We start from the raw sequence: 144,179 nt of genomic DNA, 5'->3' as shown, positions 1-144,179 counted from the left end.
TTAATAAATGCTTTTTATAATTTTAATAGTTATCTTTTGTTTTAAAATGCTAATTACAACTATAAAAAGTAAATAATAGTTTAAATTTGACATATCGGTTGGAGAACAAAATTTATAAAAAGATCAATGTGCCATATAAGCCTTCAAATTTAAATTTTGTATTTAAAATTTGACATCTCCTTTGGAGATGATCTAATTGGGCGATTAATTGCTTTGCTGTTGCCAACTTTTGCAAAGGATTATGCTTTAATTTGTTGAGTAATGGTTAAATGCCAAGACCATCTTCAACTCTCAGGTAAAAACCTAAAATTTTTAACCCAAAAAATTTAGGTTTTAACCTAGATAATTTTCTTTTAATTACTTTAGCCATTGAATTTTAATTTGGACTGTTAGATTTTATTTTTTTACTATTGGATTTAATCATATATGATCTTAGCCATTAGATTCAATGAATTTATAAATATAAAACTAAAAAAGGTACACATATATGGTAGGCCAGCTCCACTAACCCGGAGGATTCCTAGGCTAAATTTGCAACAAAAATGAATTTTGGGTTAAAACTCATATTTGGCCTAAAGGTTGGAGCAAGTTGGGATAAGTTTAGAACCTGAAATTTGAGGTTTACTCCAAGGGTTAGAGATGATCTAAGGGTTCAATTTATATTTGAAGATATTTTTTATAGTACACGATATTTGCACATCTCTATATAATGTTGTTATGCACGTAAATGACATATATAGTTACCATTTGACAGAACTAGAATATGTTAAGCGCGTGATTGATTGATTTGTATCACCACAATAGGAAACCCTAACATACACTGTCGGCACCGAACAAAAATCAAGCCCATGCATGTGCGTAAGAAATTTCCAAACCATTTCTCGATTTTCATCTAGTGTCTGGTAACTAGAAAAGGAAATGGCATGGAGATGGATATGGGGATTATTACTCTAAAGATGCATGTCACTGTTTCCTAAAGATATATAGATCAGTCAGAATCATGGGCTGGTGCACGAACATATATTACACAGTACGTCCGGATAAAAGTTGGTCCACTAAAACTGTGTCCATGCTACTAATTAATTAACTTGGATGTTTCAACCTGTGTGTTTGGAGTAGCCAATTTCTAATATTCAATTAGTTTTATTAACTTGCAGGCTAGGTGACACGCGCGTTATAAGTCCGGTACATCAAAATCTACGAATGAGTACTTTTTGTTTTTTTTTTTCGAACGGTAGGATAATTTACACTAAAGTCATCTAAACTATGGAGAGAGAAGACCTCGGGTTGAATGCTTTTATTCAACTGAGTAACAAGCCACTTACACTCACCAGTACCTTCTGATTATATAAAAGCTGGGAATCATGTGAACAGTGTATATAACTTAAAGTAGCCATTAATTTTTCTATTGTCAACCGGATTACCAAATTTAATTAGTCTAATAAAATGATGTTTGGGAAGAGTACTACATTTTCCCTCCTTGGTCAAGTTTGTAATTGGGTGTATGTCAGTTTTTGTGATGAAAATATAACGATTAAAGGAAAAACCACAACATGCAACTAGTGGATGGATCGATAAATGTTAAACATATATTTGCCATTTCTCCTCACCCTTGCATGTTACTACACACACACACACACACACAACATCTTAAATAAATGTTAAACATATATTTGCCATTTCTCCTCACCCTTGCATGTTACTACACACACACACACACACACACACAACATCTTACATGTTATTCCTCTGAGAATATTCTTACGTGTATAACATGCACATGTAATTAACATGGTGAATTATGAGGTAAACTACATAATAGGAGAGTTTAATTAAATTGATAGTAATTAAGATTAAGAAGGTCAATTATACTAATAGGAAGAATAAATACTATATTTTAGAGTTTCTCACGTGGGAACAAGTCATGTTATCTCGTAGTGGTTGACAATACCTTCCGGCGGATGATTGATTCAAAATCAGTTCCTACGATCTTAAAACTCCAAATAAACAAATGAACAATATCAACCGCATACGTGGAACAATCCAACAGCTTATGCGTTTCCCACTTGTAGTATTAATTATAAACTGTTTTTTTTAAGAGGACTAATTATTATATTGCAAGTGGTCATTTACTACAATGGTAGGAAGGTGTTGAGCTTTGCATGACGGGGTGGGTTCAGATCTCATTGGTGGCTAATCTAACATCTAATCTAACAAATTCTATCATTTGACCAAAAAAATGTTATAAACTTAAGTATGAGCCAAAATGACATTATTTGTATAAATAGAGCTAGCACTTAACAGCTCGTTTTGTTGACTGGAAAAGTAGATGTCAAACCGTTTAATATCTATATGGCTTTTTGGTCAAAATAGTCTCTAAGATTGGCATAACTCTTCACATTGGTCCCTGACAATGAAAATCGATAAAAGTGGTCCCTAAGTTTGTCCACTGTAAACCATTCTAGTCCTTCCATGAAAAAGTTGTCAATATATATGTTTGTTAAGTGGAAGGTTGATTTGACGAAAATACCATTAAAAAGATGGTCACTCGTTCGTGTGACAATTACCAAGTATACGGACATATTTTTCATGTAATGACCAAACTGATTTACGGTGGACAACCATTTCTATCATTTTTATTGCCAGTGACCAAAATAAAGAGTTATGTTAATCTCAGTCTCTTTTAGCTAGGTTCCAATAAGTTAGATAGTTGTCTAATTCAGTCTCTCAAAAGTACAGATAATAAACCATCTATAAAGTTTGGAAAAAAAAAACACTATCTATAAAGTGCTCATGAAACATGGTTGTTTTTATATATACATATATATATATATATGTTTAACCTACTTAATTATAAATAAAACCCACACGAAAAATCCAAACTTAAAATATAGTGGTTTACCAAACACAACCAAAAACAAAAAAGGGTGGTTGATCCTTTGACTTTTGATGCTTAACACAAGTATAGGTTGTAGTTACCTGCTAGTTTCAATGAGAAATTGGTTCGTGCTTCAAAAGAAACAATCTAGAGAGATGGAAAAAAAGAGACTCTGTATATTCTTGTTATTAATTGCTTGATTCGAGTAATACTCGATCATAACTTAGGGACATCTTATTACAATACAAAATCACTATCTAAAGGTCAAATATGATTTATATGAGTATATGTATTTTATACAATCATTATCTAAATATCATCATATGACTATCTAGATACTAATTGTATATATATAAGTGTTCTAGCCAAATCTTAATTTTAATTGCAGATAATTAGAATTTTATTTATCAATATGTAGCATCAAATTTCAATGTATTTTAGCAAACACCCCGGCTCGCCAAATTTTTGTTAGATCTGTGGTATATTATCTGTCCAATAAGATGAACAGAACATGCATGCATATAGCTTATCACTTAACGTTTCACATGAAGCTCGATTTAAATCCAAACATCTAAGATTCCTCAAATGAGTTATTCTTCTCATTAGTTGACACGGTCTTTGTGTTTATATGGTGTGACAGATCATAACAATATGTCGTCTATTAATCAACTGATTAAATAAACATAATCAAGTTTAATTAATTTGAAATGTGAATAATATTCAGAAGCCACATGGATCAGCAGACAGCATTATACATGTTTCAAGGTAAAATCCAAAGCATAATATTCAATCAATCTGTCAAATCGCGTATAAAGTCACGGTTGTTGTTGGTTGATAACCACTTGCAGCGATCAATCGGATCCACTCTGGGAAATGTGTTTTTGTCATTTTGTTAATTTAGCACTACCCAATAGTATTTATCATAAAACAGTTTGATTTGAACGTGTTAAAAAAGTTATGTTCTTACTCTATTTTATCATAAAATTTATTGGCAATATATGAAATAGTTTAATCTCTTATAAATTTTTGTAAAGTTTTTTCTTTCACCGATGTATTTCACCGATGTTTGTAGACAATATAAATTAGATGACGTGAAACACGTGTAGTCGTTGAGCTTCACACATAGATCAACTTGCTCTAATATTATGAAGATGTTGGTTTGAGTCTTAAATTGTAAATATTCTAGGAGTCCCTTTTTAGGTAGGATTAGGATTTGTAATCTCTTGTATTTAGTTTTCGTATCATTGTAATTATATTCCTTGTAGAATAATAAGGCTTATGTGCCTATATTGTAAACTCTAGACGGTGAATAAATTAACGAAGTATTCATCGTATTTCTTTTAAAGAAAGTTTAAATTTCCACCATAAAACCAATTGGTAATATGGGAAGTAATTCAACCTCTTATATGTCCTTGTACGATTTCTTCATTCATCAATGTGATGTTAGACTATTTTACTTTCACATCCTCACAATTAATATTTGATATTTATGAAGACACAGACAACAACCACTTGTCTGACCTAATGGAATAAAAGACGAAATGGAGGAACAAGGCCATGTTAGTACCTGCTAACTATTAACACATTTCATTTTATTTGGGAAGACATCCATGTTTCTAGCAGAACGACGTAGGTCTAGAAAAGCGGTTTAGATTGGTGAATTCTAGTGTAAATAGTGTAGTTTTTTAATTTGGTAGTTTTTAGGTCTATGACTAGACGATCAAACTCGTAGCTTTTCCATGATATATATGATGGATTAGTTTGAATCATTCTAATTTCTAACATTTTTTGTGTTTAATAACATGCATCATGAAATAAATAAAAAATGTATGGGTTTGATCATAAAATTTATAATCAAATACCTGAAGACAAAGTAAGATCAACTAAGAGGACTAGATGATTCGTCTCCAAAATTTTTCTCCCATCCCCGAATTCAAATAAGCTTGATAGAAATTAAAAACAAGTAAATCATATGCTCAGTTGAAAACTTTATTCTTTGGTTAACAAAATAAATAAGTCAATTTCAAGTAGGCCAACTCTTAAATCTTGATGTTAGGCTAAAAACAATCCAACCATGTTTGCCATGCACTTGATTAAAAACTAATTTTTTTGCAGTTTAAATTAACTAACCCTTTTGCCTCACACTTATTAAAATCATGATTAAAAATATAAACAATATATGCACAAATTCAGTTTAATTTGGCTGGATTTTTAATAATATATCCTTAAAAAAAATAGATTATATCAAACGAGTGTTGAACGGTTAGATATAAAACCAATTATTTTTCTTTTCTATTTTTCAACTTTTTTAGGTCAATTACAATAACAAAGTACAATAATTTACTAGGAATTATTATTGGCACTCCAAAAATCTCATTTTGCACTTTAAACTTTCTATAATTAAAAAGAAAAATACATTTGTGAGGACAGATTACCAGTCTTCCTTAAAACTAAAAACTAGAGGTTTCGGGTTTGAAACCTGCTGTAGTGTGGAAGGCAGACTTATGGCCAGAGGAATAATGAAATGTCTCTATGAGTCTTTTTGACCCCTGAATGAGTGGATAACTGTGATTTGTCACCAGTTGTTCCCTTTAGAAGAACAAAAACCTCAAAACAAATCAAATTAATTTGTTACTGTTCAGTTCAGTTTTTGAATCATCATCTAACGTTTTATGCGGTCAAAACCAAATCAAACCCATCACTGGTTCAGATCAGCCATTCGGTCAGATTGATTCCCAGCCCCTAACAAAAACAACAATATTCTAAAAATAAAATAAACAATATTGTCCATGGCCACAAAAAAGACAACAACATTGTTGCCCTTCCGGAACTGAAAGGGATAAATAGATCCCAAAAAGCACATAAAGATTCCAAAAATCCTTGCATATACGTGCACACGATTGCGCCGTATACTAAGATTTAAATAGGGGATATGACCTGTGATGAGTCCGTACCTATTACATGTGACAGATAAGTACACATAAAAAAATTAATGTACTTGAAATTTTTTTTTTAACCAAAATAATTATTGTGATTAATATAACTCTTTATTTTAATATCTGATATTTAAAATCAATAGAAATGATATCTGAATTTGTTCATTATCAATCATTTTGATCATTTGGTGAAAAGTTTCCATTAAAAAAGGATCAAATGACAAAAATACCCTTAATTTTTGTCAAATCATTTTGGCCGAGTGTTTATTAGACTAAGAATATTTTGTCATTTTGATCTTTATTTAACAGATTTTTTCCGTTATGACCACAAAACTTTAATAGTAGACAAATGAAGAAGAAGAAGATCCTTATTTAACAGAATTTAGAAGAAGTTAAGGTAATGTACAACATCAATAACACAAGGTATATTAAAAAAAAATTAACACATATGTTCACATGTGGGCACAAAACTTCACTTAAGCGTAAAATTCTAATATACAAAGATCAAATTTTCTGAATTTAAAACGCAAGTGACCTTTTGTGATCCAATCATTATAAAATTAAATTTATAAACAAGTGCAATAAATAATTGAGACAGCTAAGAAGCTTAACCCATTTTGACTGCACAATATTTAATCTCCATCATGCGAGGCGCTGTCCATGAATATATCATGCTGTTGTGAATGTGAGTGCCTGACTTTGACTGTGCGTAATTTGCATAAAAACGACAGGTGAAATGAGAGATAGCCTATCTAACTGTCAGACTCTTTTGTCATCTCCTTCACAATCACAAATGGGCGTTGGAGAGATTTTTCAATGTTCCTGTCACACGAAGTGGTATACCACGTTCCTATATAAGTGTTGGGTTATACGTGTTAAAAAGTTAATATCTTAAAAATTACAAATTTTCACAATTTGCATAAAAACACATGGTGTACCATCCGCATTCCCGTCATAACCAAAAATTTTCCATGGACGTTGATGCGTTTGATTTGATCGTCTTAATTATATGGTTCAAATATTTTGCCTATGTTAAGTCAGTCATGTTCTTCAGATCCAGATCTTCTCTGGATCTATCTATTCGGATGTTGCATATCTCATTATCATGACCGTTGATTCATATTGTACTGTCATGTTTATCTTTCAAAAAACGAGGTTACATCTTTCTACTTTCTTGTATTTTTCTTATTTCGATAATGGTTCTTCATTTGTCTAATCATATCAATTTCATTTAAATCATCTAAAAGTTATAGAAGATGGAAAATTAATGCGGGGCTTCAAGCTTGAAGCCTCTCGTTGGCTAGCGGCGGTACAGATTTGCAATGAGGATTCTAGTCTATGTTTCTCGTGGCTTGTCTTCATTTAGAGAAGTCACAACTTTTTTATTTTCTTACAATTTTTCTTCAATCATATGTAGCATTAAGTAGTACGGAAAGTGAATAGTTGATACTGAAAATATAAATTTAAATAAATGGTAAATTACATAGTAGCCCCTCAGGTTTGAGAGTAAATTACAACCTCATACAACAACTTTAAAACATTTCACTTTCATACCTCACGTACTATTTTATTTCAAAATAACACCTCCGTTAGATTTTCCATCAAATGGTTTGTTAAATGCTGACGTAGCTGCCATATTTGTGCTGATGTGGCTGCCACTTGGCAAAAATAATAATTTTTTATACATTAACAATATTATAATATTAACCCTATTATTTTAAAAAAAAAAAAAACCACAAAAACCCGAACCCAGATCCCCTTCCCCGTAACCCCACATCCCACCCCCACCCCTTCACCCATCTCTTCCTTCCCGTCTGTCCATCCCCTTCACCCCTCCATCCATCCCCTCCACACCCCCCCATCCCACCCCACCCCCACCTCCCGCACAACCCGCCCACCCCCACCTCCCCCGCAAGCCCCCCACCCCACCTCACTTTCCCCAAAGCCCTTTCTCCTCTTCACCTACACACAGAGCTGTCAATATTGCACTTTTACCACCTACAGACAATTTTCAAACCTCCAATTTACCAAAAAAACCATAAATTCGATCAATTTCACATACAATTCATAAACCCAATTCAAACAGATGCGCATTTGATAGAGAGAGAAAGTAGATAGAGGAAGAGAGAGAGAGAAAGGGAGAGAGAGAGAGAAAGAGAGAGAGAGAGAGAGGGAGGAGGGCTCCCGTGATGAAACTGACCCAGTCACCGAGCACCATCGTGCTCCTGGGTGGAGGAGGCAGGTGGGTCGTCGCGCGCTGGGGATGGGGAAAAACAGGTGGGTCGTTCTTTGTTTTGGCTTTCTGGAACTCTGATTTTTCTTAGAAAAATGGTGAAGACCAAGAAATTGAAGACATGGCAGTGCAGCAAAAGCCCCAGTTGGTGATGGGATTCGAAGATAGGGAAAATGATAAATGGGAGAGAGGCTCGGTAAGGGGAGGATGAAGGGAGACGTGGTTTTGGGCACACAACTGAATCTACCTCGTTGCAGCCTGCCATGGCGCTGTGCTTGTAAATGCACCTATTCTCATCTTTGCTTCGTTCTATTGGAGAGATTTCACCAACGAAGGCAAGTGGGTCGTTGAGGGAAGGCAGGCGGTCGCCGGGGGGGGGGGGGGGGGAGAGGGTAGTAGGTCATGTGGGTTTTCAGGTAGGTCGTGTGTAGGGGTGGGGGGAAGGGATTTTGTAAATGTGAGTTGAGTTGAGTTGCAGAGAGATGAGGGTGTGGGATGTAAGGAAGGGGAAGGGGATCTGGGTTCGGGTTTTTGTGGTTTATTTATTTATTTAAATAATAGGGTTAATATTATAATATTGTTAATGTATAAAAAATTATTATTTTTGCCAAGTGGCAGCCACATCAGCACAAATGTGGCAGCCACGTCAGCATTTAACAGACCATTGGATGGAAAATCTAACGGAGGTGTTATTTTGAAATAAAATAGTACGTAAGGTATGAAAGTGAAATGTTTTAAAGTTGTTGTATGGGATTGTAATTTACCCTCAAACCTGAGGGGCTACTATGTAATTTACCCTTAAATAAATGTAAAAGTAAAATTTAACAGCTAAAACACTCATTTGAAGTCCCACTTTTTTGTGTGATCATAAGACTATATATATACCTATGGAGTATAAGATTATATATACTTATAAGGTATCGTTTAGGGGTAGTTATACGTATTCATAACTCACTTAAATGCTATAAGAGTAAAATATTTAGAAGAAATGAAAAGTATGGTTGTATAGTTTGACATTCAATTCTGTTTCAATTGTTTTAATCAGATTTGTCATTTACTATCAACTTTATTAAGGATGGAACTATCTAAGATAAATAATTGATCAATCTTCACCATTTGTCTATAAAGTATTGCTCGTAATTACACGTATCCGTTATCTACTTCTTTTGGCCCGCAGATCTTAAGAGGATTTCATTTTGCTCATGACCACAATCAAGCAAACTTGCCAACTCGAAGCATCGAACCTGAGACCTCCAACATTTTTTTGCTTAGTGGGAAGCCGCAGTCTGTGCCCTTATCACTAGGCCACTTGTTGTGGTTACATGTATTTACAGCTTACTTAAATGCAATTGGCCAAATTCTTCAGGATAATGCAAGTTCTATAGTTTAACACGAAGTCTGATTTGATGTATGTCATTTCAGTTGTCTCAATCAAGTTGGGATAAAACTAATTCACTCACTCCATGACTACACAGGACCAGAGGTAGTGTGCAAGTACTTTTCCCTGCATTGAAGCCCGGGGGATATATATATATATATATATATATATATATGTATGTATATATATATATATATATATGTATGTATCATTTGATTCTGCAGATGACATTTAGATGCTTTTCGAAAAATAAACAACAAATTGTTACCAAACATGCATGTAGTGATGCAGGAGACAAGGAACGGAAAGCAAAGTTTGAATTGTCTTCCCTCCTCCACCAGCCTTTCAACTTTTTTTTCTTCTGTAAACTATATATTAATCTGTTGTAACTTGTATCATGAGTCATGACCTTGGATTCATTAAGCTATTAAATTGGTAATTAATTGTTAATTAATCAAGTTTAAGTGTTCAAACTGATGAACATGGCATGCATTGATATTGGCAATAAAGAAGATTGGATAAGCGAGAAGTGGTCAAATATAGAAAAGTAGCAGAACACTTGCAGCAGCAGCAAGGCATGCAGGTTATATGACAGATACTCAACCATCAGCTAGCAGCTACCTGTTAGTACTATTACAAGCCAACACAACAGTTTATTCAAAGTTAGCTATTATAACAATTTGGTATTTTATACCCTGAAACACCAGATTTTTGCACAAAAATTGGTGAGTTTGAGAAAACATACATTATAAATAGTTCATATTAGGATTGTAGACTATGTGATCTATCGCTTCTCCATGAGTTTCTTGGATGTATCATGTATGGCCGTGTTGAGAGATGTTAAATCTTTTTTTTTTCTCTCTCTCTTTTATGAAATTATATAATCGTTTCCTAAATTTTTTTTTTTTTTCCGGTTGCAAAATGTTTAGGGGGAGAGAAGTTCACCCATCTCAATGGTCAAGGCACTACTACAAACCTTTTTGAGAACCTACAGATCTGGTTTCAGCCCATTTTTTTATTTTTACAGATCGTCCACCAAGATAAATTGGCAGCAGTTGGACTAGGATCTATTTTTTAATCTAATGAAGAGAATGATCTTTACCAACTTAACCAACTCTCGTTGATCTAAATCAATATTTTAAAATAGTTGTACATTTGGATAAAAGTATTTAACTTTGCACTCAACTTAATTGTAACTTAAATGGTTACGATTATTTTTTCATCCTCCACTATCGATTGTGTGAAAATATAAAACAAATGTTCCAATGAGTGATGCACAAGTGATGATAATATTAGAGGATAACATACTTCATCGATCATCGCTCGTACACGTGGAGAATTTATATGTACTCTTTCTAGAGACAAAGAATAGTGGTAGTCCTACAGTCAAAATGTAATAGCCCATGATACAATATATACACCACAATCTTATGTGTAGGAATCTCTCTCTTCTACATCACAAGTCTCCCAAAAACCCAAATTTTTTTTCAATATAATCACTTAACACGAATACTTAGAGCTACTGATATCTAAAAAAATAATTGTTTTTCAAAGCATCTCATATAAGTTCGCTTTTGTTGCAAATGATATTTTACCGCAATGGTGGAAAATAATCATGCATATATACACTTTGTTATAGATTCTATTCTCAACGATTCTCTTTCCTCATAATAGTTAACGGTAGTATCCGACTATCCATAGCGTTAATCTGCAATATTTAGTTAGTGTGCTAGGCGGATTAGATTTCTGGACTAATTAATTGTTTGCGGCAACGTCAAGTGCAACCTCCACCAAAATTTTGAGCTGCACGAAATATGTTTCTCTAATCTCTAATTCGTTGAACAAGTGTTGTTTATGAAATTTGATTAAAGACCTCCTCAAATGTTGTTTATGAAATTTGATTAAAGACCTCCTCAAATAAAATAAAGCATATATATTTCCTATTAGATCAAAAATTTGTACGTCGTATCCACCAATTTTCATAGCCATTTCAAAATAGATAAACTTGTATTTTCTGCTTTTGAAGAGATGAGCTCATCCCCCATGCAAACAATATTCACAACAAAAGTTTAAATGAACGATTCATCATGAATCTGTTACTTGGTACACTATTAATTTGTTTTATACATTTGAATAACTAAATAATTTCTAATTGAAATGATTTTTTCTAGAGATGATCTGCTTTTGAAGAGATGAGCTCATCCCCCATGCAAACAATATTCACAACACAAATTTCAATGAATTTCTTAGTCTTCTTTTGAAGATCATCTCTAGAAAAAGTCATTTCGATTAGAAATTATTTAGTTATTCAAATGTATAAAACAACTTAATAGTGTACCAAGTAACATATTCATGATGAATCGTTCATTTAGTTGGTATGTTTGATAATTAAAGAATTTATGATTTGAATAAATTTTTTGTGTGAGTGATTTTGAAATGATTTTTTTTGTTGAGTTTATATGCTCAAGATACGTTATTCACGAACGAGAAAATATGTGTATCCCCTCATATGCGTATTATCCTTTCAAAATATCTATTTCAGTATTAAAAATCATGAATCAATATCATTTGGATAAGTTTCTTTTTGCTTATGGTGCCAAGTCTCTGCAATGTGTTGGAAATATATGTATGTACAAACATAAATAAAACGTTTGTTAAAAAAAAAACATATATAAAAGGAATCGAGTTTTGGGAATACCTAGCAGAATGACTCGAACAGAACAGTTCTTACAACCTTCCTTGAGCGAAGAACCACGAACACACAAGAACAAGAGCCTTCGTGCACAGGTTTGGAACGTAGGGCGGTGAGTTGGCTACGCAGAGTTGCTTTTAAGACGTTCTCTCGAAAGCGTTTTATCATTACCCTAAGCTAATTTTCTAAAATATCGAAGAAGACATTTTTAATTCCTCCTGAAAAGCAATGTCTTTTCTCTTAATCATTAAACGTACTCATTTCATGTTCTCATCTTTCATACGAACGCTGGACAACTAATGAGTTACACTAACTTGGTGTAATGACAAAGAGTCTTCCCTAAGCACTCATGTCAATCCGACTAGACTTGACTGCCTTCCCAGACACATCCCCCTAAGACACTAATGATTGTTGACCTTCCTCAGATAGAGTACACTAAAATAGCAATCGTCAAGTATCCTCTTTTTGACATAGTATTTAGTCCAAAGGGTACAAATTGTTGGATTGAAAAATCCACTGGCTCAAACAATAATGAAGAATGGACTTATTCATTGCTCCCTCTATTTTGGTTGACTTAAGAACGTACAATTGTCCGACTCTAGTCTCTAACACATATGTTATGACGTAATCTCATACTTCAAATATGAGCATGTCAATTTGTCTGATATAGACACTCGTACGTCATATGAATCTTAGTCCAATCACTATGTCAGTGCCTGAGCCAAATTTCTTAGTATAGATGCCCTCTAGCTAGGCTTGACAAACGGATTGTGTCTGTCGTGTTCTTATAACACTTGTTATCTTAACGAGTCGTGTCATGTCACACCCGTTAAGAAAAATATTTTTTTTTCTTAAATCTGCACATACCACATATTGTCACATAAATATTACTTCAAAACATTAAAACACATTTGTCATTTAAGTACTACATCTACACTCGAAAATAAAAGCCTAATAAACAAACATTCATACACTACTCGTCTATTACAAAATATTAAATGTGCAAGGATATGCAAAATGAAAGAGTTTTTGTTTTCAAGGTTGTGAAGCCTTTTTCAAAAGTTTAAACCTTGCCAATGGAACTCAAACTTGCATGTTATTCTTTTTACAAAATCCTCAATTTTCATCGATCATCATGACATAAGATTTTGTGGTATCCGCTAGTGTAAATAGTTTAAATTGAAGATCGAATTTATTGTATTCATATAGAGTCAAGGAGTGTAGCTGTAAAAAATCATCAAAATCAAAGTTAAAATAACTGTTAAATAGTGATTTTTTGTTGATAACCGTCGAAAAGTTTTGTCCTGTTACTTGATCTTTGAATGTTTGTTTTTTGCGGGTTATGCGATCTTGAAGCATAAACAAACAAGTTTGACGGTTAGATCGTTGAAATTAGTTTTGTAGAATGCGTATCTCATCAAAATGATACATTCACTAACACTTAGAGTTTATTTATACCTTCATTAAGTATAACATAAGATTTTGTGGTATCCACTAGCGTAAATATTTTAAATTGAAGATCGAATTCATTCATTGTATTCATATAGGGTCAAGGAATGTAGCTGTAAAAAATATCAAAAGCGGAGTTAAAATAACTGTTAAATCGTGATTTTTCATTGATAACTATCGAAAAGTTTTGTCCCGTTACTTGATCTTTGAATGTTTGTTTTTTGCAATTTTTGGTGTATGCGATCTTGAAATATATACAAACATGTTTAACGGTTGGATCGTTGAAACTAGTTTCGTAGAATGCGTATCCCATCAATACAATAGATTCACTAACACTTAAGAGTTTATTCATACTTTCATTAAGTATAACATAAGATTTTGTGGTATCCACTAGTGTAATATATTTTAAATCAAAGATCGAGTTCATTCATTGTATTCATATAGAGTCAAGGAGTGTAGCTGTAAAAAAATCATAAAAATCGGAGTTAAAATAACCGTTATATCGTGATTTTTCGTAGATAACCGTTGAAAAGTTTTGTCTCATTACTTGATCTTTGAATGTTTCTTTATTTTGCGTTTTTAGCGTATGTGATCTCGAAGTATATACAAACAAGTTTGATGGTTGGATCATTGAAATTGGTTTCATAGAATGTGTATCCCATCAAAACGATAAATTCACTAACACCTACGAGTTTATTCATACTTTCATTAAGTATAACATAAGATAATATTTTAAATTGAAGATCGAGTTCATTCATTGTATTCATATAGGGTCAAGGAGTGTAGCTGTAAAAAAATCATCAAAATTGGATTTAAAATAACCGTTAAATCATGATTGTTCGTTGATAGCCGTTGAAAAGTTTTGTCCCGTAACTTGATCTTTGAATGTTTGTTTTTTGCAATTTTTGGCATATGCGATCTCGAAGTATATACAAACATGTTTGACGGTTGGATCGTTGAAACTAGTTTCGTAGAATGCATATCCCATCAAAACAATAGATTCACTAACACTAAAAAGTTTATTCATACTTTCATTAAGTATAACATAAGACTATGTGGTATCCACTAGTGTAAATAATTTAAATTGAAAATCGAGTTCATTCATTGTATTCATATAAAGGTCAAGGAGTGTAGCTATAAAAAATATCAAAATCGGAGTTAAAATAACTGTTAAATCGTGATTTTTCGTTGATAATCGTTGAAAGGTTTTGTCCCGTTACTTGATCTTTGAATGTTTGTTTTTTGCAATTTTTAGTGTATGCGATCTTGAAGTATATATAAACATGTTTAACGGTTGGATCATTGAAACTAGTTTCCTAGAATGCGTGTCCCATCAATACAATAGATTCACTAACACTTAACAGTTTATTCATACTTTCATTAAGTATAACATAAGATTTTGTGGTATTCATTAGTGTAAATATTTTAAATTGAAGATCAAGTTAATTCATTGTATTCATATAGGGTCAAGGAGTGTAGCTGTAAACAATCATCAAAATTGGAGTTAAAATAACCGTTAAATCGTGATTGTTCGTTGATAGCCGTTGAAAAGTTTTGTCCCATTACTTGATCTCTAAATGTTTGTTTTTTGCAATTTTTGACATATGCAATCTTGAAGTATATACAAACATGTTTGACGGTTAGATTGTTGAAACCAGTTTCGTAGAATGCGTATCCCATCAAAACAATAGATTCACTAACACTTAAGAGTTTATTCATACTTTCATTAAGTATAACATAAGATTTTATGGTATCCACTAGTGTAAATATTTTAAATTAAAGATCAAGTTTATTCATTGTATTTGTATATGGTCAAGGAGTGTAGCTGTAAAAAATCATCAAAATCGGAGTTAAAATGACCATTAAATCGTGATTTTTCGTTGATAACCATCAAAAAGTTTTGTCCCGTGACTTGATCTCTGAATGTTTGTTTTTTGCGATTTTTGGCGTATATGATCTTGAAGCATATAAAAACAAGTTTGACGGTTGAATCGTTGAAATTAGTTTCGTAGAATGCGTATCCCATCAAAACGATATATTCACTAACACTTACGAGTTTATTCATACTTTCATTAAGTATAATATAAGATTTTATGGTATCCACTAGTGCAAATATTTTAAATTGAAGATCGAATTCATTCATTGTATTCATATATGGTCAAGGAGTGTAGTTGTTAAAAATCATCAAAATCGAAGTTAAAATAACCGTTAAATCATGATTTTTCGTTGATAGCCGTCGAAAAATTTTGTCCCGTTACTTGATCTCTAAATGTTTGTTTTTTGCAATTTTTGGCGTATGCGATCCCGAAGTATATACAAACATGTTTGACGGTTAGATTGTTGAAACTAGTTTCGTAGAATGCGTATGCCATCAAAATAATAGATTCACTAACACTTGAGAGTTTATTCGTACTTTCATTAAGTATAACATAAATTTTGTGGTATCCACTAGTGTAAATATTTTAAATTGAAGATCTAGTTCATTCATTGTATTCATATATGGTCAAGGAGTGTAGCTGTAAAAAATCATCAAAATCGAAGTTAAAATAGTCGTTAAATCATGATTTTTCATTGATAACCGTCGAAAAGTTTTGTCCCGTTACTTGATCTCTGATAGGATTAAAAGCACACCACAAAGTAGCACACAAATATCCTATTGATTTTCCTTATTAAAGCTAAGATTTGTCAATTGTAGCATATGAAAATAAGGGTCTTTCCCGCAGAAGATTGTTTTATCTAACTACTTAAAATGTCACAAAAACTGGTTGCTGTCCCTACTGACCAGCCACCGAAAAATAATTATTAGACTGACTTACACTAATCTAAAGTCTACGAAATTTTATAAGCAAACACTAGACACACAGAGCTACACTTATACAAATATTTGGGATTTTTGGAGTTGATTTGCTATTTAAATTAAATCGAACAAAAACAGGACAGAAACAAATTTTAAATAGTTCATAAATTAAGAAAAACAAGTTAGGGGTATTGCTATCCACCACCAAATAATCATGCAAACATATTATGTTTCATTCAAATTTCTTTTATTTCTGGACGAAGATGCTCAAGTTGGCTCAATGTTAGAACTCAACCTATTACTCTTTCTTACGTAGTATGTTAAGAGAATGGCGTTTTCAACTTAACTTAGTCCCTAGCATGCAATCTAGAATGGCGTGTTCATAGATTTAACAAGTAGGAATCATTAAGAACGAAAAGAGTTTGAGTCATCACAAGGCATCGTAAGTACTGGCGTTGTCTTACTTATCCTAGAAATTGGTTCACATGTTAATCGCAATTAACAAGTACTACTCTAGAACATATGTAGGTCCTCATTCAACAAGGGCAGGCACACACATATTCATAGTGTTAGAATCCTAGATATGCTTACTACGTATGCATCCATAGAAAACAAATAAAGAATTCATCAATGAGACAAGTAGTGAACCAATTTTCATCCATTCATAAAAGTAATTCAAACGAAATGTCATAACAAACTTGTAATCATATTCGGGGCTTCAAAACAGCCCCTAACTTCTAAAAAATTAGTTACACACAATCCTTAAGTTAAAACAAAAGATAGACATGAGTTTGAGAAGATAGAACCGAAAGAAATCAACTGAGGCCTCCTCCTCCCTTCCTTCCTTCCCCAATGCTGCTTTTAAACCCATTCTTGCTGCATCATTTTCTTCTTCTTAACTCACCCACTAATAGCCATTTAGTGATGACAATAAGTGAGAGGAAATGTGGTAAAACAATTGTAACACTTTAGGTAGCCTTTATGCCAATTACTCCCTCTTAATCCTCATTTTTAATTCCATTTCCTCTGATATTTGAATATGTGTCAGCTGACTTGTTCTTGGCTGCATCAGTTTTGGCTGCTAGATTTATTAGGTTTATTGCTTTCATTGCAGTTACAAACTGCTCAGCGTCTTGGAAACCTTTCAGTGTTAAAACAGCCATAACTTCTTCTAGAAAAATGATATTAACAATCCGCGAAATGCTCCAGAAAATAGACATCTGTAGCTTTCTAAGCATATAAGGGTCATTCTCTAATTCATTATGAGCTATTCGCAACTTGCTTCCAAATTCAGCTGATCTGCACATGCAGTTTTGACAATTTGTTACTAAAAATCCTACTTGTGCTATTTTTCTTTTATTTGCTTGACAAATCCCACAAAACACAAAAACAAAGTAAATAGCTCAAAAATATAAGGAACTAACTAAGAAAAGACAAGTGAATTTGATGTAAAATATATATAAATATGAGCTTATCAATCTCTGAATGTTTGTTTTTTACGAGTTTTTGCTTATGCGATCTCGAAGCATTTAAAACAAGTTTGACGTTTGGATCATTGAAATTAGTTTTGTAGTCGTATCCCATCAAGTTCAACAGTATATATATATATATTTATTTATTTATTAAGTAGATTTAAATTTATTTATTTTGTATGTATAACACTTAAGAAATTGAATTGTATGTATATTTAAGCCGATCCAATGGTTACCAATTTTTAATATTTAATTTAATATATATATATATATAATTATAGTATTTTTTTAGGGTTATAAAATTATAAAATTAATATTTTGTTTATCGTGTATCGTGTTACCCACGTGTATAACCGAACCAACCCATTATCTTAACAGATGCTTATCGAGTTACCTGATAATGACCAGATTCGTTATCGTGTCGACCCGAACACATGTTAATTTCATGTCGTGTCGTATCAGATTATTGGGTCGTGTCAGGAATTGCCAGGCCTAGCTTTAGGCACCTGTCTTACACAATTCACGTAAGGCTGTAATCAAGCCACTTGGAGTTATGGAAATGAAATATTAATAATTTACTCCATGATTGACCTTGTTTTTATAAGGTCTCATCTTAGGTTCTCTACCAAGGCCGCATATATATTAGGATGTATGTGTGTACTTTGCTATATCAAGTAATGCAAATGTCTGAATGTATTCTTTGCGCCCTGGACATGCCTTTAAAACTACAAAACTTATGCAAAAAGTTCCAGAAAAAAAAGAGACTCCAACAACCTTTAAAACTGCTTGCATAGTGGTTGTTCAAAACAGTTTTTCATGAAGAACGAAACTAGGGTTTGTGTTTTGATGCGTAAAATAACTAAACACACAAATTAAACCCTCTTTTTATCAATTGTAGTAAAGTATGTAAGTAGGGATCGTTCTAGGCCGGAGATTAGGAGGGATTGCTAAATCACTTGGAAACTGACTTGAAAACGTGAAAACAAAGTTTAAAACACTAACTAGACTCAAAGAATGCAAAACTATACTTTAAAACACTAAAACAAACCAAAAGACTCAAAACAGCCCCTAAACACTCAAAACTACCTTAAAAACACAATCTGGGCAATTTTGGGACTCTCACACAAACTTGGACAAATTTTGGTTTTCTAATGAACTAAAACACTTAAAAACATAATCTAAGACAAGTTCTAATTAATATGACTCAAAGAAATAAGATGGGGTTGATTTTTGACGAAAATAATTAAATTAAGACAAGAACAAAGTAAACAAATTCTTAGACAAATTTGGGTGAATCAAAACACTCTAACACACAACCAAAACAGAAATTAAACACTTTGAAACAATAAAGTAAAAGGGGGATTTTGGTTTTAATGAATTTGAAAACAAAACAAACTTTGTAAAACAAAACAGATTGTAAGTGAATTTGAATGAAACTTATGGATGGAAGATTTGCTAGGAGGTTCTTCTCCACATACGTCACACTTGCATACAAAACGATTTCCAGTTGCTTTTCGATAAGCTATGAATACTCAACGCCCCAAATTAACCGTGAATTGCACTAATTAACCCTCAGTTTTTTTTTCCACAAGTTATTAGGTTGGATGATTGCATACGACAACCCAAAACATTCCCTACAAGTTCCCTACATGAATTGCATAATAGAGATACAAGCAAGAATCATTAAGTTCTATGAAAAACATAAGCATTGACGAGGCACTCGTTACTATGATTTGCATGAAACTTATGCCAAGAGTTTACTTAACGTGATTGTGACTAGCAACCTTCACTACTTGTGAATATAAGTTTATAACGATTAGGTGAAACTCCCTTATATTCTAGCGTCAAATTCATGCATGAAAATTAAGCGTGCACTCTTAACCAACATACACAAATTAGTTTTTATATGAACGGATAAGTAAATTGAATTCACAACTTATGAATCACAACTGGATGTAATCAAATCATATTGCAAGTATGAACATAGTTTCGAATCACCCCCTAACTAAGAGGGGTTTAGTTCCTCATACTCACAAAGCAAAGATACATAAAATTAGACATTAAAATCAAAGGAAAGAAAACACCTAAAATGCTCCAACTTGGTAACAAGTGCATCCAAGATTCCTCCTTTCCCTTGCTTGCGGCAGATTGGGTTATGGACAGATTTTGGGTAGTTTTATGATGTAGAATGGATGGGGAATGGTATGGAAGGGTTTAGGGTGAGTGTGGAGGAGTGTTTGATGGTTGGAGGGTGGTGGAGAACTAGGCAAAGAGGGTGGAAGAAGGTGGAGTGGCTGTTATGTTTTCTAGGCACTAGAATGGTGTTTTTGGGGTGTTTTGCTTCCTAGGGTGTGTATGGACGAATTTTTGTGATAAAATGATGAATATGGGGGATTGTCCTTTGGCCAAGGGGTGTAAACATGTATTTATAGGCCCCAAAAACCTTAGAAAATCAGGTTAGGTTAAGGATGAAATGCATGGCAATTTGTGTGTGTGGTGTGCAATGGTCCAAGGGTGAAAATGAAGTAATGATGCAAAGTGTGAAAGGTAAAATGGAGTGGTGTTGTAGCTAGGGAGCATGAATGATTGTGTACATTGCATAGAGATGGAAAGGGAGGTGAAATGTGTCAACAAATGGGTCAAAGGTGCAACAACATGTGTTGCACATGGCATTGGATTCCAAATGTGAATGATGGAGCATCAATTGGTGCATGTAATGGATGTAAATGTTGTCTAAAATCTAATGAGTGAAAGGAACAAGAGGTATCAAGCAATTGAGTGTAATAATTAAATGAATTGAAGCATGAAATTAGAAATTATGTAGGGGACAAGAGTGATCAAGCATGGCATGGAATCCAAAGGGAATTCTATGTGGTTTGCATGGCAAGGAATGCAAGTTGGGGTGACAGATTTTTGGGCTGTTTTCTTCATCTTTTGGACCATAATTCTTCATATTCTTGGCCTCTTTAGTTCTCAAATTCGTCCATCCACTTGGCCCATGCATTTGACATGCATTCCAAGCTCCATTTTGCTCCAAAATGCTCCAAAATGCATCTTCTTGCCTACTTTGTCCATAAAATCTGAAAACACACGAAAATGACTTTAAACATTAAAATAACTAAGGAAACACGACATAAATGCACAAGAACAAGCCAACTAAGTCGCATAAATATGCTCCTATCATGTTTTCTTTCAAACCGTGGCATAATTTCTCATGAAATTTGCAGAAGGCTACATACAATATAGATGAACATACACCAATAAATAAATAAAAATAACGTTCCAAAGAAAAGTGATTTTTGGGTTTTGTTCATTTACGGTGGTTTTCAAGGTTTTTCGCTCATACATCAGTTGAATAGCAAAAAACAAGAGCTATAGGCTCTGATACCACTTTGGAAATATATGTACGCACAAACATGTATAAAAGGAATCGAGTTTAGGGAATTCCTAGTGAAATAACTCAAATAGAACAACCGTCTTGTTTTCACAACCTTCCTTGAGCGAGGAACCACGAACACACACGAACAAGAGTGTTTGGGACATGGGACGGTGAGTTGGTTACTTAGAATGCTCCTAAGAGTTTCCTCTTAAGTCTCTGCTCCCTCCTTGGTGAACAGAATGTTTGGGAGTCCTTTGTGAGTGAGAAAGAAACTCCCTTAAGGAATTTCGGCAGTGGCTAGTGTGAGGCTGCTCAAGGTTCTAAAAGATGGTAGCGGCTAGTCGGGCGGCGAGCTGGGCCTAGCACCTAGGTGGCTAGACGGGGACCTAGGTGGACTAGACAGATTTAAGTAAATTTCTTGTATATTGTATAAATAAATGCATATTTATGCTTAAAAACACAAATAATTGTATTGGGATACATAAATGCAAAATAAAATGACTATAGACTATAAAGTATTAGAACATATTGAAAACATGGGGAACAAGCATATAATGAGTGTTCATCCAAATATTCAACAAGTCTCCTACATTTATTGACGAAATAAAGTAAAAAATGAAAGTTATCAATTTTCTGTTTAAGTGAGAGTCGCAACCTAGGCACTAATCAAAGCAATGGTTAGCTGCCTAACTCCTTGGTGGGGCCTAGACAATGTTAGGAGGAAATTTTTAGAACAGTGGGCTAAACTAGAGTTCACAATGGAACCTTTGGAGGTTAGACTAGTCCACAATCCCAAGCAAAATCTTTGTATTTTAATTATTAATAAATAATTAAAGATGTCATAATCCATCTGCTTTTTTTTTTTTTTTTTTGAGTGGATTATTGTTTTACTTAGTCAATAAAACTAACACAATGTATTGCAACCAAAAACAAGATGCTCATGAAACGGTGGGTTGAATCGTGAAATAAAGTGTTAAAACAGGAGTGGTTGAATCATGAGGCTGGTTCATATATCTATTGTGAAGGAATTTGATTTGTCTTGTGGTATTCATTAGGGAATTGTTGTTGATACTTCAAAATTCTCATATGCACTTCAAACTTTTTTTTTTAATTTAGAAAGAAAAATAAATTTGCGTGGACTGAAAAATGAAATTTTTTGAGTGACAATAACAATTCTTATTTTTAATGTGACGTTTTATGTTAATCATACAAGTTTATTTGTAAATATTTTTATATAATGAAATTTTCTTTCCGGCAATAGAGCGGTGGTTGTGAAATTAAGGGACACTTTATTAGTAAGACTTAAGGGCTTGTTTACTAATCCGTGTTTAAAATAATGATGAATCTTGGTTGTAGGTTAGGTATCTTTTTTTTTCTTTTTAAAAAGGGGGACAACTGGTGGCAAGCCACGGTTATCCATCCATTCTGAGGGCCGGGAAGACTCATAGAGGTATTTCAGCCTCTTCCTAGCCACAAGTCTGACTTTCACACCAGCAGCGGGTTTCGAACCCGAGACCTCCAATTTATAGTTTTAAGGAAGCCTCGTAATTTGTCCTTTACTATTGGGCCACCAACTCTTGATTGTAGGTTAGGTATATTAGATTATTTCAAAAACTAAAGATATATTAAGCTTCATCTTAATATGTGGGTTACTTGCTTAACCAAAATAAAAAAAGCAAAAAATAGCCTATTACCAAATTGGTTCAATACCATGACTATACAATGTCAATTGAATTTTATGGCATCCCGAATTTCAATATACTGAAACTTTAATTTAGTATGATAGTTATACTTAATTTTTTTCATACTAACAACTTAATATGATAATTTGTACGAGAATTTAGATTCGATAACTGTACCAAATTCAACCCTAGTGATAGTATAAAAATACAACATACCTCATTGATCATCGCTCATAGGAAGAATAATATATATGTAATCCTTCTAGTGGCAAAGCCCCAAATGGTAGTACTTCAACAGTCTTACTGTGAAAGCCCATGAGACAACACATAGCCCACAATCTAATGTATAGGAGCTTCTCTTCCATATCACGTCTCTCAAAAATCCAGATTTTTTATTCAAGATGACTTAGAGACACTTTACTTTTTATTTTTTTGGAAGACAGAGACACTTTATTATCTTTACTGATGTCTCAAGAAATCATTGTTTTCCTAAGCATTTCCTTTCCCCTTTTAGACTTTTACAGATAGCGATGTACTGCAATGACAAAAAATAATAGGGTAAAGTATCGATTTAGTTTTTGAATTATTATCTCAGCAAAAATTAGATCCTTAAATTATTTTTTCAGTAAAATTATTTTTTCATCAACTTAAAGCACTTGACACACTTTATAGTGTAATATCGTTATTTTCTCGTCTATAAGTCCTTAATATTTCATATAGGTTGCGAATCTAACGTCTAATTATCCTTCAAAGTTAACTTACACTATTTCTTATAAAAACCTATCAATTTATCCTCCAAAGTTAACTTCATACACTTTTTCTTTATGAAAAACTACCAAGGCGACTCCCAAATGAATCTTTGACATAGATTGAAGGGACCGAAGAAAATGCACCATAAATTGATGACCAGGATAATCATGCAATCTCATTCCATTTCTCCAAGTCGTGGACCACCATCCCGAGCCCCACCAAGATGAAGGCATTCCATTGGATCCAAGAATTTGCTTGAAACCCCCATTTTCTTTCCTTGTATCAGGAGGTGAAGAGCTTGATGAAAATCTGTAAAATCCCAATTTCAAGAACCACAATATTCAAGACCAAAAAATTCCCACTTCATGAAGGGTCAAGATTCATGCTTACAGATAGAGAAAAATTTGCTACAATTCCAAAGACTGAGATATCACATCACCGACAATATCTGATCACAACCCAGAATGAAGATTAACCCAGAAATTACTGAACGAACTGAACGATCGCGGAAGCACCAAAGAAATTAACAGAATCTCTAATGAAAAATTAGAAGAGAAGTAAAACTAGAAATAGATGAAACTAATGAGAAGTGGAAACACCAGAATCCACGGCGTGAGCCTAGTGGCTCTGATACCATATTAACTACATTGTGACAGAATCAAAGGACAATGAAGAATTGAGAAATATGAAGAATTAGAGAGAACCTTCAGAGGGAAAAAAAGATATATATTTTTGTATTTTTAACAATGATTAACCAACTACATTTGTAAATTGAAGCACCTTATATATTGATCAATACAAGCTTACTAAAGCACAAACTAACTAATTAACTAAATAATTAACAAATCACATAACCACCTAACAAACATCTATCTTCAGTAATCCTTTGGAAAAATTGGAATTGATTGATGTCATTTAGCGCTTAGGCATCTCGCACCATTTCGAAAATGAGATTGATGAAGTTTTGTTGCAAATTCACAACAACTCATATAACTGTTATCGCCAAAGAAGTGATGATGATGATGATCTTCACGCTACTGCTATCTATTTTTTATTGCTTAGACAACAAGGTTATAATATTTCATGTGGTAAGTTCTATGGCCCGGGCCCTCGGTGCTCATGGCTTGTTCTATAGCTATGTATCGTAATGCATGCATTAATTAGTTGTTTTCGAAGCAGACATGTTCAACAAGTTCAAGGACGTCGACGATGCGAAATTTAAGGAATCACTCACCAATGATGTCGTCGGATTGCTAAGCTTGTACCAAGCTACGCATCTGAGGGTACATGGAGAAGACATACTAGAAGAGGCACTAAGCTCCACCACCACTCATCTCGAGTCAGCAGCACATCGTTTAAGCCCCGAGCAACTTCTGAAACAAGTAATGCATGCATTGTACCAGCCATTATAGAAGGGCAACCCAAGGCTAGAAGCAAGGCATTACTTTTCCATCTACCACGAACATAGATCATATATTGAAATTCAGTTTAACAAAAATGTTTGTATATTTTCATCATGTATTGGTATTACAAGTGAGAGCTCTTATAGAGAGATTGAGCCAGGCAAAGAACACATTGAACAATTACAAAACAGCTACAAGGAAGAGACCAAAAGATAAAAAGGCTAGCCCTAGTTGCAAGTTACAAGAAATCTAGAGCTGAAATACTAGAAGACATAAACCCTAGAATTAAGGGATAGTTGGTAACAAAAAATGACAGTATAGTAGCAGCTGCAACTCTACCCAAGAATAAGGGCTAAAGTTGCAGTTGCAACTTGAACTTTGATGAGTTGTGATGTGCCTTGAGCAATCTTCCAACATAAACCCAAGTAGACTCTAGCATGCTCATACCCGGTCAGTTTCAATACTCCCCCTTAAGCTGGATCAAGAGGATTAATTGATCCAAGCTTGCTCATCAATCTTTGGAAATGAGTAGAGTCGAGAGCTTTTGTGAACAAGTCAACAAGTTGATTGGAACTTCGAGTGTACACTGTGTTGATGACTTTGGATTGGACTTGGGCACGGATGTAATGATAATCAACCTCAATATGCTTTGTCCTCCCGTGAAAAACTAGGTTCGAAGCTATGTGCATGGCAGTTTGGTTGTCACAAGATAGAGACATAGGTTCCATGTCGATGTAGCCAAGGTCAGCTAGGAGACTCTTTAACCATATTAATTCACAAGCCGTAGATGCCATGGCTATATACTCGACCTCAGCACTTGATCACTCAATCACCGTGTGGCTTTTTACTCTTCCATGTCACAAGATTACCACCGACAAATGTACAGAAACCAGTGGTAGACTTGCGATCGAGGGCATTACCTGCCCAGTCAGCATCAGTGTATGCCATAATGTGATTTGAGCCATGTTTCTTCATGAGCAAGCCTTTTCCAATTGACCTCTTCAAGTATCTAAGTATCCTTTTGACAATATCTCAGTGAATCAGTGTAGGAGAGTGCATAAATTGGTTGACAAGGCTTACTAAATAAGCAATGTCAGGTCGTGTAATTATGAGGTAGATCAGCTTTCCTACCACACGTTGATAGACACTAAGGTTTGACAATGGTTCACTCTGGACATCTAATTGAAGTTTGCTCCCAAGAGGGGTACGTGCTGGCTTGCAATCCAACATGTGAGCTTCATCCAATAAATCAAGTACATATCTTCTTTGATTTAGAAATAATCCCTTGGAGGATGTGGCCATTTCAATGCCAAGAAAGTACTTTAAGATTCCCAAATCCTTAAGAGCAAATTGTTGATGAAGAGAGGATTTGAGAGCATTGATTTCTTCTATGTTGTTGCCCATTATAATAAGGCCATCAACGTATATAAGGACAATGAGCTTACCATTTGTACCATTGTGAACAAACAATGAAGAATCAACATGACTCCTCTAGAACTCTGCAGCTTCAAGAACTGAGCTTAACTTCGAGTACCAAGCTCTAGGGGATTGCTTGAGTCCATATATAGCCTTGTGGAGTTTGCAAACTGTGTTAGTTCATGCTCATATGGATGTCCGGGAGAAAGCTTCATGTATACCTCCTATTCAAGTTCACCATGGAGGAATGCATTTTTCATATCTATTTGAAATAAAGACCAGTCATGATTAACTGCGATAAACAACAGCACTCGTACCGTGCTCATTTTGGCTACAGGAGCAAATGTCTCCTTGTAGTCAATGCCATAAGTTTGTGTGAAGCCACAAACTACTAATCAAGCCTTGAGTCTTTCAATACTGCCATTTGAATGGAACTTTGTCTTGTATATCCACCTACTCCCTACTACCCTTTTTCCCTTTGGAAGATCAACCACACTCCATGTTTGGTTGTCATTCAGTTCTTTGAGCTTTTCTTCCATTGCTTCTTGCCATACTTGAATGTGAGAAGCTTCATTAAAGTTCCTTGGTTCAACATTAGTGGACAACTGATTGAGAAATGCTGCATATGATGTTGACAATTTTTGATAGGTTAAAGCTTTGGAGATGGGATGTCTTGCATTGTACGTAATATACTCTTGCAGCCTTAATGGAGGATGCCTGTCTCGAGTAGGATTTCTTCGTGGTGCCAAGACAGGTTGTGGTGCAGTGACTGAGTTTTCTTGATCATGAGTTGTTTCCTCACCATCACGTTGCTATAAGAGATATTCGAGATGAACATTTTGAGGATTGCATTCATGTAGGTGTGTTGGGGTAGGCAAAGGAAATATGTCCATAAAACTCTCCCCCTGAGGTTCTTCACTACAACCTTTGTGAAAAAATGGAGTATGCTCATCAAATCGAACATCTCTTGAGACTCCAATCTTTCCATTATGAGGATTGTAGTATTTATATCCTTTTTGAGAGCTTGAATATCCCATAAACACACTTTAGACAGCTCTAGGTTCGAGCTTATCTCGATGTGCAGCTTGAACATGTACATAACAGGTGCACCCAAAGGTTCTGAGGTGTGAGATATCAATATTTCTTCCCTTCATTACTTCAACAAATGATTTTGAATTCAAAACATAAATAGGTAATCTGTTGATAATGTAAGATGCAATGAGAAGAGCCTGAGACCAAAACCTTTTGGGAACATGCATTTGAAACATAAGAGACCTTGTTTTCTCCAATAAGTCACGGTTCTTTCTCTCAGCTACACCATTTTGTTGTGGTGTACCAACACAGCTAGTTTGATGTAAAATCCCATGATTGCTCAAATAATTAGACATGTTAATGGATGTGTACTCAGTGCCATTGTCTGATTGTAAGATGTTTAACTTAGATGAGAATTGGTTTGTGATTAGTTTATGAAAGTCTTTGAAAGCATCAAAAAATTCACTCTTGAACTTTAAGAGATAAACCCAGGTGACCCGAGAGTAGTCATAAATAAAAGTGACATAGTATTTATATCCATCAAATGAGTTTACACGAGAAGGACCCCATATATTTGAGTAAACAACAGTTTACTAGTTCTAGACTTAGAAGAAACAAAAGGAAGTCTAGTTGCTTTTGACATTTGACATATCTCACACTCATGTGGAGGTTTACAAAAATAGGAAAGAGTTTGGTCATCACAGGTTCTGAGGGATGGGACAATCGAAGATGCCAACATTGGTATTCTTGAACGGGACTTAGGCTGGCAATAAGGTTTTTAACAGGTTTGAGCTTCTTGGAAAGATAATAGAGTCCATTTGAGAGAAACCCTTCACCACTCTTCTTCCGAGTAACTTGATCCTAAAATACAACATTGTGAAGAGAGAATATGGCAAGGCAATTTAGAATGGTTGTGATTTTTTCTATGGACAAAAGCTGGAACGGAAATAAGGGTACAGACAAAGCTGTTGACTCGATCTCATCACTTAACAGTTTAAGTTTTCCTTTTCCTAGAATAGGTTCTCCTTTCCCATTTGCAATAGACACACGTGTAGATTTAGGCATATTTTGAAATTTATCTAAGCAAGAATACTTGTTTGTTATATGATCAGTGGCACCTGAGTCTATAATACAACAATCATGTGTAATTTCATTAAGTGCATTGGAGAGGACAGTGATAATACCTGAAACATTGTCTTGAGTTATGGTCTCAGTCAAGAAACCTACGAATTTTCTGAGCATGGCAGTAGGATTCTTAGTGGTCACTTCCACATATTCAATGGTGCCTCCTCTTCTTTGAAGAAAACTAGCAAATTCATTTATCAAATCTATTGGATTTGCAGTGAAGTTTGCAATTCCACCAATCGAAGAACTAGTTGAATGGAGAGCCTTTGGAGTGGTTCCTTTCCCTTCTTTGATCATTCTTCCTTCTTTATCAAACCTTGGTTTTAACTCCGGGTGCAAGATCCATCATTTTTCCCTTAGATGCCCTTTCATGTTGCAATAAGTACATTTCCAATCTGCCTTCTTTCCAGTGAAATTTTTTTCACTGGTGTGTTTATGATTGCTAGTGAAAGCCCTAGCCTTAGAGTTAGACTTAGGCTCAATGTGCATGACTTTTCTTCGAGTTTCCTCCCTTTGAACAGCTTGGCAAACACTATTAAATGAGGGCTGATCAAGGGTCATCAACAAATGACTTCGAAGATCTTCATATTCAGCTCCTAGACTTGCCAGAAGTTGAAACACTTTGTCTTCATCAACTCTTTTAAGGAGCGCAACGAAATCGATTGTATGTGGTCGGAGTTCATTCCACATGGACTTCATGCTTCCAAGATGTTGCACGAAGGATTAGTCACCTTGCCTTAGCCTAGCAAGGTCCTTCTTGAGTTGAAATATACGAGCATCATTATTTTGGCTGCCATACATCTCTTTGATAGATTCCCACAAAATACAGGAGGACTCTGAGTAGCTAAAGAGCTCAGATAACTTAGGTTCCATGGAATTAAGTATCCAAGACATAACAAGTTGATCATTTGCATGCCATGCACCATACAATGTAGAGGATGGTTGAGGTGCCTCAATACTTTCATTGACATGCCCTAGCCTTGATCTTCCACCTAGGGTAAGTGAAATAGCACGTGACCACGGTAGGTAATTGAACTCGTTTAGCAACACGAAGCACAGACGCAGATTTGGATTGATCTCACCATGAATTATACTGAGAGATGGAGTGTTTGAAGAGACTCTAGCCTCTTGGCTTGAAGCCTAATCTTCTACCATTACAGTGAATAAAGAACAGAAGAAACAAAGTTTTTTTTTTTAATGAATCAGACTGTGGAGACAGGACCCTATGGTTCCTACTCTGATACCATATTGAAATTCAGTTTAACAAAACTGTTTTATATTTTCATCATGTATTGGTATTACAAGTGAGGGCTCTTATAGAGAGACCGAGCCAGGCAAAGAACACATTGAACAATTACAAAACAGCTACAAGGAAGAGACCAAAAGATAAAAAGGCTAGCCCTAGTTGCAAGTTACAAGAAATCTAGAGCTGAAATACTAGAAGACATAAACCCTAGAATTAAGGGATAGTTGGTAACAAAAAATGACGGTTTAGTAGCAGCTGCAACTCTACCCGAGAATGAGGGCTAGAGTTGCAGTTGCAACTTGAACTTTGATGAGTTGTGATGTGCCTTAAGAAACCTTCCAACATAGACCCAAGTAGACTCTAGCATGCTCATACCCGGTCCGTTTCAATATCATATAATGAGACTTCTAACTTTTGCAAAGTTGGATTTCAACCTCTTGCAGAAAGTCCATCAGAAGGAACTAAGTGAAATTTCAAGGTTATCATACATTATATATTCGTGGCAGTTAATATCATCAACTTCATGCAAAACTAATTAACTAATGCGCTAATCAAATTTTACGTAAAATTAATTGATGCAAGTTACCGTTTGCAAGGGACAGAGTAGTTGAGTGCTACCTTTGGGGTTTAGGGTGCTGCTTTGAACCTGAATACTCCTTTGCTAGGATGATATTTGGCAAAGTTACTGCCATCGTAGTCCTTATCGATGATATTTATGACGTGTACGGCACATTGGAAGAACTAGAGCTGTTTACTGAAGCTGTTGAAAGGTTTCTCATAAACTAATTAATTATCCTTTAATTTGCACATCTTACAATTCACAGTAGTTAATTAGCTAGTTTTTATTTTTCTTTCACTGAATGTCGACAGTACGTGATGAAGCTAGAAATACGTCTGAAAATCGGAACATCAAAGTCTGTTGTCGTCGATTGTCAGGTGGAACATGTACGTCGCTTATTTTAAAATTTTCATCGTTGATTGTCAGGTGGAACATCTCTGCTATGTTTCATCTGCGAGAGTACATGAAAGTCTGTTATCAAGCATTGTTGGATCTCTATGTTGAAATTGAGGAAACGCTGGAAAACGAAGGAAACTCATATCGAATCCGCTTCGCGAGAGAAGCAGTGAGTCTCACTGACAAATATTTTCGATCTTATTTATTGTTATATGTAGTCATTTGTATTACATATCTTTTTCGTTCGTCATGAGTAGTTAATTGTAGAAAAAACAGATTTATTTTTTATTTTTTATTTTTTTTTGGAAACGATGAAAATTCAAGTTAAATCCTACTTCAAGGAAGCAAAATGGTTCTATGGGAAGTACACACCAACCCTGGATGAATATACGTCAGAAGCACTTAATACATCCTACTTTATTCTAGCAACCACAGCCTTTGTTGGAATAGAGAAATGTTTCATTGTGATCGGAATACGGGTGATACATCACGTGTTTTTATATAATTAGTAGGAAATTTTATTTTTTATGTTATTAAATTTTAACACACATATCCCAATATCTGTATAGTGACACGTGGTGTACCACCCCATGTACTGGTCACACTGAAATATCCCTTGTTGGAATGGGAAGTAGTGTTACAAAAGACTTCTTGGATTTGAGAACTTTTTCATTGTGATCGGAACACTAGTGATACACCACGTGTTATTATATAAGTGGTGGAAAGTTTAATTTTCCAAGTTATTTATTTTTTATCACACATATCCCATCATTTGTATAGTAACACGTAGTGTACCACCCCGTATTCCAGTTACATTGAAAAATCTCTTCTTGGATTGGGTGTTTATAGTGACCCTAAGATTGTAAAGGCGACACCAATAATTGGTAGACTCGTGGATGATATTAAGTCTCACAAGGTACGTACTTAATTATATAAATTGTTACTGTGGAACAATAGTTCTTTTGGGTCACTCTGTTAGAATATTCGTCCACAAAAGGATCACTGCATACACTGAGTTTGTGACAAGTTCAATAATCAATATTCACAAATTTTTAATTCAATGGCAAAAAATTCAATTCGACTAAAGTTCCGGATCAATTAATTCTCCAATTTCTCTTTTTTTCTTTGCATATATAACTTGTTATTGATTTGTTATTAGCTAGATTTGTTATACTACTTCTACAACTACTACTACTACTATAACCTTGATATGTTTATTTTTTTATTTTTGATTTTATTGAAGTTTGAGCAAAAGAGAGGGCATGTTGCCTCATCGGTGGAATGCTACATGAAAGAATATGATGCCACAGAGGAACAAGTAACAATAGAACTAACTAAGCAAGTGAATAATGAATGGAAGGACGTAAACGAAGTGTGCCTCCGCCCCACCATTTTCCCCATGCAGCTAATGTTACGAATTGTCAATCTTGCACGAATGATTGAAGTTATATACAAGCATGATGATGGGTTTACTCATACTGGGATCTATCTCAAGGATATTGTGGTTTCTTTCTTTGTCGAACCCGTGCCTGTTTAGGCCTTGAATTTGGATTAGTTGTTCTCTTTGGTAAATTCAATAAGGCATCACCAATTGGCCGACAAAATGAACTTCTGGCGACCGAAGCCCTGTTGGACAATACGAATGAGCCAGTCTTCGTATCGTTCGTTGAAACCATGCTTTGATAAATTTGTATGAATTGTTTGTTTGTTTACTCTTTGATACTACAATTAAATGAAATAAATTTTGGTTCTGTTCTGTGACAATATATACTCTTGTCATTCAAGTTTGTAGAAAGCTGTAACGGAAGTCTCATAGTGTTGGAGTCGGACTTGAAGAAGGGAAATGTTATGAAATTAAGTAAATGACAGAGACTGAATATACAAATTTAAATAGTTGAGAAAATAAAATCTTACGGGGTAAAATTTGTAACACTGAAAGCTACAGAGCATTGAAGTCACACTTAGCACTGCATTGAGGGAGTGAATATATATCATTTGATTCTGAAGGTGACATTTAGATGCTTTTTCAAAATAAACAACAAGTTTTCACCAAACATGCATGTAGATGTAGTGATGCAGGAGACAAAGAACGGATATTAATTTGTACTTTTTGTTCGTAAACTGTATCAATTTTTTGTAACTTGTATGATGAGTCGTGATGACCTTGGATTTATTAAGCTATTGAATTGGCATTTAATTGTTAATTAATCAAGCTGAAGTGTTGAAAATGCGACATTAGATGCTTGTCCAAAATGAGCAACAAATTGTCGCCAAACATGCCTATAGGACAAGTGATGCAGGAGATGATAGGATAGAGATATTGGTGTTTAAGATGTTGACACTTGTAATTAGATTAGAGAAGAAGTTAGTTAAGGAAGTTAGCTGTGTAAGTCTAAAACTATAAATACCTCAACACTGTATTACTTGAAGGTTAAGAAAACAGTTCAGAAATATTCATCTTCTCTCTAACTTCTTCTTTCTCTTTCTTTCTCTCTCTCTCTAAGTCTGTTACATTCTTATTCTTCCTTATTGTGTGAGATTGATCATAGTTAACATGGTATCAATCGCCATTGTTGCCTGCGCATAATCTTCGATCCTCTGCTTCCGCTCCGATTCTGATTGAAGGTGTATTCGTTCTTCTTGATTTGTGTCTGGTTGTTCTCTGCGTTTCTTCATCTTCTTCTGATTTGGATTTCTAGGGTTTCTTGGGTGGTCGTGATTTTTCGTCGATCATCTTTTCTGCTTCCTTCCGTCTTGCATATCAACTGTTTGCTATAATTCCTCAGAGAGTTTTTCCGAAGAAATTTCCATGGTGACTGCAACTCAACTTCAAATTGTGCAATCTCCGATTACTGCTTTAATCTCCACAATTTCGACTTCGGTTAATGTCAAATTGGATGATTCCAATTATCTCAATTGGAATTTTCAGATACAACTTTTGTTGGAAAGCAATGGTATTATGGGGTTTGTTGATGGCTCGCACCCTTGTCCACTTCAGTTTGCAGTTTCTCCTCCTGAATCTGGCTCCTGTACTTCTGCTGAATCCGATGCATTTGTGGTATGGAAAATGCATGATCGTGCTATAATGCAATTGATCACAGCCACTCTGTCTCCGGTTGCATTGTCTTCTGCTATTGGCAGTAAGAGTTCTCAGGATCTTTGGATTCGTCTGAAAGAACAGTTCTCTACGGTGTCTAAGACCAGCATTTTCCAAATGAAGTCCAATCTTCAGACGGTAAAGAAAGGGTCTGATTCGGTGTTTCAGTATCTTCACAGAATTAAAGAGGCTAGAGATTACTTATCTGCTGCTGGGGTTTATTTTGCGGATGAGGACATAGTTATTCTTGCTCTCAATGGGTTACCCTCTGAATATAACACTTTTCGCTGTGTTATTCGGGGTCGTGAGAATGTAATCTCTCTTAAGGAGTTTCGGTCTCAGTTGCTTGCTGAAGAGGTCATTGTTGACACTTCCCCAACTGCACCTTTTATTACTGCCATGGTTGCTAATACTGTCCCTCATTCTGGCAAGCATCACTCACCTAATCCTGCATCAGGGCAGTCTCAATTCTTTTCTGGAGGATATAAGCAGTTTAATGGGAATAAAAACAAAGGGAAAGGCAAGTTTCATCAAGGGGCTCGGTTCTATTCACCCAAACAGTATACTCAAACCCATGTGCTTCCTACACCAAGTCCGGGCATTCTTGGTCAATCACCAGTACCATATTTTGGTCATCCAAGTGCACCATTGCTGCCTACTTGTCAAACGTGTAATGTTGAAGGACACACTGCTCCATATTGTCAGTCTAAACCTCCTGATCGAGCTTCTTGTCAAATATGTGGCAAGCATAATCACAGCACATGGTACTGTTTTTTCAATGACAAGGGTCCTAATTTTGGTGGTCCTACCCGACAGTTCTATCCTTCTCAAGTGCAATCATCCCCATATGGTGCTTCACACTATCTTGCTCCATTTCAGCATTCATCAATGCAACCTCAGCCTTTTCATGCTCCTCAACAATCTCCTCAAGCACTGCATACTGTGATGCATCAGTCACCATCATCACCATCTACTTCTTATTCTAATCCTCAAGTGTGGATTACTGACTCTGGTGCTACTAATCACATGACTGCCGATCTCAGTAACCTATCTTTGGCATCACCATATCCTACATCTGAGACCATTCAAACCGCCAATGGTGAAGGTTTGCCTGTGTCTCATATTGGTAGCACAGTTCTTAATGTTTCTAAACTGAATTCTGTGCATCCGATTAAGCTCAATTCTGTGCTTTATGTTCCGAAGTTGACTCAAAACTTGTTATCTGTGCACCGAATCTGTTTAGATAATAACTGCTGGCTAATCTTTGATGCTTTCTACTTCTGGATTCAGGACAAGGCCACAGGGAGGATCATTTACAAAGAACAATGCAGTAATGGTCTCTATCCCATCCCTTGTCTTTCTGCCACATCTCATTCTACACATTCAGCTCCATTTCAAGCTAAAGCATTCCTTGGTCAGCATGTTCATTCTACAACCTGGCATAATCGACTAGGTCACCCATCTAATAACATTGGTTCTTTGATGCTAAAGCAAGCTAATATTCCTTGTTCCAAGTCTTCCTTACCTGTAATGTGCTCTAGCTGTTTGGAGGGCAAGTTTTGTAAACTTCCCTTTTCCCTAAGTACCAATAAGTCTGTAAAACCTTTTGCTGTTATTCATAGTGATCTTTGGGGTCCCGCTCCTTCTATTTCCATTGATGGTTATCGATATTATGTGACCTTTATCGATGAATATACAAGACATTGTTGGCTGTTCCATTGATCAACAAATCTGATGTCTTTGCTACTTTTGTTGCTTTCTATTCATTTGTTCTTACTCAGTTTGCAACTGCTATACAAACCTTACAGAGTGATGGAGGGGGTGAGTATGTCAGTAAGGTTTTTCAGTCCTTTCTTCTTGAAAAGGGCATTGCTCATCATCTTTCTTGCCCACATACACCCGAGCAAAATGGTCTAGCCGAGCGAAAGCATAGGCATATTATTGAAACCACTGTGACTCTATTACAAACAGCTAGGTTACCTGCTTGTTTTTGGTCATATGCCTGTCAAACAGCTGTCTATCTTATTAATCGAATGCCTTCTTCTGTGCTAGGACTTAAATCTCCTTTTGAACTTTTGTTTGGTCATCTTCCTGTAATCTCTCATCTCCGGATATTCGGTTGTGCTTGCTATCCTTTGTTAAAGCCTTATAATGCTACTAAACTACAAGCCAAGACCACCAAGTGTATTTTTCTGGGGTATGCTACCAAATATAAAGGGTATATATGTTATGAGGTTTCCAAACAGCGAGTTTATATTTCAAGACATGTTGTGTTTGATGAGGATCAATTTCCTTACACATCTTTGTTGGTTCACTCTAAAGTCTCATATCAACCTTCTTCAGTTCCTCATTTCACACTTCCTGCACCTGTGATTTCTAATGACAATGTTGTGTTACCTATGTCTCTTCCTCCTACCACTCCTGCCTCTTCCTCATCACCTGCTCCTTCTCACATATCCATCTCTCTTATCCCTTCCTCACCCCTATCTTTTCCATCCATTACTGGTTCTTCCACTACTCATTCTCCAGTCCCTGTCCCTGTGGCTCTTGTCAATGGTTCCGATACTTCTCCAGCAGCATCGTTTGGTCCTGATACTTTGCAAGTGGTGTTGGAGGTTCCACCTCTCAATTTGCATCCTATGCAAACTAGGAGCAAAAATGGTATTATCAAGACCAAAGCCTTATTAGCTACTATTCAGGAGTCTGCCTGCACTGATTTGTCTCTTATTGAACCGAATTCTTATAAAACTGCAATGAAGGATTCTACTTGGTTGCAAGCTATGCAAGAGGAGATCGATGCTTTACATAAACAAGGTACTTGGAGTTTGGTGACATTACCTTCTACAAAGAACTTGGTCGGGTGCAAATGGATATTCAAGATCAAGAAGCATTCTGATGGCACTATTGCTCGGCATAAAGCTAGGCTTGTTGCTAAAGGGTTCAGTCAAGAACCGGGTCTTGATTATGGGGAAACCTTCAGTCCTGTGGTTAAACCTACCACGGTTCGACTAGTATTGGCTTTGGCAGCTCAATTTAATTGGCCCCTTAGGCAACTCGATGTCAAGAATGCCTTTTTACATGGCATTTTGGATGAAGAGGTGTATATGACCCAACCTCCTGGTTTTGTTGATGGTGCTACTTCTCATCTTGTTTGCAAGTTGCACAAGTCCCTTTATGGACTTAAGCAAGCCCCTCGAGCTTGGAATGACAGATTTACCAAGTTTTTGCCTCTTTTGGGTTTTAAACATACTTATTCTGACTCCTCCCTGTTTGTCAAGACAGTTGAATCTGGTATTGTCATTTTGCTGCTTTATGTGGACGATATCATTATCACAGGGAATGCAGCTGCAGCTATGCAACAGGTTATTAGTGCTTTAACCAAGGAATTTGATATCAAGGATCTGGGGGATCTGAATTTCTTTCTGGGCATTCAAATCTCTCGCACTGCACATGGCTTATGTTTGTCTCAATCCAAATATATTTTGGATCTTCTTACTAAAACTGAGATGCTTGAGTCCAAGTCATGTGAAACTCCTTGTTTGCCCTATAATCGACTTCTCAAAGATGATGGTGCTCCTTATAACAATCCAACGTTGTACAGGAGTGTAGTAGGTGCACTGCAGTATCTTACATTTACAAGGCCGGATATAGCATTTTCTGTCCATCAAGTATGTCAATTCATGCAACAGCCTATGATTGCTCATTTCACTGCTGTCAAACGCATTTTGCGGTATCTCAAGGGTACCATTCATCATGGTCTCTGTTATTCCCACGGCCCACTGCAATTGAAAGCATTCAGTGATGCTGATTGGGCAGGTGACCCGAATGACAGGCGTTCTACCACTGGCATGGCGTTCTACCACTGGCATGGCTGTGTTTTTAGGCAACAATCCTATCTCTTGGTCCTCAAAGAAACAATTAACAGTTTCTCGCTCATCCACGGAGGCGGAATATCGAGCCTTGTCCTTTACTTCCGCTGAATTAGACTGGATTCAGCAACTGTTGGTCTTTCTGCAGGTTCCTCTGTCATCACCTCCGGTTTTATTTTGTGATAATTTGTCCGCCATTGCTTTGGCTTTTAATCCGGTTCAACATCAACGCACTAAGCACATTGAGGTTGATGTTCATTTTGTGCGAGAACGTGTTGCCAAGAAACAACTTTCTGTTCAGTTTGTGTCGTCTAAAGAGCAGTTTGCTGATATTTTGACTAAAGGGTTGAGTTCTCCTCTGTTTCGTACTCATTGTACCAATCTCATGATTCGAGCATCGAATCATGTGTTTGCGGGGGGATGATAGGATAGAGATATTGGTGTTTAAGATGTTGACACTTGTAATTAGATTAGAGAAGAAGTTAGTTAAGGAAGTTAGCTGTGTAAGTCTAAAACTATAAATACCTCAACACTGTATTACTTGAAGGTTAAGAAAACAGTTCAGAAATATTCATCTTCTCTCTAACTTCTTCTTTCTCTTTCTTTCTCTCTCTCTCTCTAAGTCTGTTACATTCTTATTCTTCCTTATTGTGTGAGATTGATCATAGTTAACAGGAGACGAAGAAGGGAAAGCTATTTAATTGGTAAATACATTAATTTGTTGTAGAGTTGTATCATGAGTTATGTCCTTGGATTTATTCATGAGTTATGTCCTTGGATTTATTAAGCTATTAAATTGGTAATTAATTGTTACTTAACCAAGTTTAAGTGTTGAAACTGATGAACGTGGCATGCATTGATATTGGCAAAAAAGATGTTTGTTCTAGTAACTCCTCTTTTTATTTTATTTTTCTTTAAAAAATGGGGACAACTGGTGACAAGACTCACAGAGGCACTTCAGCTTCCTGCTGGTCACAAATCTGGCTTCCACACTAGCAGCAGATGTTGAACCCGAGACCTCCAGTTTTTAGTTTAAATGAAGTCTCAAAATCCGTCATTTACCACAGGACCACTAGCTCGTGGTTTCCTTGCAACCCCTATTCACCCTTTGTCTATCTTTGTAGGAAATGTTTGTTCTTCTCCTTGGTTAGTCCTCTTTCTGGACTTTCGTTGTAGCTTTGGCGTTTTGTTAAACCAAGAATGTCTAGTTTACCAGGAAAAAAAAAAAAAAGTTTAAGTGGCCAATTATAGACAAGTAGCAGAACAATTGCAGCACCAGCAAGGCATGCAGGCTATGAAAGGTGCTCTTGGCCTCAATCAGCGGCTTCTTCTCCATGAGCTTGTTGGATGTATGGGCGTGTTGAGAGAAGTTAAATTCGTATTATTTTTCTTTTATCAAACCATATGATCATTCCTTAAATTTGTTTTGTCGGTTACAAAAAGTTTAGGGTGAGAGGATACTACCCCATCTAAAGGCCAAGGCATATTATAAGTTTCTTTAAGGGCTTACATAGAGGGTCTTAACTCCTTTTTGGTTTTTACAAATCGTCCACCAAAAGGGATTGCCAATGAATGGACTCAAACATAGACATTGATCTAACAAAGAAAATGATCCTTAACAATGCAAACAACCCCCGTAGGCGTAAATCAATATTTTGAATTTGTTGTACGTTTGGTAAAAGTATTTAGCTATGCACTCAACTTAGTTGTAGCTTAAGTGATTATGAGTATTTCTTTTTCCTCCACTATTGGTTTTGCAGACATATAAAGCAAGTTCACCCCTAATGCGTGTTGCACAAGTAATAGGGGTGAATTTTTTTGCCATTCTATCATACCATACCGATTTTGTGTCAAATGATAATGGTACAGTAATTGTACTGACTTGAAGATATTTGGTGTGGTATTGGTGTTCAAAACCAATACCCAAAGTATTTATGTACAATATAGAATATTTATATATTGAGTATTTAATTATTTATCTATAATAGTAAGAGAGAAAGTAAAAAGGGTGAAGCATATGCATAATTAAAAAATTTAAAAAAAATCATGTAAAGTGGTTAGTAAGTTCATTTTGAAATGACAAAAAACAATAATATCTAAAATAAATAAAACTAAGACAATACAAAAAGTCAATTGTCGCATGTGTAGGCGTGTGGAAAGAGGCTATTATGTATGGGCATTAAGTTAATGAGTCATACAATGAAGCTCTATAAGAGAGTAGTTGAGCATAGACTGAGGCAAGAGACATGTGTCTCACATAACCAATTCGAGTTCATGCCAGGGTGCTTGACAATGGAGGCAATTTATCTCTTGCGAAGATTGATTAAGCAATATTGAGATATGAAAAAGGATTTTCACATGGCTGTTATAGGTTTGGAAAAAAATGTATGATAGAGTACCAAGAGAAATTCTTTGGAGGATTCTAGAGAAGAAATGAGTACAAATAGCATATATCCAAGTAATAAAGGATATGTATGATGGAGCGAGAACTACAATAAGAACTCATGAAAGGCAAACCGAAAGCTTTCCTATAACCATAAGATTACACCAAGGCTCAACTTTAAGTCTTTATCTTTTTGCATTGGCAAAAAATAGACGAGTTAACATGACAAATTTCAAAATGATATCCCTTGATGTATGTTTTCGTAGATGATATAGCGCTCATAGATAAAACACAAGAGGAAGTAAATGCGAAGCTTAACATTTGGTGGGAAGTGTTGGAATCTAAAAGTCTTCACCTAAGTAGGTAAAAAACAAAGTATATGAGTCCAAGTTCAGTGGGAATGAGAGTCCAATGAGACTAAGGTGAGGATTGGAGATTAGGAAGTACCAAAGAGTGAACGCTTTCGATATATTGGACCTATCTTGCAAAATAACAGAGAATTAGATGGAGATCGCAACCATTGATTACAAGCTAGATGGATGAAGTGGAAGAATGCATCGGGTGTATGGGGCAATCGTCGTATGCCACTAAAGCTCAAGAAAAATTTATATATTACGGCAATAAGGTCGGCAATGCTTTATGGCACGATATGTTGGGCGGTCAAAAAGCAACACATGCAAAAAGTGAGTGTAGCATAAATGAGAATGTTTCGTTGGATGTGTGGGCACACAAAAAGGATAGGACTAAGAACGAGGATATTTAAGGTAAAGTAGTAGGAGTGGCCACAATTAAAATAATAATTTGACTTTATAAATGTGTGTGAAATAATAATGAATCTTCGTGCTAGGTTATAGGTATATTAGATTATATGAAAAAATTAATGATGATATTGAGCTTCATCTTAATATGTGGGCTAGCTATTGCTTGACAAAAAAATGAAACAAAAAACATTTTTGGCCCCCCACAAAAATAGCCGAATACCAAATTGGTACAATACTATTATCATACCATGTCAACCGAATTTTATGGCAATACCAAAATTTGGTATGGTAATGGTGCTAGATAATAGTACTAGATTTTTCTTTACCAAAAATTTGTATGGTAACTGGCACAAGGATTTTGATATGGTAACCGTACCAATCCCAATCATGTGAAGGTTCTTGGAGACCCTCTAAATGTGTGGTACGAGTCCCTTTCATGCCCACCAAATGTTTGATGTAATCCATGCTAGGCATATCTCGGCAACACTCGTCAGGTCTCGTCGTCAACACTCAACAAATGCTCTTGGTAGCACTCATCAAATTGCTTCAACAAATGTCAATATCTGTTAGCGTATGCACAACATGGTTCGACTGACGATAACAAGCCCAACAATTGTTCGATAAAATGCCTCTGTGAATACTCTAAAATTGTTTTTGTACGTATTGTGCTATGTTTCTATCTAGAAAACTTAGACCTTTAACATTGGGACCCTTCAGATTCAAATCCTAAATCCACCACTGCATGTAGTCCAACATCTTAATGAATAGCGTGTTGGGTTTCCCTTCATGAATCCCGAATTTGAAACCACCCCTACTATAAATTATTATAATAATTTTCAACCCTCTCCCATCCTCTTAATAGTAATGAAATTGAAAAAACAAAAAAAACATACCTCATCGATCATCACTCATATGGGTGGAGAATTTATATGTAAGCTTTCTTGTGACAAAACCCAATGTAAGTGCTATCCCAAATGTTAGTAGTCCAACAGTAAGACAGTAATAGCCCATGATACAATATATAAACCACAAAGTTGAAGAGCATACATCAAACATATAATTAACATTAATATAACAAATCTATTGTTCGACAAAAAAATAAAAAATTGTCAAAAAGCCAAATTTTATACTCAATATAATCACAAGAAATGAACACTTATCTCTACTGATATCTCAAGAAATCATTGCTTTTCAAAGCATCCCACATAAGGGTCGCCTTTCTAGCAAATAGGGATGTATGTACCGTAGTGGCAGAAAGTAAATATGTATGTGTATCTTGATGTGAGTTCAATTTTCATGGCTTTCTTTTCCTCTAACAATTGATTGTCTAACCTACTAATGATATCGTTCTACTAAAAATAATAAAAAATAGAATTAAATACTAAGTTGAACATAGGTTTAACGAAAAAAAATACTAATTTTAAGAAAACTATCAAACTCAACTTATTCTATTTAACTTAAGCCACAATGTGTGGGGCTAAAACATTTATATGTCTCCCTGCACATTGTTGAGGATAGTGATCCAATGATTAATAAGATGCCACTTGTCATTAGATAAGAAAGGTTGTTAGATTAGGTAGTTACAAGATAGCTTAAGAGATTAGTTTTAGTATGAAAAAGAATATAAGTATGTAATGATCTCGAATAGTAAATGTAATGAAATTCTTGAGTATTGATCATTGAAATCTCTCTATCTCTCTCTTTCTTCTTCTCAAAGCTATCTCTGTTCTTATCTTCTTCATTGCTTCTTCTTCATCATCATATTACAGTAAGGTTTACATGGTATCATCGCCGGAATTGCTAATCGCTCGGTGATCGATCTTGATTCTATTGCTTCCGCTCTATATCTTTCCTCTTTCTCTGATCCTAATTCATTTTTTCTCGAGTTCTTTGATTTTTTTTTTTTTATTCTTCAGCATTGATTAGGCAAGAATTAATTTCTTGCACACCAAGTGTTTGTTAAAAAGTTTATGAGATCTTGAAATTCGAATTGTTCAACAATGGTGACATCTTCTCAACTACAGATTGTCCAGTCTTCGATTACGGCTCTCATCTCCACAGTTTTTAGTTCTGTGACAGCCAAGCTTGATGAATCCAACTACTTGACTTGGATTTTTTCAAGTTCAATTGATGCTCAAAGGTCATGGAATTATGGGGTTTGTTGATGGGTCCATGCCTTGTCCTTCAAGGTTTCTTGTTGCGGCATCTAATGGTTCAGAGGTCAATTCTTGCACTTTATCCACCCAAGTCAAATCTGAGGATTTCAAGATTTGGAAGATGCACGATCTAGCACTTATGCAGTTGATCACTGCTACCCTTTCACCACCTGTTGTCTCATGTGTTATTGGTAGTACAAGTGCTCAAGATATCTAGAATCGCCTAAAAGAACAATTTTCCACAGTGACTCGTACCAGTATCTTTCAATTAAAATCCGAACTTCAGAATATCAAAAAGGGTAATGATTCAATTTCTTTATATTTGCAACGGATAAAAAAACTAGAGATTACTTATCTGCTGCGGCTGTGAAATTTGATGATGATGATATAGTAATCCTTACTCTAAATGGTTCACCTGCTGAGTTCAATATTATTCGTTCTATCATTAGAGGAAGAGATAATGTAATTTCTCTTAAGGATCTCAGATCTCAACTACTTGCTAAGGAAGCAATGCTTGCAAATGTATCTGCTACTCATTTCATGTCTGCTATGGTAGCTCGAGATACGGATATGCAATTTAATGATAAAGGGTCGAAATTTGGGACTAATTCCAATTCTGGAGATCAATCAAGTGGTTTTTCTGATGGTAATTCATCTGGTTATAACTTCTTTGGTTATAGACCTTTCTATAATAAGAACAAAGGAAAAGGGAAATTTCAGTATAGTTCTAATTCTAAATTTGTCAATGGCAAACAGTTTTACAACAATTCCACTCGAGGGATTCTTGGTTCTTCTCCACAAAGTCAATATTCTTCATCCAATTCTCAAGTGTCACCATGTCAAATATGTGGTAAATATGGTCACTTGGCTTCAGGTTGCCAAATCTGTGGAAAAAGAAACCATAGTGCTCAGTTTTTCCATTTCAGGAATTCAAATGGTCCATCTTCTCAACCATCTATGAATGTGTATCATGTTAATGCTTCAACACCAACTTTGGGACAACAAGTGAATTCACAGCAAGTATGGCTTACTGATTCAGGTGCTACCAACCATATGACTACTGATCTGAGCAATTTGTCTCTAACTACACCATATCCATCCACATAAATGATTCAGACTGCTAATGGTGAAGGTCTGAGTGTGTCTCATATGGGCTCTACTGTTTTACAAACTTCTGCTCACAAATTAAAGCTGAATTTTGTGCTTTATGTGCCTAAACTCACTCAAAACTTACTCTCAGTACATAGAATATGCCTTGACAACAACTGTTGGCTAATCTTTGATGCTTTTTGTTTTTGGATTCAGGACAAAGTCACAGGGAAAGTACTGTTCAAAGGCCTCTATAATAATGGATTGTACCCCATTCCTATACCTACAAGACCTGCATACCCCAAACAAATTTTTCCAGTTGCTGCATATCTTGGTCATCAAATTAGCTCCTGCCTATGGCATAACAGATTAGGTCATCCTTCTAACTCTATAGTCTCTCTTATTCTTAAGAAATCCAACATACATATAGAACCAGATTCTTCTCCAATGTTGTGTTCTACATGCTTAGAGGTAAAATTTAGTAAATTGCCTTTTGCCTCTGCCTTGTCAAAATCTAATACACCTTTTAAGATTGTTCATAGTGATGTGTGGGGCCCTACTCCTTGTCTCTCTATAGAAGGGTTTAAATACTATGTTACCTTCATAGATGAGTGTACACAATACTGTTGGATTTTTCCTATCAATAATAAAGCAGTTGTTTGTTCCATCTTTGTTGCCTTTTATCAGTTTGTGTTAAATCAATTTTCTATATCCATTAAAACATTACAAAGTGATGGTGGGGGTGAATACAAAGGAAAAAAATTTCAATCTTTCTGGTTCAAAAGGGAATAACTCATCAAATGTCATGTCATCATACTCTAGTTCTCATGAACCTCATTTAGTACAACTTTCAACACCACCAGATTCTCCACTACCTGTTTCCATATCACCAGTCTCGATCCTCCAGTACTACAACATTCACCACAATCCATTACTGCAATTGAACATTCATCCTCCTCTACTATCCTTGTGACTCCTGATTTCCAACCGGAGAGACTACAAGTGGTTCTTCCTATTCCTCCATTAAACTTGCATCCAATGCAAACTCGCTCAAAAAGTGGAATTTCCAAGAAAATGGCTCTCTTAGCAGTAATATGTGAGAATGGTGGAGTAGATTTATCAATGGTCGAACCCGCCACATACAAGTGAGCCTTAAAGAGTGAAGTTTGGTTCCATGCAATGAAGGAAGAGTTGTATGCATTATACTCTCAGGGCACATGGACCTTGGTACCTTTACCTCCAAATAAAAACTTGGTTGGATGTAAATGGGTATTCAAGATTAAGAAGAATGATGATGGAACTATTGGGAGATATAAGGCTAGGCTAGTTGCTAAAGGTTTTAATCAGGAAGAAGACATTGATTATGGGGAAACTTTTAGTCCGGTAGTTAAACCAACTACTATGAGACTTGTGTTGGCCTTGGCAGCTAATTTTGGTTGGAAACTAAGGCAATTAGATGTGAAGAATGCATTTCTTCATGGGATTTTACAGGAGGAGGTTTATATGTCTCAACCACCTAGATTTCTTGATTCTCGTCATTCAGATTATGTTTGTAAACTCCATAAGTCTCTGTATGGTCTTAAGCAAGCTCCCATAGTTTGGAATGAAAAATTCACTAGCTTCCTCCCATCTGTTGGTTTTGATACAACTTATGCAGATTCATCTCTCTTTGTGAAGCAAGTTGGTTCTTCAGTTGTGATTCTACTATTATATGTGGATGATATAATAATTACTGGGAATGTTATCTCTGTTGTCAATGATGTTATTGCTGCATTAACCAAATAGTTTGAAATCAAGGATTTAGGCCCTCTACATTATTTTCTGGGGATTCAGATTATCAAACAGGCAGATGGTTTGCTTCTATCACAAGCAAAGTATGTTACTCATCTACTTACAAAAACTGAGATGTTAGACTCTAAATTCTATGCAACACCTTGTTTACCATATAATAGGTTGCTATTGGATGATGGGCAACCACTCAACAATCCTGCACTTTACAGAAGTATAGTTGGTGCTTTACATTATCTAACTTTTACAAGGCCGGATATAGCATTTGCAGTGCATCATGTGTGTCAATTCATGCACAAACCTATGGAATCACACTATATTGCAATAAAAAGGATCCTCAGATATCTTAAGGGTACTGTCAAGCTTGGGATTAAATATGTGAAAGGTTCTATGGATTTACATGCTTTTTCAAATGCTGATTGAGCTGGTGACCCCAATGACAGGCGATCAACAACAGGTTTGTGGTCTTTCTTAGTCATAATCTCATCTCTTGGTCTTCTAAGAAGCAGCAAACAGTCTCTTGGTCATCCACAGAGGCTGAATACAGAGCCTTATCAACTATTGCAGCTGAACTTGATTGGATTAAACAACTACTTGATTTTCTCAAAGTTTCAATTCCTACTCCACCTGTTCTCTTATGTGACAATATGTCTACGATAGCGTTATCTTGTAATCCAGTTTTGCATCAGCGAACTAAACATATTGAGGTGGACATCCATTTTGTGAGAGAAAAAGTTGCTAAAAAGTTGCTTCAAGTTCAATTTGTTATGTCTAGTGAACAGTTTGTTGACATTTTAACCAAGGGACTTTCTGCTCCACTATTTCAGATGCACTGCAACAACCTCATGCTCGATTGCTCATCTCCTGAGCTTGAGGGGGGATGTTGAGGATAGTGATCCAATGATTAATAAGATGCCACTTGTCATTAGATAAGAAAGGTTGTTAGATTAGGTAGTTACAAGATAGCTTAAGAGATTAGTTTTAGTATGAAAAAGAATATAAGTATGTAATGATCTCGAACAGTAAATGTAATGAAATTCTTGAGTATTGATCATTGAAATCTCTCTCTATCTCTTTCTTCTTCTCAAAACTCTCTGTTCTTCTCTTCTTCATTGCTTCTTCTTCTTCATTATATTACAGTAAGGTTTACACACATGACTCACAGGCACCGTCGCCATTGTCCAAAATTCACCATCATTGATGTCGGAAAAAAATTCAATTCATCGTTCAACAATTACATAAAAAAATAGAAATTTAACTTTTTTATCTTTAATTATGTTTATTATGTGAGTTTATTGTTTCTTCACATGTAGGTGCAAAAAATAAAAATTAAAAGAACGAATGAGAAAAATCAATACTACACATGTATTTTTTGAAAGTCACTATTGGGCAGTGACCTTTAGATCGAAAAAACTGATCGTCCGTTCGCGGGAAGAATTGATGGGTCGATCTTTGAAAAAAGTTAAACTAGTCGGAAAACATGATAGGATTGACTAGCAATCCGGTAATTATTTTGAATTATAATAGTACAACTATAATTTTTTTGTTGATCTTTCCATTGTACCCAGATTAAAATATGATATTTTAGCTAAAAATTTTAGTATAATTAGTACTTAAACTAAAAAAACTCCCAAAAAACCAATGATAGCTGATTTTCAGCTATAAAATTGTAACTCGAGAGTTGATGGAACAAAATATTCCTTACAATTACCAAGCTCTCACGCAACTCAATTCCTTGTCAAAGGAAAAAGAAAAGGTGAAGACAATAATATCTCAAAACTTATTAAATTCAAAGAACCGTCCAAAATATACTCGTTTCTGCTTACAACAAGTCAAGTTATGCAGCTACTGCTCCCATGGTATTGCAAGTTTGCAAACAACAGGGGCCAAAAATAGCTTTTATATATGGAAATTCTGCCCTTATTTTAATTAAAAAAGTAAATATTTTAGTGCGGGTTGCGAAATCACATATCATTTTTAATTATTTTCATACTTCATATGGTGCTCAGTTAAATGTTAAGTTTCATGGATTACAATAAAAATTAAGGTTATAATATAGTCATCCAGGTATACACTCAATATTACATAATGATTATAAGGCTCGTTTTATGTATATAATTGGTACCATTTGGACAATTTACTAGATTTAATGAAGGGTAAATTACATAGTAGCCCCTCAGGTTTGAGGTCTATTACAACCTCATACAACATCTTTAAAACATTTCACTTTCATACCTCAAGTACTATTTTATTTCAAAATAATACCTCATTTACATTTTCCATCCATTGATTCTTTAAGTGATGACGTGGCTGCCAATTGTGTGCCACATGGCTACCAAATGTATGCCACGTGGCAAAAATAATAATTTTTTATTTTTATTTTTTGAAAAATCTGAATCTTTTTAAAAAAAAAAAAAAATTTTAAAAATTAAAAGCAAAAGCAAAAGTTGAACCCCCCTTCCCCTCCCTCCACACCCACACACAAAAACCCAAAAACTTACACACCCCCTCTCCCAGACGACCCACCTCACCCAACCTCGCAAAGGCTCTTCTCGTCGTCCCCTTCGCCCCCCTCTCATCTCCCCCATCTTCATCTTCTTCCCCTGACCCCCGTACCTGCAACCTAGAGGAAAAAAAAACCCCAATCCCATCTAAACTTCGATTCTTCTCGCTCCTTTGACCTCTTGTGCTTCGCTTCCCGATGCCTAGACCTCTCTCTGCTCCCTTCCCTATCGACCCTCGGCTCGTAGGACAGTTCATGGTGGTTGCGTGAGACATCCCGATTGTCGTCGCTCGGCTCGCTTATCGTTCACGACGAGATTTGCGGTCTCAGGGCTCGCAAGAGATCTCGCGCTTGGAATCGCGGTCCAATCGGTGGTGGTGGTGGTGGTAATCGGAGTCCTTTGACGATCGCTTTTTGTCGGCATCACGACTGTGATGTTTGTCGTAGTCTCTGTCGTCCTCACTCCAGAGCTTCAAGGAATGGTGGTTGTTGTCCCTAAGGTCAAACTCTTGGATTTCTGTGTATGAATTGAGAAAATTGTTATTTAATTTCATGATTTGAATATGTTGGAATGTTGTGGGTGAGGTTACAGATGAAAGAATGGAGAAAGGGGGTGGGGGTGAAGAGGAGAAAGGGCTAGGGGAAGGTGGGGGTGGGGTGGGTTTTTTTATGGGAGGGGAGGTGAAGAGAGTGGAGGAGAGGGAGGTGGTTGGGAGGGAGAGGTTGCGAGGGTGGTTCTGCATTTTCTAAGTATTGGTTTTTTTTTTTTTTTTATGTTTTTAAGAAGATTCAGATTTTTCAAAAAATAAAAATAAAAAATTATTATTTTTGCCACGTGGCATACATTTGGCAGCCACGTCAGCACTTAACTGATCAATGGATGGAAAATATAATGGATGTATTATTTTGAAATAAAATAGTACTTGAGGTACGAAAGTGAAATGTTTTAAAGATGTTGTATGAGATTGTAATAGACCTCAAACCTGATGGGCTATTATGTAATTTACCCTTTAATGAATGTTGAATAAAAATATAAGTGTCGCACTACATATATTTTCACTTGGACAAATATATATAAATTAACACTTAAATTTATACTCAAGGTACATTAAAATCAATGAGTTGTCAAAATCAGACCAATCTTAAACATCAAACGAGACCATAGAATTATGATTAATAAAACATGGATGACGTCTTATTATCCTAATAAAGTTGATATTTACATTTAAACGTTTTATCATTACGTCAACATAAACTTATATGTGTGAACGAGATTTCTTACGGAATGATCGTAGTTTAAAAAGTATATATAATACCGCCACCCGAAAAGGATAAGACTACCTAGAAGTACGAGAATCTTATCCATCACACACTCACTAAGATCCACGCCCCAACAACTATATAAACCCGCCACCAGCCTCACTCATTGCATCCACTGCATCCCAAAAACCCCACTTATAAAAGTGACAAAACAAAAATAAAATATTAAGATCATAAACTAGGTATTAGCATTTAGTTTTGATCGGGAAAAATGTTGGCCATTTTCCATAAGGCTTTTGCTCATCCACCGGAGGAGCTAAACAGTCCTGCCTCTTACAACGGAAGCAAGAAGCCTAAGCACCCGGAAGAGACTCTCACAGACTTCCTCTCCCACCATCCTCACAACTCCTTCTCCATGGGATTTGGCCATGCTGCTGTCCTTGCTTACGTCAAGCCAGACCAAGGCTCTTACTCAAAACACCCGAGGTAAACTAACAGATTCAGGAGCTTTTATTAACACTCACTTCTTGCACGTGTCAAAGTGCAGGATTAGGGTTTTGGAGTGCTAACAAATATTCCAATCAAATCAAATTATAATATGTTAATCTTGATTAATTTTACCATTACCTCGTTTTTTTTAAATTTCAAAGCAATTAACATGTTTTGGGGTTTGGTGAAATTTCAGGTTGTTTTGTGGGTTTGATGACATATACTGCTTGTTTTTGGGGAGCTTGAACAATCTGTGTTCACTGAATAAGCAGTATGGTCTAACAAAATGCACGAATGAGGCCATGTTTGTGATTGAAGCTTATAGAACCCTTCGAGATCGCGGTCCGTACCCAGCTGATCAGGTTGTCAAAGATCTTGATGGAAGCTTTGCCTTTGTTGTCTATGACAGCAAAGGTGGCAATGTCTTTGCCGCACTGGTATGTGAGGAAAATAATTCATGTACATCCTTTTTCTCTTTGAATTGAATAAATTATAGAAAAGTTATTGAACAAAAGTAACAAGGGTTGCGGAAATCATTTTTTAAGTTACCTTAATTTTATCTGCAAGATTTTTGAAATTTTGAATTGGAAAAATTAAATGGATCATTCTATTAAGGATCTTATATGAAGTTGATAATTTTGTATGCTGTGATTTTAGGGTTCTGATGGTGGAGAGCAGCTCTATTGGGGTATTGCAGCGGATGGATCTGTGGTAATTTCTGATGAATTGGAGGTCATAAAAGAGGGTTGTGCTAAATCATTTGCTCCCTTCCCAAAAGGTACCTCATGCTAAAAGCTTTGCTTATATGGTAAACCAAACTACGTTTAGGTCTACAGGGGATTTGTAACAAATTGTTAATCGCTTTTATCTTGCATTTGAGATCCTGTGTTTAAAAACTGAATCTGACTTGAGATCCATGTTACTTGTACATCAAGTAGGGTCGAGGTTTTAGCGAATTGCAATAATTTAGACGATATACTTGCATTTGTTATAATTTCTAACTCGTAATTTTTGAGCAATTGTTGTGTAGGATGCATGTTTCATAGTGAGGGAGGATTGATGAGCTTTGAGCATCCAATGAACAAGATGAAGGCAATGCCAAGGGTAGATAGTGAAGGGGCAATGTGTGGGGCTAACTTCAAAGTGGATAAATACACAAGGGTCAACAGCATTCCACGTGTCGGAAGTGAGGCCAACTGGACTGATTGGGCCTCCCATTAGGACGAAAAGTGTCATCGGTGCTTTGCTTTATCACTCACCACTACGACCACTACGGCTCAAGTATAATTTTGGTCTTATTTAGTCGTTTGTCTCTCTAATTTTTTACCATTTCAGCTTGTAGAAGTTTTTTCCTTTCAATATGTAGAGCTTGAAGTTTTCACTTGGCTTATGAAAGTTTTCTTTTTCAGTTGAAGCATAACCTAAAAGTGAAATTTTACTCGAGGCCAGTTTGGAAATGCTTTTCTTAGAAGCACGAGCACTCATAAGCACTTTTGCTTATGAATCTCTGATAGCAAAGTTATAATTCATACATGGGTGACAACATAAAATTTAGAACGCCTTGATGTGGAAATGCTTCTTTAGACAGCAATTTTTAAAAAAGCACATAAGTTGTAATCAACTCTGGAATCTTTTGATTAGAGTAAATTTGGAACATTTCACAAAAATTCGGATCGAATTTTAAAATCTCCCAATTTACGTACAATTTATTTTAAATTGTTGGGATTAAAGAAATTGGATTCAAGAAATTCTGAATTTAAAACGGAAATTGTAATGGCGGAATTAAAAATTCTAATCCAAGTTACAAGATGAAGTTGTTGACGCAACTTCATCTCTCTAGTCTAGCTGAATTGCACAAATATTGTTAACAAAAAAAAATTCCAAAATGCACAAAAGTGCAAGAAACAAAGCCAACTTGCATATATAAGGTAATCAAGTTCAGGCAGAATTTGAAAGAGCATGGGCAGTTGTAATAAAAAAATCTGCCTTCTTGATTAAACGATACAACATGAGTTAAAATTTTAAATTTTGATTTCTAGTAGTACGAAAAATTTCATTCCTTCCACATCTCAGAAAACTCATCAGGCTCCAGTGGATTTTCAAGCTCGTGCATTTTTCTCCTTGTCTTTGCTTTGACTTTCTTGACAAAGGTCCCAGCCTTCTTCTTTTTCTCCATTGCTCGAATCTGAAAGCATCACAAAATGATTCCATCAGTAAACGATGTTATGATCGTACATGGTTAGATTTACCAAGAACCTCAAAACAAACGTTTCAAAAATACAATCTCACAGAACTAAAATCTAGTGTCATTTATTGGCTTGATTTAACGGGACAGACCATTCTTTCGTATGTCAGTACAAACTCTCTTACAAACCGTTAGACACGAGGATCAATGCTCATCCATGAACGCATAAATAATTAGATAACAAAATCAACAATTCAATGTGCTATGTATATATCTAACCTGATTTGGTGATATGTAAAATGGATTCTCATATAGTGTTGGACCTCCAAAGCTGCCACCAAATATCTTGATAGGATTCAAACAAAATCGCGGTCCAACCTATATACAACCAGTTCTCTGAGTTAAAATGTCATCACAGATACAATGGTATAGACTAAGGAGGAAACATTGCGGTCCAACATACATACAACCAGTTCAGAGTTAAAACGTCACAGATACTCTAATATATAGACTAAGGAGAAAAGCACCATTACGAACCTCAACAAGGGTCATTTTATCTAAGCCTCCTCGAGCTATTTTATCCGATTCGTTATGAGGAACTGATATCTGCAATTTAAAGAGCAAAAAAGGTCAAGATAAAAAGCAGCTATATTTTCTAGAAACAATGTCATTTTTACAAATATATGGAAAACAAATAGTGCATCTGCGTAGACACAAACATAATATGGTACTAGGAAATCATACGAAGTATAATATTAGGCAAATCATAATTCAGAAGTTACTTGAAAATACTACCACACTGTTTCTAGAACATGGATGGTTTGACATATGCTCTTTTATAAGCCTTTTCTATTGCAGAAGCTGCACAACCTAATTTTGATATGCATTATGCCTCCAGAAAACTACGGTGGTCATTTAAAAAATTCATGTAGCATTATTATATATATACCTTAGCTTAGCTTCATCACTGTTTTACAAGAAACTTAGGTTGGCACTATTGTCAGCACTCATCAAGCAATTCCCAACCACACTTCAGCAAACTAATAAACCAACTATATACTTGCTTAAAATAGGGAACTTTAACGAAAAGCTCCCGATACTGTTCACTTTAACGAAAAACCACATTTTTACTCTAAAAAGTCAATCCTGATACAATTCACTTACAACACCTTTTTGTCCTTTTCATTAAAAGTTTTCAAGCCATTTTCATTAGTTTTCCTTAAAATAAACTTTTAAAGAGCCAAAAGATAAACGGAGGCTGTGCCTTGGGTTCCCTTAACTGGCTTCACACAAGAGGCCAGATTTAGCCTCCAAGGGTTCCCAAGGAAGGCTAGTGACCGGCCCTGAATGAAAATTTATACCATGGACTCATATCCATTCAAAGCGAACTAAACAGATTAGGATGGGATTTAGGAGTACTATGGGAAGGATGGGGGATGGCTTGAAAAATGTGGTATTTGGTGGGTGGTGGGTGGTGGGTGGTGGGGGTGGGGGTGGGGGTGTAGAGTACAATTGGGACTGCCAATGGCCACCAATTTAAATTCATAGGGCTGTTATTGGTCAGCCATCCATTAAAAATATATCCACCAAAAAGATAAACTATCATAATATTCCTTCATCCCCCCTTACTATTCCTCCCCCATCCGCTTATTAACCCTTTTGACTACTTGTTGAGAATATATGGATATCCCGTAAAAGTGAAACAAACCAATTTAAAGGGTGATGTCTACATACCTTCCAATTCTTCAAAGCCAAATTGGTAACTAATCCTTGACCAAAAAAAAATGGTAACTAGAATTGTTAATTTCTGGGTTTTGAATAACTGTTATTTTCAGATGGCTACTAAAAGGCAGCGATATTGCAAAGAGACACAAACAAATTTTGACAAATGAGCTGGAATCTAAAGAAAACTATCAAACTCTTCATACATTCATGAATGATTGGTAAATAATATAGCATCCTAAGTGGAGAAAACAATGTTACAGTTATAGTATGGTGCAAATGAAAAGTTTTAGAAGTATAACATCATACATGAAACACATTTGCTTTTATTGAGCATCTACACTGCCAGCACAAGGGCAACACTGGCATCTAAACTCTAAAAAATGTAAAGCCACCAAAATTTATATTTTTGAGCAGAAAGCTTACCCCCTAAAATCAATTCTAATATTAAATGAAACGATGTAAGTCATATCACAACTATGTTCAACAAATACTATAAATTAAAAAAAAAAAATAGTACCTGATAGTTTCGGAACCAAATGTGGTCATCAACGATAGAGAATACAAAGACATGATCATGATAGGGTTTAGATTTTCTGTGCTCCTTGGGAATGCCAAATATCTGAGAACGAAAGTTTAATAAGAAACAGAATAACATATGCTGTAGCACAAAGTTCAAAAATATCTAAATGAACGATGCAAACTGATCACAAGAATCAAGCAGGGCATGAACAAGAGAATGTTTACAACTACATAAAAGAGGAAGCAAAATGAACATGCCTGAGTGATCATTTCCTTCAGAAGCTTCCAGTGGGCATCTTTATCAAAATTGGATGAAAAAGTCAAAATAGGTCGTGACCCCTTTAGATGATTTCCAGTAAGCTTCAACTCCTCCATCGTGTGCACTATAAATCACAAAACAATTTTCTTTGATCAGAATTTTTTCGAAAAAACTTAACCCCAGTTGAGATTAAGCCAATCCTTCATGAAAAGCAAATAAATAAAACAGAAACATTACCAGCATTTACTAAGAACTTCACAGATGGCCCATTGGGACACTTTGACATCCACAGATACAGATCTTTCCCTTTCCTGCACTGTAATCAGAGACCCCCCAAAATAAAGTACGCATCAGCACACACAAAACAAATAACCTGAATTTGCTATTATCTCTCTCTCAAACAACCAATATGTCCTAACCATCAACCACTCAATTAAAAAATCATGCAACTTAAATTTAACACAAACAGATCAACCATATCCTTAACCAATGGTAACAAATAACCATAAATATGTAAACGATGACAAAGATTAAAATCAACAAACTACCAACAACAACAACAACAAAGCCTTTTCCCACTAAGTGGGGTCGGCTATATGAATCCTAGAACGCCATTGCGCTCGGTTTTGTGTCATGTCCTCCGTTAGATCCAAGTACTCTAAGTCTTTTCTTAGGGTCTCTTCCAAAGTTTTCCTAGGTCTTCCTCTACCCCTTCGGCCCTGAACCTCTGTCCCGTGGTCACATCTTCGAACCGGAGCGTCAATAGACCTTCTTTGCACATGTCCAAACCACCGTAACCGACTTTCTCTCCTCTTTCCTTCAATTTCGGCTACTCCTACTTTACCTCGGATATCCTCATTCCTAATCTTATCCTTTCTCGTGTGCCCACACATCCAACGAAGCATCCTCATCTCCACTACACCTACGTGTTGATGCTTCACCGCCCAACATTCTATGCCATACAGCATTGCCGGCCTTATTGTCGTCCTATAAAATTTTCCCTTGAGCTTCAGTGGCCAACGACGGTCACACAACACGCCGGATGCACTCTTCCACTTCATCCATCCAGCTTGTATTCTATGGGTGAGATCTCCATCAAATTCTCCGTTCTTTTGCAAGATAGATCCTAGGTAGCGAAAACGGTCGCTCTTTGGTATTTCCTGATCTCCGATCCTCACCCCTAACTCATTTTGGCTTCCGTTTGCACTGAACTTGCACTCCATATATTCTGTCTTTGATCGGCTTAGGCGAGGACCTTTAGATTTCAACACTTCTCTCCAAAGGTTAAGCTTCGCGTTTACCCCTTCCTGCGTTTCATCTATCAACACTATATCGTTTGCGAAAAGCATACACCAAAGAATATCATCTTAAATATTAAGTTTGTGATCTTCGCTAGATTGTTCCGATCATTAGTGTGGATAAGTATGTAAATGGATAAAGACAGGAAGCAAACACAAGATGTACGTGGTTCACCCAGATTGGCTACGTCCACGGAGTAAAGGAGTTCTCATTAATTGTGAAGGGTTTACACAGTATATAGGTTCAAGCTCTCCTTTAATGAGTACAAGTGAATGATTTAGTACAAATGACATTAGGAAATATTGTGGAAGAATGATCTCGTAATCACGAAACTTTTAAGTACCGAAGTGTGGTATCGTCTTCACTTGCCTTATCTGTCTCATAGGTAGATGTGGCATCTTCTTTGAAAGTACTCTTCCTCCCTCCAGGGGTGGTATCTTTAACTTTAACTGGTGGAGATGCACAAGGTAATGTATCAATTTCATTTGACGCTTACTTGTAGTTTCAGGCTTGGTCAAGCGCGATACAAACCATGTAGTAGGAGTCCCCCAAGTCGCCGAGCTAGGGGATCTGCTGAAAGAGGTGACAGACCTCTTGGTTTCTTTCTCCTTGTCCCTAGCTGAGGATGAATTGGCAAATTGTCTCCACATGCTTCGAGGTATCATTTTCACTTCCCTTATGATGCGGTAGACGAAGCGAAAGCATAAGATGATGAAGATGAGTACTCGAGAGCAAGGTTAGGGAAGCAATCAGGAAGGGGTTCCAGGCCGTCGGTTCTAGATCGGAAGATTGATACCAAGTGCTGGCTGATTACTCACTTTCTCCTTGTCCTAAAACAACGACAAGGAGAAGGACAGGGAGAAAGCATGATATGAGATACTCTTGCTTTCAACCTTCATGATTTGAAATACTTTTGCTTTGGATGGGTTGTTTGCAGAGGTACCCCAAGGAATAAGGAACACTGAGTGACTCGAGAGGGTTTGATGGAAAGGCATTCTCGGAGATGATGGAAGGTTATGTATGTCTGCCTTGCCATGGAGGGTGAAGGTCGACATTTATAGGAAATAATAACCGGTACTGTTCTTTCACTCCTGTCGGCAACCGTTGGATGATTGAACAGTAAACTTCACGTGTTTTCTACTTCAACAGAAATCGTCGACAGATTTCCCGTGATTTCCTCAAAGCTGACGAGGCTGAGAAAGACAGATGGTTGGAATCGGCGCTTCGACAAACTGCTCGTGATTTTCTCAAAGCTTTCTCTGCATGTGACAAGTGCTGACGAGGCTGAGAGAGACAGGCGCATCTTCGCTATCTGAGATCGATGCTTCGACAAATTTTTCGTGATTTTCGCAAAGCTGAGTTTGCGTGTGACGGGTGCTGACGAGGCTGAGAAAGCTGACACTCTTCGATATCTGGAATCGGTGGTTTGTGAGCAAGCCCAACTTTTGAGAAAGTTGGCGCCTCTTCGATTTTTGAATTGCGTTCTTCGTCTGGCTGCACGACGTTAAAGCAAGCGCTTCTTGGGAGGCAACCCATGTATTCAAATAAGGAAGATCTATGAATCGCTTCACAATCGGTTTTGCGTTTCTAAAAACCTTCCCTTTTCTGCATTTCTATTTTGCCATGATTGTCATTTTTTATTTTTGTTGTTTATTTAATTATTTTTGGGTGTGGGTTTATTTTTGAAACATTGATAGATATGCAAAATATTCTTACATTCATTTTCATGAAAAAAAAAAAAAAAAGAACATTAAGCAAGAAATTACAAGAGGGAGCCTTCACAAAGGCTGCTTAGGAGAAGTCTCAGTAGTTGGCGGAGCCTCAGCAGTCGGCGGAGCCCCAGAAGGAGGAGGCAGCGGAGGCTGATCATTTGGAGCTTCAGTACGCGGTACAGCCCTAGAAGACGAAGGCAAATGCTGTTGGAACAAGCCCACAAACCTCTGATGATCAAGTAAGATCTGACCATCAGATTCCTGCATCTGGTCAATTTTCCTCTTCATGTTTGTGGCATAGTTGTGTGCGAGCTTGTGCAATTGTTTATTTTCATGCTTAAGCCCTCTAATCTCCTGCTTGAGACTCATCACTTCAGCCGCCAATGATTCAACTTGACGGGTTCGGGCAAATAGGCGTTGGGCCATATTGGACACGGAACCTGCGCACTGCACACTGAGAGCCAGAGATTCCTTAACAGCCAGCTCATCAGACCGTTTGGCAAGTAATATGTTATCTTTGGGAGTGACAAGGTTCCTGGCCACCACCGCAGCTGTCATATCATTCTTCATCACCGAATCCCCAACGGTAAGGGGACCAGTAGGGGATATGAAGGATGGGCGCCATATGTTGTCTGGAGAAGGCGGGGCTGCCTCTTCACCAAGGTTCAAGTCAAAACGACGGTCGGAAGGGCCAGACATTTTTCAGAGGTGTTAAAGAAAGAGGAGATCGGACAAGTCAAGATCGTAGAAGTGCAAAACGGGAGTTTTTACAGGCAGAAATTCAAGTGTGCTTTGAACGTCCTGCATACCTCTATAAAAATCAGCACGCGATAGGATTTCAGAGATCGAAGAGGCGAGCTCAGAAATCGAAGAAGCCAATTCAAAAATCGAAGAGGCGCCAGCTTTCTCAAAAGTTGGGCTTGCTCACAAACCACCGATTCCAGATATCGAAGAGTGTCAGCTTTCTCAGCCTCGTCAGCACCCGTCACACGCAAACTCAGCTTTGCGAAAATCACGGAAAATTTGTCGAAGCATCGATCTCAGATAGCGAAGATGCGCCTGTCTCTCTCAGCCTCGTCAGCACTTGTCACATGCAGAGAAAGCTTTGAGAAAATCACGAGCAGTTTGTCGAAGCGCCGATTCCAACCATCTGTCTTTCTCAGCCTCGTCAGCTTTGAGGAAATCACGGGAAATCTGTCGACGATTTCTGTTGAAGTAGAAAACACGTGAAGTTTACTGTTCAATCATCCAACGGTTGCCGACAGGAGTGAAAAAACAGTACCGGTTATTATTTCCTATAAATGTCGACCTTCACCCTCCATGGCAAGGCAGACATACATAACCTTCCGTCATCTCCGAGAATGCCTTTCCAACAAACCCTCTCAAGTCACTCAGTGTTCCTTATTCCTTGGGGTACCTCTGCAAACAACCCATCCAAAGCAAAAGTATTTCATATCATGAAGGTTAAAAGCAAGAGTATCTCATATCATGCTTTCTCCCTGTCCTTCTCCTTGTCGTTGTTTTAGGACAAGGAGAAAGTGAGTAATCAGCCAGCACTTGGTATCAATCTTCCGATCTAGAACCGACAGCCTGGAACCCCTTCCTGATTGCTTCCCTAGCCTTGCTCTCGAGTACTCATCTTCATCATCTTATGCTTTCGCTTCGTCTACCACATCATAAGGGAAGTGAAAATGATACCTCGAAGCATGTGGAGACAATTTGCCAATTCATCCTCAGCTAGGGACAAGGAGAAAGAAAGCAAGAGGTGGGCACTTGGAAAGATTGAAGAAAGAAACAGACCAACACCTTTACCTCGTGCCTGCCCGCCGTGCAGAAGAAACAAGCAGAGAAGAATGCAGACTGCACAATCAAATCATCACAGCAGAAGGAGTCTGATTTGAAACCAAGGAACTCATATTCCTCGCTCAGAATTCCAAACCAGTTCGAGATCAAAGCTGTGGAAAGTCAACAAGATCATCCATCTCCAAAACCAGATTTGCGTTCTTAAACTCTACTCTGTCTATTTTTTGTTTACTTTGCTATACTTGTCATGTTTATTCGTTGTTTGTTTATTTGCTTGTTTTTTTTGTGAGTTTATGCTTGAAACATTGAGGACAATGTTTGATTTAAGTGTGGGGGGGTAACCATTGTTTTGCATGAAAGTCGTAGGAGTTTATCACCCATTACTTCTAATGTTGTTCCTTGCTCTTTTAAGTGTTTTTAAGCTGTTTTGAAGTGTTTTAGTTTGTTTTGATATAAAAATCCGAAAATCTCATAAAAATTTGAAAAATTGTTTTGAAAAACCTAAAAAAAGTTGTTTTTGTATGATTATTTGTGTCTTAGGGTACCTTCCAACACAATGATGAGGATTTGGTTTTTAATTACATGACTGTTAAAGAGAGTTATAAACATGGATGAACATTTGATTTACTCTTTGGTGTATGCTTGGTTGTGGTTATAATTTATGAATTCACATGCAATCATAAAGGAAAAATTAGTTTTTGTAACATGCTTGAAGGAAGGAACTCAAACAAACGCTACAACCTTGTGAGACTTGAGCCTAAACGTTATTTGGAGAGTGATAATCTGTGCATTATTGTTTTCTAAGTCGTTGCATGATCTCATTATTCTTTGCTTGGTTACTACTTAGAAGGCGCTTCATCATTTAGTTCCAAATGCTAGAACTCATGCCCATTTCATTCAAAGCATGATATTGATTTGCATAACACATATTCAAGATGAAGTTGTGTAGTTACCACCACCAAAGCCAAATTGCCGTGTATCCTACTTCATTATATGTTTAAGTTAACCCCATTGAGCCTTGTTAGCCTACGTTCTTTGTTAACCCACGTTATCCTCACCTAGCCTAGATTAGGACCATCCATACCCTTGTTCTTAAAGCATAGTAAAGCATGATTCAAATTGAATTCCTTTTGAGTAATGTTTGGCAGAAAACAAGTGTGGGGGAAGTGTTTCTCATGTAAGTAGTGCGCCATAGGCACGGGTGGAAAGAAAAGAAAAGAAAAGAAAAATTCGTGCAAAGAAAAAAAAAAAGTTGAATTTGACCCTAAGAGTTGTTTAAATCTTTCCCTTATGTCTAAAAGTTGATTTCTGCAATCCAAGTGAATTCTTAGTTCAAGTTCATTACTTTATTTGCTATTGCTTTAAAAACGTTTGTTTTCCCTTACCTTCATTTGTTAGCCAACACCCCAAGCCCCGTTACAACCTTTGACTTCAATCTTGAGTGTTATGTGTTTCAATTTGTGGAGTTTGAATTTGGTATGAGCATATGGTGTCACTGGTTCTCGCATCTAAGTAGTAGCATTCCATTCATGAGATCATATCTAAACATGCTTAATAACTCCAGAAATCGCTTTCTTTGTAATACATATATGTGAGCGTTCGTTTTAATGTTTACATCAATCTTCTCACATATAACTAGTATAGGGTGTGTTGTTAGAAAATTTGAGTGAAAATTGAGTGCATATCTTGTAAGGAATTGAGCAAATTCTCTAAGGCATGTTACTACATTCAAAACATCGTTTTAATTGGTTAAATGTGAACTAGTAAGTGGTGACTGTGATTAAGTTTGTGCTCAAGTGTTAAGTTGACTAAAATCTGTGGGAATGATGATTTTTAACTTGTCATGTGCGTTGGAAATCCCTAAGGCAAATGTTGGAAGGTTTAGGTTGTGTTTTGTTTTCTTTATTTTGCTCGAGGACTAGCAAAAACTAAGTGTGGGGGTATTTGATAAGCTCATATTTATATATTTTTTACATAAAATTCACTTGTCTTTTCTTAGTTAGTTCCTTATATTTTTGAGCTATTTACTATGTTTTTGTGTTTTGTGTGATTTATCAAGCAAAGAAAAGAAAAGTAGCATAAGTGAATTATTAAGTAACAAATTCGTCAAAACTGCCTGTGCAGATTAGCTGACTTTGAAAGCATGTTACGAACAGCTCAGAATGAATGAGAAAATGTGCCTTATATGCGTGGAAAGCTACAGATGTCTACTTTCTGGAGCAATTTACGGATTGTTAATATCATTTTTCAAGAAGAAGTTATGGGCATTGTAACACTAAAAGGTTCAGAAACATGGACAGCACATACACAAAGAGAAAGGCAAGGCATGGACAGTTTGATATGGGCAGAAAATGGGTGGATTGTTGGCTGAAATAATGAAGAACATGTGTGTGCAAATGCAAAGGAAAAACACACACATGGGCAAAGGAAACACACACACACATGGGCATAAAATGGGCTGTTTTGTGGTTGAAATGATGAAGCATGTGTGTGTGTAAATGTAAAGGAGAAACATAGCAGAAAATGTGTGTGTTTTGTGGTTGAAATGATGCAAAGAACATGTATGTGTGCAAGTGTAATGGCAAAGCAAAGAAACATGGCAGCAAACCCACATGCAAAGTGGAAGAAAAGCACAAGGCATAGGCAAAAAATTGGTGTGTTTTGTGGTTGAAATGATGAAGCATGTGTGTATAAATGTAAAGGGGAAACATGACAACTCATACCCACACAAGCTGCACATGCAAAGGAAATTGAGTGGTCTTCTCTCAAGCCTATAAATACCACCTCCCATATTCATCAAAGAGAACAGATTTTGATCCCTTACCTTAGCCAAAACTTCCCACCACCATTCTCTCTAATTTCAGCCAAAAACCACCCCTAGCCACACCACCCATCAATCCTAAACATTTCCATACCATTCCTCATCCATTCTACACCATAAAAACCACCCAAAACCGTCCAAAACCTCTAGTGCCGCTGCTTGCAAGGAAGGAAAGAGAAGGAACATCTTGTGCCGTGCCTATGCCCAAGCCTTGGGAGTGTTGGAGCGTTTCTAGGTGTTTTCTATCTTTGATTTCAATGTTTAAATTAAGTTATCTTTGTGTAATTGCGAGTATGAGGAACTAAACCCCCCTTGGCTATGGGGGATTCAAAACCATGTTTATGCTTGCTATATGATTTGATTACTTCCAATTGTGTTTCATGAATTGTGAATTTAATTTACTTATCTCTATGAATTAAAACTAATTTGTGTATGTTGGTTGAGAGTGCACGCTTAATTTTCATGCATAAGTTTGATGCTAGGATATAAGGAAGTTTCACTTAATCGTTATGAACTTATATTCATAAGTAGTAAAGGTTGTTGATCACAATCGTGTTAAGTAAATTCTTGGCATAAGTTTCATGCAATTCATAGTAACGAGTGCCTCGTCAATACTTATGTTTTTCATAGAACTTAATGATTCTTGCGTGTATCTCTATTATGCAATTCATGTAGGGAACTTGTAGGGAATGTTTTGGGTTGTCGTATGCAATCATCCAACCTAATAACTTGTGGAAAAACTGAGGGTTAATTAGTGCAATTCACGGTTAATTTGGGGCGTTGAGTATTCATGATTTGTCGAAGAGCAATTGGAAATCATATTGTATGCAAGTATAACATGTGTGGAGAAGAACCCCTTAGCTAGCTTCTCATCCATTCAATTTGATCAATCTCGTTTTAAAACCTATTTTGTTTTACAAAGTTCTTGTTTTGTTTTCAACTTCGTCTAAAATCAATCCCCCTTTATTTTGTTGAGTCATATTAGTTAGAAATCAATTTAGTTTGTGTTTTTAAGTGTCTTGAGTCAAGTTATAACATATTTTCGTTCAAATTCTTCCTTAGTGTTCAAAACTGCCCAGATTGTGTTTTTAAGGCAGTTTTGAGTGTTTAGGTGCTGTTTTGAGTCTTTTGGTTTGTTTTAGTGTTTTAAAGTATAGTTTTGCATTCTTTGAGTCTAGTTTAGTGTTTTAAACTTTGATTTTACGTTTTCAAGTCAATTTCCAAGTGATTTAGCAATCCCTCCTAATCCCCGGCCTAGAACGATCCCTACTTACATACTTTACTACAATTAACAAAAAGAAGGTTTAATTTGTGTGCTTATGTATTTCGCATCAAATTTTTGGCAGTATTAAAGTAATATTGAATAACAAATGCTAAACAAGGTCAGAAAGAAACAACAAAAAAACCTGACCTCAAAAAACATACAGGAAGAGCAACTCTTTAGCTCAACCAGCTCGTTAAGAGTTGCACCGTTACTTGATTTAGACTCCACCTTATTGTCCTTCTTACAATGAGGCAATAGGTCCACCACATTCAACATCAGATGCCGATACCTGCGTATATAATTTATAACCATTTATATAATTATATAAAACTTATACATTTATACACTCACACGCAAGTATATATACTCGTACATAAATTCATAGACGAATATATCATATAAACGAAAAATAGTTACCAAAATTCATCTAAAGATCACATCTTTACAATTATTACAGAATTAGTTTCAAAAAAAATCTTTCAGGTTTCGAATAAAAACAACACCGAGCGAGCGAGATCAAAGCAGAGAAAAAAATTGGAACTTGAATAATTTTACCTGTAACTAATGCGACGAGAACAAGTAACTAAGACCTTTTCTTTGTTCCTAAACACTGCCGTCGATTCACTCGCTTTTACTTCGTCGTCGTCCTTCTTCTCCTTCCAACCGGAAAGCGTTCGCTTCCGCCTCTCCGGCGCAACCTCCTCCTCCTTCTTTTCTGGAGCCAGGGCATCGCTGTGCTTTCTCTTCTTCCCCATTATTTTTGCTGGAAAAATCTAATCTTCCATACAAAAATTAGAGTTAGTCATAAATATAAGCAAACATGTGTGTGGAATGGAAACCTAATTAGGGTTTTGGGCGACCGATTTCTTACCAGAGAGATTCGGGGGCTCCGGTAGGCTTCTGCAAACGAGAGGACTAGGGTTTAGGGTTTACAACGATGGTGACGAGACGAGTGAGCGGGGAGAGGCAACGGCGTGCGGGCGGGTAAGTAATGTTTTCCGTTTTGGGCTTGGGTTACTTTTCCGGATCCAACAATCTTTGGTTCACCCTCAACCTTTGTGGCCTGGCCCAAACTTGTTTTGCTTTGTTGGGCATCCCAAGCCCAAGCATCTTGCTTCGAGAAATGTTATCCTGTCAATTTTCATCAGGATAGACTCTCAATTATTTGAGCTACAAATTTTTTTTTAGAGCAATAAAAGATGAATTTTGTATATAGTAACCTAGCTATTAGAATAAGTTGACCTGTGTTTCATTATGAGAATTTTTATTTTACATGCAAAGATGTTGGGGTGGGGATTTGTGTTGAGCCGTTATACGACCAACTATAGTTACGTATTGTATCCGCTACTTATGAGATTTGATTTAATAAATTTTTACTTATAAGTAGTGATAAATATTATTAGAACACAGTATCGTTGGTGCACTACATGACAATTTTTTTTATTGTACATTGTAGCTGTATTGGGGTAGAAGACTATAACAATATTAGATGTAGGGATTGAAATAGACTTTATCAATCATTTGAACTACAAACCATTTCAAGTGAATTACATGAATAAGAGCAACTCCAATGGGTCAATTGAGCTCCTAACTATTGGAGGACTCAAAAAATCAACCTCAATCATGATCCCTATCCACCTTCTAAGATAGAGATTTATCCAAGAGCTCCTAAATATAAGGGAGGAAGAAAGGAGCTACTAGTGGCACTCTATAATTAACAGTGATCTAAACTTGCAAATGTTTTGAAGCTTGCCTTGGACATCTATTTTGTTCCTTATTGTAGATAGAATTGTAATAAACTTCCTCATGCATATGAATAGTGTTGCCTATAGTATATATTTAATACTTTCAACATATTTTGTACAATTTTAAAACCCATAACATCGCGCTAACACCTTTTCTAGTACACCATTAAATCAAGAATTAGTGAGCCCTACTTATCCAATTAATTATTATTATCTACACTTGTTTTAGGCTCTATGTACATTTTTGGCATAGTAAATCCCTAGTCCCCAACTTAAACCAATTGTTCTCAAATGATGCTTTATCACAAAGACAGAAAGGAATAATGTTTATATATTCTAATGCAAATCCGATCTGTATCTATCTCGATCTCCCGTAATATTTAACAATTTACAATCTACCATTTGTGTCACAGCCCGTCCCAAAATATTTAGTTTCGATGGTGTGAAATGACGGTTTTTACCCTTGGACGTTAAAGTGTGTTGTGTGTATTATGTACTTAAGTTGGACAATTCTAATATTTCCTAAGTTTTTGGAAAAAGACTTAGGCTTGTTACCTTTGTTTTGTTGGTTGGTAACCAACTAGGACCCCACACACACATACCTATCCCTCTCCCGTGTACTCTCTCTCTCCTCCCTCTCTCGGATTTTTTACCATTTTCATACAACCTATACGGACAACCTTCAAACCTTCACTTCCAGTCGCAGATCGAAGCTGGGGAAGTGATCTTTGTGCCCCTTGCAAGTCCAGAAGCTTATCCATACCATTTTTGGTAAGTGAAACCCTCGAAAACCCGAGAACTCAGAAACTCAGAATCTCAGAATCTTTAAAACATCCTTACGAAGCTCAGAGAAGAAAAACCAAGTAAATTGGATGTCGGGAACTTGAGATTGGCGAGTTTTAAGTTTGGCCGGATTATCGTGGATTTTTCCGGTGAGATCCCGTGAGTTTTAGGTCCTAAAACTGGTAAGGATTTGTTCTACTTGTCTTAAGCTTCATTTTGGTATATAATTCGTGAAATTTGGTTGAAAAATGAAGAAGTTATAAGGATTTAAGTTTTTCCAGTTTCCAGCGACGGCGACGGTCGCCGGAGTTCGAAGGTAGTAGACGACGGAATATTCCTAATGGCGTTGGTTAGTTTTAACGGTTTCTGTTACTTTTTAACGGAATATTCCTAACGGGGTTAGGGGATTCTGTTAGGGTTCCCTGCGCGTAGGGTCGTGCCCTTGCCGGCGCGTGACGGCGCGTGACGGCTCCAAAAATTATTTTAAAATTTTGGGCGTGTTCATGGAGTTGTGTAGGTCACGATAGTATATTTATATACCTCATTTGAGCAATGTATGAGAAGTTATTAGCCAGTATTGGTTATGTACTTTAAATTAACGTTTTTATAGTTGTTTCGCATATAGGGGAGACTTATCCCGAGGACGAGCGCAGTCAAGGGCGACTCGGGGGCTACGACCCTTCGACATACCAGTGAGTGGGCTTTTGGTTTTAAATATATATGTATATGGTTGGTATAATTCCCAGAAAATGCATTTAAATGAGTTATGACTTAAATTGCCATGCCAAATGTTTTACATTTAGAATATGCACATGATGTTTGCATATATATTTATATAATTGTGGTTATGTGGACGCTCATGTAAGCTCAAGTGAGTTATGAATTGTGAATGTGAATAATGGTTGTGATTAATTGAGGAATATATAGCTCATAAACCTGCACCCCGGTGTTAGTGATTTAGCTAGAGCTAAGGCACATGCCTGTTTATAATGTCACCTCCCGCACCATATGCTCACATTGGATCCAATTTAGGTGCACAGTCTTGTCGTACTGACCATTATATATGGTTTCGACTCGTAGGTGACTAGCGATTTATCGCACAGTTATAATGAGAATGTAGTAAGGAGCATAGTTATATTACACCCAGTCCTATCGTACAGAGTCTACAGACCATTACAGTGGTTCCGACTCGTGTGCAGTGTAGTGCCGTATAGGTCACTTGCAGTGACTTCAGCAAGATTGACTAATGAGCTATGCATTTAGGCGAACAGACCTCTGCAGGGGTTCCTGCTAATATGTTATTTTCCATAAATTTATTTTCACCTGAGTTACTTATTATGTTTATATTTTGGCATGGCATATTTATGATAATGGATATGTGAAACATGAATTGAAATATATGCATATATATATATATATATATATATATACTTATATATTTATATTCCACTTATGGGGAATTTATACATGTTTTACAGCGATGGGTTAAAGCATTTGATAATGAAATGGTTTTGAAAAGCTTTGTTTTTGCCCACTCACACTTTCTGTTTTTTCGTCCCTCTAGGTTTTAGGTAAGCTTGTCCGTCGGTGGCTTGCGAGGATTGAATGGAGGTTCTGACAAAATACCACAATGTAGGACATTTTTGGGTGTCGTTTAATTAGTACTGGTTTTCTAGACTGAATTTAGGCTACTCATGCTCTGATTGTGTATTCACACATTTTCTAGCACTTATCTTAGCTAGTACTTTTATGAATTGGTTTTTATTTATTCGTATTCTCTATTATCCTTCTTGCTTTTGTACTGTGCATATGACTACGTCACCCTCACTTGACGGCCAGCATGCCCTGATTCGGGTCGGGGTGTGTCAATTTGTATAAAATAAAAAATAAAAACTTAAACAAAGATTTCTAGTTGAAAACAAAAGCCAACCATTGTCCCAGAACCAGATGTTCCCAGAACACCAGAGATGATCCCTTTCCACCAAATCCACCTAATCCAAGATTCGGACCGTTGGATTTTGATCCAACAGCTACAATTATTATAACTTTTAAAGGTCCCTGTTTGTAGATGTTGGATCAAATTAAAATCTAATGGCTACAGTTATTATAACTTTTAAATGACCATTTTTTGTTGTCATTGGATCAAATTTCAACTGTCTAAATCACGGATTAGATGGATTTGATAGAGAGGGATCCGATCCCTTTCCCAGGACACCCGCGAACCAAACGCCAACTAAGCAGCGGCAGCCTAAACACGTGTTACTAGTTTGAAAGAGGTCCATCACAGCTTTACACCGGCAGCAGTGAACCCGAGTAAACAGAGTAACGTGACCTCTCACTCTCGTGCTTGTTTGTGTGCGCGGAGAGGGAAATGGCCGACCGATTTTTCCCGAACGAAATGCCAGACTTCTTGGCAGAGCCACCACCGGACGCGGCAGCGCCCGAAAGCCCCAAAGACTCGCTAACAGGCCTCCTCCACCTTCCTTACAGAACACTCTCCGACATACTCAAGTGCTCCGCTTTGGACCTCAAAGAAACGGTACTCACAAAAGATGATTAATTTCACTCAATTTCTGGCGAATTATGGAATTTGGGTTTTGGGTTGTTGGTAATTGGAGAGATTTGAATTTTTAAAAAATAAATTTTGGGTTTTTGTATATTTATGTATCGAGAAGTACTTTTTTTGTAAGTGATTTGGTTTGGGTTTTGTGTTTGTTGCGGTTGTAGGTCGTGAGGCAGACGTGGGGTTTGGGTGGAAAACGTGTGGAAGATTATAGTTTGTATACAGGGGCTCTTGGGACTGCTTTCCTGGCCTTCAAGGCTTACCAAGTTACAAAGAATGAGAGTGATCTTAAAATGTGCTCTGAGATTGTTAAGGCATGTGATTCTGCTTCTACAGGTTCCAGGTACTCTCTTTATGTTTGTCTCACTCCGTAGACACACGCAATGATGCGTGCTCATTTGACTTGCTTGTTTGTGAAATATGTAGAGGGAATTTTGGCTCTTTTAGTTGTTGTGAAGTTGAGTTAGGTCTGGATTCTACTTTAGCTTGCTGAGTTTGAAATGCAAACTGTCGATAAACTATGGCTGTGTTTCAGTTGTTGGTTTGCTTCAGTTGTCGATAAACTCGGCGTGCCAACTTGCCCTCATAGAAGCAGTACCAAATCATAGCACAACTAGTTAGCTGCGAGCTTACTGTTTTTATGTTTGAGTTGTTAGATTTCTGTTAAATTCGTTTGACTGAGGTGGATAGAAGTTGCGGCCTCAATGTCTCTTATTGATTGTATCAGTAATTATTTCACTTATTAAGATAGTCTTCTTCATCTCTCTGATTTCTTCAGTAGCTTAGTAAGTCAGTGGTAACTTTAAAATCGGATTAAAACCCGTGCTCAATTATGGGTTCAATACTCGTTAGCTTCTCTTTGGACACAAGCATGTAATCTCAACTGTAACTGTTATTTGAATGTCAGATGCGTTGGAAATATCAGACCCAATATATGTGTTGGTAGAAAGAAAGTTTTGCACCAAATTTGGGTTGGTATCAGTTTTAAAGTTTAAGAACATGTAGAAAGTGATACTTCTAATTGCAGTTTAACGTAGCTTACTGACCATGGGTAATAGTTGTGTGCTTGTACAATTACCTTATGTTGTTTCAGTTCTGGCTTAGCCTTTGGGGAATTGAGTAATTTTGACTTCATAGCTTTGTTATGTACTGCATGGGCTTGCAGGCGTGTGTCATTCATATGTGGGCGGGCTGGCGTCTGTGCCCTTGGTGCTGTTGTTGCAAAGCATACTGGTGATGAAATGTTACTTGACCTCTACTTATCAAAATTCAAAGAGGTGATTGATAGTATCATTTGCTTCCTGCGCTTAAGACTTGTTCTTCTTGAGAGGGCCTTTGTATGTTTGCCTGTCTTGACATTCTATTTTGCTCTACGAGCAGATCAAGCTGTCTAGTGATCTTCCAAATGAGTTATTATACGGGAGAGCTGGGTTCTTATGGGCCTGTTCCTTTTTGAACAAGCATATTGGAAATGGGACAATTTCTGCTACTTGCATGGTAAGACATTTGTGCTTAAACCGTTCTTCAGATTGGTCTTAAATGGACTGAATTGATTATCCATTTATTCCCCAATCAATTTGTGTAGAGATCAGTTGTGGATGAAATTATCAAGGCTGGTAGACAATTGGCCAAGAAGGGACGAAGCTCATTGATGTACGAGTGGCATGGAAAGAAATACTGGGGTGCTGCCCATGGATTAGCAGGTATTATGTATGTTTTGATGAGCACGGAACTGAAACCTGCTGAGGTGGAGGATGTCAAGGGTACTCTGCGTTACATGATTAAGAATCGTTTTCCAAGCGGCAACTTTCCTTCAAGTGAAGGAAGTGAATCAGACCGTCTTGTGCACTGGTGCCATGGTGCTCCTGGAGTTGCTCTTACACTTCTGAGAGCAGCTGAGGTAATTATAATCTGAATTATTTCTTATGAAAACTTGTCGGACAAAATTTGGATATTGTAGTTTCGTGGTAAATTAGAGGTGAATAACTGATTTTTCAATAATTATTATGAGACTGGAACGGATTATTTATCTATTTATTTATTCTCCTTTTGTGGTTCGGGGTGCTTCATAGAAAAATGACTTGAGAAACTGTTACTTTACTTTTGGATCTACAGATTTGTTCCTTTGTTGTCGATGTTATTGAAAATGGAAATGATACAAAATGAGTTGAAAGTGGTTGGTATATTGCCAACAGATTCTGTTCGTGGCTTTAGTAAAATACGTTTTTCTTTTAGTGGATAAGAAGATACGTCAATTTATTGCTTTCATGGACATGATATGCAGTCTAAAACATGCGATCTTTTTCATTTTATGGTTATATGCGCTGGATACCTTCTTCAACTTAATAATACATATGGTGAATTTTCAATGCAGCTTACTCATTAGTCCATTGATTTCATTAGGTTTTCGGAGATCAGGAGTTCCTGCAAGCTGCTATAGATGCAGGGGAGGTGGTGTGGAACCAGGGTCTGCTGAAGCGAGTTGGCATTTGTCATGGCATCAGTGGGAACGCCTATGTGTTTCTTTCACTCTACCGGTTAACGGGTAAGGTGGAATATTTGTACAGGGCCAAAGCATTTGCTTGCTTTTTACACGATAGAGCCTTAAGACTCATATCAGAGGGTATGATGCATGGAGGTGATCGGTCCTATTCTCTATTCGAAGGTGTTGGTGGAATGGCTCATCTCCTTTTGGACATGACTGAACCGTCTGAAGCACGGTTTCCTGCTTATGAGCTTTAAGTTACTAGCCATGTAAAAAGCTAGAAGTAAATGGTTGATATTTACTTCTTTACAACATTCTGATACTTTCGTTTTGTAAATATTTAAAATAAATAAGAGTAAAATGTTAAACTTGTAACAAGAAGTATGATCTGCATTTTGCAACAGAGGTGAGTGATTTTATTCTCATTTGTTACTAACACTAATCATCCACATGAGAAAATTGTCTATGACAGTACAGCTTTAATTTCAAATTCTGCACTCCACAAATGGACCTGATCTTGGGTGACATCCTCCTCCTCCGAGGCAAAATGCTGGTCAACGGGAACATCAAGCTTCTATACTTAGGCCAAACCCACAAGCTTCTCACTGACTTCCCACACCTTGCGAGCCTTCTCCACATCACTAGCTTCTTGGGATAGTTGGTTCTCGAAGGAAGCCGAATTCTTGTTCCAGCTCCAGTAGACTCCCGACTTTGTCAAGCTTGGGTCGCTCACAACCTGAGAGTGATCAGCAGCAAGCAAATGAGTTCATGCACAAGAGAGATCGAAAAACATAATGCACCATTGTCAAGCACAAGTTCTTACCTGAGCAAGTCTCTTTCCGGCTTCATCTTCTGAGACATAGCCCTTGGTGATGTACTTTTGGAATGGAGGGAACAGAAGCCTGAACAAGGGAATGTGCTCCCTGAACAAACCGGTTGTGGCAATGCAGCCTGGGTAAAGGGAAGCAAATGTTATCCCGGTTTCCTCATGGTAGAGCCTGTGGAACTCTTGCATTGTGAGCATGTTGCAGACTTTGCTGTCCTTGTAGGCCTTGGCACCGTCAAAGTCTCCACCGTCGATCATGGCTGAGCTGTTTAGACCGTTTAAGCCTCCTGCAAGTCCCCTCAAGTCCCCGAGGTTGGCTTTTGGAGGTACATTTCCAGCTAAGGTGTTCGTGTTCCCTGAAAAGCAACAACACAAACTTCATCACACATTCTACAAAGAACAGTACATATTTTGAAGAACTATCTTCTTCATTTAAATCAAGTACCTGTAATTGAGCCAACAATGATGAGTCTCTTTGATGGGTAGTCGGATTTGTTCAAATCTTCCAGCAGCAACCGCGAAAGAAGGAAGTGTCCAAGATGGTTGGTCCCAACACTGAGTTCGAATCCCTCAGCAGTGAATGAAGGTTCTTTAGCGGTTGGCTGATAAACAGCAGCATTACACACGAGCACATCAAGAGGCCTCTCAGAACGCCTGAAGTTATCAACGAATTGGCGCACGCTGTCGAGGGAAGCGAGGTCTAGATGCATAATGGTGTAGTTTTCCTTGGGCATGCCAGCTGCCTTGGCAACTCTTTCAGTCTTGAGGAAATCCCTGCAGGCCATAATTACATGCCATTTTCCGGATTCGGCTAAAGACTTGGCTGTTGCCAGACCAAGTCCGGAGGAGGCGCCGGTGACAATCACACTGCCCTTTCTTAGAGTCTTCTTCCCCTCTGATGTTCCCTTGTTGATTGCTGGGCTGCTTGTTGCTGTTGTCTGGGCTCTCACTGGCTTGAATTCTCTCTGTAATCAAAACAGCACGTTTGGAAGTGCTTCCAAAGTGGCTAAAAGTCTTTTAACAGAAACAATTTAAAGTGATTATCGGTTGTGATAGCACTTGGCTTTTTACTAAAATTTGATGTGCTTCTGCTAAAAGCGCTTATAAGCGGAAGTGTTTTTTACTAAATGCACTATAGCATGCTCTATTCATATAATTCTAAGTCAGTTTTTGTTTTTGCAACAAGAAGAAACACATTTTGTGTTCTGCAGAAGAAGAGTAGAATGGTAGTGTATTTTCCTACCTTGCAGCTTAATGCAACAGAGCTGAACTCCGCCTTGAGATTTTCCGAGAAAGTTACTCCAAACAGACTCGAATCCTTGAAAGAAGCACCTGACTTTCCCTGAGAAAAAACAAAATTCCAAGAAAATAAATCAAATCAAACCCCATTAGCCTCTTGGTCGATAACAACGAGAAGAAACGTTTCTTGGAATAAAGAAATTAGGATTAGGCGATATTAGCTCTTCGGAGTACAACAAAGAAACCGATAAAAAACGAACCTCTTTGGGGACAGAGAAAGCAGAAGAAACCACAGAAGCAGCCTGGAGAGCCATTAATTCTTAGATTTTTTTAGTTGGGTTTTCTCTGATGTTTCTCACAGGTGAGTGAGTGAGGAAGAGGAGAGTGAGAGGTGGTGGGAGTGGCCAAAGTGGAAGCTTGAGGAGCTCTCAACTACTTTGAAAAGGAAACAACCAGTTTGTATTAAATATAGTCGTTTTGGCACACTTCGGATATACAGTAGGCAAAGAGGATAAGATAATTAGCAGCATGTGAGTTTGCCACATCGATTTCAAGCAACCAATGAGGTTGTGAGGACTGGATTTCCTTTTGATATTTGTTTTATATCTTTCTTTTCGGAAAAAAAAAATTAACGTGTACTAGAAACACAAATCAAGTAGAATATTATTTTACATGTTATAATAAAGGTATGCATCAACGATAATGTTGATAGGTCTCAATCTATGAAAGATTAACTTTAAGGGAACTTTAGAAAAGCACCCGGTACTGTTCACTTTAACGAAAAACCACATTTTTACACTAAAAAGTCAATCCTGATACTATTCACTTTACCTTTTATTTTGTCCTTATCATTAAAACTCAAAATTTTCAAGCCTTTTTCATTAATTTTCCTTAACTTTAAACCCAATTGACTTGTTATGAAGCAAGTGAAATAGTAACTACACATAGCCATGTTCCGAATACAGAGAAATTACTCAAATTTTCTTCCTGCTTTTCCTAAACATAGGATTATAAGAAAGGATATTTACATAGATAATTGATAGCAATCTACGGTTATTCACTTCTTTCAAGAACCGAAAAAATTCATAGAAGTATTTCAACTTTTATCTGACCACAAGTCTAACTTGACTTTCCCCTGCCCACAAGTTTTGCTTTGGATTCTGGGTGAAATTTCTGGATTTTTAGGATATTATGACAGTTTGGAAGAGTGTGGGCCCACTTTTTGTGGGGGACTTTTGGCAGAGACAATGTGGGCCTAAAGTTGGCTAACCTAAAGACTTGGGCCTAATGGCTATAGTTGGACTCCGACCCAAGTTAAACAATGGCCCATTAGCGGTAAATACCGGGAAGAAAGAGAAATCAAGATCTGAGCACATTAAATGTAAAAGAATTTTCATTTCTAAATTCAATAAGCTTTCCCCATCTCATAACTCTACAATTTTCCGACTACAGAAATTCATCGGTTGCTAAATTCACGGTGTAATTTTTTGTTTTTTTCTTTTTCGACAAATCTATTTTTCTTTCTTGTTGCCCGGTCGGACTGGCCCTCCAACTGAAGTCCACGTCCGACGGGCACAAGCACAAGGAAACAATTGGAACGCTCTAATGTTACAAATCTCACCAAGTTCTCTCTCTGTACACATTTTGCCAAAAGGGAAAAATGGACTGGCTCCTTGCAGAATAATCAACTCATCTTCCCCCTTAGATCCGAATCGGCAACCCAAAATTTAGGAAAGTTCTAATTTCACCTCGAAGGCCGGCAGTTACAATCACCATACCCCAGGCTGACATGTTTTGGCTTAACCCGTTGGTGAAATCAAAACTAACACGCGGGCTTCGGTTCCTGGTAGCTTGAAGAAGTTTTTCCTCCGGCCATGTTGCCGAAATTCTATCAAAGAAGTAGCTGTTGGATGCACTTGAAATTGTTCCGTGGAGAGGGCTATTGGTGCAACCAGATGCCGATCGTGAACCCTCGTTGTTGGAATTAGCCGCCTCAACAGGTGTAGGGGGGTGATTTGCTGTGGAAACCTCGTCAAGACCATTCCGTTCTGAATCTTGTAAACCCCATAAATCAGCCATTCCAGGCCAGGGGATGGCGACCGATACATCTTGACAATGGAAATGCTCATAGGAGCGTGTGACTGTGACACTCTTGCTTCGGCTAGGGCGGGAATCAGCTTCATGTTTCCATATATATACATGAGAATCCTCACTAGCAGATACCACATATTTACCATTTGCTGTGAGGGCAGCTGAGATTTGGCTATTTGCGTTCCGAAATCCTGTCAAAAAAACACATCTTAATGGATCTAGAAGACAGCATTATCATTAAATTATTGCCCAGAAAACACATCTTAATGCTAACATAAACTTGTTAATGCTAACATAAACTTGGGTAACAAATCTAAGAGCTTATGTTTTCCAATCTTATGAGAACATCAAACGTGCCGGAATGAAGTAAGCTAGAATGAAACTGTTATAAGCTTGACAGTTAATTTATAACATATAGTACTACCATCATCTTGATCAACTATATTGAATTAAATGACAGAATTCAGGAAGTGGATTTGAAATCGGAAAAATAACATATAAAGAAAATCATGGAACATCATGTGCTTACCCTTGAACTTGTGAACCAGATCAACACCGTCAACAACTCTGATTCGTGAATCTGCAGATGTAATCAATACTTCTGATGAACTTCCTGGTGCAAACTGTCAAGCAGAACTAGTCAGCAACAGTAACAAATCCAACAATCTTGCAGCTCAAAGTAATCAAAGAATAAAAATTGCAAGGGAAAACGGCCCCTACGTTATAATGGTATAAAGGAATAAGGTTTATCTCCCAATTTCATGGCTAAAAGTATCATCTACACAGAAGCAAAGCGAATCAAGCCAACTCATTACCTGAAAACCTGTAATTTTCTTGTGATGGGATTTCTTTTTCTTGTTCTGCAAATTAATTTGGCTTTTCTGTTGCAACTTGTTCTCTGAAAATTTTGGAAATATTTATTAGCTGCATGCACACATATACATGGATGTCATGGAGAGAGAGAGAGAGAGAGAGAATTGTACCAGATGTGTTGTATAAACGGCAGCTGCCTTTGTATGAACCAACTAGGGCGCCCTTCAGATATGAACAAAAGTTTATTAAGCTACGAACGATACTAATACAATACATATAAACAAGAATGAAAGTTTGAGCCCAACCTGACCATCAGGAGTGTAGCAAGCAGCAGTGACCATCTCATGCAGATCATTCCAATCAACCACTTGATGATCAGGGATACTCCATATGCGAACCTTGGCATCAAGTGACCCACTAATGAAGTACCTATCATCAACAGGATTGAACTGGATGCAAGTTACTGCATCAAGGTCCAAGCAAAATAGAGTTAATAGAAACAAATGACCGGCGATGGGTGATAATATCCATATCACTTGTACATTTATAACATCTTTCAAAAAAAGGTTAAAAATATCATATTATAAGAATTCAGACACTCTAATATTAAAACAATATATTAAACAAATTTACTTGCAAGATCTGAACCTAGGATCTAACAAATCCCCCCTTCCAACCCCTTACACTTGAGCCAAGAATTGAGCCAAGAATCAAATAGTCATACTCGACTCATTTAGAAATTACTTTTTTTAAGATTAATAAACTAAGTCCTTTTCCTGATATCAAAGGTATGTACTTGATTTGTCTGTGCTTTTATAACCCCTAAAGTAAGATGTGTGCAAATTAACCCCTTTATGTAAGATGTGTGCAAATTAACCCCTTTATATACAACAGTTGTTCAAGTAGAAGCCAACCACAATTGTAGAGAAAAGTTGAAATACAGACCAAATATACTTACCATAGTCACTATGTGAAAATATCTTCAGGCAAGTCTTGCTAGACAAGTGCCAGAGGCGCACGGTTTTGTCCATTGAAGATGAGAGCAGGTGCTGAACAAAGGAGGGGGAGAACGGGAACAAAAAGGAATTGTATTTAGACATTATGCAACAAGAAAAATAACTGAAAAACGAAAAAATGTCCACATTATTGCCATATATAAAGCTTATATTGAGATCGCACCACCATTTAAATCAAGCTACCTCTATCTTTCTACACGATCTACTGAGAAAGACTTGATTGCAATATATAAAATAAAGAAATTTACATTTGATAACAAGAAAAAGAGAGGACAATACATGCACAACAAATCAATAAGACTTGAGTTTTTTTGGCCCCCAGAAAATTTTTAGGGTAATAATTTAAAAAAGTTAATGAATCTCAAAATAATCAAAAGTTGGAGAACAAATCATAGAGGAATACTGACATCTGAATACTATGCTATATTTGAAGACTGATATAAGGTTGAAAGCATCATTTTCTACAAAACAATTTACAATGCCCGATTACAGCCAATTCCCTCTCCCCACCTTTGGATCAACTAGATAACCCTTAGGGCCTTACCAAAAGGCAGTGAGCAGAAATTGCACTGATTTAATTTCTGCACATGCCTCAAAATGATACTAACAGCATCATCCCCTCCCCTCTTTCACCTTCACGAACCTGGCAGTCTCAGAAAATGACCAACCTGAATCCACTCCAAGAAAGGAGCACTCATAAGGCTTTAAATGACAAACTTGTCAGTGCACTAACCCAGTGCAAGAGCCTTAACTTCAATGAAGATTCTCTCTCTTATTCTATCTCTGATGACGTGAGGAATTTAACAAACCATCCCATGCAGTTACCTGCTAAACACATCTTTCCTCACCATCAACCATTAAAGCCCCCCTTCAACTTTGCATTTTAATTTGGCTTATTTCTGGCTTCCCTAGGTTTCAGTGCCTTCTTTAACGAAACCTTTTAACTTACAGAATCTCAACAGTCAATGTCAATTGGCATATCTAAGACTAACTTACGGAAAGTGCTATCATAGATAAGCATTACAACCCCTTCTATGTGAGAGTCTATTTCCAAAACAGAACCTAGCCTTTACAATTATGATGTCCATTATTCCATGAAATAACCAGGAGTATTCCAAAATTGTTTTTTATCCACTTAAAATTTTTAAACTTTCCACAGTAGGGCTATAACATGGTACTAAAATATGTAGTTCTAAAAGTTCAAGAAAATAACTGTGTAAGTTCAAATACAGATAAAAAGAGAAAGGAGTTAACAAATTTTTATACTATTGGAGCAGCTAGGATAATGGATTTCTTCATTGACACGACAATCAAGTGGTATAGTCAAATATTTCATTCATTTATCTGACAGCTACTCAAGTAAACCAAGATACATTAGTGCACTCATCCTGCAAGTGCTTATACTTATATGAACAGCATATATACTAGAGTATGGTTAAACTAACACCCGACACTTCCAGGACCAGATCAGTGATCATTCCCGAAATTTCTACTGTGACTTTTAATCCCCATTGACTTGTCCAATTTCTGTAGAAGTATCCATGATTTATTTTCTCTCTTCATAGAAACTTAACAAAGCAGTTCACCATATTTAAGGTGCCCAGAACAAAGAACCTAAAAGGTACAGTTAAAAAACAAAGCACTACATTTTTTGAAGTTCATCTAAATTAATAAAACTAATAAAAAAATTATCCAGAGTATTTGAATTTTATCACTACACAACGCAATCTGTAGCGTCTGTTAAATCTATCCTCTTGGACATTTTATATGACTCAATTCATATATCCCTCTCCATGTGAATGTAAAACCAAAACCAAAAAGAATAACATAACATTAGGCTAGAAAGTAGTAGGTAAATGTCAGTTAGATCACTAGGCAGACAAAAACCTAATCGTGTCCTCGGATGATCGGATCACACGACAATAAAATAACATCTGTTCAAATTCACCCAACATTACAGATCATACAAATAGTAATCTAACCTGCGGAGGGTAAAAGTCGAAAAGATAAATCCAAGCAAACAGAACACCAGAACAGTAACTAACCTGCGACTTGGACCAAGAGAGGTCAAGCACATCATCCACATGGCCTTCGAATGAATAAATGGGTTTCTCTGAAAGTGCAAACACGGTCTCTGGAATCACATAATGGTCCAAACTAACAGATTTTCGACTGATAGACGACCTCCCTCTCCTCTTTTTTTCCACATGGTTGTCCACATTCGGCGAGACTGAACATGGTTCCGGTGATCCATTGGCAAATAACAACATGGTTAAATTGCTATCTTCTGATTTCTCCATCAATAGGTCACCCTTCCTTTCACTCTGCATTACCTGCCAAATATGAATCACGCAATCCTCACCGGCACTGGCCAAGTATTTTCCATCCAAACTAAACTTGATACTCCAAATCGACCCAGTATGCGCATGAATCTCCTGACTCTTGAACAATGCAGTGACCTCCTTACATGACTTCCCATACTGCTTCACCCTCACCCTCTCCGGCCCATGAAATGACACATCCTGGCTATCATCTGTGGCAGAGCTCGACCTCCGACCACCTTTCTCCGATGATGTGTCCCTCTCATCGCTACTCCGCCTATCCTTATGACCTGTCATGGTGATCGCGACACTCTTGATGCTCTTTAACCAACCTCCTTTCTTCTTCAACTTCGAAACCCCACCATTCCCCCCATTGGCATTGGTCTCGGAACCATCCTTATGACCCTCTTCCACATTCTGCCTCCTCATCAGTTCTTGAACAATCGGTGAATGCCCGACACTCATCTCAAACTCCTCCATGGTCAACTGCTTTCCAGTACCCACTTCCTTAAGCTTGTTCCACGTTCCATCTTCCCTAATCTCATTCACAACAAACTCCTTCCCATTATCAAGGTTCCTAATAGTACACACTTGGGCATCATTGTTAGCATCACTTTCACTAACCTTAACAATGCCATTGCAATCCAACTCCTCCTCCGCCTTCGAATCGCTTTGAATCTCGTCTACCCTCCTCGAGTGCTTGCCGGAAGGCGGCTTATTCGGCGGCGGAGATGAGTTGCTTTTACCACTTGAAGATTTATAATCCAAAGATTTTGTATTTCTATTTACAAATGAACCGGTTTCGGGTTCAGGCTCGGTCTGTGCCTCGCCAGAACCACAACGAATCGAAAGAATTGGGGGAGAAGAAACAGATGAAGTAGAACAAGCGTTATTACACTGATCGCTGCCGTCGGATTTGGAGCGGACAATGCTATTAACGCCACCACCGTCGGAATTCACTTGAGCGATCAAATAATCCGACGAGACCGACCGCCCGAACTCACCGGCAAAACCCAGTTGAGGCTTGGCCCGGGTCAGGACCGGGTCGCCGGTGAGACCCATTTCGGTGAGGAGTTTAGACCGGCGTTCGGAGATGGAGGAAGGCTCGGAGGTCCAAACGTCGTACTTGGTGGAGGCGCCCATTGGGAATTTGGGTACGGCATAATTCGGATTCGGGTCGGGGTCGGCCTCGGAGTCGGAGTTCGATGTTGAACAAGAACAAGAGGAGGAGACAATGCGATCGAGGGACTCGTAGAAGCACTCGCTGTCTTTGTCTTCTTCCTCTCCGGCTCTGCTCATCGTTTACTGGGCATTCCCATTTGGGTAATGAAAATGCCCGAGAAATTTCGCCGACGCCGATCGGATCCGACCCGGGTGCGGCAAAAACGGCGACGTTTCGTGGTGGGTTATGTTCCAATAGGCGGATTCGTTTGTTGGGTTGGGAGAAACCGAGAAAGTGGGGTGGGAATTTGATGGGATCGGACTAGAGACGGGTGTGGAAGTGTGCGGGTTTCGGGTTGTGAATCAGATCCGATTACGGGAGGAGAGAGAGAGCGTGGGGGAACGAAGCCCCATGCTGTTTGGTTGGTTTGGGTTGGGGCTTGAGCAATGTTGTTGATGTTGTTGTTGATGTTGTTGTGCGTGTATCAGTGTAGAGAGAGAGAGAGAGAGAGAGAGAGAGAGAGAGAGAGATGGATTTTCTTGTGGGAGCTTTGTTGTTGTGTGTATCAGTGTGTGTAGAGAGAGGAGAGAGGGGGAGGGGAGGGGAGAGAGAGGGATTTTCTTGTGGGAGTTGGTTTTTATTTTTCTGATAAAAAGGAAATTGGGCGAGAAAGTGGGAAAGGGAACGTTTGGATTGGAGACTTTTGATTTTAATTTTGAAACGGATGGGATTGGAAATAAATTTGGGGTAATGGAGGAAGATTGTCAGATTTAGGGTTTGTTTAGCAAATGTTTTTAAATAACTGAAAGTGCTTTTAAAAATAATGTTTTTAGGTTTGAAAGACATTTAAAGTACTTTCTGCTACTTCATGCTGGAAGCGCTTTAAGTATTTTTTTTCAATGGTAGATATTTTTCCCAATCAAACAAAATGAGGTCCATCGGTCCAAAATCAAGGAGGCAATTAGGTTGCTGCGGCGGTAGCCCGTTGGACAGCCCGTACAAGAATTGCCACACCTTGAGCCTGTTGACAGTGGCCGACGTCCACGTCATTTTGCAGAATGCATGTTTTATTAAGTAATACAAAGAGAAAGGAAATTGTTATTACCATTTCAAAAATTTTATTTTATATTTTAAACTTTCTATATTATGAAAGAAAAATACATTTATGAGGAGTATAGAATGAGATTTTTTGAGTGTCAATAACACTTTCCTAAAGTGAATAAACTCATTATTCACCATCTACATTATGATACATGAATTAATCGGTCACCGCAATCTCAAAACTTCAAACACCAAATTTCAAAATTAGATTTAGAGTTAGGTTTTAAGAATAAAATAGTGGGAAATTGGGCTATCATTTTGAAGAAAGGAAAGTAATGAAATCAGTGTTGTGTGGAAGCTAGATGTTGTAGGGTTAATCACTTAATATACTCCAAATTGACCAATATATTCATATTTAGTCCTAATCATTGAATTAAACCCAATGATTGGAGTAATGTACACAACAAATTGAACCACAATCACACAATTCCGTCACATGGACAAAAAATTTAACAAAAGTGAGTAGAAAGACTAAAATGCCATGCGTCACATCTGAGTACTCAAAACTTAAATAACTAAATTCATGGACCAAAATGCAAAATAATTGAGAGATCATTGTTCTAATTTTTCATTTTTTACATAGATGAAAAACAAAGGTAGCTAGTGTGAGTAATATTTGAGCGAATAACCTTCACGCTTTTTGTTTTTCACCATAAACGCATAGAGAGGTTTTAACTAAGAATGTCCTTATCATAGTTGTCTCTAATTCACGTCTTCATTTAGAGGTCATTAAAAAAAAAGTATCAGAATTCAAAATTTGGTCGTAGTATTACTATTAAGTACAAGAGTTTGATACCAATTATTATGGATGACCCATTATATGGCTTAGCCAAATCCGCGAGTCTACTGTAAATATATTATTGTAGTTAAAAAAATTGTAAAACCATTTTTAATTTAAATTTATTTTATGGTTTGAAAATACTAGTTTGCTTTTGTAGCAAGAAGTAAAAAGCCAAAGGGGTTTGCTTCATCTTCTAGTCTTATTTCTACATTCTTTGTTTTGTCATTGGTTGTTGTGGAAATTTACTATGAGAGACTCACGAATCAAGAACAAACAGTCATTTTAGTTGGCTTTTTACATGCCATTTAAATTATTAATAAGGGAAATGAGAGGATTCGAAACTAGTACAATAATTAAGAGGGAGAAGAGTTTCGAACATGGATGAAGACTTAATACCCCAACGACTAGGATATTAGACCACATGTAAAATAATTTATGGAGCCAGGAAACTTTTTACATGCCATTGATTTTTCATTTTTTTTTCTTTGCTACTAAATCCATTGATATGAATGTTACGGATAGCCATGGAAAAATGTAATAGAAATTAAGGTGGCTTCTTTTTTTTTTTTTTTTTTTTTTTTTTAACCAATACACATTTGAGAGAATTTGAGTGAGTTTAAACTTTGTTGACTCTCTAATCTAAAATATAATCTAACATATCGTGTGACAAACAAAAAATACTTACAAAAAATCAGCAGCACAAGGACCCATGTTGAGCAACCATCTTTCGGTTTCATCACTGCCATATCGGAAAAGATTGAAAATCAATAGAAAAATTAAAAAAAGTAACAAGTACAAGTATATACTTGAGATAATTCTTTCTTTTTGTTTTTTTTTTCTTTGTACAATTGAGATTATTTTTTTATTTGTAACATTTATTTTCACAAGAGAATTCCAACGTTAGCGTTGTAGCTTTTGGTTGTTGCATCAATGATAACTAAGTATGTGATTTATGTTATTTGCATGCAAGTCTTGTCTCATGAGACAAGTACATGCGTTTATTCTTGAATGTGTATCTTTCACCTTTTAACTTGAGATCTATATTCCAATAATTTTTTTTTCCAAGTTATAAAGTACAGGATATAACGTGTCTATAACATTTTGGATCGTGGCACTACGTTACTAATTTGTTGGAAGATGTTTAAAGTTCAATATTTCAATTCTCATGCACGCTAGTTTAAAAAAATGGAAATAACAGAGAGAATGTAAACTGCAATACAATTCTTCGAGCTACTTTCTTCTCATTCTCTTTTTAAACAAATGACATATGCAATTAAGGAAATGATAACATGCACTTTTTTTTTTCTTCTATACACACTTCTATTTAATTATGTTTGTTGTTTTCATTTGCTTTATTCAATTCGAGGATAAAAAATGAACAGAAGTGTGTAGAAAAAGAAATTCTTTGTGTGGTTATCACAACCTCCAATTAACATTTAGATTAAGCTTGTTTAGTATACCTCTTGAATTTTAATTTTTGAAACCAATTAGTAGTAAGTAGTTTTTATTTTATTTTATAAAAGTGATATTGGGGGAAGGGTTATTAACCCTAGGACGTCGGGTAAAGATGTAAATGTTCGTCATTTTAGAAAAATAAACCTAAGATCTCGGGTAAAGATGTAAATACTCTTAATCAACTGAATTACATTTAAATTGAATACCAAAGTTTTCAAACCGAATAGGAAAATTTATATTTTGGTGAAATATATAAATCAAGATGGTCCTCTAGATGGATGGAGATAGGAGGACTAGGTAAAAAGTGGGAACATGATGGTGATGATGCCCAAAAGTTTACCTCTAGTCACGGGCTACTTTTTCTGGGCCTAAAATTGTACGCACGTCTCTCTCAGCTGCAAGCCCAGTAAAATTCAAACTGTCTAATAATTCGACAATATACAGTCTATTTTTAGGCCAACCACACTTTCTGTCACATGCTGTCCAGCCCATTACTGTTAAGTGAGATAGCATTTTCCTCATCACCATAAATTATGGTGTATACTCATCTTACACCTTATCATTTGTTACGTGTCATTTCATCTAATTTTGATTATTTTTTTTTTAATTTGAAAAATCAACATTTAATATGAAAGTTAACTACAGTTAAATGAAAATATACATGACAAATAATAAGGTGTATGATGAGCATACATCATAGTTTAGGATGGTGAACAAAAATACTTCTGCGTGAAGCTGACAACCCTAATGCTTTTTTTTCCCTACCTGCTTCAACTGCTTTTGGGACCAACCAATGGCTTGTAATTATTATTATATTATTTAAATAGGGACCATTGTGTTATTGTATGCCTGCCATTTTTTATTTGACATTCTGTGTGGATCTCTCTCTCTCTCTCTCTCTCTCTCTTTCTCTCTCTCTCTCTCTCTCTCTCTTTCTCTCTCTCTCTCTCTCTCTCTCTATGCATGGCTTTCTCTATATGCTTGTTGCTAGGTGGGTTTTATAGAGCATTCAATCCTACATCCCAAAAAACATATCAACGGCTAGGATTGGATTTCATTAATTTTATACCAAGCACCCCAAGATCCCAAGCATCAAACTTAAGGGCAAACAAGATATGTTCAGGGCGAAGTAATGAGTTTCAAATAAGATATGTTCAGGGTTCGATTTTCTCTAATGTAACAAAAAAATTTACAGAAAATTTTGTAGAGTGGTCGAAAATCATATTTCTCATGGATATGAGAGTTTTAATTGTGTAATCACGACATATCTCCAACTTTTGATCTCTCTCAACAAGAGAGAAAGAGAGAGATTTCCAATTACGTCAAAAAAATATTTCCCTCGAGCAAATTTGCACTTACAAGAAAACATGTTAACTTACAAGAGATGTGATCAACAACATAATTTGTAATACATAGATGAACTAAATAGGTTGGAATTCTAAAATCTCACTAATGAAACTCATACAATATTAGGTGATGTATACCCTAATAGCTATAATTACCATATAAAATTTTGAGGTCATACTTTGAAGGGCTAGTTTGGTATTGCTGTGCTGTGAGAATAAGCTCATTTTTGTTGCTTCACGTTTTCAGTTTTTTTAACCCAAAATTGTGAAAATAAACTGTTTTTAAGTGTTTACCAAACACCTTTTTGAGCTCAGTTTTTTTTTTTACCCATTTTTTATAAAAGCACCTTAGTACCAAACCAGTACGTAGTCTCAAGACAAATCCTCAATTCTTACACATTAATAGGGACATGTACGTAGTCTCAAGACAAATCCTCAATTCTTACACCTTAATAGGGACATGGACCCATACTATACAAAATTAAATCATTACTTATAGGGAAGTGTCATCCCCTTGACTCTTAGCAGAAAATGAGTGGTGAGTTTACAAATCAATAACAAGAAAAGATATATTGCTAGAATAATAGCATATGCTAAAACACATGATGGTATGCAGTGTTTAGGTCATAGGCCTTTTGTTTTTAGAGCCAGAACCAAAGTAGGGTTAGCAAGTCTAAACCTAAACCTATATAAATGTGTGTGTGTGTGTGTGTGTATGGAGTAGGCTGAGGATTAATTGTCAACAAACACAAGAAGGAAACAAGTCATAGATATTGTTCCCATTTTCTATATGTCTATTAAAATGTCATGTCCTATTTATTTCTCATCACCCACCTTCAATCACGTGTTTGCTTGTTTAGAACTGTTTAGAGTGAGTGCCCTAAAAACCCTACACATGTAAGACCATCTATATTTTATAGATCGGTGGGTTGGTGATTTGTCAAAGGAGAAATAAGGAGAATTCCTCAAAAGTAGACATTTTTATAGATTTTCTGTCACCTCATATTTTTATAACAATATTTTATAATATTAACATGACAATTAATGCTAAATTGTGAAGTAACAGAGAGCCCATGAAGAATCCATGATTTTATACATAGAAAATCATCCATTCTTCAATTCATTATTTTGGTATGCATGTTCAAGGTTCTAAAAGACGTTAGACGCTAGTCAGACGGCATGCTAGGGCCTAGCCGCCACGCTAGGCACTAGTCGGGCTGTATGCTGAGGCTAGGCAGGTGCCTAGGCGAACTAGGCAGATTTAAGTAAATCTACTATATTTCATGTATATAAATGTCTGTTTATACTTAAAATATATATAATTTCATCATAAACTACAAAGTAGAATGATATATATATATATATATATATATATATATATATATATTATGAAGTATTGATTGTCACAACCCGTCCCAAATATATAATTATCGACGGCGTGAATTGACAAAAATACCCTTGGACGTTAGTTGTGTAATGTGGTTTAAGTGTGGTTTTGGGTCAATATTTTTAAATCCTAATTGTTTGGAACCAATTAGGATTAAGTTATGATGTTTTTAGTGGTTGACCAATCCTAGGCCACACACACTCACTCTCTCTCTTCTATCTCCCGTACTCTCTCATCTCTTTCGGACTCTCACACTCTCTCTCTCCTTCGAAATCGTACGGACAATCATCCAAAACCCTTGAAACTTCACAGATCGTGGTCAAAGTTAGCACCATTGTGTTCGTGAAGCTCAGACGAGTTGATTGGTACCCATTTCAGGTAAGGATACCTTCGAAAACCCTAGTTTTTCATAACCCTCGATTTCTGCACTGTTCATGCACACGTAATTATGGATGTTTTTGGGAATTTGAAGCTTGTAGGAGGCTTACTGAGGTCCTAAGGAAGCTCGAAGTGCTTCGTTTGAAGGTTTTGGACGTCGGGATCGTGTGGACAAAGTTTGGCCGGTTTTTCTTGGAATTCTCTGGTGAGATCTCGTGACTTTTAGAATTTTAAATTAGTATGATTGTGTTCTACTAGTTAAGAGCTTCATTTTGGTATAAATTGCGTGAAAAATGGTGCAAAAATGAGTGAGAAATAGGCAGTTGCAGGTCTGCCCAGAATCCGGCACTGGTGACACTATTCCGGTGTCTAGAGGTTGAAAGTGATGCGTGTGAGGGCGCGTGAGCCATAGAAAAATTATTCTAAAAGTATCACGATGTTCGTGAGGTTGTGTAGGTCATGTTGGTATATTCAAATACCAAAATTGAGATTTGTATGAGAAGTTATTAGCTAGTTTTGTATATGTGCTTTAAAATTACGTTTTTATAATTAATTCGCATATAGGTGAGACTTATCCCGAGGACGAGCGTATCCATGGGCGACTCAGGGGTTACGACCCGTCGACATACCAGTGAGTAGGCTTTTGTTTTCAGTATATATTTATATACTTGATATATTTCCCAGAAATGCATTTTAAGGAATGTATACTTTGAAATAATATGCCAAATGCTTTTATACTTTGAAATGCCGCCTCATAGAGAGCCCCATCAATTAGTCTTGTATAATTCTTGAATGTTCTAATCCTTGTGACGTCTTATGTCAGTGCGAGCCTCGTCAATCAGTTGAATTGAGTTTCCCTGATATTACTCAATTAGGGGAAGCTATAGTTTCTGCCATTCAGACAGCATTCCGTACTCCCCAGAGGACACCTCTTGAGACAGTTCATAATCTGAAGTTGACTCACTTCATTGGAAATAAAGGTTATGAGGGGGCAGAGACTCACTTCATTGGAAATAAAGGTTATGAGGGGGCAGAAAAATGGCTGAATCATGTGGAGAAGACCTTTCAAATGATGCAGAGTCATGGGAGTTTTTCTTCTAATAAGTAGGTCGAGACAACTACCTGGTTTTTGGAAGAACAACCTGCATCCTGGTGGTGATAGGAGTCTTACCAGTTGACCCTAGCTGAGATTGTGGACTAGGGAATGTTTAAGGAGCTATTTCAGAAAAAGGTTCATTCCTCCTGTGTATATCGATAGTAAGAAAGGTAGGCTGAGTACCATGAATGACATTGGCTACTTAGTTCTCTTTGTCGAGAGAAATGTAGACTGCCCCCGAAAGATGAGGTAAATAGGATCAAGGTGGATGCATTGGCTTGTCTGATCGCTGTCGTAGAGCTTACTATGAATGAAGGTGGAAAGAAGAGATCTTCCTCGCCTGCTCAAGAGATGTTGGTTAAGAGAAAACTGAAGACTTTTCCACTGCTGCTCATGATGATCTATCTGCTGTCGAAAGGTCTGTGATTGGCATGACTTTTTCCAATGGGAAGAAAAATGAGGCTGCTAGATCTGAGCATGTGACACCTTCCATGTTGAGAATGGCTAGTATAATTATTTATAAGATTACTCAACGTAAATGTTTTATCATGCCCCCAGTGCCGAAGTCTGTACCAGGACGTTCGTTGGGAGCCAAGTCTGGTTCACATTTGGAGAAACTTGCTATTATGAAGAGTGGTAAGGTGGACTCTGCTGCTAAAGTGGCGCCAATGCCCACTTTCTTTGCTGCTGAGACTGATTTGCCTGCTAGGAAGGAATATACTGCTCGCGTAGGCAGCTATGAGAAATCCACTAAGCTTGCTTCTGGGGAGGTTGCTGAGATCTGTGTTCTTTTAAAACTAGATCTGCTTGAAGTCATGGACGCTTGTGCCAAGTTTGTTGATAGCGGTAGAAAGGTTGTTTGCCCAAGTTCCTTTGCTAAACATACGACCCAATATAGAAAGACTGCTCTGCTTGTTATGATGCATATATAGCAAGGCTGTCAAGGAGGTGGCGAAGATTATGGCAGCTGAAGCTTATTCCTCAGCCGAGGAGATCAATAGGTTGGATTATGAGCTTGTTGCTTTGAAGGGAGTGGATGAGCTACAACACGTCCGTGTTAATCTGCTTGAGAAGAATGAGCAGCTGAAGGGTGAGAAAGATGGGCTTGAGGTTTCGAGACCTCCTTTATTTCTCCGGAAGACTTGCTTGCTTTTACTTTTGAGGCTTCCATTGGTGAAGTAGTTGGAGACGTTAGTGCCCAGGCTAGGGCAGCCGGGGGAAAAGCGGCAAATAATGCTGCTGTTAAAAACGTTACGACTGCTGAAGGTGTGGCGACCGAGTAGTCGTGGGATGTCCAAGCTGCTGTAGTGTAGTATTTTAGGTAGCCTTTAGGATTTTCTTTGTTTTTCCTTGTAGCTCATTCGGCCTTTGCTAGTTGTTTATAAACATGTTTTCTTTCGCTTTTCTTCATCTTCGCTTCTTTTGTTCATGCCTTAACCTTTAGACTTGATAGACTAGTGGCAGGCATGCTACTTTTTTATAAACAAACAAGCTTGCGTAGCCTATGCAGCCGTAGGTGTTGGTGTATAACTTTGCAAAGTTATTAGCCATTGGATTGGCAGCCGGATGCCTTACTTATAGAAGCAAACAAGTCCGCGTAACCACTAGGCTATTAACCTTGACTTTCTCCAATTCCGTAGGTTGCGTAACAAGTATCACAACACTTTAGGACTTGGTGTAGGTTGTTCCGCGCTTGGTAAAAGTGAGGCTTATCGACTACGTATCATGTCGGCAGTGGATAAAACTTCGTATATGCACGCTAGCTTGTTTAACCTTTCATAAGAATGTGCAGTTGTATAAGTCTAGCGCGACTTTACTGCTCGAAGGGCAAGCCGTAGGCAGTCTTCCAGAATCCGTAGGCTACCTTAGTGCACTCGGTAACAGCTTTAGGGTTCCAGGGCAGCCGTCTATAGGGCGTACTGCGTAATGTGCCCTCTCCGCCTCTAGGGCCCGGTTCCCCACGGATTAGGCCAAGAAACCTAAAATCCTTCAGTTAACTAAGCCTTGAAAAAGACCATTGTGGCTACTTCTAAGAACCCCGGCGCAAGCCATCGTGCATCTAGTTATACTAGGGCAGCCAGACTCATCCACGTCTGGATATTCGAAGTGTAGAGTTTATCCTCCCATCTTGGAGAGCTGACCCATATGGGTGTCGAGAAATTGGTTTACTCTCTTGCACTGAAGAGCATGGTTAGTCCCTCGGGGGGCGGAATTCTTGCGATGAGTCCCTAAGAAGGGCGCGGTCTTCTTTTGAAGTGCAAGAGTGATAAGTTGTTGTAAGCATGTAGCCGAGCCAAGTTGTGATTACTTTTGAATTCCTCATTGAAAAATGAGTGAAACGAACGAGAACTTAGCTGTAAGGTATGAACTGCATAACAACTGGATAATCCTCAGCTTATGAGGTAGTGCCCGTCGAGCTGGTTGAATCTTCGAGCTTTGATGTAGCGGGAGGTCGGACATGATAGTTCCTCAGATTGTAGGCGTTCCACTGCTTTTCGATCTTTTTGTCATTTCATGGTGGCGATGGTGTAATTACTTTTGTAGCCTACTCTGTTGATCTTGTACGGACCTTCCCATATGGGATCCATCTTTTTGGAACCTTATCTGCGAGCAATGATGAAGTCTTTTCTTTGGACTAGATCTCTGGGCTGGAATTGCCGGATCCTGGCCCTTTTGTTGTAGCTGGTAAAGAGCTGCTGCTGGTAGGCTGCGATGCGGGTGATGGTCTGCTCGCGCTTCTCCTTTGCCAGATATAAGCATGTGGCCATCTCCTTACTGTTCGGCTCAATACTTTGGCAATTGAGTGCTGATACTTGGCACGATGACATTAGGAGGAATGATCGATTCTCAACCAAGTGCCAAAAAGAAAAGAGTCTCACCGATGGCTCGTCTTTTGGTGGTGCGATATGCCCATAGACATCCGGGGAGTTCGTTTGGCCATTTTCCCTTCTTGTTGGTGAGGGATTTCTTGAGGCAGTCGAAGATCGTTTTGTTGGATGCTTCGGCTTGCTCATTGCCTTGAAGATATATTGGCATGGATATGTGTTGTTTGATGCCATACTTTTGGAAAAACTTTGCCAAATCTCTGCCCATGAATTACGGGCCATTGTATGTGACGATGGATTAAGGGATGCCAAATCGGCAAATGATGCTCCTTCATATGAAGCACTTTATGTCTGTCTGAATCATGATCGTCATGAGCTATGCTTCTACCTATTTGGTGAAGTAGTCGGTTGCCACGATCATCATGCCTTTGCCCCTAGTAGTATGGCTGGTGATTACCTGGGAATCGGAATGAATTGAAAGCTTTTTCACCACCAAGTCTTTTGTCATTCGAAGGCTTGCTAATGGGGCTTCGTACTCTGCTTCGTTGTTAGATGCTTTGAAGTTTAGAGTGATCTCCTGCTTGAGCATTAAACCATCTAGGGTGGCAAGAATCATGGCTGCTCACGAGCATTTGTAGTTTGATGCATCGTTGACATGCAAATGCTAGAAATCTCCATTGAGGGAGCATGTGTGGCTAAAGTGTGCTCGGTTACCTTCGGGGCGTTGTTGGGTCGTTTTGTTGCGTTGTCAAGGCTAGGCTTGAATGCACGGTAGGGAGCCGTGGAGCTGGGGCCATGTTACATGTAGCAGGAGATGCTCAACTTCTGGTATTAGGCCACTCTAGAGCTGAATAATGGAGCAAGGGTCGGCTAGGGCCGTGTAACGCGCATAAGGAGGTAGTGCTAGACTGCCAGTACATGTTGCTCTTACGTAAAATCTTCTAGGGCGACGAGGACAAAATTTGCTATTGAGTGTGTTCATCTGCCTTTGGCGTGTCTTTTGGGTTGAGTTGTTGCGTTCGTCAAAAAATTTTGCATCTACCAGGGTCTACGCCTTTATTGTCGTGGGTTTGGATTCAGCAGAATAGTGCATCATGATGATGACTGCGTGCGTTTGAAGGTAAAACTTAAGCTTTTAGGTTACAACAACTATCGCCATAGTTAGCTTTTGAATTTTTAATAGCATCGATGAGAGCTTTTAAACTGTAGAATACAGGTAGTCGGGCCCCCAGCTCTTCTCGCATAATGGTAAAGCTTATTGCTACTTTAGATACCGTCAACATGCGAATAAGTCCTCCACTGCTTCTAGGGAGGTGATGTTGGGTACTTCTTCAAGTCCTTAAATATGCATTGGCGAGCCTCGTCCCAAAGTGCATGCTTCTTTGCTAAAGCAAAATAGTCTGCCAGAGTTAGATCTTCTTTCATGATCAATTTTTCGAATAGCTGGTGGTCTACTGGAAGGCCTTTTTGGAAGACTGCTCTAACTATCGAGTCTTTGCCTTCGACTATCCTTGCCTTCTCTGCTTTGAATCTCCTCACATAGTCACAAAGTGACTCATTTGGGTTCTTCTTGATGTCAAACAAATGGTCGGACTTCTTTTTGATCGAGTGATAAGATGAATCTTTTTTCGTGAAAACCAAAGAAAGTTTGTAGAAATTCCGAATGGATTGTGGCGGTAAGGTGTAGAACCAATCTTGCGCCTTGCCTTGTAGAGTGGTGGCGAATATCTTGCACATGAGGTCATCGTTGTTTCGATAAAGGATCATTGCGCTTCGGTAGTGCTTTAAGTGTCTCTCTGTGTCTTCATTCCTTTTGAAAGATGTGAAATGTGGCATGCTGAACTCATATGGAGGCTCTGCTTGCTCGATCTCGTCTATGAATGGTGACCTACTTATGTTGGTCATGTTCTGTCGTATGCCTTGTCGGTGACCTCGTTGCGTTAGAAATCATGCAATCGCTTGGTCAAGAGTCTCTCTACTTCTTCCTGAATTTGCCTTTGTTGAGGTAGTGGAGCTCTCGGCTGCTCCCAGCCATGACTTGTTGGTCTAGGCTGCTCTTCCATGTATTTATCTCGTCTATGCTGCGGATGCAGTGCATATGGTGCGTTCCTAGCAGTCGAGAGTTCTTCGCAGACTGCTAGTTGAACTTGAGCTGGATTGAGTGACTGCTTCTCTTCGTCCGTCGTGCTACATACTCCGATGTGAGGTGGATGATGCTTCTTGCGGGCTTAGCCACGAATGAACACTTTGCCAAGAAGGTTGCTCATGTTAACTATCGAAGTGTGACCCCAACTGTGAATGTATGCTCATCCGTGGGCCTAGTCGAGAGTGCACGCTCCTCCGCGCGCTAAAACGGGAGTATTTGCTATCTCGGGGGCCCAATCAAGAGTGTACACTGCCCAAACACTCGGCTCGTGGCTGGTCGAATGGCTGCTTGCTGGAACGCTGCTAGAAAGGTTAGTCTGCCCTTGTCTTACTTTGGGATACCTCGTTCGGGGCACGTTGGATCTCGGTGCGTTGCAAAATTTGATTCACCAAGGTTGTCTGTTGTGCAAGGGTGCTTGTCAACTCTATGACTTGTCGAGACAAGTGTTGTTCGCCATTTGGATTGGAAGAATTTAGAAGGAATGTGCCTCATTTGGCAGTGGAAGGGCAGTAGACTCTGGGCGCGAGATTTGAGTTGGGAAATGTCAAATTCGTGAAAAAATATGGTGAGAATGCCCCTGGCTCGATGGTAGGTCCGGATAGTTGAGATAGTCTTTGGCCGACTTGGGCTGCTTGGAAAGCCACAGAAGCATACTGGGCTATGAGAGCAGGCTGGGCCACGAGAGTGGGCTGCTCGACGAGAACAGGCTGGACCACGGGAGTGGGCTACTCGTCGGGAGCAGGCTGGGCCACGAGAGCAGGTTGGGCCACGAGAGCAGGCTGCTTGTCGGGAGTAGGCTGGACCACGGGAGTAGGCTGCTCGTCGAAAGCAGGCTGGGCCACGAAAGCATGCTGCTCGGCGGGAGCAGGCTGGGCTGCGAGAGCAGGTTAGGCCACAAGAGCAGGCTGGGCCGCAAGAGTGGGCTGCTTGTCGGGAGCAGGCTGGACCACGGGAGTGGGCTGCTCGTCGGGAGCAGGCTGCTCAACGCGTGATGCATACGAATACGAGGCTTGGGCTCAGACCCGTGCAAGCTTGGATAGCACGGCTTGGGCCATGGTGGAACCTCGTAGTGGTGGTACCACTCCGCCTATGACCACATTTAGCCTCGTGGATCGTCGCGGTTCCATTTCTTGAGTATTAGAATTTTCACTTGTGGAATTTTCTAAATTTCTAGTCATTAGATTTTTCTTATACGTTTTATCAAAGAACCTTTGCAAATAAAAAATTCTAACAATAAGAACGTATGAAAAATATTCAAATAGACTAGAAAATAGAGAAAAAACTTTTTATGCGAGAGTCTTCTACGAGTATGAATCTCAACTTTCAATGAAAACACCAATTTATGGATGCAAATTTCTTCCTCCTTGATTTTGGACAAAATTGCACCTACAAAACAATTAACACCTTAGGTCAAGGCCAAGAGCCTCACGCGCCACGATGAACGGGGGGGGGGGGGGGCTTTGGCCGAAGAACCTCCGATGCCAAAGTTAGAATTTAGAGAGAAAAAGAGTGTTTAGAGCATTTGGGATTTTTTGTAAGAGAATTGGAATGAATTTTTGGTGAAAATAGGAGCCTATTTATAGGATTAGGCTTGTCTCTTTTCCCTCAAGGTGTGGCCAGCCTTGAAGGGATTTTGTGGTTTTGATTTTGGTTTAATTAGTCAATTTATTGGCTAATTAAACCCTAAAGAATAAATTGGTGGTTACAAAATTGATTATTTGTATACGTGGGGTAATAAAATGGAGAAAAATGTAAAAGGTTAGGAAAAAAGGGAGGTGGCCGGCCATTGCCTATTTTTAGGGTTGAATGGGATATATTTTGGTGGTTAATTGGATATAATGGATGGTTTAATTGACAATTAATGGGTTAATTAGGCAATAAACCCATTAATTAGCCAATTAACATAATTTAAAATGAATGTGTTTGGGAATTACCTTGTAGAAAGGATTTGATGTGGTTGGATGAAATAGGTTTTGAATTGTTACCTATTTTGGGCACTTTTGACTTGGTTGAAAGATGATTCTCCGCTACTCGCGCGTAGGAATCTCGATGTGCCTCAAAGGTATTCTTGTCATTTTTTATCCAAAGATTCATGTGTCGTCTTGTTATTATTTTTTGCTCCATAAGAATTAGTTTAATTTTATAAGATTTCTTTACTCCAACTTGGTTAGCTAGGCAAACACCTAATTTAAAACTAGGCTGTCTCTCCACACCTTGACAGCCGAGCTTTTCATCCAAACATGCCGATGGTTTCCTTGCGAAGACATGCATCTAATTGGTTTATTAAGATTAAAATATGGTAAAGTAACTTAACCAAACTATCTTCCAGCTAAAAATGACATTGCAGCTCATTCTTGCGTATGAAGCTTCGGGGAGCTCGTGTGAGGTTTAAGATTAAATAAGAAGAGGATGATGAAGACACCAAGATAAAGGTTGGGTCGGTGGCCGGCCCAGACTGCCTCAGATTATAAGCCAGACCAGATCAAATGTGTGTATGAAATGTTTGAGAGAGAGAGAGAGAGAGAGAGAGAGAGTTGCTTTGTAATATTAATACCTTTCCCATTAGTTTAATATGATTATGATTAGCATGCTGAGTATTAACCATGTAAAATGCCAAATGGTATAATCTCTGTAAAGACACATGCCATGATCCTAGACTATTGGTTGTTAGGTAGTTAGAGGATTACTTGTTAAATTTCCTAGTTACTATATATGTATAGCGAGGTGGATGACTTTATCTTGTAATGAATATTTCATCTACAGAAATATAGTATAGTGACTTTTCATTTGTTTCTTCTTCGAGTTCCTCTAAGAAGTTTTGTGTCCTGCTACCATTGTTATGACTGAGTATATGTATGAAGGTATACTCTAGGTAATTTTATGATGCATTCAGATTAGTAAAAAAACTCTGTTGATGTTTAGGAAATACATATCCATTGAGGTAATAACTTCTATTAAGAGACACAGAGAAAAAACATTATTGTATACGGCACTAACAACACATAATATATTGATGTGATATTAGAAAATCATTGAATAATTGATGTTGGCGTCATTTTAGACTTTCTAGGGTATGGTTTTCTCATTTTTGCATAGAATGTTAGTAAGATCATCGATTTGATTAAACCAGAGGCAACATTAATACATAGTATCTTGACAAAGTAACATCATTTAAGTTGAAGCCCTAGGGTTAATCTGAACGGTGAAAGAAAATATAGAAATGAGTAGAATTAGGTTAAGTCAAAGACTTCGGATTTCTTATTTGAATTAGAAAACCATTTAAATTGAGCTAATTATCTTTGTTGGGTTTGCTAAACTAGGAAGAAAAATAAGAAAAAGAATCAAGTCAACGTATAAGGTGATGATTTCGTTGACGGTGCATGGAAAGTATGTAAAACTGTGACGAACCCCAGACAGTTGGACAAGACTTGCACGTAAAGCTAAAAGTGGAGTTTGGTATTTGGCCCTTGTAAAACATGAAAGCTAAAAAGGATCTGGTGTTTTGTCGTGCAGGGCCGGCCAAGCAAAAACAAAAAGCCAGATCCTCACCTAGTGGAAATATCCACTCTTCTTTTCTTTGATTAAAGTTTTTGAGCAAAACTATGATCCCTTTGAGACTTGAGCTTTCAGGTGTCACCTATAAAGAACCTTTGATTCTGGGGGAGGCATGCATCTCTCAGACACTTTTTTCCTGGTTTGGTATTTTGGGTTGAACTGAAATATGAATAATACAGTATATTTAAAGTACATTGAAAGAAAAAAATAGTGCCTAATTTGATAGTTTACAATGAACTTATGTATTTTAGTCCCCTCACTTTAACAAAATTAGAAAGAATAAGTTTATTTATTTATTTATTTTTTGGAAACTGAAAGAATAAGTTTATTGTAATGTATAACTCATTATATTTGGAGAAGTATTTTGAAGGAAGTAATTTAAAAATAAATTCAATTTAAAGTTCGAAGATAAATTACTCATTGAAAAAACTTACTCGTTCTATTTTTTTTTCATGAAAAGTAGGATTAGAAAAGATAAATTTCTTTTATGTCTAATCTCTTTTTGTTAGATCCCTTCTAGATAACTTAAATCATTCACCTATACCTTCAAACCTCAAATATAGTAACATATCTATTCCAAGTCAATCCTAGAGATCGAGCAATGTCTCTGTATTTATAATTTTGATATGCGCAAACTCTTCTACAAGAATTATTTCTTTAATATATGTTTGACATGTCATATTGTTGAGTGCAACTTGCATGAAACATGTTCTCTGTCGAGTAGTGTTTTGGTCCAATAATGCAATGTTATATAGAAAAAAACTTACCCCTAACATAATATTATTAGACCAGAACAAGTAAAGATGATTCCTTCCATATAAATCATTCTCCATGTTATCATGCTATAAATTTGATATATATTGAAAAACAATTCACATGATCAACGATTACAAATGAAAAAACTAATCTCATATACTGTGTTTCATAAGAGGTTTCCTTTCGTTTGACAATAACAATTTAGCGTCTTGAATAGCTTGTCAACTAGATTCAAAACAAGGATGCATCTAATTAAGAAATGAACATATATATTCAAGACAAGTGGCTTAATGTAACGAGGGAGGATCCTCAAATCACATTTGTTTATCGTACATTATGCGGTTAAAGATTATTGTAATTTTTTATTCAAAATTAAATATAAATAGTACCTGACGAAAACTGACCGCACGATACACAATAAATAGATATGATTGGAGGCTCTCAAGGATCCTTACAAAGAGAATCCGGCAAGGATTCTCTCTCCAATCTAATGTCATATCGATGCCATCCAATGAGCCACCGCCATCGCCACCGTACGAATTGTTTTACATCCTGGTTGTTAGTTGTTAATTGTTAATTGTTTGATGAACTGACATATATGCTAGAAAACATAATCATGCCAAATGTTGAAAAGGTAAATTATGGAATTTAAAAGTAGGGTTCAGTGCCTCACAATAGCATCCGTTGCGTCGGTAGATTATTAACGCTGTTAATCAAAATTACGTTATGCACAATTTATTTGTACGATATATTGTGAAAAATATGGTATGAATGTATGGTTCGATTCGTTAAAAATATTTATTTATATATTCGAAGTTTTGAGTTTGAATTTTCCCCTTTCTACTATTGCTTTTATAAAAAATATTTTTTTTGACAGAAACATCACCATATGATGACAGTGCTTCTCAATTTCATCTAAATTGATTTTAATTTTCATAAACCAAGTAAAGGTTCGATATTTATTAAACCAAGTAAAGGAGCCTACAAACTAAGAATGTGCATAATGGGCTTCAATAAAAACTTTGATGGAGATTTCAACCCAATCAAAGAGAAAAAAAGTGTTCGTCACAGCAGAAAACCTATCCTCATATGACCAATAAAGCTTAAAGACAATCCTCAAACAAAATATCCTGGAACAAATCAAGAGGCTCCTTAAACCACAAAGTTTCTTGCACTTGAAAACCTCATCTGTGATAACTGTTGTTCTGTAGATTTTGCTATAATGGGGCTTGACAAATGACAAGTGCAATAATGGGCAAGATGAGAAGAATTACTTAACATTCTTGTTCCCATTAAAACTTCAAATTTTTGCCAGCGATATTACGTGTTAAATTCATTTAATTAGGCTTATTAATGAATTTGCTTCTTGAGAACTTAGTTTGTCTTTATTCTCTAAAACTGCTATTTTTTGTCTCATTTAGCTTTAGTTCCCTTTTTCGTCTCTTCCGTCAAATTGATGAAATTAAATAGTAGTTAGGACATTTCACTTTTATGTGGTTAGAAATAAGCCCCATGCTTGACGATGTGGCAGTTTCGTGGATATTTCATATTTATCAGACCGCATGTGAATTTGTGGTGAGAAAAGTTGGAGAAACAAATTCGGGATAAGTGAAAGAGTAGAAAGGAATTTAGACTTGCGAATCTAGTCCTTGAGTTCTGTCGACAACTAATGTCCATACTACCTTCAACTTTAAGGCCTATTTGACAAAATTGACAAAAATTGGGTGAATTGAGACGAAATGAGATGAAAAATGACAGTTTCCGCCGCGGGGGGGGGGGGGGAGAGTGAGACAAAACAAGTCAAGGAGTAAAATGACACAAAATTATAGTTTCAAAGGGCATATCAATTAATAAGCCTTTAAACTATTAGGAAAGAGATTCAAACAACAACTCTAACCAACTTGACTATAAACTCAAATCTGCGTAAATTATTTGAAATTAAGCTATAAATAATGGCACATAATAATTAACTAGCTAACATCCTCTTGTCCTACCACCTAAAACAAAATGGATCCAATGCTACACCGCAAGTATATATTTATTTGTAATTAATTTTTTGTTTTTAGTTTGCTTATGACCTACAAGATTTTGCAAACCAAATAAGGCAGGTTATTAATGGCACAATGCCCCCACTACCTTAATTCAAAAGATTATTTGATCAGCGGCGACCACATTGTCATTCCACAATCATCATTTAGATTGATTAATTATGATAACTTATTAAAAGACTAACCCACGTATTAGAAACATAATTATCATCTTACTATATAAACAAACACACCACGTGGCTTGATTTTAAACAGCCTGTTTGTGAGTGAAACAGGTTCTTGATTAAGAATATACATGATATCATTGAGGAGAAGTAAAACTGAAATGCCATTATTTAAATTAATTAGTTAATTATGTAAAACTTGTAGTCTTGTACAATATGCTTTAGAATTATAACTTATTTATATTCTCGTCATCAGATTGTCATGAGCGCCACTCAGTAATGATAATGCGGGAGATACTAATTAAATTTATTTAATCAACTAGCCGGTCATTAAATTAATTTAATTATTCAGCAATCATCCATTCATGTGATGAAAGACAGAAAAATCATAACAAAATTACAAAGTTAAATAACTGCTTCAGGAGCACGAAGAAGATCCTATACTAATTTGCTGATACGACAGCGGATCATGGGGATTACATATTTTGATCCGTAACTTTCATGAATTTTAAATCAGTAATGTTCATATCAAAATCAAAATACCCTCTGCTATATATACAGTACGAGATGTCTGTGTATATATATATACACTGCCAGGACAGATAATAGGTGAGAAGAATCAGATGGTTCTGAAAGCTACTGTGGTGACAGATTTATGGATATTTAGTTTGAAAACTACAGGTGCCTGAATGTATCATCGGCAGGATATATAGGTCCCAAACAAAAGGTAGGGTTACTTTGGTCCATAAATTTGCAAAATCTATAGACGGCGGTTTTAGTTCCTTATTTTTGGTTCACAACTTCATATTAAAAATAATAAGATGATTAAGAAAATGAAGAGAAACGTTTTCTTGTCATGATGTTTGAAAATATAAGATATGTCTGTGTTTTATGTTGCTCATAATGTTGATCATTTTTAAGGGAAATTTTACGGTACCATTTCTTTAATGGTTACTTTATAATCACAAAGTTTACATGTTAAACTACATTATAATAGTGAGGTTATATAACATTAATTATTACATTACTAACGGTGATTGTTACAGTATTATCATTCACTTTTGGGCTCATTATCTTCATGTTTAATGGTGTTACAACATGACGTTAACATCTAATGTTTGTCAATTTTATTGTTAATATTATAGTTAATAACACAGAATAACCTTATTATTATTGTGACAAAGTTCATTTTCACGTATGTCTGCAAATTATTACATTACAAAAACATTATTCGATTAAAGAATACTAGTACTATTTTACTTTTTTTTTAACAGTAGACTAATCCAAGTTTTAAATAATTATATTCCAAGGATACAATGGTTGTAGTATATATGGTACTAAGTGGAATACAAATTGACTGATTGAGTTGCATGGAGCCATTTGTAAAACTTCAAATGACTATGCATGGGATTGAAGCGGCACTGGCAAGCCTGCAGGACCATAACAATAAATAATACCATAGATCAATGTCTTGATGAGTCATATGCATGTGAATTATTAGATGGTGAAGATAGCAAAGCATATCATCACTCCTGCGAAAATTGCAGATACATCAACCTAATAAAAGGTTTTTTTTTTTTATTTTGCACGTATATTTTGGCTGCATTTGGAAGAAAGCAGAAGCCTTCACATTGCTTCATTTCAACAAATATGTCAAACACACTTTTCACAGATTAAAGTTTCGATTTGACTTGCTCGTATCGAAGCCCCCTGGCCACTACAATGTTGCACCACGGCAGCCATTAAAAGGATCAAAATACCCTCACATACATGCCTTAACTGAGAGAGATACTCTCTTTTCATTATTTCATTACATGATCCGGGTTTATAATGGGATAGTTAGTTTCTTTTCATTATTTCATTACATGATCCGGGTTTATAATGGGATAGTTAGTTTGCTTTTTAAACAAGTAGTAAACATTTTTTAATGGAATTATGATGCCGTTGATATTAAATCTTAATTGCAAGAAAGAATTTCTTGATCTCCCTAATTGAATGCATCATGCATGCATGCATGTATTATCTCACCAATAAAGAAAAGGGCCGCAACTGCAGAGAAAAAAAGAAACTGAGAGAGCATGTGGCGAGTACAATCATGCTATGCATGGGGACATGACAATGCAACATATTCTAGCATGTTTAAAGCTTTGCATGTGCACTGTACTATACCGACTAAATTAATAAGATAGAAAGGAAGAAGCAGAAGAGGGGGAAAACATTATTTGGAGGTTGGCAGTTTGACAATTTAGGAGAGCATCACTAATTTTTCTGCTCAACAAATGATGAAAATATGCCTCCTGTTTTGACACATGAACGAAAGTATCAATCATTTCTAGTTTTATTTTTCTAATTGTTTTTTTTTTTTTTTTTTTTTTTGTGCATAAGTGTGAAAAATAATAATTAATTGTTCATCTTTTCATATAGGAAGTCACGATAATTGTATGTGCATTTTTACACTTTTCACAGTAGTTTAGATGTACATCAATAGTTGACAGTCATTCACGCGCATATGAGTATTATTTAGTCTAACTGCCAGTTTCGAACCCAAGACTTATTGAATTTGACCATCACACAAACCCAACAATGTACAAGGGAACCCAAGACCTGTTGGCTTCGTCCCTGGTCGATGGTGTCGTCATAGGGCTCAAACGATTTTGGTGCAGAATATTTCTTCAACTCGGACGATATTCGTGCAGAATTGTGAATCAAATTTTTGTGACACAACAGTGACCTAAAATCTCTGCAAATTTATGCGTGGTCAGTGATCACTTAATGCCTCGAGGGAGAGATAGGGGAGGATTCTCAGATCTGGTTGGGGTGGCAGAAAAACTTTCACAAAATATAGCCAGCAGGTTATTGCAAGTACAAGTTTCGAATATCACTGCACCGTTTGGGTTAAGATATGGAGCAGGACGATGACCTAACGGTACACTTTCAAAAGCTGCATGCAGGCATCAATTGGCACTGACACTTTGGATATATAGGCCACACGAAGGCTTAAACATTGGTTGCTGGCGTTTAGGTGAGGTTTGAGAGACATCAATGTGTATGTGTGAGATGATAGCGATATCGATTTACTGGCTAGAAACCAACCAGGAACAAGAGAGCATGGGGGCATGCTTGGCTTATTTTATAATATTGTCCTAGTTCCATTTCGACTAGATTCTTCTTGATGAATTGGGAATTAGGACCTCGGGGTAAGAGTAAATACTTCTAACTAAGGACTGGTTTGGTATTGCTGTGCTTTGAAAAAAAACTGCTGTGAGAATAAATGGCTGTGCTGTGAGAATAAATGGCTGTGCTGTGAGAATAAGCGGCTGCGAAATAAATTAGCAGAGTGTTTGATAAACTTTTTTGTAAAAGTGCTTTTGGAAAAAAAAAACAGTCTGATAGTGGGTCTTTTCATTAAAGGAGCACTGTAGCTCCGTGTGCTTTGAAAAAAAGCCAGTTTTCCAAAGCTGCAAATAACAGCTTCAGTTTTTTCCTTTGATTTCAGCTTATTCTCACAGCAGCTTCCAAAATAAGCAATTTTTTTCAATTTACCAAACACGTAAAACCCTTCCAGCTTTTTTTCATGGGTGCTTTTTTTAAGCACCTCACTCCCAAACCACCCCTAAGTGAGCCGACACAAATTCACCCTTTAGATTTTATTATGTGGGAATGACTATAGTTTAGTAGTTCTCTTCCAAGATTAGTGAAAAAGAAATCATTTTGTCACCAATCTACGCAGTGTATATAAATTAATATTATACTTAGAAGATAGTTTGTTGTCTACCGTATTATGATATGTGAATTAATAACACCATGTGACAGTGTTACGTCACATACAAAAAGTTATCGTTGAGACACGTAACAACCATTTGTATACAATTCAACCATTGAATACTAAGTTTCCAAAACATTACTAGAGAAGTTTTCCTAGAATTACACTCTGGTGAGGAGATTCAAGAGAAATATATGAATCATATTTTTATGTTCCATTAGTGTCAATTTATCAAGGCAAGGACACTTAATATTCCTAGACAATTTTTACACACGACTTTTGAAATGCATTATCACCTTGTATGGTTGAAGCTTGGGCCCGTATGAAAGTGATTTTAAAATGATTGAAGGTGTTTTTGATAGAAGTGTTTTGGGTTTCAAAATTACTTGACATGCATTTTGAAAGAAGCAGCAGTTGTGTGCTTGTATTTTTACTAAAGTTTGGTTTCAAAAATATTTTCATCTAAAACGTTTTCGATTATTTTAAAGGCATTTCCACACACACCCTTGATCTGTTAATCTAGTGATATACATTTGTGCTTTAATTAGTTTGACACATTCACTAACATCAAAGGTGGGAAGTAGTAGTCGTTAGGGATGGTAGCTGTGGACCTCTGTACAGGCCTGTAGGTTTTAGGGCTTTTCTTTTCTTCCGACTCTTGAGTCCATTCCTGAAGAGCCCATTCCACGAACCAAAGGAGCCGGATTGCAATTATACAATTGATGCGAGTACATAATTTTGAAAGAGTAATGCTAAAGAGACTAAATTTTGTAAACTAAATAACAAAGAAGTTAATAATTGGATTATTACTTAAATGTTGATAAACGTGCTCATTTCTTATTAGTGACAACAAAATTACTGATTTAGCAATACTTATATGTATTTAATACAATCACCATCTCGAAGTTAAATGGTTATTATATCAAATACATGTAAATATTATAGTCAGTCCCAAAAACTACATCAGAATTTGCAGCAAAATCGTTGATTAGTTGTGGTTTGGAGGGTACAACACAAAAAAATTTGATTGATTAGTCTTCATAAGAGCATCTCCAGTGGATTTCCTAATATTTTAAATAAAAATTTAAAACCTATTGTTCACAGTTATAATGACTCCCTAAATTAAATTTAAGGAAAACTAACGAAAAGTCCAAAAAAACTTCCCTTTTAATAAAAAGCTCTTTTTAAAGGTATAGTGAATAGTACCAGGGAAATGTATAAATGTGGTTTTTCGTTAAAAGTGAACTATACCGAAAGTGTTTTGTTAAAACTCCCTTAAATTTATAGTTTTTTAAGGTAAATTTTATTTTAAAAATAGAGAGCGTGATTGGAAGTGCTCTAAATGTAACCCGATCCCGATAAGGACATAATTTTGTAAATCACTACAAATCACCATACAAGAGCCCATGAAATCTTGTGAATTTCTTGAGGATCATATATTAGTTATCGTAATATGTTGTGTAGATTTTGCTAATTGCATACAAGGATTAGTAGAAAGTTACAAACTTATTATTTAATTACATGGACGCCAGATTGATCACGTCGATTAACAAATATCATATGGACAAAATATGAACTTTCACAAAAGCGAATGCTCACTTTTTTGAAACAAATACAGATCACAAGCAAGTATTTTCCTGTTACTAATATCATATTTGACAATCAACAACAACAACAACAAAGCTTTTCCTTACTATGTGGGGTCGGCTATATGAATCCTCGTTCATGATTCATTATCATAAGGATTCGATGTAACCTAGAAATGCCGGCTGTCGACTACCTGACGCCCTCCCCCTCCTTCTTTATCCGGGCTTTACAATCAGAGAATTTTTTTTACCAGTAATGTAAAACATGAGAAACACTAATACCCCACTATATTACAGACTCAACTGAACCAAACCCTTCAAAACATCATTTATGCAACTCAAAACATGAAATGTGGGATCCCAGACACGGTCAAATTATCTGATACAAAATATTGAGGATCATGATCGCCGATCATGTTGATTCCGAAGATGATGGAATCATTTAAAGGTTCCGAGACCAACAGCAGCCTCTCCGCCGTATGGCTGGAAGCTTTCCCTGGCTCTGGAATAGCAAACATAGTAGAACTCAGAAACTATTGTGGTGAGGAAAATGAAAGCTGCTCCTGCACCGAAAACTCCCTTTCTCAGTTGCTGGCAATCTGGAGGGCTTTGGCCGAAAATGGTCCTGTACTTGGTGTGGTAGGCATTCCTCACCGAACCCGCCAGCAAACACGCCTCAGCGATTAGGAAAAAGACCCTGGTAAGAGTAACATCAATAAAATGTGTAAGTAATTCATATCCATATGACAATCCATTGCAAGATGTGAACCTTAAATTCTGGTGCGGAACTTCAAATCTAAACTTAGTCTGCATTTATAAGTACAAATGTATTGATCTAATTAAATCGACAAATTATACTCAATCCACTAGGCAACATTTTTTTCAGCACGTTATAAATCTTACCAGCAGACTATGAAAAGGATAACTGCCCAGGCTCTTGACCCTCCAGGTTTCAATGGCTTCCCGCAGCAGAAGCATCGGCTTGCCACCATTATAATGACCTGACCTACCAAGAAGAATAAAAATGCACCAACCCCGTAGCCAGTTGCGATGTCTGACTCATAGACACAATAGTTGTTTAACTCAGTATCCTGAACAACCGTTGCCTGTCATGAACGACAAATATATTGTTAGCAAGGACTGCCTCTCATATATCAGCTAGAAGCCGAATGTACTACTTTCTTTTAGGCTATTACATTGAGGATGAATATACTGGTTTATGAATGAATATGATGATGTGAAACCGGTTTATTTTAAGGCCTCTGTTCGATTTCTCAATGGGTTTAGTAAAATGTGATTGCCTAGTGGGAAGCTATAACAATAGCCAACAAGCAACGACTTTTTAGACAAGTAAAATTATTGTATTACTATATAGTATATAGCAAGAAGCAATTGCTGTCATATAATCGGCACTGTCAAGGGGCCCAACCTTCAGCAAAACTCATTAGAATGAAGGATTAGTAATATTATTTGGCTCATTTCGAGATTTCATTCGTTCAATATATGGTGAGGAGGGGAAAGCTCTGTGGATTCTTACTTCCAATGCTGATTGAGATATGAGACCAAATCAACAACAATTATAAGAAGGAAGTTTTTGGGATGCTAAATTAATCCCAACTCTCTTTTTTTTTTGTGTGATACAAGCGATACTGGGGAGGGGGAAATTGAACTCGGGGCATCAGGTGCTAGGGTGAATGGTCTTAAGACTCTTAACCAACTGATCTACAACCCCCCCTGCAAATAATCACAACTCTTATGCTCAACCAACAGTTCTGAACACTCTTATTTGGCTCGAAAATCTCCCAAAACAAGCTTTTGGTTCAAGAACACCATCTTATTCTTGAAATCAATTTATTGTACGATTCAATTACATTTGCCTGCATATGTTTCAGCGATCAATACAATTTGCTCCAACAAATTCTCCAAGAAAATCACATGCATGCATGAACAGAAACAACACATACAAGAAAGAAAACAAGCAATATCAGTAGAAATGACCATACTATGAACTAAATTATTTGTATCAGCTAGAACACAATTCTCTTGGTTCTCACGTTTCTGATTGAACCCATATATTTGGCCTCATTTGATCAGAATAACAAAATTTAAAGTACTAGGCCCATCAAATACCAAACGGGTTGCTTTTATTTTCTTCAATCCGAAGCAATGGACACAGACTGCATCTAGTTTCCTACATTTTCTCAGCATCCAAACATAATATATCACCAAAGAACACTTATTGCACAAACCCAGAAAAACCCAGAATCAAAATTCAATTATCAACAACCATTTCCAGTAAAAAAAACATTTTGGATTAAAAAAGGGAAAGAGATAACTTACAGAGCTTCTCCTCTGCTCAGCAGCAACAGCCAGCCCAAAAGCAATGACATTCAGGATGAACACTGTAATCAGCAGCAGCTTGGATGCCATGGATTCAAGAACTCACTCACTCCCCAGATCTCTCTCTCCTCTCTCTAGTCTGCAATTTGTCTATCTGTTTCTCCCTCTAAATACAAAATCCAACCGTGAAGTGTATTGAATAAGTGAAGAAGCTTTAGAAAAAAAAGGAAAATAATAAAATAGTGAAAAGATATATTACCAACAGAATGCTACATGCCACCAGTTGAATGACATGAAAATGGGTTAATCACCTGCAATAGGAAATTACCAAAATAGCCTGTTGGTCAAGAATATTGGAATTGGAACTTCATTGAAAAAAAACTTAAGCAAAATTTGGTTAATTGTAGAAATTTTCTAGGTCGCATTCCCACTTCTCAAAACCACAAATTTGTTTAGCTGGTAAAAGTACTCAACTTTTACTCCTATAAATTTTATTTTGTGTCTTTTATGTTCGGGAGAGGTGGAGCCAGATTTAAGACTTCAGATGCAAAAATAAATGCTCTTAATCACTTAAGTTGCAAATCTTTTACTGTAACATAATTTGTGTTTGAAATCTAAGAAATGTAATACATTTTGTGTTAAAAAACTAAGAAATGTTGGAGTACGCTATGCGATAATATTTGTTTTCCGCTCAAGAATAAATTAAGATGCGAACATCAAAATAGTGAAGAATATAGACAAAGTGAAAATATGTTATTTGAGCTCATAGTGAATATGTTATTGAAATATGATTAGTGTGGTCTACGAGAAAGACGAATCCAATGTTCAGTTTTTATTATCAACTAGTTATTAGTCTAATGATACTTTTCTTTCCAATGTTGAAAGAGGTTATAAGTTCGAATCTTACATTCTATAATATTAAAAAAAAGGTCCAATTCATATTATTTGTAAGAAAATAATGACTCTAGGTTGAAATTTTACAATTCATTCTCTCGCTCTATGAATTTTATGGAGTTTTCATCACTTACAAAAGCGAAGAGCTAACGTTGTAGGCAGAATGTCAATAATTCTCATATTTTTATTCTAAAACAATTGGATAGGTGAAAACAATACTGTCATTTGAATAGAAATAACAACGAATATGTTAAAAATTCGAATTGCTCATGCAATTATCAATTTTTATATTTAACATATTTTTCGTAATTATATTTAGCCTTTTTATTGTTGGAGGGGTAATTTTGGCATACGAGGATTTTAAGGATCCATACCACCTAATCCTCCTCATCAAACAATCCAGACCCTTGAAATTTGATCCAACGGCTAAAGTTATTATAACTTTAGAGTGAGCCCGTGTTTGTAGCCGTTTGATCAAATTTTAAGAATCCGAATTGTTTGATGAGGAGAATTAGGTGGAAGGGATTGGAGGAGAAATTTTTCAGTATGACTGGTACACAGATTGGTACATCATGTGTCACTATACCAATGATATGATATGTGTGCTAAAAAGTTAATAACTTAAAAAATAAAATTTTCTACCACTTATATAAAAACATATGATGTACCCTTCGTGTTCCGGTCACAATTAAAAATTTATGGGATCGGAGAGGATCCCTCTCCTCCATACCACACCAGAAAGCTTTCAAATGATTATTATATATTCAATATTGTCGGTGAGGAGTTGTGTGTGTTGTAGTTGTTGAGAGAGAGAGACAGAGAGAGAGACGGAGAGAGAATCACTGGATGCTTCTTAAGCGTAAAGTGCAGCAGGCTTTTTCATCAACAAGATAGATCTGATCAGATCAGATCCAACGGCTGATTTTGCGGTATTTTTGGGACTTATGCGGTATTTTTGGGACGCTTGAAACACACGAAAGAAAGAAGATTAGAACCTTGCTTTCAGTCAGTGTTTGCTGGTCCTTCACTGTCTCCTTCTGTGGATTTTATACCATGCACTACACCCCGTGCTTTATTCAGTGTGTCCTCGCCTTATCTGCCTGATGAGACTTGGCGGTTAACTAGAAACGAACATGGTGATATTTGCCCGTTAACTAATCGGACCGAATTTCTGGCTTAAGATTACCAAAACGACGCTAGCTTATGAGTTTAATTCAATAAAATCTTTATCTGAAAAAAAGAATATATTGTTATGAGCATTGACGGAGTCAAAAATTTTCTTTTGAGAGGATTATAATCTGTGACGGAACTAGAAAATCCTTGAGCATGTAAGGTATACAAGTTTAGTAGTATAAAATTTTGTTGGTGGACAGGTCTTAATGATGGTTGCGATGGAGGGACTGAAATAGGAAGTTGAGAAGTAAAATTTGAGTGAAGTGAATCAATTTAAGTGAAATACATTTTCTCCTTGCTCTCGCGCATGCCACTACTGCCCATCACAGCCTGGTGTGACGCTCATTGCCTTGTGGGTATGCAAAACTTTGATGTGATGGAGGGGATTTTTGAGGTCTAGGTCATCACATGGTTAAAAAAGCCTCATAATATTGTTTCCCACATCCCCGACTAAAATATACATATAAAAACATAATGAGGGTAAATGAAATCATTATGAACAAAACTTGACGACATGAGTAAATTTGTTTAGCATATAACAGACATATGTACACCTACTTAGGCGATCAGGTTGAAGCATATATATATATATGTCTTGCATTACATGTAGTTCAATATCCTAACAGATAAGAGTGTTGGTTTTTCACCTATGCGTTTCGGGTTCAAAACTTCCTTCTCTCCAATTATAATATTTTCGAAGTCTCTCTCCCCTTAATAATAATAAAATTAATATATATATATATATATATATATATGTGCGTGTGTGTGTCTAATAATAATTAAATTAAAAAAAACTATATATATATATATAAGTCTCACATTGAAAACCTCATGAAGTTAAATTCTCTTTATATTGAATGATTTCATTAATAATTATATAATGAGCAGTTTACGTACGTGGGATGTTCACTGCTATTATCATTAAGGCTTTTTGTGATGGAACCCCGTACCTCTTAATTGGTGGTTAAGTGGGAGTTAAAGTTGTTGAAACAAAACTCATAAGCATAGAACATTTGTGTGTTGCGGACGATAGTTCTTTTTTGTCAAAGATACATCGAGCAAAAGATTTTGTTATGCGATAAGGTGGTAGTGGAGGAAGCATAATTTGAGCATGCTTATAGTTATATGCCCATGGTTCCTCAACTCGTTAATATTTTCCCTGGAAGCTTGAAGCATTCCAATGGAGAAATTGCCGCTTCATATGTGACACAAATACCACTACTACAAAAGGGCCTTATAGTGTCAGTAGGTGGCGTCAGTTTAATTTAATATAGTGGCGGATAAGACAGTTGCGACACTAACTGAAGATGACGTCGGATTTACTGTCGCTTATAAGCGTCATAAAATTTCTACGTCGCTTTTAAACCGACGTAAACATTTAATGTCGCTTATAACCGACATATATTTTAATAATTTTAAATAATAGCGTCGCTTTAAACAAAACAGTGTCGCTTTTTAGCGACATAAAGTATTAGTGTCGCTTTTAAGCAACACAAATTATTGTTTTTAAATAATTTAAAGCCTGCGTCGGTTCTGAGCGACATAGATTTTAGTTTTTTAAAATATTTTAAAACTTAGTGTCGGTTGTAGCGACGGATTGAGGGTCTTTATACACCCTCCCGTGTTCTCTTTCATCATCTCTTCCATTTTTCTTGTTTGTTCTTCCTCTCTTACAAACCATCCCCTTGTTCTTTCACTTAGACCTTTCTTATTTGTTCTTCCAATTTCGTTTGTTACTTCTTCACAACAGTAAGTGTTTTTTGCTTTTAATATTTTTATTCTCTCCTATTATGTTTAATTTTTATTTACAATTCATTTTTGTAGGGAATTTATTTGAGCTGCTTGAGTACATAAAGAATTCATCGACGACGGAATTCTTCCATAATTCAGGTTTCTATCACTAAATTCTTTAATTGTATAAAACACAATTTTATTTATTTAAAAATTCTAATTTAAGTACTTAGATAAATTTCTATTATTTTTGTTAAATTAATTTATATTTAGTCGAATTAATTAATTTTGTCACTTGAATTGTTATGAGAAAATGGAAATGAATAATATTTATTAGCATTTATGTTAAATTAACAATATTAAATATAACATAAATTTATGATATTTAGTAATATAAGAATATATTATGTTAAATTAATTTGTTTTGTACTGTAATTGTTATTTTAATTTGTTTTTGCTGTTATTTTGATAACTTTTGGTTGGTATTTATTAGAATGGATTAGATAAGCATAATTTTGATAAATTTTTGTTGTTATTTTAATTTGTTTTCACTATAATAGGTGTTGAAAATTAAAAGATTGCAATTGTGATAGAGTTCGAGGGTTGAAAGATAGAAATTGAAAATTCTAATAGTTATGCCTACATGATAGGGATTGAAAGATTGTAGGCATCTTAGTGTGAACGTACTATTTTGCCCTCGTAAAGTGGTAAAGCATGGACAAGAGTTGGTTGACGATACCTCGAAATTTTGAAGCGTATACAGCTGGAATTAATTTGTTTTTGGATCAAGCAGTTGCAAATGGTGTTGGACCTGATAAGTTTAGATGTCCTTACAAAAGATGTTGTAATCGATACACTTTTGTTAGGAACACTATTGTTGAACATCTCATATTGTATGATATGGATAAAGATTATAAAAACGCTTGGTGGCGACATCATGGCGAGCAAAACATTGGAGAGCAAAATATGGCAATTAGAGAAGAAGAAACAGGAGATGAGGTGATTGGCATGCATGATTTTCTTAATGATGTATTTGTCCAACCATTAACAGAAGAAGGTGTTGGGCCGTCTACTAAACCCCCCATTAGGGAAGGGCGTCCAGAAGAGGTGGAGACTTTTTTTAGGTTGCTTGAAGAGGCAGATCAAGATTTGTGGCCAGGTTGTAAGCAGTTTAAGAAATTGGAAGCAGTTGTAAGACTGTATCAGATTAAGTGTTTAGTGGGAATGCCAGATGAGATCTTCACCACTTTACTGGAGTTAATTAAAAGAATGTTGCCTGAAGGGGATTGTTTGCCTGAAACCCGTTACAAGGCAAAAAAACTTATAAATGACTTGGGTCTGTCGTATGTGAAAATTGATGCATGTCCCAATGATTGCATGATCTATTGGAAAGATACTTCGGATTTGACCGTGTGCTCGGTTTGTGGTAAATCAAGATATAAAATTACCAACGCAGATGATAGCTCAAGAAAAAAGATCGTAGCTCAAGAAAAAAGATCGCAGCTAAGGTTATTATAATTTTAGTTTTGTTTTGTGTTTAAACTAGTATTATATTTAAACTGAAAATCTACATTTGTTTTTGTGTTTTTAATTGCTTTTTTTTTTTGTTATAATAAGGAACATCTCAACGGAGGCGGGGACCCTTAATTCCTAAATGGACGAAACAACTTTGTTCGTTTGATTCGTCCGGAAAATGCATTAGTGATAAGTCTAGTGAATTTTCAAGACTTGTAGCAGCGGAGGTACGAGACAACAGAAATTTCCCGTTAGAGAGGGATTGGCGTAAGATTAAGGAAGAAGATAAGGAAGTTTTGTGGAATAGAATAAAGGTATATATATAATTTTTTTTCCTTGAGAATAGAAGAAAAAAGCGATAAATGTAATAATAATTGATTGGCTTGATTATTTTTTTATGAATGCAGGGTAATATTTTTTTTGAAGATGCTAATATTGTGAAAATGCCTATAATTCGCCATATGACGCTTAAGATTGCTGAGCATGCACATAAAGAATATAGAAATAAGTTAAAAAAAGAGCATTATTCTAAAAGAGCAGAAGAGGAGCGCAGCCACCCTCCACTTGAAGTGAATCATGCACAGTGGGCTGCATTGGTGGCATACTGGAATAAGGAAAAAACTAGGGTAATTATTATATGATTTATTTCGTTTTAACTTTTAATTTGCCTAAAAAATTTCCGTTTTTTGTCAGGAGGTTGCTGAGAAAAATAAGATTAATCGGAAAAAGAAAACAATGAACCATACTACTGGGACAAAATCTTTTGCAAGAAAATGGCAAGAATTTGTAAGGATTGTTCACTTTAAAGATATGTTGTTAATTTTAAATAATACATAATTATAAATTTTATTTTTAGTATGAGGTGTGCTTAAAATTGTTTGTATGAAACTTTATTTTTCATAAAGCGGAACCAGCATGGGAAAGAGGCGGATCCAGTAACCTTTTTCTGTGAATGTCATACACGAAAGGATAAAAGTTGGATTGATGAAACGTCAGAGCGTACAACGGTAATTGATGTTTTCGTTGATTTTTTCGTGTTTGTCGTTTGTTGTTATTAATTTTTAATATCTATAACTTATTTTTCTGTTTTACTATTGTTTGATTTTTTTTTTTAAATTGTAATGCAAGGCAACAATGGAGGGCAATTTGCAAAATTTGATTGAGTCGGGCCAAGAGGATAATGAAGAACTTAGAACCCGTGTTTATGTTGATACAATGGGTCCTGAGACTCATAACAGAGTCAGAGGGTATGGTCATGGGGTGACTCCTGATATGGTGTCCTATGCATCTTCTTCATCTTCTACATCAAATTCCTCCAGGAGGTCATCTAATAGTGCAATGGCATTGTTGATGATTGAAAATAATGTGTTGAGAATGAGGGAAGAAAAAATACTAATAAACGGCTTTCGGACCTAGAGGGCAAGTTTGAACATAGTAATCAGTTGCTTACTATGTTTCTTCAAAAATTTCAGCCTCAACCGCCGTATAGCCCGGGAACCCAACAGTCAGGCCAGGGTCAGCCTCCTCAACAGTCAGGCCAGAGTCAGCCTCCTCAACAGTTAGGCCAGAGTCAGCCTCCTCAATAGTTGGGCCATAGTCAGCCTCCCCCTGCATATCCGTATGCTGGCCATAATCAGCAACCTTCATATCCTATGTATCCGATGCCTACGCCCATGTCATACATGCAGTAGCCGCCCATGCCATATATGCAGCATCCTCACATGTCATACATGCAGCAGTCTTCACATTATCAAACGCCAGTATATCGACCTGAGATGGCTGCTCCTGCTGTATTTTGTCCTGAAGTTCCAGTTGGGGGGTTTTCTGGAATGCTTGCTGGTGGTGGATTTGATGTGGACTTCACAAGGTATTTAGGAGCAGATGGAGGATCTCAAGGAGGAGGAGGATCTCAAGGAGGAGAAGGATCTGGGCCACATTCAGGCTCAGGTTCGGTTGAGTAGTTTATGTGGTCCGCTTTCTTGGCGGATAAATATGACACATTTGTTCTATATTTTTGTTTTTGTATGTTATGTTTGTAATGTCGGATTTAGTGTTTGTTGTGACGGATGAGTTTTTGTATATTATGTGGAACGTTTGATGTATAATATTTGTATATTTTGGCACTATATGTCTTGTTAATTTTTTTTATTAATGTTTGTATATTTTAGTACCAATTAATTGAAAATGATGCAGATTTACGTTTTTTTTATTAATATTAACAAGGGTAGTGTCGGTTAAGACCGTTACTAGTTTGAATATTTTATTTATGTAATGGTTTTCTTACGTCGGTTTAGGAATATTTTAATTATTTAATTTTATTACAATGTTGGTTAGAACCGACGGTATGGTTGATATATATTATAATTAAATTGCTGACTTTGAATTTTTTTTTTATTTAATTGTTATCTAACGTCGGTTTAGTATATTTTATTTATTTAATTGTAAGACAATGTCTGTTAGAATCGACAGTAGGGTGGCTATATATTATAATTAAATTGCTAAATTTGAATATTTTATTTATTTAATGGTTATATAACGTCGGTTTAGGTATATTTTATTTATATAATTTTATGGGAATATCGGTTAGAACCGACAGTGAGGTGGATATATTATAATTAATGTTCAAATGTACGTCGCTTTAAAGCGACGCTAATGTCAGTGTCGCTTTGAAACAACGCTGCATAGTGGCGGATTAAGCAATCAAACCGACACTGAAGGCCTTTCGTGACGCAAGCATTAGTGTCGCTATTGAAATGCGACATTACATTGTTTTATGTCGGATTTTTGCCAACTTTCCGACAGAAATTAGGTTTATTGTTGGTTTTTGCTTCGCCGGTGATAGCTTATATTGTAGTAGTGTACACAAGCTATTTGTTACATGAAATTGCTTTCCAAGTTATTGGATAATGAAATGATTAAATAAAATATGTGAGTATTGTAGTTCATTGGGGCGTTTTCCCGTCAAACCCTAAATCATTCCCAACTTTGAGTAGTTATAGCGAATAAACTCCACAAACTCGTATGACTAATGTTCAAGACTTTTTTTTTTTTTTTTGGTTTTTTTAAGAAAAAAAATGTTCAAGACTATTTAGATTTGATTGAAATGATAACTTTAACTCTTCTTTTAATGGAAGAATAATGGGAATCACTACTTGTATTCCATGTTTAAATTATTTACAAAATTGACGATATTTTTGTTGAAATATCCAAAAAATTAAGGATGAATATGGAAAGGAGGTGAAATGCAAATTTCATATCGATGAGATTTGGAAAAATCAATGAATATCGACAATGTTCACCGATTCACTGCAAAAATATTGTCGGAACCAATTACAGATTTCAATCTTTTCAACTCTTTATGAGAAAGTTTTCTTTAATTTTGACTAAAATCTGAATGAGTTGATATTCTCCTCCCATTGCAAATTTTCATAATTCGTCGAAGACCAACCGATATTGATATCAATATATATCTATTAATTTGCATATCGATATTTCCACCTATATCAATATTTTAAACATTGCTTGTGTTTAATTAACAAGCTCTTTCACAGTTCAAAGAGCGGGGTCACCAGAGAGGCCACAAAAATAGTTGATCATAAATTTAAAGGATATAGGGTGGTATAAAAGTGGCTTCACTAGGGTTAAAAGTATGCGAGACAAAAAGGGTTGTATAACAATATAAACAAGCTTTGACCCAAACAAAAAAACAACATAAACAAAGCATGTAGAATCTTATGCTGCAAACTCGCTCGTTTTCAAGAACCAAATGCTTCATCCAGGTTCAAACCCTCTCATCCCCTTAGTATAAATTATTATAAATATCGTTTGTATTAAAAGAAACACAAATCCACCACTAACAAATGAGGCAACTTTTGTGCACCTTATCCTCTTGTACAATTTACTATCGTTTAGGGAACCACTGCTTTTCACTATTTTTGGAATCCGTCTATTTGCCAATTAAGGTGTACGCATAACATAGACAAATCGTAATAGCTTCTATGGAAAATGAGAAATAAAAAGAAAGAAATAAAAGTGAACTTAATACAAGGACTAATCTGACGGCTAGTATAACATATTCTTACGATATTTTATGAACAAATCTTATATAATATATACCTAAATGCATGCACCAATTCATTTCCTAAGAAAACTATCAAATCTTGTGGTAAAAAATTCTCAAAAGATTACAACTTTCTGGCTGATGATGTTCGTAAATGATTTTTGTATAACCAAGGAGATATTTCTGAAATGGCATAAAGATCTTGGAGTAATTAAATTGAATTAATTATATACCCTTTTGGTTATAAGATCACCTTCCTAATACAAAAGATGGTTTACTTTTTACTTGAGAAAATTAGTATCTGCTATTAAGTTGATATGTAAATACTGCCCTAATGAGTCCCAAAGGCCAAAACTTTCCTCTCCCATCACATTGCCAAAGCCAAAATAGTCCCTAAAATTCTTCATTTTGTTCTTCTTCTTTGGATAACAAATTTTCAGTGGATAACAAATTTTCAGTGCAGAAGTGAGAAAGCCATTTTGTAAAAGGACAAAGCAAAACCAAGAAAACAATGTGGTATGGTGCACTCCGAGCTGCAATTATATGGACCAAGGCTTCAAGATGGAGAAGAGTGTCCAAATGGTAAAACAATCTTTCTTGACCCTTTAAGTTTTATTATTATTGTTTTGTTTGTTTGTTACAAACGATATTCTACACTAATTCCTGTAAACTACTAAGAGAAAATTTGCACTTGGGTGCGGAAGGAGCACACTGCTGTAGCCAACTTGGCTAAGCCTAACTACTGCAATCCTTTACGTTTTATATACCGATCATCAATGATGGTGTAAATGATTATCATTTGTTTTACAATGATGTAAATGCTTGTGGTTATTTTCTTCGGAATCGGGTTACTACATATTATTGGTTGAGACTTTGTTAATCGTAAACATGCTGCCCTGCTCAGATACGATTTTATACGTATTTTTAAGTGTTGTGCCACATTGAACTTGATATGCACAGGGTTATCAAATTTTGGTTACACAACTAAGAACATCTCTCTAATGGTATTACTGTCAAATGTTAGAAGAGATCTCACGTTCGATTTCTAGTCTCCTATTGTTTAAAAATAAAAGATTTACATCAAACTCAAATATGGCTGTGCCGAGGTGACTAATGGTGCATGCTTGTATTGCAGCAAGAGCCTGGTTACGCAAGTGCAGAAGCATTTAACCATCCAAAAGAATAGGAGAGATGCTATTGTGAGGCAGGCACGTGTTGACATCTCTCTGCTTCTCCGAAATGGACAGCTAGAGCAAGCTTTACCTAGGGTAATTTAATCTCTTGCTAATCAAGGATTGCACTACCTAATTGTGTTTTTTTTTTCCCATCATTTACCCATGTTTTTTTTAAAGAAATCAATTTTGGCCACTTGGGTTTTGACCCGACTCTTGTGGTATGAGAGATATACTTTGGTACAATGGGAGATATATTTCTCATAACTTTCTCTCTTGTCACATGATATCTCATAACTTTCTCTCTTGTCACATGATATACGTACAAAGTAATGCACTTCTAGTTACTAATAGACCCTTTTTGTTGTTGTATGATACATCGTGGATCTTGGGACTCATTTGAAATTACTTCTTTTTTTTTCTTTGTCGAAATTTGAAATTGCTTATGTAAGAAGCACTTATGGTAATAAGAACCTTCATTAGAAGTGCTTTTATTAAAAATATGTTGAAAGTTTTATAAAACATTTAAGTGCTTCTTGAAGAAACATCTAACACTTGTTTCTTAAAAAAATACTTTTATTGTTTGGACACTTTTTTAGTTTTTTTTTTTTTTTTTGCCAAACGCAATAAGGAGTGATTTTGACCACCTCTTAGTTTTAACAATCACCCAAAAGGCGTTAATTTGGTTTTAAGTCTCTTTAAAGGACAACTTTTGACCACCCCTTTTGTTCTTATGTCCAGGTTGAGAAACTCCACAAGGACCAGTGCTTATTGGCTGCATATGATCAAATTGCCCATTTCTGCAATTGCATTACTACCAGTATTGTCCATGTGTACAATAACAGGTAGGTATCAAGGGATTTGCAACTCAGTTCGTTAAAAGCATTCACTGTTACTTGAAGTTCCGTGTTCAATTATTCCCTTCCCCGATAAAGCTTTATACAAATAAATTTAACAAACCAATAAATTCTGCAGGACAGTGCAGGACTTGCCTGGTGCTGTTGGAGAAGCAGTTGCAAGTTTAATATTTGCTGCCTCAAGATGTGGTGAACTGCCAGAGCTGCGTCTGTTGCGTGGCCTGTTCAAAGAGCAATACGGATGGGAACTCGACGTTATCAGTGTCGAATTACGTCCTGGGAATCTTGTGAATTCTCAGTTGAAGGAGAAACTATGCATAACTCTGATTCCGGACGAAGTGAAACAGTATTTAATAGGTGATATAATGAAGAACACCAATGTCCAGCTGGCGCTTCAGGATAGCCAAGGCACGACACACCAGGTGCGCACAAATGTGATTTGTATCACATTTACTGACCACATTATCGACGACATTGTTAATAGAACCTCACATCGGAAGTTTATAACCTTGCACAATAACATTTAGTCCTACTTGTGGTTTGAACCTAATATATTTGAAATGTAAATTTGATGACTTCCTAAAAGTGCTTTTCCTGATGGCACAGAATTATAGCTTTGCAGACAGAGATTTCAAGGATGAGCAGAAAGCTGATGGGATTCAAATACAAATTCCGAATTCGGAAACAGAGAAGAGTTCTCGGATACGTTGTTCGCTGGCGAACGGTAAGCTTTCACTGGCCACGCTATGCCATTTTCATAATGGCTCAAGTACAACTGCTGGTTCAGTTGGCTTAAACAAAATCAAGAAAAATGATATCGACTTACGGGACGGAAATGGAAACCCTAGGACACATGCCATGACTACTACACCTAGAAAAAGTACAAATGGGGATGCTGTGAACAAAGATCGCTCCAAGATGTTGGTGAGGAGTCGCAATTCTTTCGCTGGTCCGGTTGATGGACATAAAATGGCGCAGGGAACGTCTCCTTGCTCCAGCCATGTCCACCCCAAGCTTCCGGAATATGATGATCTAGTAGCCAAACTGAAGTGTCTCAAGGCAGAGTATAGGCATCGTAAAAACTTTTCAGTTTTCTGATTATCTTGAGAAGGATGCAGCAATGGGGTTAATCTGATGATTTCGTTTACAGTGAATGATGCTTGCATGGTACTTTATGAACGTACTGTTACCGAATTGAGTATATTTTTACTTAAACTCTTAGGATTCCAACTACTCATTCTTCTATGCACATTTTACTTATACAGACAGGAGAATTCTAATTGGTTTAGTTCAGAACTGTCAAGGCCTCCATGACAAATCTAACCAAAAACAGTTCGACCCTGTCAACGAACGACAGATACATCTTACGAATTCTTATTCCAAGACCAATCAAACGGCTATTCTAAACTAGTAGATCGGCAAGTTCAGCCTGTGTGGATCAGTGATATCACAAACATTATGTACTTGCTGATTAACAAAGGTGCAAAGATGTCTGTTCTTACACAAACAAACAGATTTGATATAAGAGAATATTACAAGAGATGCAGAAAATAGCTCGTATTGTCTATCAATTCAAATGCACAAGCTATATCAAATAAGCAGATGGCTATCTTTCTATCTTCCTAGGATATACAAAAAAAAAATACATAACTTACAGTGCTCTCCTTGTGTGGCAGCAACACCCGGAAGCCTTATTGGATACGAGAGCGGTGAGGCTATTCCATTTGACAGCCATAAAGAATGCATCAGCTGCATTATCAAGCAATTCAATTGGTCGGTCCATCCCTTTTGGACACGAACAACCCAAAAAACCAATGGAAAAATATTATGACATGCTGCAAACAAAAGCTACTAGCAATGAATTATCTTAGTTCCACAAATATCAATTGACAGGAGTGTTTCGGCTCTTCCGCCCAAACAATAGAAGCTTCTTAAACCCTTTGGCAGCTTTAGGAGAGTTCTCATCACTGTTCCACTTCTTCCTGGAGTGGAGTTCCGCAAGTGTTTCATCACTTGGTGGAGTAGAGATTTCTATCTCAGAGATCTCAGAAATTGGTAAATTCTTTGTTTTTGCACCAGTTTCTTCATTGTTCACAGCTGAAACAATCAAAGCTTTCTTAGGTGATCCCAGAATAGGAGGAGATACACTCATTTCCGAGATATAATTTCTCTTGTCTTCACTCAGAACTGGAAATTCTTTAGGCAACTCTTCAACATCTCCTGTAAACTGATTCAGTTTTTGAGCGTTCTCTTCAAAAGGTACAGATGAAACCAAATTGGGAGAATACCCATTGGTGCTACCATTCTCCAGGGCCTCTCTTTGAAACATCAAATTTCCCTCATTCTTTTCAACAGATGATGTACCATGGATTTCTTTTTTCTCTTCCAAATGATTGATGGAACAGGTGGGTTGAGTTACAACTGCAGCTGCTGACTTAACCGGCAGTGCTTCTGTGGATTCTATGCAAACCTTTTCCTGGACATTAGAGTCAGATGAAGTTAATTGATTTGATTTCTTCAGGTCCTCTTCTGTACCCAAAGGTTTGGCTTTGTTTGGAGTGGGTTTCTTATTCACTGCAGCAGCTGCCTTCTGTGATGAGGCACTTGCAACCACACCGTTTGCCTTGATGTTCTGTTTTTTGGGTTGGCCAGCACTTGGCAAAGTTGGTGTTAACTTTTCAGTTACTCGTGCAGTTGCAAGGCGTTCAATGGTGGAATTCCGCATGACAGGCTTATCTGATTTCTTAGTCTCATTCTTCGAGTTAGTCATGGAGATTTTGGTAGTTTTATTGTCCATTGGGGCCTTCTTAGATATTGCTGTATCAGAACCACTCCTTTCAGCAATTCTCTTCTGGCGTTGAATCAGTAACTCCTCCATTCTCTTTCTCCGCTCTTTTTCCTAATAAATATTGGAAAAGAAAGTCAATAAACCAGCAAAAAGGAAATGGAAGGGAGAGGGAGAGTGTTAGTAGCAATGAACAAAAATCAAGTCTCAAGACATCTAAGAAAAAGTGAAAATTCCATTTGATTTGGGAAACACATAACACACATAACAGAAAGTTCAACTGCATAATGAAGCCACCAAATAATAAATTTCTAATAAATTGACGGGAAAAGGGGCGAAAAATCTTTTAAAGAAATAGTAAATATCAGATACAGTCAGTGATATGACTACAAACTCTTTAAAACTATCTTAGAAAACCTTATAAAGGGAGTTTCTTTCAGTACATACCATTTCAGATTTGCTCTTGTGGACTGTGCTTTTGCTTACAGGAGCAGGTTTCTTGCTTCTTGACATGACATCAGACTTGCTTTTCGCCAAAGATCCATTTACAACTTTAGACCTGGCTTTTTGTCCAGGAATTCCACTATTTTTATCATTCCTTCCCTTACCATCAGAAGGCTGCTTAACTTCAACGGAATCACTTGCTTCAGTGCCAGGATTCTTCTTAGTAGCTTCAAATGATGAAGCAATAGTTTCATAATCCATTTCGGGAGTCCATGGTGCCACAGCATGCTCCATAGCTGATCCACGGTCAAGCATCATGTAAAGGTCATCCGGTTCATGAACACTATACGCTTCAGGTTTATCATTTGAAGTTTCTTGCATGCCATATTCATCTTGAGTAGCTCCATTGATCTCTGGGACGAAGCTTATATCTGTCCTGAACTGAGAATCAGATTGATCAACTAGTGATCGGCCTTGAACCATGAAAGAGTCATCCCCTAGAACATCTCTCTTATTCCTCTCCGCATGAATTGCATCAACACCATCAAACAATTTCAGATCATTATTGACATCCCTATTTGCTGATATATCTGTTTGGTTGTTCATGAACCAATCCCCTTCTTTAGAACATTTGGTTATGTACGATTCATTGACACAATCAGATAAAGTATCATGGGATTTGTTTCCAGATTCTTCAGTTCTCCGTGAAAATAATACGTCCTCATATGTGCTATCTTCTTTCTTGGTAATCCGGCCAACATTCTCGTCACCTTCGAAGTATTGGACACGTGGTTTACTATCATTACTTGAATCCCTCTCTGTCACCACAAAAAATTCACTTGAATCTGCTCGTTGCTTAGTCACTTTTCCTTCGCCAGAGTTCTTACTTGAAAAATATTCCTCCTCAATCTGTACATTGTGTGGTTCTGTAGCAAACGAACTTTCATCCTTGTCCCTCATGAGAAGGTCTTGGAAAGCATTCCAGTTTTCATTTTGTTTTTCTCCCTCATAAGTACTTGCAACACCACTATTTGAATCATCCACAGCGCCACGGAACTTGCCTCCACCTTGTTTTTTATGACGATGTGAGGTTGATTTATGTTTCTTCTCAAATGACCCAACAGCTTCCTCTACCTGCTGTTTAATGGATTTCCCATCAACAAATCCATCCTTGTCGGATGAATTTCCCTCAGACGTACTTCCTGTTTCTCCATCCCTCTTAGAGGTTATGTAATTGATATTTCGGATAACAACCTTTCTCGAGGACTTTCTCCCATGCCTTTGCTTATGCGTCTGATCATCAGATTCACTCTCATAACTGGAGCCAGTGTTGTCACCGGATACATCTTGGTCTGAAGTTTCTACTACTTTTTCATGAGAATGTTTCTTTTTATTCCTATGAGATTTACGATTCCTCCGTCCATCGGATTCCTGATCAAAAATAGGGCCAGATTCTTCCCCATTCGGAGGCCAGTTCATATTCCCTGGATAATATGTCGGAACCTGCATACCAGGAAAAAGGTAACCTTGATACGGGTGCCTTTGTGGATACACAGGACCTTGGAAATTGTGCATGTACTGAGGATGCTGGTTTGGCCATGGGTTTGGTACTTGTGCCTTCCCATCCATTGATGACATCGATGTTGGCAAGCTATTATCTGCACAAGACAAGAAGACGTTGGAGATGGAAGCTGAGTTTCTTTCCTATTATTAATATTATTAACTTCTCTCTAAGATTGTTCAGATGTGAAATGAAAAAGAAGATGATCATCGAAATATCTGTAGATTGTGATTTTTTAACCATGTCATGGATGGAGTTATCTAATACAAAGTTGCAATACAAGTTTTTGGGCCGAGTAGATCACAGCCAAATTATAGGCAGAAACGGGAACGACTCTTGGGTGTTTAACCATACCTTGGTTCGCGTCGAGACTTCCATGACTTGTTGACTCCGACACTAATGTGTCTAATGAGCTATTCTTCCCAACAGAAAGAATGTTTTGGTTAACATTTATCATGAGATTCTGATGGGGGTCATTATCTTCTCCAGCAAGAATTATTCCTGATGTTCCCAAGTACGGCAGTTGTGGCTGAGAAAGTGCCTGCATTGCTGCTATTTCTTCCATCCAAAGCCTATCTTCGTTCTTTTGCTTGTATAGATTTATGAAATTAATGCATGCTTCCCTGAAAATAAAAAACCGAAACTGAGATGTCGTCCTTTAATAAAGATACACACCCACCGAACCTCCAAATGAGAGAAAAGAAGAAAAACAGTGGATAACATTAATTTTGGAATGAGGATAAAAGCCTTCAAAAAACTAGTGGAAATCGGTAACAGGTGAGTCAAGTCAACATTTCATACCTTAAGCGTGTAGCTCCAAAAGTATCAGCAAAAGATATAAGATCTTCTATGTAGTCCAGTTCAAATCCAGCAACTAAAGCACGAGCATAAGCCATCGCTTGCTCTTTGCATAGTACTACCTTCCGGGTTTCCAAAACACGTTGAAGACGAATCCTGTTCAACACCAAAAGCTGAATAATCAATGCATGAAAATGCAATTTGTTCTAACCAAGCAGTATAATAATCACATATGAACTTTTGAAAATCCAGACTACTTACTTGGAATTTTCTTCTGGCACAGCATTAATGGCTCCATTGGATTCACTGTTTGACTAAAACACCATCACAACACAACAAAACGGTTCATTATAATTGCAAGAGCTTCAAAAGGAACCAAATCAGTACTTTTACACATACAATTGCCGATTGATGCATACCTTGATTGCAGTTGACTTATTTTGATTCCCATCTGCTGTCGACATTTGAGAAACCAAAAGTTAGAAGACACATTTTCTCAACTGTAGCCGTTAAATTGACAAGGACAAAGGGCGCCCATGCACAAGACTCCCACCATTGCACGGTCCGGGTTGGATCAGATGCTTACTCCTGTGAGACGATTTGCTATTTCTACTTACGACCTCTATGTCACAGCGGAGCAGCCTTACCGGAGAGATTAAAGCATGCTTAAGGGTTCAACAAGAGTCGATATTTTGTTATCTTTAAGGACATACAATCCCTAGTATCTGGGGAAGATTTTCCTAAAACACTATTGCTCATGCAGCACATCACCGTTAGTATCCTAAAGAGCAATAACTCGCAAGCTTTCCCATAATAGAAAATAGTGTTTAATCATTGATTTTGATGCTAGAATAATTCAACAAATTGAGAATGCTGTAGATTCAGTAAATGTAATCAGCAGGTAAGTGAATTGAAGAATATACAATAACAGGGTAAATAATATGAAGGATCTCCGAAATGCACCTTCTGATTCGGCTAGTTCACTCGATTGAATTGAATTCTCAATTTGCAAAATCTCCCTCTCAATAGTCATAAATCTCTCAAGAACTTCTGGCGTGCTAACAAATTTCACAAACCTGTAGCATTCACACCAATAACATCACACCAACTACTCAATCTGTCAACAATGAAAACTATTTCGCGCTTCACACATGACAAAATCCGCAAGACATAACATCCTAAAGATCAGAACATTACACGATTACATCAAATCTAATAGCCACCCGAACTCTCCAACTTCAATGTTACTACTTTGGTCATCTCAATTACAAATATAAGCGTTTATTTCTATAATTAATCCAATTCTTCATTCGAATTTATCACAAACCCAGATCCAAACTTGGTGATCAAATTTAGAAAATTATCGCTCAATTATGCTAGATAATTAGAAAAAACACATACATTTTTACAACATTACCTCTGCAAAGTGGCTTTGGTGAACCAGGAGGCACCGGAGTCCGAAGGACGAAGAATGATGGAGTACCCTCCTTTGGAAATCTGATCCTTGGCGCATTTCAGGTGACCAAGGAATGGTTCCAGAAGCCCTGAAGCCAATTTCTCGTTTGCACCACCACCAGCAGCAAATATCACCAGTTCACATCTTTTAACACACAAAAAACTAACCTTTAGCAGAAACCCAGAAAATGTAAACTGTTTCATTGCATGAAACAACATCAAACTACACGAAAGATTGGATCTTCTATGTACCTTGTCCTGGTTGGAGTGAGTTGAAAGAGAACATGGTCAAGGCGAGTTCTGGAGTCCATTGTGTTAGAGAGAGAGTGAGCGAGGGAGAGAGAGAGAGAGTTAGGCGATCAAAATGTGAGCTTGGTGGACATGGGAGTGGAGACGTTTTGTTTGATTGGGGGTGTGCAAATGAAACTTAGAGAGAGAGAGAGAGAGAGAGTGCCAGCAGACGGTGATGAAGCTGAGCACATGGGGCAATGTTTTTTCAGAGGGTTCGAGAAGAGAAAGAAGCACTTTTAGACTGTCCGTGAAAGTGGATCCCACGTGACTATACCGACGGAAACGTTTCTATCTTCTCTCTCTCTCTCTCTCACACACACCCCACATTGTTTTCACGAGAGAGAGATGAATCTAAGGTGTTCAATCTTTCTTAAACCCACTCCACTCCCCCACAATCCACATCATGGTAGCGTTAGATTGTCAGAATTGCTTTCTCTCTTCTGCAAGCTTGTTTTCGAAGAGATCCGTATTTATTTAAGAAAACAAAGAGAAATAAGGGGTCCTCTCTCTACCTCTCTCTCTCTCTGTTTGTACCCTTTTTAGGGTCAACACTCATGCTGGATACGTGATAATATATATGTGAGAAAAGTGTGAGGAAAATGCTATAGTTGGTTTTGCTTTACTGCTAATATTACAGATCTTAAACGAAATAGAGTGAGGGACTGGACAAGGAATCATCACACTGTCAAGCACCAACCGCATAAAAGCTACTTCCTCTCCTCAAGGACCAGTGCCTATTGGATAATGTTAGCTAATCTTCTTCTCTCCCTTTACCTTTCCTTTTACTTGAACGGTTACGAATAAATTATGTTAACATTTTATATTGATTTTTTTTATAAAAATAATAAGACAAAAATGAAGTGTGAGATGAGAGGAGGGAAGGAGATGAAAATAGGAGAAGAGAAAATCCTACTCCAAAATAAAAATGCTTCCCTAAGGAATGGAAGAGAAAAAAAAAAAACAATGAGCAGGAACCGAGTTATGAAAGAATTTCACATTTTCTAAACAATTTCACTCCTCACGAATCAATTATGACATTCGGGATTGACTCTCATCTCATTTCTCATTTTCATTGTAGCAAAGCTAGACGAGAGATTGGATTGTACCATAAAACACATAAAGACATTGGCTTAACAACAAATATTATTTGTACCGTGTGTATGCATGAAAGGTTTCAAGGGTTCTTTGTTTTCTTCTTACGATGTGAACATTGCAAGGCCAAATGAAAGATCGAGATATTTGGCTTTTGCAAGTGTCATTCCAATTATTATTTAATGCTTTTGCCTAATAAGCCATAACCTTCTTTCATTTCGATATTTTATATTGTACAAAGTATACTAAATTGTTTTCATAAATCATATATGCAAATAATAGTTTTATAAAAGATGATGGAATAACGGGATTTCAATCATCGTTGGTCGATTCCAACAGCTGTTTATGGTTTTATATGCTAACAAAGAGAGCACCCAACAATTTATTAGTCACAACGATCACCACTCACCTTTCTGTTATGCATTTTTTTAATTATTTTGTTTAGCTTCTTCCAAAACTTAAGCCACATTTGATGATTTTCAAAAATAATTTATGAGTACCCACCAAGTTGTATATGGCATCCCAATTCCCAAGAGTAACTGGATGTAAAGAAACTGCAATTCGAATTCCAAAGTTTTATTTTGGTTTTGTTTTTCTTTGTGCATTTAATTGTTTGGCAAGTGCTAAATTGTCTTTATGCATTTAGAGTACTGTAGTAAATTAATTTCAAATTGATGAAAAAATGATCCTTGAATAAGGAGTGTGTTACTTTTTATATTATCAATTAGTTTTATGATAAAATTTCAATAATCAGAAGTAAGCAAAAGTAATCCCCAGCTAAAAACAATTTCTCTTTCTAGCACTGGTTTATAAAATGTTAGGGAATAAAGCAAATACAATATTATGTCATATTTTTAGACATAACGTCCTATTGTGAAACAACAATCTACCTTACATTAGCTGGATGCATTAAGACATTTTATCTATGACGGTGATGACCAAACACCCATTTGAAAACAGTAACATTTCTGGGTCCACTTGCTTTCTCTTTATTTTGTATTTTATGATTAAGCATTGATATGAAATCTTAACCACCACCACCACCAGAGGACAAACAAAACTTTCATTTCCTACAGCCTTCTCATCCATATGTTTCTTCTGAGTGTCACAAAACTTTGTATACCTTGTGCTCCATCTGCCTTGAATTTGTGATTAAAAACTAGGAGCAAAATCATCCCAAATAATGTAAAAGTGGAACTATTTTGAAGGTTATGAGTCAATATTATTTTACATATTCTGCTCTAATCTTAGTTTATTTTGGTTATTATTTTGGAAGAATGTTGATACTTTGAATTGGATTTTCAATATAGAACTTTTGACTTCTTTTGGAGTAAAACGTAATCAAATGGATGAATTTTGGAGTAATTCCAGTTGGAGGATGTTCATGAGTCGCTTAGCTTGATTCTATCAAAATATCAGATTTTTCCACCAAGTGGTTATTTTCTGGCGATAGAATAAAAGAGTAGTGAGTGATGCTGCAAAAGCGACGTTTTGGGTTTAATTGCGAGTTTTGGAGCTCAAGATACCTATTTTGGATTCAGCCCCTTCTAGAGATGTGTTCAGAATGTTCCGATATTTAAAACAAGTTGTCATTGGCCGGATTTGGAGGAGATTTGAGGCTAAAACGTGGCTGGACAATACCCTTGCAGATTCTCCTAACTTAATTAGGACTTTATTTTTTTAGGATGTTCCGATATTTAAAAAAAAAAAGGACTTTATTTTCCAGTATATTTTATTATTATTTGGTTTCCTAGTTGGAGCCAAAGACTTTTATTAGGGATTAGCGCAGAGTTTAGGAGAGCGATATAAGGTTTTGGTCGACTCTAGTTTTTCTACTTCTTCTTTGATGCAACTTGGAGATAGGAAATTGACTAGGGTTCTAGGAGAATTTTAGACTTTTACTTTAAGGTGTTTTCAATCATTTTGTTCATAATAATATTTTCTATGATTTTAATTATGAATATGCATAACTAATCCGTTTTGCTAGGGCGAAGCCTTGAGCCTTAGCATGAATATGTAATTTTTATTTAATTGCTTATGATTGATTGCATGTATGCTTTGAATTATTAATCACTATTTTAAACTATCTAATTGTCTTAATGACTGATCATCATTAGGATCATTAGAAAAGTAATTCGATGCAATTTGATCGGAATATCACCGGAGAATTGGGTTTTGCTTCTTGTGGTAATAATTGTAATTTCACTTAAGATGATTATCACGTCTTAGGGGTTGCATGGTTTTTCAGAGTGTTTTCGCAGAACTTAATGAATGGATTGCATGTTAGATATACGTTCTTACTTGAACATCACGAGGAGAATATGTATTAGGAAAACCTAACCTTCAACATTGCATGTGTAGATCATAAGTAATTGGTAAAAAATATATAGGATTGTTATGGTGATGGCGGAACCCTAGTGCTTTTATAAATTAGTATTTAAAAACTCTTTTCTTTTATCGTATTAATTTTGGGCGAATTTACTATTTGTTTTTAATTAAAATTTTAATATTACCCAAATTCAAAATCTCCTTTTTGTTGTGAACATTCCTAGTTTAAGTATGATTGTGTAAATCCTAGATTAGATTTGATTCTAGTTATCCTTTCCTATTACAACTTGTATTACTTGGAGAAGAAGGAATATCTTCTCTCCCTTTACTACTATAAATAAAGGCACAATGTAGGAGGGATAACAACACACATTCCCTTACAATTTTACAAACACACATCTCTATTCCCTCTCTCCCTCTGCCGCCGGCCCTATTCCTTTGTCAGATAAAAATAGACCACAACACGTTATCAGCACGCTCCTACCGCTGCGCTTAGGAATCTGACGTTGGAGAATTTTTTTCTGCATCAAACCAGTTCATCCATATCATCACGCAATCAGGTTCTTTCAAAACAACGGCTTTTTACTCGATATTTTGCAAGCCCTGATAGCATGAACATTCACTATGATGCATGACCCAACTTTACGTTTAACTTATTTTAGATTCTACATAAATTGTGTATGCCTCATAACCAAAATTGCTGCAATTATGTGAATTTGATATTTGCCATGAATTGAATCTTACATATGTACATGCATTGAAACTATTATTTGCATATGCATCAATTTACATCTGTGATTCATTGAAATATACAATTGAATTATTCATGCATATAATTGAATTAATGAAAAAACAGAAAAATTGGAATTGGGATCTAGGGTTCTGTTCGAACCCGTGCCTTTGCATCTTGCAAGGCCGCAAGCCACCAAGCCCGCAGCCTGCGATGGCCCAACCTATCCCATTGCCAGGCATGCAACCTGCAAAGCCAAGAACCCGACGCCCATGGTGTCCCATTCCCAAGAAAACCACTAAAACCCGACACCTTTCATGGTGCCCATTGACCACGGCGTGGCCTGCAGCCATTGCTTTTAACCTCTGGTTCATGTCGCCGACGACCAGAAGTCGTCCCACATCTAAAATTGAATTGAGATTCATCGGATTCTCATCGATTTTTTTTGAAAATTCAATTTCATTTTTTTAGGGTTTTACAATTGTTGAAACGTTGAGATTTTCTTATCTCTGTGGTTGTCCATGACAACCGTGACTCACTCCGAGCCCCTACAACCCCGACACGACCACCTGCAGTGGCGTCGTCCAATTTTTCTGGTTTTCTTCCCCGGCCAAGCACACCCAGCGCCGCTGGGTTGTTCGGTTTCTATCCACCCGAGCCCGAGTGGGCTCTAGCTCCTTGGCCCGTGAAAAAAAAAACAAAACAATTTTTTTTTGTTTTCTGGGCTCGCCTGCAGCAGCCCAGCCCTAAAAAAAGAGCAATTTTTTTGGGTTTCTTTTGGGCCTGCTTGAAGCAGCCTGTGTGAGAAAAAAAAAAAAAATTTGGGTCTGGCCGTGGCAGCCAACTTCTTTTTGCTCCCCTCCCCGTGAGCCTAAAGCTTACTCATGACCCACCCGAGGGTTCTTGGCCTATATTTTTAGGCCCCGAGACTTCATTATTTATTTATTTTTAAATAATTTGGGTTTTTCATATTTTCCCCACATCTTAATTTGGCCCGAAGTCCAAATAAATTCATTCAATTATAATTATACACCTAAAAGTTATATTTCTTGCATATACTTGTTGCATATTTGTTTGCATATATATTTGTGTTTGCCTGCAGGAATACATGAACCTGAAGTTCATAATTACTTTGAAACCTGAAGTTTCTTTTAAACACGCCTTGTTTGAAAACCTGAAGTTTTCACTTAAACATATCACCCATGAAACCCGAAGTTTTTCATGCAAAATTAAACCAATACATGTCTATTAGAACCTGTATGTTCTACTCCTATGTGAATGGATTGCTTTTTTCTCCATTACACTAACCACATCTTGTCCATCTATTTTGTGATAGGAACATGTCGAATTTCAACAAACTCGACTTCACTGCTTTAGAGGTCTCTAGAAGGAACTACCTCAAGTGGGTTCAAGATGTGAAGCTCCACCTCACTGCAAAGAACTTGCGTCCTGCTATTAAAGAAGCAACAGATAAACCTGTTGGAGAAGCTGAAAAAGCCACTGCTATGATCTTCATCCAAAGACATATCCATGACGCTCTACAAACTGAGTACCTTGCTGAGGAGGATCCACGTGCATTATGGGTCGTTTTGGCTGATCGTTTCGATCACCAAAAGGACATATTCTTGCCTGAAGCAAGACACGACTGGCAACACTTGCGCTTCCAAGACTTTAAGTCTGTGAATGAATATAATTATGAAGTTTGTCGAATCCGATTAATTCTCAAGTTTTGCAATGAAACTTTGACTAAAGAGGATCTCTTGGAGAAGACCTACTCGACCTTCTCTGCTTCTAATATTATCCTGCAGCAACAATATAGAGCTCATAAGTTCTTGGATTTGATCTCTGTTTTACTTCTTGCTGAAAAGCAGAACCAGCTGTTGATGAAGAATCATCAAGCTCGACCTACTAGGGCTACTGCTGTGCCTGAAGCACATTATAGCACTAATCAGCACCCAACACGCCAAAAGCGGCGTGGTAGGGGCGGCCATAAGCCATCCCACAAAGGTCAACAGAGCCAAGGCCCATCCAAGAGAGGAAACAAAGCCTAGAAGCGCCCAAACCTCGCTCCCAAGGCCCTGCACTTCAAGAATAAGGGCAAAGCATCCAAAACCATGGATGACGATATGTGCTATCGCTATGGTTCAAAGGACCATTGGTCCCGTGTTTGCTAAGCTCCCAAGAAGGTTGTAGATGAATATCACTCTCGTCGTAAGAAGTTTGAATCAAACTTCATGCAAGTAGACGAACCAGAGACTAAAAAAATGGAGGTTTCTGACTTTCAGGAGGATACCACTCCTATGGAAGATTAGAATCTTAGACATAGACTTATTCTTAGTTAAAATAAGACCATTGGGGCCGAATTCCACCTAGTGGCCGAACCCCCCTTGTTTTTTAGTTGATTTTGAACAATTTTCCTTTATGTTTTGAATTATTAGTTGGCGATTTGTTTTGGATATTAAGTTTTAATCCTTGAATAAATGAAATTATTTTGAATTGATACTTGTTTTTATAAACTTTTATGCATGTGACCGATTCAAATTAATTTTTCATTCTAGGTATGACTAGTGAGAAAATTCGTTGTCTGGCAGATAGTGCAACCACGGACACTGTTTTGCGTAACGCATTTATTTCACTAACTTCATACCTAAGAATGCACATCTGACAACCCTCTCAGGCCCATCCAACCTGATAGAAGGATACGGTAAGGCACATATAATGTTGTCCAATGGTACAATCTTGACCATTGCTGAGGCATTCTATTCTCCACGTTCCGGAAGAACGTTACTCAGTTTCAAGGACATTAGAGATAACAATTACCACGCTGAAACCCACGTAGAAAACGGAGTTGAATTTCTGTGCATAACTTTTTATGAATATGGCCAGAAACGTATTCTCGAGAAGATGGAGCGTATCCCGAGTGGTTTGTATACTACGACCATATGCCCCATAGAATGCCACTACGTGGCCAGCCCTACCACAGGGACCGCGTACGAAATTACACTTTGGCATGATCGTTTGGGACATCCTGGACGAATAGCGATGCGCCGTATCCTCAAATCTTCACACGGGCATCCACTAACCCGAAGCTTAGGTTTGATCCATGAAATTGCATGTCAAACATGTTATATGGGAAAGCTTATTACTAAGCCTTCTTATGACAAGATTCGTTCGAATCCTCTCATTTTTCTACAACGAATTCAGGGGGACATTTGTGGACCGATTTAACGTCCCTGCGGACCATTTAGATATTTTATGGTTTTGGTTGACGCTTCCACACGTTGATCACACGTGTGCTTGTTGTCCACAAAGAACGCTGCATTCTCCAAACTGTTGGCTCAGGTTATCAAGCTCAGGGCTCACCACCCTGATTATCCGATCAAATCTATTCGATTGGCTAATGTTGGAGAATTCACATCTAAAACTTTTGATGACTATTGCATGTCGGTTGAGGTTGAAGTTAAACATCCTGTACCCCATGTTCACACCCAGAACGGCCTGGCAAAGGCTTTCATTAAGCGCTTACAAATGATTGCTCGATCGTTGGTTATACGTATCAAGCTCCTGATCGTTGCTTGGGGCCATGCAATATTGCACGTAACAAAGTTGGTCCACCTGAGGCCTGTTGTGACACAACCATTTAGTGCCTTTTAGTTGGTCACCGGATTTGAACCCAACATATCGCATATGCGCGTCTTTGGTTATGTAGTATATGTGCCGATCTCGCGGCCCTTACGTACAAAAATGGGGCCTCAGCGAAGGATGGGAATCTATGTAGGATATGATTCTCCTTCGATTATTCGTTACTTAGAACCTTTGACAGGCGATCTGTTTACCGCTCGTTTCGCGGATTGTCACTTCTATGAGACAGTCTTCCCATCGTTAAGGGGAGATAAGAACATCAACGTTCCTAATGAACGATGCGAATTATCGTGGACGACTTCCACTTTGTCTCATTTAGATTCCCGCACCGCTCAGTCCGAAGTTGAAGTGCAGAGCATATTAGATCTCCAGAGCATAGCTCAGAGCATGCCAAATGCTTTCATCGATCTAGTGCGCGTGACAAGATCATATATTACAGTTGTGAATACGCCTGTAAAGATGGATGTACCAAATGTACGACGGACTACCCTTTTGGAAGCCCGGGACACCAATTCTGGTGATCCACGTATATTAGCGGCTAGCCAATCATTTGCCCCTACACAAAAGCGTGGCAGACCCCTTGGTTCAAAGGATTCACACCCCCAGAAGAGGAAAACCATGGCACAAGGTCCTGAAGAGCCTACCGTGAATCCGACTATCGCTTACTTATTCTACCCAACTCATGAGGAAATTCTAGATTACGGAAGTGTCCTTGAAGAGACGAATCATCCTCCCGAGAATCGTGAGATTTAAGTCTATTATACTAGCTTAGATGATGTGTGGCGTAGAAATGAGATGATTGTCGATGATGCATTAGCATTTGCAGTAGCTACTGAGATCATGTTGAGCGATGACATTGAACCGCGTTCCGTTGATGAATGTCGACGTAGAACTGATTGGTCAAACTGGAAACAAGCAATCCAAGTCGAACTTGATTCACTTGCAAAATGTAAGGTGTTTGGACCTGTAGTTCATACTCCTCCACATGTGAAGCCCGTTGGCTACAAGTGGGTTTTCGTTCGGAAGCGTAATGAGAAGAACAAGATTGTGCGTTACAAAGCTCGTCTTATAGCACAAGGTTTCTCACAATGCCCTGGGATTAATTATGACGAAACTTACTCACCCGTTATGGATGTGATTACTTTTCGCTACCTTATCAGTTTGGTGGTTTCCGAAAAACTGGATATGCAGCTGATGGACGTAGTAACCGCGTATCTCTATGGGGATCTTGATACAGAAATTTATATGAAAGTTAGCGAAGGACTTACATTGACTGGTTCAAATATTTTCAAACCCCGGAACACGCTATCAATTCGGCTGAGGCGTTCACTCTACGGTTTGAAACAATCCGGAAGAATGTGGTATAACCATCTGAGTGAGTATTTGACTAGTCAGGGATATGTGAACAACGAACTATGCCTTTGTGTGTTCATTAAGAAGTCACTTTCCGGATTTTCAATTGTTGTAGTATATGTCGATGACATGAATCTCATCGGAACTCCCGAAGAGCTCGCAAGAATTACTTCGCACCTAAAGTCGGAATTTGAGATGAAAGGTAAGACTCGATACTGTCTCAGTCTCGAGATAGAGCATTGTTCGGATGGAGTCCTAGTACATCAATCGAACTACACCCAGAAAGTGTTGCGCCGTTTTAATAAGGTTAAAGCGAAGTCTTTGAGTACTCCTATGGTCGTTCGTACGCTAGATGCAAAACGAGATCCCTTCCGTCTGAAAGAGGATGATGAAGAGATTTTAGAGCCTGAAGTTCCTTATCTAAGTGCGATAGGCGCTTTATTGTACTTAGCTCAATGCACTAGACCCGACATCTCATTCACTGTTAATCTTTTGGCAAGATACAGCAATGCACCAACATGCAGACATTGGACTGGCGTGAAAGACATCTTCTGTTACCTTAAGGGTACTACGGATTTGGGCTTGTTCTATCCCTACGAATCCTCGAGTGATGCCGCACCTTATGCTCATCGGGTTGATTTTCGCCTTGTTGGTTATGTCGACGCTGGATACTTATTTGATCCGCATAAGGCGCGTTCTCAAACGGGTTATGTCTTTATCGTTGGAGGCACCGCAATCTCTTGGAGGTCAACTAAACAGACCTTAGTTGCCACTTCGTCTAACCATGTTGAAATTCTCGCCTTACATGAAGCAACTCGGGAATGCTTTTGGTTGAGAGCAATAGTGGGCCATATTCGAAGCTCTTACGATCTTCATCCTGCCGTTAATGCCCCGATGATGATTTTTTAGGACAACGCAGTTTGCATCGATCAGCTCAAGAAGGGTTACATCAAAGGAGACAACACCAAGAGCATTGCGCCGAAGTTTTTCTTTACAAATCAACAACAAGAGCATCAGAAGATTGAAGTCACGCAAATCCGTTCACAAGACAATCTGGCCGACCTCTTCACCAAATCACTGTCGAAGGCGACGTTTCAGAAGCTTGTTCATGAAATTAGTATACGTAAACTTTCTGAGTTGTAACTTTACTAATTCTCTTTGGAATTATGTCAAACTCAGGGGGAGTATCCTGTAGATACTTGCTTGATCTTAATGTACTCTTTTTCCCTACGATTAGGACCATTTTTCTCAATGGGTTTTTGCTACCTTACTAGGTTTTAACGAGGCACCCACCTTGGGCTGGTCATATCTCTGATGACGTCCTGTAGAAGTTTCTTTTGACTTTGCATTTCTCATAAATTTTTCCTTGGACTATGGATTTTGTCCCTACTCGGGTTTTTGCCATAGCCTTAGGGTTTTTTAGCGAGACTTATTACTTATGCAAGTTCCTACCTTATTGAGAATAAGCGTTGTTCCTTGGAATTAGTGCCGACGAGTCGACTTCCTCAACTTCTGCATGATGCTGACACACTCAAGGGGGGAGTGTTGTCAACATTCCTAGTTTAAGTATGATTGTGTAAATCCTAGATTAGATTTGATTCTAGTTATCCTTTCCTATTACAACTTGTATTACTTGGAGAAGAAGGAATATCTTCTCTCCATTTACTACTATAAATAAAGGCACAATGTAGGAGGGATAACAACACACATTCCCCTACAATTCTACAAACACACATCTCTATTCCCTCTCTCCCTTTGCCGCCGGCCCTATTCCTTTGTCAGATAAAAATAGACCACAACACTTTTTCAATTTTTAGTTTTAAGTAGTTAATTAGGAATTGGTTTTACATAAATTATTTAAATAGTTCTTGTGGAGAACAACCTTGTATGAGCATCTATACTACAACATCTTTGTACTCTTACAAGTATTTTGTGTGATTTTAACATTCTTTACGTAAGTACTAAAAATCCTATCATTGACCGAGCTGTATATACATGTGAGCATGATGGGCACGGACATATCTAAATAATTGAATCAAATGCAATGTTGACAACCTAACAAATTTTCATTAATTTGAGTTCAAAATTAATTGTGTGAGATATTTGATATCATGATGACTAGTTAAATGGACTTGACTTGAGAGTGAAGAATGATTGATTAATTAATTACTGCAAACTTGTGTAACAAGAATTCAAAAACGAAAACAATTAATTAGAAATTAGAAAGCAATAGAATATTTTGAGGATTTTCCGTTGTTAGCTACTGAAATTACACTCAATTTCGGGTTAACTTTTGCCGAATATTGGGATTCATGATGGACTCTAAGGAGTTGACGGAGAAAAATCGAATGTCTTAGGATTTTCGATTGCTTGTTATTGAACTTTTGCAGAATCTTCAGAATTGTTGCTGCCTGATACTGCAACTCATGGTGAACTTCCAATATTCGGCAAAAAGGAATATAATATTTTGAGGATTTTCAAATGTTGGCTTCTAAACTGTTACACAGTTTCCAGTCATTGGGAGTGCTAGCAACATTTGTACTAACCTTTACATTTAGATTTTTCACCTTTTTAAATGACACGTATCATTTTTTTACAAAAAAAAGAAAAGAAAAGAACTTTCATGCTTTTGGCTAGGAATGATGATGAAAAATAGAAACTATAATTTCGAAGGCATTAAAATAGCATCGAATAAAGTTGGGTTTAATTTTGGAAAAAAATCAATTTCCATGATTGAATGTAATTCAACGTGGGCCCGGTTTTTAGCGTCAAGCAGTTCCCAATGCAACAATTCAAAACAAAATTATAATCCATGAGAAATTTCAATATGTTATCTTGGTGGAGGACTCAGGGATGGCTGAGAAGTATGTGTGAGTTGATTTTATATCGCACCCCACTAGCCACCAACTGTGAGCAGGCGAGGGGTGCCAACCTTGAAACCACAGTTAGAGGTGAGTCTAGTGTGCAAGTATTTGAACTTATTTGTTTAGATTTAAATATTTGATTTTAGGTTTTATATAGTTGTTCTTAGAGTGTTTAAATTTGAATTATAATATATGGAAACTATTATTAGCACTCTAAAAATTTAATTCTACACTCCTTACAAGTGTATTTTTCTTTCTAATTATATAAAGTTTGGAGAGCAAAATAAGATTTTGGAGTGCTAATAATAATTTCTTAATATTTTTCACCAAAAAGTACATTTTGTGGAATGGAAAGATAATAATCTAAACTACATATCAATATAACCCTATTTGTTAACCAAATAATGGTGAAAAGACTATTTAGTCCTTTATCACAACAAAAAAGTTAAGGACAATAATGTAATTTCACAAAATAAAAATTTTCAATTTTTTGTTTAAGCATCACCTACAGGTGATTTTAACATCTCTATTTAAAAAATAAAAAAAATAAATTAAACCTCTCTCCCTCTCTCCTCACTCCCACTCTCATGTTCTCTCCCACTCCCTTCCTCTCTCCTTCAATTTGAAAAAAAAAAAAAAAAAAAATTCACACCACTGTGTGTGAGCATGTATCAGTAGGATTTGGATCCTCTCCTGAGCAGAGGGTTCGGATCCTGTTGACCAATCAACATGGACCGTTGGATCAAAATCCAATGGCTATAAACAGAGGATCCTCTAAAAGTTATAATAATTGTAATCGTTGGATTTCTAACGGTCCGTGTTGCTTGGTCAGCAGGATTCAGACCCTCTGCTCAGGAGAGGATCCAAATCCATATTAGTATGGTGTTATGAAAATGGAAAAACACAAATAATAAAAACTTAAAAGGGAAATAAAAAACCAAAAAAAAAAAAAAAATTTGGGATCGGTATAAGTTACACTATTGACTTCCCCATGTAAGTTACACGTATAGTTTTGACTTAATGTAACTTCTCACTTTTCTTCTTAGTCTAGGTTTTTATCCCACCTTGGGTTTTACCATAGCAAGATTTTGTGAGTTTTACCTTTTTATGCATTATTCCGTTGATTTGAGACTCGCATTCGACTTCATCAATTGTACTTACTTCATCGCTGAAGACCTGATGCGCCATTTATTTGAGTATTTACACACTCAAGGGGTAGTGTTGTAGTCCTATTAGATTAGGAATGTGATTGTGTAAATCCTAGTAGATCTAGGAATATCTCTTTACATTCCTATTAGAGGTTAATTACCTATTAAGAGTTGTAATCATCCTAAAAGGGTAAGGATTTTACCTATCCTATTGCTATAAATAAAGGCACAATGGGGTGGAATAGAACATACCTCACAATTACACATCTCTCTCTTCTCTCTCCCGCACCCTCTCTCTCTTTCTGGCCTCCATAATTGTTTAAGTAGATTATGCCTACAACAAGTGGATGGTTTTTGATTAAAATTCAAAGATTTGAAGCCCTATTCATTAGTTTTCCTTATTAAACAATGAAGCATTTAGATTAGGGTGCTTTAGATTTTGTCCCTTACATTTCATGATTCCTAGATAAAAACCCATCTACATATAAACGTCTAATAAAAGCCCAAATTTAAAATCTGCAGCCACATCGGAACACTATTGACCTACTAATACAATTTATTTACACCCATGCCACTTTCCCAAATCCCTAAATTTATTCCAAATTAAAATATATAAACTGTTGTATTGCATTAATTATATCCATATCATACCAAAAATTTACTTTTTTGTGTGATATATATAGCTTTAATTGGGAAGTAAATTACTTTGTTCCAATTATTAAAAAAAATTATACTAAATTCGTGTTATATATTTTGAATCAAATAACACTTCTCTAACTTGTAGGTAAATTATTTTTCATGTATTGTTACATATATTAGGCACGTTTTATTGTTGTATAAATATAGGTATGACATAATATTTTTCAATATAATACATCAAATTATATTTCTTCTTGTTATGGGTAAATTATTCTCCATGTATTGGTGAAAAAAATATATTATATTACACACAGGGTATAATTTTTTGTAGGTAAATTATTGGAAATTAATTTGTAGGTAGGTAAATTAATTTGTTCCAATTATATAAAAATATATATATATACTACACCTAGATTATATATATATATATATATATTTTTTTTTTGAGAAAACCTAGATTATATGTTTTGAATCAAATAACATTTTTGTATACATGGTAGGTTAATTATTTTTCATGTATTATTACATATATCAGCCTATTAGGGACGTTTTTTTGGTAAAAATATATAAAGTAATATGTATATGCTTGTTTGTAGGTAAAAGATAAAATCAAAAGCATGATCCAATTCCTAAGTTTATGCAATATTTTGTTGTTGGTATACAATATTTTGCAATTGAAAACGAACATTTCAAATAGTAGGTAGGTAAATTAATATGGTCTAATTATATAAATACATAAACACACACACACACACACACACACGCACACATATATATACACACATTTTGAATCAAATAACATTTTTGTACATGGTAGGTAAATTACTTTTTTATGTGTTATTACATATATTAGGTTTTTTTTTTTTTTTGTAAATATATATATATATATATATATGAATTTTTTAACATTAATGTCTTATTTTTCTTTTTGCAAAATCATTAACTCTCTCCTTACAATCTGCATAGAATTAATTGTGCACATCAAATATTCAATAGGGGTATTTTAGGCATCTAAAAAATATAAAATGTGTAAAGTAATATGTAATTAATGAATTCAATTAGGTGGATCCTAGTTTTAGTAAAAAAATTATATCGGGTTTTAAATATTAAAAAAATTGAATTTGAGAGGTTAAAGTCATATTTTCAATTTAGATTATGAGAAATTTTGTAGAATAGTCTAAACAAGTTATTATCGCTGTAATGAATTAATAACTTATTAGCATTTAAATATATGTGCGTAGGAGGAGACCTTATTATAATTTGCGACCAAGTATATCGTTCAAACAGTCAAAGAAACCCTTTCATGGTTTGTAAAACTTTCAATAAAGCAATATGGTAGTTTGTTCCCTGTATGGTAATATTAATATGAATTGAAGTATAAAAACAAGAATTTACTTTGAATTTCTGCAGACTTCAAACAAGAAAGAACTGACAATGAAATTCGCTGAATAAGTTTCCCACGTGCATTTTATATTATGTTTGGACCTCAACATTAATTTGGTGGAAAAAAGAGAACATTAACTTTTAAATTTGTCCAGGAGCTGTCCCAATGCATGTTATATGTGTATTACAGTGAAGGCAGCTTCACACAGAGAGGGACCTTCAACGTGTTTGAAGGGTTTTCATTAGTTTATTTCCAAAATTCAACTGGGATGGTCAAATTTTGAACAGGAACACATTCCATTCAAAGAAATAACTTGGAAAATAGAGGCTTCAAGGCTCTATTTAAAGCCGTGCAAATCAAAGCACATCTGGCATGCACCAAAAGTCTCATTATTCAACAGACAATTAATTAAAGAACAAGGCAGAAAAACAAAACTAGGGTTCCATACAAAAAACCATGCATCGTTCAGCAGCCATTAGCTTGAAACACAATCTTTTCAGCTACCAAAAGCAAACCCAATTGGCCGAACAGGCTACGAAATCTTGCGATGTGTTTCTTAACCATAGAGGAATCGACACGAAGAGAACAATCGTCTCTTTGCTTTACGACCATCTTTCTCTACTCAACTTGCGCCCTTTCTTAGATAACAGGACCATGAGACCTGGAGATAAACTGTTTGATAAAATTGATGGCGCAATAAGGGGTTGTAAGGTTGGTGTTGCTGTGTTTTCGCCTAATTATTGTGACTCCTACTTTTGCCTTCATGAACTGGCCCTAATCATGGAGTCCAATAAGAAGGTCATTCCTATATTCTGTGACATTAAGCCCTCTCAGCTTTGTGTCGTGGACAATGGGCAATGTCCGCCGGAGAAGCTACAAAGTTTTAGGTTGGCTCTTGAAGAGGCTAGGAACACCGTAGGGTTGACATACAGCTCGTCAAAAGGGTAAGATCGATGAATCTATATTCTTTTTTCATTTTTTGTCAATCTATGTTCTTTCTTTCCTTTTAGGTTTATATAGAGCAGCAATACTTATAATATTTTGAAAAAAATTAATTAATTTGTGCCGTATAGGTCCATATAACCATTTTGCTTTTGGTTTTTAGTTTTTTTTTTTCATCAAAACAAAAAACTCGTTTGTTATTTACTTTCAGTTTCAAACAAATAAAAATTGAAAATTGAAAACCAAATATTACAACTCAAGAAAATTGTTTTCAATTTTTGAATTTTCATTTTCATTTTTTCACTGAAGAGCCGTTTGATAACTCGTTTTCAGTTTTTATTTTCACTTTTTTTAATTGAAAACTAAAAACCAATTTGGTACGAATACTTTCAATTTAAAAAAAAATGATAAACAAAAAAGTGAAAATTACTTTATTGAATTTTCAATATTTGGCTTTATGTTTTTTGTTTCAATTTTTTTAAAAATTGGACATTGAAAGTAGTTTCCAAATAGGTTTTCAGTTTTCAAAAAAATAAAAACAATGGTTATTAAACAGCCTTGAAAGTTGTTACCAAACAAGTTTTTTAGCTTTTGTTTTCACTTTTTTAAAAAAAAAATGGAAACTCAAAACTCGTTTGGTTACTATTTTTAACTTTTAGATAAAAAATGAAAACTAAAAATAAAAAAGTGAAGCTACTTTATTGAGTTTTCAAATTTTGGCTTTTGTTTTTTAGTTTTTATTCTTTTTTATTTTGAGAATTGAAAACTGAAAATAGTTACCAAATAAGTTTTCAATTTAAAAAAAATGAAAACTAAAACGAAAAACAAAAAAATGAAATGGGTATCAAACAACTCTTAAGTTTTCAAAATTGACTTTTAGGTTTCAGTTTTTATGTTTTTAAAAACTAAAACTGAACTGGTAATCAAACAACTAATCATCTATTGACAACTTACATGTAGATTAGGCCAGCAGCACTGTAATAGGTAGGCCAACGATGTATAGACGAAAAAGTACATCAGGAAATGCTTCAACAGTCGATCACTTTTGATTTTCTTACTAGCTTTCCTTACTTGCGGTTTCTTTTGGGTTTTATAGGAACATGGCAGATGTTGTAACAACTGCTGCAGATATTGTAATCAACAGCCTGATAGAGATTGAGAACGAAAAGCGTTCCATGCAGCGTCCCAAAACTCCATACCGTTTATAATTACGACTCACGCTACTTAGTGAAGTTATCATCAGAACATGAACTGATGATCCTTGATTGCTTTAGTTAATTCATATTGCAATAAAGTTAATATGGTATACAAAGATTTTAATTATTATTTCCACATTGTTTAATTCTTTATTTCTTGGTAACAGACACCAAAAGCTGAAGCTAAGCGCTTGCTAATTGACATGTAATTGTACTTCGCATTCTTTTTAGTTGTATACTTGTATGTATTACAAATTTTTCAATTAGAAATAAATGCCCGTGACACAATCAATCTTTGTTCATGAATTTCTGAATATTTGTTTAGCAGTTTAATTCTTTGATCGGTGCGTATATTGTAGTAATTACTTATACATAAGGTAAGAAGGGTACAGTTGGATGTGGATGAATTTATCGAGTTATGTTAAAGGCAGATAGGAATTCAAAAAAGGGGCATATATACCAACTACCAAGCCGGCCTACGAATTTATCGAGTTATGTTAGCAGAAAAAGGGGCATATATACCAACTACCAAGCCGGCCTATGAAGTTG

The 144,179-nt window shown here is 36.7% G+C and overlaps 9 protein-coding genes, 1 long non-coding RNA gene and 1 pseudogene across 12 annotated transcripts; 6 read left to right on the top strand and 5 right to left on the bottom strand.

The window, feature by feature from the left end:
- Positions 1-21,376: 21,376 nt before the first annotated feature.
- Positions 21,377-32,400, top strand: LOC126617144 ((-)-germacrene D synthase-like; annotated as a pseudogene).
- Positions 32,401-34,877: 2,477 nt separating this feature from the next.
- On the top strand, positions 34,878-35,557 carry LOC126616380 (uncharacterized). The gene is made up of 2 exons (XR_007621141.1): positions 34,878-35,025; positions 35,211-35,557. It is a non-coding gene; the product is annotated as an uncharacterized LOC126616380 (long non-coding RNA).
- Positions 35,558-49,883: 14,326 nt separating this feature from the next.
- LOC126614880 (stem-specific protein TSJT1-like) lies at positions 49,884-51,675 on the top strand. The gene is made up of 4 exons (XM_050282564.1): positions 49,884-50,215; positions 50,415-50,655; positions 50,876-50,996; positions 51,249-51,675. The coding sequence occupies exons 1-4, from the start codon at positions 50,001-50,003 to the stop codon at positions 51,437-51,439; spliced, it is 768 nt and encodes a 255-aa protein (XP_050138521.1). The 5' UTR covers positions 49,884-50,000; the 3' UTR covers positions 51,440-51,675.
- Positions 51,676-52,096: 421 nt separating this feature from the next.
- Positions 52,097-64,813, bottom strand: LOC126614878 (ribosome biogenesis protein BRX1 homolog 2-like). Of its 2 annotated transcripts, none has more exons than XM_050282562.1 (9): positions 64,677-64,813; positions 64,361-64,578; positions 63,953-64,094; positions 55,144-55,222; positions 54,906-55,030; positions 54,646-54,747; positions 52,941-53,009; positions 52,683-52,781; positions 52,097-52,403 (listed from the first exon to the last, which is right to left on the bottom strand). In XM_050282562.1, the coding sequence occupies exons 2-9, from the start codon at positions 64,558-64,560 to the stop codon at positions 52,272-52,274; spliced, it is 948 nt and encodes a 315-aa protein (XP_050138519.1). In that variant the 5' UTR covers positions 64,561-64,578; positions 64,677-64,813; the 3' UTR covers positions 52,097-52,271. The 2 variants fall into 2 exon arrangements, with proteins under 2 accessions (XP_050138519.1, XP_050138520.1); XM_050282563.1 differs by having other exon boundaries at positions 64,361-64,583; positions 64,677-64,778.
- A 3,735-nt stretch (positions 64,814-68,548) lies between these two features.
- LOC126614876 (lanC-like protein GCL2) lies at positions 68,549-71,762 on the top strand. Its single transcript, XM_050282560.1, has 6 exons — positions 68,549-68,872; positions 69,061-69,239; positions 70,062-70,173; positions 70,277-70,393; positions 70,482-70,796; positions 71,300-71,762. Exons 1-6 carry the CDS (start codon positions 68,705-68,707, stop codon positions 71,636-71,638), a joined length of 1,230 nt encoding a protein of 409 aa, XP_050138517.1. The 5' UTR covers positions 68,549-68,704; the 3' UTR covers positions 71,639-71,762.
- On the bottom strand, positions 71,705-73,899 carry LOC126614877 (protochlorophyllide reductase, chloroplastic-like). The gene is made up of 5 exons (XM_050282561.1): positions 73,707-73,899; positions 73,451-73,549; positions 72,653-73,172; positions 72,205-72,563; positions 71,705-72,117 (listed from the first exon to the last, which is right to left on the bottom strand). The coding sequence occupies exons 1-5, from the start codon at positions 73,758-73,760 to the stop codon at positions 71,962-71,964; spliced, it is 1,188 nt and encodes a 395-aa protein (XP_050138518.1). The 5' UTR covers positions 73,761-73,899; the 3' UTR covers positions 71,705-71,961.
- Positions 73,900-74,823: 924 nt separating this feature from the next.
- Positions 74,824-81,493, bottom strand: LOC126616024 (uncharacterized). Its single transcript, XM_050283973.1, has 7 exons — positions 79,412-81,493; positions 77,309-77,399; positions 76,656-76,813; positions 76,521-76,572; positions 76,353-76,435; positions 76,067-76,160; positions 74,824-75,728 (listed from the first exon to the last, which is right to left on the bottom strand). The coding sequence occupies exons 1-7, from the start codon at positions 80,984-80,986 to the stop codon at positions 75,148-75,150; spliced, it is 2,634 nt and encodes an 877-aa protein (XP_050139930.1). The 5' UTR covers positions 80,987-81,493; the 3' UTR covers positions 74,824-75,147.
- Positions 81,494-105,183: 23,690 nt separating this feature from the next.
- On the bottom strand, positions 105,184-107,784 carry LOC126617278 (uncharacterized). The gene is made up of 3 exons (XM_050285305.1): positions 107,577-107,784; positions 106,140-106,342; positions 105,184-105,933 (listed from the first exon to the last, which is right to left on the bottom strand). Exons 1-3 carry the CDS (start codon positions 107,664-107,666, stop codon positions 105,675-105,677), a joined length of 552 nt encoding a protein of 183 aa, XP_050141262.1. The 5' UTR covers positions 107,667-107,784; the 3' UTR covers positions 105,184-105,674.
- A 6,802-nt stretch (positions 107,785-114,586) lies between these two features.
- On the top strand, positions 114,587-119,319 carry LOC126617143 (uncharacterized; the record flags this gene model as incomplete). Its single annotated transcript, XM_050285191.1, has 4 exons — positions 114,587-114,756; positions 118,085-118,217; positions 118,863-118,966; positions 119,097-119,319. Coding segments are annotated over exons 1-4 (630 nt in total), but the record flags the coding sequence as incomplete, so codon positions are not given.
- A 1,106-nt stretch (positions 119,320-120,425) lies between these two features.
- Positions 120,426-126,836, bottom strand: LOC126615459 (COP1-interacting protein 7-like). 2 transcript variants are annotated; one of them, XM_050283286.1, is made up of 9 exons: positions 126,274-126,836; positions 125,984-126,166; positions 125,530-125,642; positions 124,986-125,020; positions 124,828-124,880; positions 124,570-124,722; positions 124,123-124,391; positions 122,211-123,865; positions 120,426-121,877 (listed from the first exon to the last, which is right to left on the bottom strand). In XM_050283286.1, the coding sequence occupies exons 1-9, from the start codon at positions 126,330-126,332 to the stop codon at positions 120,861-120,863; spliced, it is 3,537 nt and encodes a 1,178-aa protein (XP_050139243.1). In that variant the 5' UTR covers positions 126,333-126,836; the 3' UTR covers positions 120,426-120,860. The 2 variants fall into 2 exon arrangements, with proteins under 2 accessions (XP_050139243.1, XP_050139244.1); XM_050283287.1 differs by having other exon boundaries at positions 124,986-125,017.
- Positions 126,837-141,875: 15,039 nt separating this feature from the next.
- On the top strand, positions 141,876-143,932 carry LOC126616458 (TIR-only protein-like). The gene is made up of 2 exons (XM_050284513.1): positions 141,876-142,436; positions 143,531-143,932. Exons 1-2 carry the CDS (start codon positions 141,949-141,951, stop codon positions 143,640-143,642), a joined length of 600 nt encoding a protein of 199 aa, XP_050140470.1. The 5' UTR covers positions 141,876-141,948; the 3' UTR covers positions 143,643-143,932.
- Positions 143,933-144,179: the final 247 nt, after the last annotated feature.

This window comes from Malus sylvestris, chromosome 3 (assembly GCF_916048215.2).
Source record: "Malus sylvestris chromosome 3, drMalSylv7.2, whole genome shotgun sequence".
NCBI lineage: Eukaryota > Viridiplantae > Streptophyta > Magnoliopsida > Rosales > Rosaceae > Malus > Malus sylvestris.
The sequence above is the reverse complement of the archived record's forward strand: the minus strand, read 5'-3'. Positions and strand labels throughout refer to the sequence as shown.

Coding starts and splice junctions, on each gene's coding strand:
- LOC126614876 (XM_050282560.1), top strand. CDS start 68,705: ATGGCCGACCGATTTTTCCCGAACGAAATGCCAGACTTCTTGGCAGAG. Junction 69,240..70,061: donor TCTGCTTCTACAGGTTCCAG/GTACTCTCTTTA, acceptor ATGGGCTTGCAG/GCGTGTGTCATTCATATGTG. Junction 70,797..71,299: donor CACTTCTGAGAGCAGCTGAG/GTAATTATAATC, acceptor TGATTTCATTAG/GTTTTCGGAGATCAGGAGTT.
- LOC126614878 (XM_050282562.1), bottom strand. CDS start 64,560: ATGGGGAAGAAGAGAAAGCACAGCGATGCCCTGGCTCCAGAAAAGAAG. Junction 64,095..64,360: donor TCTCGTCGCATTAGTTACAG/GTAAAATTATTC, acceptor TTATATACGCAG/GTATCGGCATCTGATGTTGA. Junction 52,404..52,682: donor TTTACATATCACCAAATCAG/GTTAGATATATA, acceptor TGATGCTTTCAG/ATTCGAGCAATGGAGAAAAA.
- LOC126615459 (XM_050283286.1), bottom strand. CDS start 126,332: ATGGACTCCAGAACTCGCCTTGACCATGTTCTCTTTCAACTCACTCCA. Junction 125,021..125,529: donor TGAACTAGCCGAATCAGAAG/GTGCATTTCGGA, acceptor AAATGTCGACAG/CAGATGGGAATCAAAATAAG. Junction 124,881..124,985: donor ATAAGTCAACTGCAATCAAG/GTATGCATCAAT, acceptor ATGGTGTTTTAG/TCAAACAGTGAATCCAATGG.
- LOC126617278 (XM_050285305.1), bottom strand. CDS start 107,666: ATGGCATCCAAGCTGCTGCTGATTACAGTGTTCATCCTGAATGTCATT. Junction 106,343..107,576: donor CTGAGCAGAGGAGAAGCTCT/GTAAGTTATCTC, acceptor CGTTCATGACAG/GCAACGGTTGTTCAGGATAC. Junction 105,934..106,139: donor ATCCTTTTCATAGTCTGCTG/GTAAGATTTATA, acceptor TACTCTTACCAG/GGTCTTTTTCCTAATCGCTG.
- LOC126614880 (XM_050282564.1), top strand. CDS start 50,001: ATGTTGGCCATTTTCCATAAGGCTTTTGCTCATCCACCGGAGGAGCTA. Junction 50,656..50,875: donor GCAATGTCTTTGCCGCACTG/GTATGTGAGGAA, acceptor CTGTGATTTTAG/GGTTCTGATGGTGGAGAGCA. Junction 50,997..51,248: donor ATTTGCTCCCTTCCCAAAAG/GTACCTCATGCT, acceptor ATTGTTGTGTAG/GATGCATGTTTCATAGTGAG.
- LOC126616458 (XM_050284513.1), top strand. CDS start 141,949: ATGCATCGTTCAGCAGCCATTAGCTTGAAACACAATCTTTTCAGCTAC. Junction 142,437..143,530: donor ACATACAGCTCGTCAAAAGG/GTAAGATCGATG, acceptor TGGGTTTTATAG/GAACATGGCAGATGTTGTAA.
- LOC126614877 (XM_050282561.1), bottom strand. CDS start 73,760: ATGGCTCTCCAGGCTGCTTCTGTGGTTTCTTCTGCTTTCTCTGTCCCC. Junction 73,550..73,706: donor CTTTCTCTGTCCCCAAAGAG/GTTCGTTTTTTA, acceptor GTTTTTTCTCAG/GGAAAGTCAGGTGCTTCTTT. Junction 72,564..72,652: donor CATTGTTGGCTCAATTACAG/GTACTTGATTTA, acceptor GTTGCTTTTCAG/GGAACACGAACACCTTAGCT.
- LOC126616024 (XM_050283973.1), bottom strand. CDS start 80,986: ATGAGCAGAGCCGGAGAGGAAGAAGACAAAGACAGCGAGTGCTTCTAC. Junction 76,436..76,520: donor CCGTTTATACAACACATCTG/GTACAATTCTCT, acceptor CAAAATTTTCAG/AGAACAAGTTGCAACAGAAA. Junction 76,161..76,352: donor AGAAAATTACAGGTTTTCAG/GTAATGAGTTGG, acceptor TCTGCTTGACAG/TTTGCACCAGGAAGTTCATC.